Raw genomic sequence first — 144,179 nt, 5'->3', positions numbered from 1 at the left:
TGGAAACCTATCAAGCCACCTACAATTTGGATTTTAGGGAGGTTTCCTCATGTAGGCAAGATCAATTTTTAACTCCTTTTCCAGCCCCTGTCCCCTCTCTGGAGAAGTGGGGGGAGGGGGGAGGCTGAAAATCCTAAGCTTCTGATCATGATTTTGTCTTTCTGGTGACCAGCTGCCCATGCAGGAGTCCTCCCAGAGTCACCTCAATAGAATGATCCTCTTACATTTAGTGAGCCTTGTTTTGTGTCATGATGTGATCTATCTTAGAGAATGCCCCATATATACTTGAGAAGAATGTGTTTTCTGTGCTTCTGGCTGAAATGTTCTGTATATATCTATTAAGTCCATCTGGTCTAATGTATCATTTAGGGTCACAGTTCTTTATTTTATTTTATTTTATTTTATTTTATTTTATTATTTTATTTTTTAAAGCAGGTTCCAACCTAGCATGGAGACTGACATGGGGCTTGAAGTCACCACCCTGAGACCAAAACCTGAGCTGAGATCAAGAGTCAGATGCTTAACCAACTGAGCTACCCAGACACCCCTAAGGTAGCAGTTTCTTTATGGATTTTCTGTTTGGATGGGATATCCATTGATGTAAGTGAGTATTAAAGTTCCCTATTGGTATTGCATTGCTTCCATTTTCTTCTGTTAGATCTTCTAATATTTGTTTTATATATTTAGGTGTTCCTATGTTGAGTACATAAATATTTACAAACATATGCTCTTTTTGGATTGATCCTCTTATCATTATGTAATGTCCTTCTTTGTCTCTTATTACAAACTTTATTTTAAAGTCTATTTTGTCTGACATAAGGATAGCTACCCCAGGTTCTATTGGCTTTCATTTGCAAGGAGTATCTTTTCCCATCCCTTCCCTTTCAGTCTTTATGTGTCCTTATATTTGAAGTGAGACTCTTATGGGCAGCATATAGATGGGTCTTGTTTTTTAATCCAGTAAGTCACTCTATCTTTTGATTGGAGAATTTTGTCCACTTACATTTAAAGTAATTATTGATAGGTGTGCACTAGTAAATATGAATATCAATCAATATTTGTTGTTTCTCTTTCTCAGCCATCTAATGTATCATTCTATCTACACCAACTTACATATTCCTAGCTACATAGTTAAAATAATTTAAAGGTAACTCATGATACATGATGTACAAAACAAAAATATAAATTTGAAGTAGATAAGAAGAAAAAGTAAACCTTTGAGTTTTTAAATATTCCTCTTTTTAATTTTATTCCAAATGTGAATAAGAGGCATTCTGGATCAGTGAAAGATTATTTATTAGTATTTCTAGAATAATAACTGTGTTGCTTCCTTTGTTTCAACTCCTGTCCTGAGACAACACAGAAAGAACCAGGTGGGAAAATTTATTTGGGGGGCCAAAATACCTTTATGCAAGGGCCAGAGAAAAATGGACTTTTTCTGCTTATGTATAGGAGAAAAATACATCTGTCTTTCTCTCCACTCCATAAAGAAGGGAGAAAATACCTTGCTCCTTAGAGACATAATAGAAAGGATCCTGGCTTCTCACTCTAATCTTTTGAAATATAAATACACCACTCCAGTCGGTTAAGCTTCTGACTCTTGGTTTCAGCTCAGGTCATGAACTCACTGTTTGGTGAGTTCAAGCCCCATGCCAGGCTTTGCATTGACTGTGGGGAGCCTGCTTGGGATGCTCTCTCTCTCCCTCTCTCTGCCCCTACCCTGTCCCCATGGTCTCTCAAAAATAAATGTCTTTCTCAAAATGTCTCTCTCAGACTAAACAAATAAACTAAAACAAATCAACGTATGCAGAAAAAGCATCTGACAAAATACAGCATCCTTTCATGATTAAAAACCCTCAAGAAAGTAGGGATAGAAGGAATATACCTCAAGATCATAAAGGCCGTATATGAAAGACCTACAGCTTATATCATCCTCAATGGGGACAAAACTGAGAGCTTTCCCCCTAAGGTCAGGAACAAGACAGGGAAGTCCACGCTCACCACTGTTACTCAACATAATGGAAGTCCTAGTCTCAACAATCAGACTACAAAAAGAAACAAAACGCATCCAAATCAGCAAGGGGGAAGTCAAAATTTCATTCTTCAGAGATGACGTATTCTCTATGTGGAAAGACTTCACCAAAAAACTGCTGGAAATGATACATGGATTCAGCAACGTTGCAAGATATAGAATCAATGTACAGAAATTGGTTGCATTATCTATACACCAATAATGAAGCAACAGAAAGACAAATCAAGGAATTGATCTCATTATCTATACACCAATAATGAAGCAACAGAAAGACAAATCAAGGAATTGATCTCATTACCAATTTACCAAAACCCATAAAATACCTAAGAATAAACTTAACCAAACAGGTGGAAAATCCATACACTGAAAACTATAGAAAGCTTATTAAGGAAATTGAAAAAGACACACAAAAAAAATGGAAAACCATTCCATACTCATGGATTGGAAGAACAAATATTGCTAAAATGTCGATATTGTCCAAAGCAATTTACTTACTCAGTGCAATCCCTACCCAAAAAGTACCCAACATTCCTCACAAAGCTAGAACAAATAATCCCCAAATTTGTGTGGAACAGAAAAGACCCCGAATAGCCAAAACAATCCTGAAAAAGAAAACCAAAGCTCGAGGCACCACAATCCCAGACTTCAGGATGTATTACAAAGCTGTAATCATCAAGATGGTATGTTACTGGTGCAAAAAACAGACACTCAGATCAGTGGAAGAGAATAGAGAACCCAGGAATGGACCAACAAATGTATGACCGACTCATCTTTGACAAAACAGGAAAGAATATCTGATGGAAAAAAAGACAGTCTCTTCAACAAATGGTGTTGGGGAAACTGGACAGCAACATGCAGAAGAATGAACCTGGACCACTTTCTTACACCATGCACAAAAATAAACTCAAACAGGATGAAAAACCTAAAGGTAAGACAGGAAGCCATCAAAATGCCAGAGGAGAAAACAAGCAACAACTTCTTTGACTTCAACTGCAACAACTTCTTACTAGACATGTGTCAGGAGGCAGGGGAGAAAAAGCAAAAATGAACTATTGGGACCTCATCAAGATAAATAGCTGTGTACAGTGAAGGAAACAATCAGCAAAACTAAAATACAACCAACAGAATGGAAGAAGATATTTGCAAATGACGTATCAGATGAAGGGTTAGTATCCAAAAGCTACAAAGAACGTGTCAAACTTGACACCCAAAAAACAAATAATGCAGTGAAGAAATGGGCAAAAGATCTGAATAGACTCTTTTCCAAAGAAGACATCCAGGTGGCTGACAGACACCTGAAAAGGTGCTCAGCATCACTCATTATCAGGGAAATACAAATCAAAACCAATATGAAATACCACCTCACACCTGTCAGAATGGCTAATATTGACAACTCAGGTAACAACAGATGTTGGTGAAGGTGTGGAGAAACTGCTGGTGGGAAAATTAAAAATAGAACTACCCTATGACCAAGCGTTTGCACTACTAGGCATTTATCCAACGGATGTAAAAATGCTAATTTGAAGGGCACTATGGACAATAGCCAAGGCATGTAAAAAGCCCAAATGTCCATCGACGGATGAATAGATAAAGATGTGGTGTGTGTGTGTGTGTGTGTGTGCGCGCGCGTACACACATATATATTGTATGTATACATATATATAAAATGGAACATTTTATTCATTCATAAGGATGACTCTTGCTATTTGCAACAACATGGATGGAACTTGAATGTATTAGGCTAAGAAAATAAGCCAGTCAGGGAAAGACAAATATCATATGATTTCACTCATATGTAGAATTGAAGAAACAAAACAGATGAACATAGGGGCAAGGAAGCAAAAATCAGGTAAAAACAGAGAGGGAGACAAATCATAAGAGACTCTTAAATACAGAGAACAAACTGAAGGTTGCTGGAGGGGTGTTGGTGGATGGGTGGGCTAAATGGGTGATGGGTATTAAGGAGGGCACTTGTTGGGATGAGAACTGCGGGTTATATGTAAGTGATGAATCACTAAATTCTATTCCTGAAATCATTATTACACTATATGTTTACTGACTTGGATTTAAATTTAAAAAAAAGAAGAAGAAGACACACACACACACAATCTAAATAAGTAAATAAATAACTCCAAAAGCCAGATATGCTCCAGACTTTCAGGCTTTAATGACCTACAGGAATATCACCCAAGCCTCATCTTCCCTTCGAATATAAACTCATATCTATGGTATAAATTAACTTGTCGAGACTTGCTTTTAGGTCAGAGTATGAAGTTTCTGCAAAATTGATTCAGAAAGCCACACATCTGCAGAAACACAAAAAATATTCACTCACATTCCTTAGAAACATAATGGTAAGGTCATAAAATGTATATTCCCATGAAACATAGGAGAAAGTAGTTTTAGGTAAAGTCCTTGAAGTTGCTCCCTTCAACTTATTGTTCCAGTCAACCTCAGACATTTCAACTCGTTTCCTAGTTAATTGACTCTTTTTAGAGTAAATACATATATAGATCATCCCGCGCATGTACACATACACAAAACAAATCAGCAGAATAAACCCGTTATTTTTACACCAAAAACAATGACCATGTTTTGTTTTTTTGTTTTTCTGGGTTTTTTTTTTTTTTTTACTTCCACTTGGGAAATTAAAATAGGCTTCAGAGAATTAGAGACCCAAACTACTTTATTGTAAAATGGGGGAAAACTCATTAGGTTGCCTTAAAATGTTCTTTTGGTGATTGTATTCTTTCAGAATAAGTGCTTTTGCCCAGGGCATGTGGTTGAAGTCAGATTTCTTTATTAGGAACGGAGCATTTTAGAGCTAGGAGAGACTTTCAATATCTGACAACGCTAATGGATTTAGAGCTAATTTTAGAATAAGATACGTCTGGGACACATATTGATTTGCAGTACTGATGGCGTTTGCCTTTCTTTAGAAATATCTCCTTCCAGGTATTTTTCCATTTCCCTATAACCCAGATGAGATTTCTAAAAGCTTTGAATCATAATTCTTGACAGAAGATAGATGGTAGAGGTGTTGTTTTTAAGTTACCTTTGTTAGAGACAATGCGGTATCCTGAAAAGGATTGGCTCGGTAGAAGATACACTTGGCTTGGAATCCTTACTCTGCCGGTTACGACTTGTGTGGAATTGGAAGGTGCAATTGGTTGAGTCATCTGTGAAATCATACCCCCCACCCCTGCCCCACCTTTTACAGATGAGGACGCAGGATGCACACCCGCTAAGTAAAGTATGGTTCCGTGCTGCAGTCTTTGGGAAGTTTAACAGAGATGTACAAATAGCCTAGTAGTGTGAGCAGTCAGCATTCAACAGGTGAAAGGTAATATATAACAATAATAAAAGCGTTTTCCTCTTTGTCCTATCTCAGATGGAATATCTAAACATTGCTTATCTTCCATAGCACCACCTTCGTCGTCATCAACAGGAGGGTGACTCAAGATGCCACAATCATTTGTACACTTTCAACAAAGACTGGTACCCCAGAGTCCATGGAAAGAATGCCTGGAAACTTTATTATAAGGTTAGATATTCTGAGACACAAGTTTTCCTTTTTTTCTTACAAAGAGATACAGCATTAGCTGACCCAGTGGACAAAACAAATAGTTCCATCCTGGTTTCATCGTGTTTTTTTCTTCTTTTTTTCTTGTCTGTTCTGTTTGTTGGTTTGTTTGTTTGTTTTCTCTCTATGTGTGTGTGCACATGCCTGTATGCATATGTGCAGTACTCTGTAACTTTGGCTGTTTGAGAGGCCTTTTCTTCAGATTTCCATTTCAGCTCTTCTTAAGAGCTCTGGTTTGGGGCGCCTGGGTGGCCCAGTCACGTAAGTGTCCGACTTCAGCTCAGGTCACCATCTCGTGGTCCGTGGGTTCGAGCCCTGTGTGGGGCTCTGTGCTGACAGCTCAGAGCCTGGAGTCTACCTCGGATTCTGCGTCTCCTTCTCTCTCTGCCCTTCTCCCACTCATACTCTGTCTCTCTCTCTGTCTCTCAAAAGTGAATAAGCATTAAAAAAAATTTTTTTAGGGCTCTGGTCAGTAGAAGGCAATGCAGGGACCATCTAAGTACAGTAAATACTTTGAAACAAAACACATCTTTAGAAAAAATGATTCCTTCTTCTCTCCCCTATGCCTTCCATGTAATAAAACAATGAGTTATGGTTGTACCTGCATAATTAGCAGAAAATCTATTTTAGAAGAAATAACCTGAAGCAAAGAATTTCATAGCTATACATTTATGCTGGATATTTATTTCCTTGGAGTCTCGTTTGCTTGGCATTAGTTTTTCTCCTTTGACTGGACCATTGCTCTCAGAAACAACTAAGAGCAGATATTTTTATAAATCTTAGGTCCACACTTAGTTTAAAATCCTTCATAAGTCTGCCCTTACTGGAGTTAACCTGAAGGATTACACTCTTGCCTGACTGCCAAACACATTTATCTTTCACTTGGCTCTCCAGAGTAAGGTCCCGAGAGCGTAGAGCATCTGCTGTTGGATTAAAATACATACCCTTAATCCCTACTTTTAATTGCAATGCTTCGCCTGGTCATCTCTGATCTTAATTTAATCAACAAATATAGTGTCTACTATAAATTGTCAGACAATCTCCAAGCACTAGAGCTAGAACAGTAATCAAGCTGACAAAATTATCTTTAGGTGATAAAGTCAGGGAAGGAAGCAGGGGTCAGATAAGCAGGGCTTTGTGCATCCGGATAAGACATTTGGCTTTTGTTTTCAGTGTGTTGGAAAGCCTTTAGAAGGTTTTCAGCCATAAAATAAATTGACGAGGCTTAGATTTTAAGGAAATCATTTAGTTGCTGAATGCAAATGACTTCTTGGGAAGGGTTGGAGGGAGAGAAGGACTAAGTGCCTTTGTGGGCCTCCCATAAATGGAAGGACTGCTCATCTCCCAGGATGCAAGATCGCACCATGTTTCCAGGCAAGGGCTCTTGAAGCTGGTTATAGATACAAATACTGGTTTATTGCTCGCTATTGACCTCTCGACTTCATGACCCAAAATGGACATAACAATTTTACCTTCTACCAAGGGTTCATATTAGGATTTAATGCTGATATATATCAAGCTGGAGCAGTTCCTGGCACACGGAAAACTTCAGTGAACAGCAGCCTTAAGAAACTTGATCCATGAAATCTATTGGCTTACTTTCTCTTGTTGTGTGGACTTTGGAATATTTTACCACAGAGATTGCAATTCCTCCCAGCTTGCTTAATCTCTTAATACTCACTCGTTCTTGCCTTGTCTGAAACATCTCTCTTGGCTTGACCGATTGCCCAACTATATGATTAGTACGCTGCCGTCATATTCTTCATCAAAGTCGGGGTTTTAAACTTCCTTTTTTTTTTTTAAGTTTACTTATTTATTTTTGAGAGAGAGAGAGAGAGAGAGCATGAGCAGGGAAGCGGCAGAGAGAAGGAGAGAGAGAGAGAATCCCAAGCAGGCTTAGCTCTGCCAAAGCAGAGCCCCATGTGGGACTTGAAGTCACGAACTGTGAGATCATGGCCTGAGTCGAAATCAAGAGTTGGCTGCCCAACCTACTGAGCCACCCAGGCGTCCCCAGGGTTTTACACTTCTCAATCCAACCAGGGCTTTGCTGCCCCCACTGGAAATCTACACTTACACTCTTTGCATGTTTAATATTAGAGATATGTTATACAACTTTTGCTGCTATAGTATCTTTAGTGTCTGAGAGTCATGTTCTCATTTTAACCATACATTTTCTCATGTCCGTTTTATAATGAATTGTTTATATCATCAGCTTAGTTGCTGATTTTCCCCGTTTGTGTCATTACTTTTCCCCTGCAGACTTGAAGACAAAAGTTCTAATTGCTTCCTTGTGTTTGGGGTGCTTTAGAGGCTCAGTCTAGCAATATGTTAATATGAAAGTCATTGATTTAAATATAAAGGGGGTGTATGTAAGTGATCTCATCCAGAGAGCTCTGACGGAATAGGCTGAATTAAATCACAATGTAAGAATGGGCCTCCCAGATGAGACGCCTGAAGTTCAACTTGTCTCCTAATTTCACTGTCGTGACCCTCCAGTGTAGCCCAGCTCTCTCTGGTGGTTCATGGTCTTGAAAAACTATAATATTTTGTTTTTTTTCTCTTATCCTGAAAGTTTGGAGAAGAGAATGCCTTTTGTGACTATGGTTGTCATGCACATTTGAATTTGAGGTTAGTAAGAGATTTTCTGATTAAATAAGTTCACATTTGTTTTTACATCAACTAATTGGATATGATTTAAAATTCAATGCAAGTCGTAAAAACAATTATTCACCTTTTCTTACACCACAAGCACTGTACTGTGCATTTTATATGCATAGTGACATTTAATTCTATTTTTTTCAACGTCATATAAAAAGTTAGTAGAGATTGAGCAGCAAATATAATTATTTCCATGAGAGCTCCAGTGTCAAATAACACAATTGCACTATGTCTATCTGTCCTTGGCCTAAAATGTATTCCCAAAAGCTGACCCAGGATCTCAACAACGTAACTACTGTCGAATATTTATCTTTTCACTGATTCAAAACTCTTCCAAACTTTAGAAGAAGAGACAAAAAGAAAAATAACACGCACATATAAAAACAATATTGCTTAAGACAGGAATTGGTATACATTTTCTGTAAGGATCTAGACGGCATATTAGCACTTCATGGGCCATGTGGTCTCTGATGCAACAACTACTTGGCCACTGCAGCATGAAAACAGCCATAGAAAATACACAAACAAATGGGTGTGGCTGCGTTTCAATAAAACTTTATTTACAAAACTGGCTGTGGCCCATAGACCATAGTATTTTGACCCACTGGCTTAAAAAATACAGTGAATATGATTTTATTTCTTAATTTTGTAGAAAATCATAGGGCAGTCTTCCAAATCGTGTGTTCCAAATCATTGCACTTAGTAGCTCATACTAAGTACAGCTGGGATATGTTTTCTCTAACAAGGAAAAGTCCCAGGAATGGAATTCCTCAATCTGAGGGATAAGACTAAAACTTCTCAAGGTGAATGAAACCAACATTATTCTTCCTGGATGGAAGGGCTGGCCCAATCAAAACCACTTTCTCCTTTCTGCCCTCCAATGCATTATCCTAAGTAGCCTTCTCATTCAAGAGAAAACTAACAACGTTATTTCTGTGTTTAAAACTTTTGCGAACATTGCCTTCCAGATAAATTAGCACCTTCGTACTCTGGCAAACAGACCTCTTCCCAATCCATCTCCAACCTTCTGGAGAGCTTCATCTCATGGCACGGCCCACCTTCCCAATCCCATTTAACCTGGCCCTTTATTAAACACATCTCCACTGAGCACCCAGCTCCAGAATCAGTCAGAGTTTCAGATGTGAGTTGACTTCATGTACACTGTTTTTTAAGCAATTTCACTTCAATTCATACTCGACTAGAGAATACATCTCAGCATCTTACTAATACCTAACTAATATTTGTTGGCCCTGTGTCAATGACTGTTACAATGGCTACAACTATGTGTTGTTCTTTGGAAATAACTGAGAAAGTTCAGCAGAGGAAATGGGAGGCACAAAGACGAGAGGATCTCGAACCATAACAACAAATAGAAGTGAGGGACGGTGCCACTGTTCCATACCACACCACACAACACAACACAGGCAGGCTTCCTGACTTCATAGGGGGAGAGAGAAAGGAAGTGGTTTTCTTGTGAATCCTCCTTAACAATTAGGGATAAAAGAGTATAATTTTTTTTTTTTTTTTTTTTGAGAGAGACAGAGTTTGAACAGGGGAAAGGGACAGAGGGAGTTAGAAGGAGGAAACCCAAGCAGGCTCCACATTCAGCGTGGAGTCCTACACAGGGCCCAGTCCTACGATCCTGGCATCATGACCTGAGCAGAAATCAGGAGTCAGCAGCTCAACTGAGCGAACCACCCAGGCGCCCCCCTCACCCCTTTTTGGAGTATTATTTTGAAAAGAAGAAACTCTGATGAAAGAAAATTTTGCTTTTTGAATGTTTGTTTATTTTTGAGAGAAAGAGAGAGCACACGTGCACTAGTGCGGGAGGGCCAGAGGGAGAGGGAGACAGAAGATTTGAAGAGGGCTCTGCGCTGACAGAAGAGAGCCTGGGGTGGGGCTTGAACTCGTGACGTGCAAGATGATGACCTGCGCCGAAGTCGTGCTTAGCCAACTGAGCCACCCAGGTGCCTCGAAAAAAAAAAATTGAAAACTCTTGAATTTTTATTTCTATCTCTAACCATGGGCACGAATAGGCAGCGCAAAAGAGTGGAAGACAAAGGTTCCAAATACGTTACACGACTTGTGGCTGATATTTAAAGTTGAAGGGGAACGCGTTCCTTGATTTCAAACCTCCTGCAGATGCTGATTACTCTGAGACTTTAAAACATTTTTCTGTGTGCGACTGTCACTGGCACAGACAGGCTCTGTCTGTGATCCTCAGAAATAAGAACGGAAGAGTGGGAACCTCATAAATTAATAGCCTAAGATAATTGGGTCTATACAAAGTTCCACCAGTCGCTGGTTACCTTCGAGCAGGCAAATTTCCCTCTTGTCAGAACTGAATGTCCAAGTGGCCCACAGAGTAAGTGCTCAAGGGGTTAAGTTTTATTGCATCATGAGGTCGTAGGGCTCATTTCAAGCCTGAATCAAGGCTTGAAAGTGTGTTCTGAGTGAAGGAACATCTGGGTGCCAACATTTCCTGCCTCAACTTTGTAAGGAGACAACCTGGATACGGGGAGTTTCTGGCACGGGTTCGACGGCCGTACCACCGCCACTTCCTCTTGGTTAATGGAGCCCTGCTGGTACAGACTGTACTGGAAGGTTCAATTGTGGGTGAAAGCAGTCTGCCGAGTTTGAACGGACAGACTGTAGAGATGCTATCGTATTCATTCCTACTTTCAGAAGAAAGGCATGATGGATAGTCAAGCTATTAGAAATCCGAATGTAACCTCAACTCCCAGTACTTGATAGTCCTTGAATAGCTCTTGGTCACGGGTGCGTCTGGAGCTGTTATGCAGCCTTGGCTTAGCTATAGAGAGACCCAAAGGGACTTGATTTTCGGGAAAATAAGAGTTGTGGAAATTTGTTCTCGGTCACAGGAAATCTATAATGTTTACCACCTTTCTGCAAACTGAGCGCAGCAGCAAAGTTATGCTAAAGTAATCACCTCCTTAAACTACTGTTTATTGAATCCCGACAACATGCAACGTCTAGAGATGTTGGACCCCGCAGGGACACGTGCGTCTTAGCCCAGACCTCTGATTTCAACAGGTGTGTACATATTTCAGAAGATACAGTAAAAATTTCACGAATAATTCCTGACTTTGCAAATGTTAAGAGGCAGAAGGCAAGCAAGTTCAGATATATCACTTAATTAAGGTCTAGATACTTCGAAGATACCTTTGGCTTGGCACATAAACACCTTAGCCTTAACTATATTTAGCCTACAGAAACAAGCAGACAAAAGCAACAAAACTCCCTCAAAGGTACTCACACCCCTTACATACAGACTGTAGGGCAGAAGTAAGCATTCTTAGGATTCAGCGAAAGGAAGGGGCAGCATGGGCTATGTTGAGTAACAGAAGTATCCTGAAGAATGTAGTACTACATGTGTGGATTCAGGAAGGGTGGACAGGCCCTCACCCCAAAGTGACTTATCATATTTGTCAAATTGGAGGAGGAGAGTGGCCTGGAATAAAGAATATGATTGCACCACAAGGACTGATAGGTATACTGAGTTGTGTTCAACCAACCCTGAAAAAGATGGTTCACTTGAACCTGTAGGAAGATGAAAGGAGAGCTCAGCAGGTGTGCTGATAAAAAAAAAAAAAAAAAAAAAAAAAAAAGCAGGGGAAGGGGCTCCTGGGTGGCTCAGTCGGTTAAACGTCTGACTTCCTCTCAGGTCATGAACTGGCGGTTTGTGAGTTCGAGCCCCGCGTCGGGCTCTGTGCTGACAGCTCGGAGCCTGGAGCCTGCTTCAGATTCTCTGTCTCCTCCTCTTTCTGCCCCTTCCCTGATCATGCTCTGTCTCTCTCTGTCTCTTAAAAATAAATAAATGTTAAAAAAAAAAAAAAAGCAGGGGGAGCAAGACCTGAGCAGGCCAACCAATCAGATGATCTGTTGGCTAAAAGCAGTCTCTAGTCTTTTCTAGTTTGTAGTCTTAAAATATTACACATACAGCGTCTGGTTATGACAACTTAGGTTTCCTTACATTTAGCCATCCGGGCTACTGGGAAACCCTCTTCAAAAAGGCAGAAGAAGACAGAGTCTCAGTCATTCATTGGTAATGTTCAGTTTCTTGGAAAACAAACAAACAAACATAAACTATAAGGACAAGATCTTCAAATGAACTTACCCTAAAAATATTTATTGGGAGTCTCCCTTGTGTGAGATACAACTCCAGGTGTTGGGGATATAGCACTGAACAGACACAAAAGATTGTATTACATCCTAGTGCATGTAGATAAACAAACAAACAAACAAACAAAAAAAAACAAGTGCATAGTTAAAAGTCTTTCTGCTGATCATGTGCTTACTCTTCAATGACCAAGTGGGAAAGCAGACAAAGAGATCTTAGATGTTTTTATGAAGAGTGTGCATCTAAAACTGAGCAGGCAAAGAAGGACTTGCTGAAAAAGCATATTTTTTAAAATTTTATTTTTTTTAATTTACAACCATATTAGTTAGCATATAGTGCAACAATGATTTCAGGAGTAGATTCCTTAGTGCCCCTTCCCCATTTAGCCCATCCCCCCTCCCACACCCCCTCCAGAAACCCTCAGTTTGTTCTCCATATTTATGAGTCTCTTTTGTTTTGCCCCTTCCCTGTTTTTATATTCTTTTTGTTTCCCTTCCCTGTGTTAATCTGTTTTGTCTCTTGAAGTCCTCATATGAGTGAAGTCATATGATTTTTGTCTTTCTCTGACTAATTTCACTTAGCATGATACCCTCCAGCTTCATCCACGTAGTTGCAAATGGCAAGATTTCATTATTTTTGATTGCTGAGTAATACTCCATTGTGTGTGTATGTATATATATATATATATATATATATATATATATGTGTGTATATATATATACATATATACATATATATACATGTATATATACATGTGTGTATATATACATATATATACATATATATACAATATATATATATATTGTGTGTATATATATATATACACATAACATACATGTATGTTTATGTGTGTGTGTGTATATATATATATATATATCTTCTTTATCCATTCATCCATTGATGGACATTTGGGATCTTTGCATAATTTGGCTATTGTTGATAGTACTGCTATAAACATGGGGGTGCATTTGTCCCTTTGAAACAGCACCCCTGTATCCCTTGGATAAATGCCTAGTAGTGCAATTGCTGGGTCATAGGGTAATTCTAGTTTTAGTTTTTTGAGGAACCTCCATACTGTTTTCCAGAGTGGCTGCACCAGCTTGCACTGCCACCAACAATGCAACAGAGATCCTCTTTCTCCGCATCCTCACCAACATCTATTGTTGCCTGAGTTGTTAATGTTACCAATTCTGACAGGTGTAAGGTGGTATCTCATGGTGGTTTTGATTTGTATTTCTCCCTGATGATGAGTGATGTTGAGCATTTTTTCATATGTTTGTTGCCATCTGGATGTCTTCCTTAGAGAAGTGTCTATTCATGTCTTTTGCCCATTTCTTCACTGGATTATTTGTTTTTTGGGTGTTGAGTTTGATAAGTTCTTTGTAGATTTTGGATACTAACCCTTTATGTGATATGTCATTTGCAAATATCTTCTCCCATTCTGTCGGTTGCCTTTTAGTTTTGCTGATTGTTTCCTTCACTCTGCAGTTTTTTATTTTGATGAGGTCCCAGTAGTTCATTTTTGCTTTTGTTTCCCCTGCCTCTGGAGACGTGTTGAGTAAGAAGTTGCTGTGGCCAAGATCAAAGAGGTTCTTGCCTGCTTTTTCCTCGAGGATTTTGATGGCTTCCTGTCTTACATTGAGGTCTTTCATCCATTTTGAGTTTATTTTTGTGTATGGTGTAAGAAAGTGGTCCAGGTTCATTCTTCTGCATGTCACCATCCAGTTTTCCCAGCACCACTTGCCGAAGAGACTGTCTTTATTCCATTGGATATTCTTTCCTGCTTTGTCAAAGATTAGTTGGCCATACGTTTGTGGGTCCATTTCTGGGTTCTCTATTCTGTTCCATTGATCTGAGTGTCTTTTCTTGTGCCAGTACCATACTGTCTTGATGATAACAGCTTTGTAGTATAGCTTGAAGTCTGGGATTGTGATGCCTCCTGCTTTAGTTTTCTTTTTCAAGATCGTTTTGGCTATTTGGGGTCTTTTCTGGTTCCATACAAATTTTAGAATTATTTGTTCTAGCTCTGTGAAGAATGCTAGTGTTATTTTGATAGGGATTTCATTGAATATGTAGATTGCTTTGGGTAGTATTGACATTTCAACAATATTTGTTCTTCCTATCCAGGAGCATGACATCTTTTCCCATCTTTTTGTGTCTTCTTCAATTTCTTTCATAAGCTTTCTATAGTTTTCAGTGTAGAGTTTTCACCTCTTTGGTTAGATTTATTCCTAGGTATTTTATGGTTTTTGGTGCAACTGAAATGGGTTCGATTCCTTGATTTCTCTTTCTGTCGCTTCATTGTTGGTGTATAGGATTGCAAACGATTTCTGTGCATTGAATTCACATCCTGCAATTTTCCTGAATTCATGAATCAGTTCTAGCAGTTTTTTGGTGGAGTCTTTTGAGCTTCCCATATAGAGTATCATGTCATCTGTGAAGAGTGAAAATTTGACCTCCTCTTGGCCTGTTTTGATGCATTTTATTTCTTTGTGTTGTCTGACTGCAGAGGCTAAGACTTCCAATACTATGTTGAATAACAGTGGTGAGCGTGGACATCCCTGTCTCATTCCTGACCTTAGGGGGAAAGCTCTCAGCTTTTCCCCATTGAGGATGATATTAGCGTTGGGTCATTCATATATGGCTTTTGTGATCTCGAGGTATGCTCCTTCTATCCCTACTTTCTTGAGGGTTTTTATCAAGAAACGATGCTGTATTTTGTCAGATGCTTTCTCCGCATCTATTGAGAGGATCATATGGTTCTTGTCCTTTCTTTTATTGATGTGATGAATCATGTTAACTGTTTTGTAGATATTGAACCAGCCCTGCATCTCAGGTATAAATCCCACTTGGTTGTGGTGAATAATTTTTTTAATGTATTGTTGGATCTGGTTGGCTAATATCTTGTTGAGGATTTTTGCATCTGTGTTCATCATGGTTCTAAAATTGGTCTATAGTTCTCCTTTTTAGTGGGGTCTCTGTCTGGTTTTGGGATCAAGGTAACACTGGCTTCATAGAAAGAGTTTGGAAGTTTTCCTTCCATTTCTATTTTTTGGAACAGTTTCAAGAGAATAGGTGTTAACTCTTACTTAAATGTTTGGTAGAATTCCCCTGCAAAGCCATCTGGCCTTCGACTCATTTTTTGGAAGATTTTTGATTACTACTTCAATTTCCTTACTGGTTATGGGTCTGTTCAAATTTTCTATTTCTTCCTGTTTCAGTTTTGGTAGTGTATATGTTTCTAGGAATTTGTCCATTTCTTCCAGATTGTCCATTTTATTGGCATATAATTGCTCATAATATTCTCTTATTATTGTTTCTATTTCTGTTGTGTTGGTTGTGACCTCTCCTCTTTCATTCTTGATTTTATTTATTTGGGTCCTTTCCTTTTTCTTCTTGATCAAACTGGCTAGTGGTTTATCAATTTTGTTAATTCTTTCAAAGAATCAGCTTCTGGTTTCATTGATCTGTTCTACTGTGGTTTTTTTTTTGTTTTTTTTTCTTTTTGGTTTTGGTAGCATTAATTTCTGCTCTAATCTTTATTATTTTCTGTCTTCTGCTGGTTTGGGGTTTTATTTGCTCTTCTTTTTCCAGCTCTTTAAGGCATAATGTTAGGTTGTGTATCTGAGATCTTTCTTCCTTCTTTAGGAAGGGCTGGATTGCTATATACTTTCCTCTTATGATCACCTTTGCTGTGTCCCAGAGGTTTTGGGTTGTGGTGTTATCATTTTCATTGACTTCTATATACTTTTAATTTCCCCTTTAACTGCTTGGTTAGCCCATTCATCTTTAGTAGGACGTCCTTCAGTCTCCAAGTATTTGTTACCTTTCCAAATTTTTTTTTTTTATGGTTGATTTCGAGTTTCATAGCATTGTGGTCTGAAAATATGCATGGTATGATCTCGATCTTTTTGTACTTAGGGCTGATTTGTGTCCCAGTATATGGTCTACTCTGGAGAATGTTCCATGTGCACTGGAGAAGAATGTATATTCTGCTGCTTTAGGATGAAATGTTCTGAATATATCTGTTAAGTCCATCTGTTCCAGTGTGTCATTCAAAGCCATTGTTTTCTTGTTGATTTTTTGATTAGGTGATCTGTCCATTGCTGTGAGTGGGGTGTTGAAGTCTCCCACTATTATTGTATTACTATCGATGAGGTTCTTTATGTTTGTGATTAATTGATTTATATATTTGGGAGCTCCACATTTATATATTTGGGTGCATAAATGTTTACAATTATTAGGTCTTCTTGGTGGATAGAGCCCTTGATTATGATATAACGCCCTTCTGCATCTCTTGATACAGTCTTTATTTTAAAGTCTAGATTGTCTGATGTAAGTATGGTTACTCCAGCTTTCTTTTGGCGACCATTAGCATGATAGATGGTTCTCCATCCCCTTATTTTCATTCTGAAGGTGTCTTTATAGGTCTAAAGTGGGTCTCTTGTAAACAGAATATAGATGGATCTTTTTTTCTTACCCATTCTGTTACCCTATGTCTTCTGATTGAAGCATTGAGTCCATTGATGTTTAGAGTGAGTACTGAAAGATATGAATTCATTGCCTTAATGATTCGTGTAGAGTTGGAGTTTCTGGTGGTGTTCTCTTGTCCTTTCCAATCATTGTTGCTTTTGGTGTTTATATATATATATTTTTTTTTCATCTTTTCTCCCCTCAGAGAGTCCCCCTTAAAATTTCTTGCAGGGCTGGTTTAGTGGTCATAAACTCCTTTAATTTTTGATTGTCTGGGAAAATTATAATCTCTCCTTCTATTTTGAATGACAGCCTTGCTGGATAAAGAGTTCATGGCTGCATATTTTTCTGATTCAGCACACTGAATATATCCCACCACTCTTTTCTGGCCTGCCAAGTTTCTGTGGACAGGTCTGCTGCAAACCTAATGTGTCTTCCCTTGTAGGTTAGGGACTTTTTTTCCCTTGCTGCTTTCATCATTCTCTCCTTGCCTGAGTATTTTGTGAATTTGATTATCATATGCCTTGTTGATGGTTGACTTTTGTTGAATCTAATGGGGGTCCTCTGTATTTCCTGGATTTTGATGTCTGTGTTTTTCCCCAGGTTAGGAAAGTTTCCGCTATGATTTGCTCACATAACCCTTCTACCTCTATTTCTCTCTCTTCCTCTTCTGGGACCCCTATGATTCTGATGTTGTTCCTTTTTAATGAGTCACTGATTTCTCTAATTCTTAAATCGTGCTCTTTTGTTTTAATCTCCCTCTTTTTCTGCTTCCTTATTCTCTAAAAATTTGTCCTTTATATGGCTGATTCTCTGTTCTGCCTCATCCATCCTTGCCACCGCTGCATCCATCCGTGATTGCAGCTCAATTATAGCATTTTAAATTTCATTCTGGCTATTTTTTACTTCTTTTATCTCTGCAAAAAGGGATTCTAATCTATTTTCGACTCCAGATAGTATTCTTATTATCGTGATTCTAAATTCTGGTTCAGACATCTTGCTTGTATCTGTGTTGGTTAAATCCCTGGCTGTCATTTCTTCGTGCTCTTTCTCTTGGGGTGAATTCCTTCCTTTTGTCATTTTGAAGGGAGAAAAGGAATTAACGAGGTAGAAAAATTGAAATTAAAAAAAATTATAATTAAAAAAATTAAAATTAAAAATTAAACACACACACACACACACACACACACACACATCGAATAGATGATGCTAGATCTTAGGTGTGTTTTGGTCTGGGTGTTGAAAGTGGTTTGACAGATTAGAGAAAAAAAAGGAGGAGAGGAGAAAAAAAAAGAAAAAGAAGGAAATCGTTTGAGAATTTGAAAAAATGAACACACTGAAGTAGACTAAACTGAGATAATGAGAGAAAATAGAATTTGAAAAAATATACACAAAAGTAAAGAATATAGTAGAAAAAATAAAGAAAAATATTTTTAATAAAAATTAAAAATAAATATGAATTTTTCGTTTTTTGTATTTAATAAAAAAAGAAATGAAAAAGAAAAAAGATAAAAATGGAAAAAAAGAAAAAATTGTTTGAAAATTTGAAAAAATGAGTACACTGTAGTAGACTAAAATAGAATGATGGAAGTAAACAGGATTTGAAAAAATATATATAAAAGCAAAAACTATAGTAAAAAAATTAAAGAAAAATATTTTTAATAGAAATTGAAATTGAAAATGAAGTTTTTCTCTTTCTGCATTCAGGAAAAAGAAAAGAAATGAAAAACAGAAAAAAAGAAAAAGAAAGGAAAAAGGGAAATCGTTTGAAAATTTGAAAATGTGAATACACTGAAGTAGACTAAAATAAAACGATGGAAGTAGAAGAATTTGAAAAGAAATTGCTCAAAAGTAAAAAGTATAGTAATAAAAATTAAAGAAAAATACTTTTAATAAAAATTGAAAATGAAAATGAGTTTTTTCTCTTTCTGTATTCAAGAAAAAGGAAAGAATTGTAAAAGAGAAAAAAAAGAAAGAAAGAAAGAATAAAGAAAGAAAATTGAATAGATGGACCTGCTAACAGATTGAAGTAGGCCTGAAATTATTTCGTTTTCCCCTAGAAGTCAGTCTATGTAGCACTTTATAGTTCATAAACCAAGCCGGTGTTGAGACCTGTGCTCTTGAGAGCGAAATTGGCCCAGGTGGGCGGGGCTCAGTGTAACAGCTCCATTCTCCACTAGATGGCGCTGCTAGCCCACTGGGGTGGATTGTTGTGGAGCTCGAAGGTGTGTATGCACATGCGCAGGAGTGGTGAAAATGGCGCCACCCAGCTACCCAGTCTGTTCTCCCGGATCAGCAATTGTGCACCGTCCTCTGTCTTCAGCTTTCATCCACTCCCCACTTTTTCACTCTCCATGACCAGGCCCCAGGGCAGTACCTCTCTCCAGAGTTTTGTCTCAGATGTGGCTGTTTTCCCTGGCCCCTTACTTCTGAAGGACTGCGGCCTTGACCCGTTCCACCCCTCTGCAGGAGGGTCTCACCGAGCAATGGCCAAATGAGCAATGGCTGAATGTCGGCTGCACCCAGGAATGCTTGCTGGACCCTGCTGCTGCCAGTGCCCTGAGACTGGCCAGGTGCCAGCCCGTCCCAGAAAAGTTCGCGAGACAGTGTAGCTGCAGCGTTTCAGGGATGATGGAAAATCACAACACACACCTGGCACCAGGCTTCACCCTTAAAGACCTTGTCCCAGCACCAGAGAATATGGCTGTTTTCTGGGGTCTGCTGGGACCAGGTGGGTTCAACAGTCCTTCCAGCAGTGGAACCGCTTTCCCCCGTGTGGCCCGAGAACCTCCCAGACCCCACTCTGCTCCTGGGGATTCACCCTTCCCAAGAGGGCACCGCCAGGTATGGAGCTGCGGAGTTGCAAACTTTGTGCTCCCCTTGTTTACAGTCTTAATGGAATTTAAACTCTCTCCTTTCTCCTTTCTCCCTTTTTAGTTTAGTCCCTGAAGCTGTTTCCAATTTCCACCTTCTCTCCAGCTGCTTTTGGGGAGGGGTGCTTTTCCCGTATTCTCCCCCCACCCCAGTCTCCGTCCTCTCTCCACTAACAAAAGCACCTGCCTTCCTACACCTTTTCACTCCCCAAGTTGACTTCTCCACGCCGTGTACCTGCTGAATTCTGTGGTTCAGGTTGTGCAGATTGTTGTGTTAATCTTCCAGTCGGTTTTTTAGGTGTGTAGGATGGTTTAGTGTTGGTCTGGCTGTATTTCATGGACGCGAGACACACAAAAAAACTTCCATGTTGTTCGGCCATCTTGGCTCCTCCTCTGAAGAAGTGTATTGGAGGAAAGAACTAACAGAGGTAAGGGATGGAGCCCTGAACTGACAACATGTTGGCATATTGGTTCTGGGTAGAGCAAAAAGGACAGAGTAGCTGAAAAGAGCCAAGGAGAAGAGTAAATGATGAGGTTTGAGAGTAACAGGGCACCAGATCATATAGGGACTTGAAGAGTGTTACAAAGAATATAGCTTCTATTTGGTTAGGTGGTAAACCACTGCAGGATTTTAAACAGAGGAATGACATGTTACTTCTTCCATTTTAAAAAGATTTCCAGGGGCGCCTGGGTGGCTCGGTCGGTTAAGCGTCCGACTTTGGCTCAGGTCATGATCTCACGGTCCGTGAGTTGGAGCCCCGCGTCGGGCTCTGTGCTGACAGCTCAGAGCCTGGAGCCTGTTTCAGATTCTGTGTCTCCCTCTCTCTCTGCCCCTCCCCTGTTCATGCTCTGTCTCTCTCTGTCTCAAAAATAAATAAACGTTTAAAAAAAATAAAAAAAAAAAGATTTCCAACTGCTTCTGGGAAATAGACTATTAGGGAGAGGCAAGGATAGACAATGAAAGCACTGATCAGGGGTTTGTGGTAGTCGTCCGGCAGGAGGGAGATGATCGTGGATTTGTTCAGTGTGATATCAGTAGAGGCGATGAGAAGAAGTTAGATTCTGAGTACGTTCTGAAGAAAAAGCCAGCGAGATGTCCTGACAGGTTATGTATGGAGTGTGAGAGAAAGAGAGGGCCCAAGGACAGCCCCACGGTCTTTGGCTTGAGTGGTTATATTGATCTACAGCATTGTTATTTTCTGAGATGAGCAAGACATTTAGAGGAACACTTTTGGGGATGCAGACGAGGAGTTTGGTTTTGGTATAAATTAAATTTGGGGTGCCCAGTACACATCAAAATGGAGATGCCAAATAGACAACTGAAGCTAAGGAAATATCTCTGGGACATATTAATTTGGCAGTCAACAGCATAGCCAAAGATTTTAAGACGTGCTTTTTAAAAAAAAAAAAAATTTAATGTTTATTTATTTTTGACAGAGAGAGAGACAGAGCATAAGCAGGGGAAGGGCAGAGAGAGAGGGAGACACAGAATCTGAAGCAGGCTCCAGGCTCTGAGCGGTCAGCACAGAGCCCGACGCGGGGCTCGAACTCACAGACCGTGAGATCATGACCTGAGCTGAAGTCGGATGCTCAACCGACTGAGCCACCCAGGCGCCCCAGACTTGTGATTTGTTGAGATCTCCAAGGGAATTAGTGTAGACAGAAAAGAGAATATGTTCAGACAGTGAGCCCTCCTAGGACTTTCCAATGATTAAAGGTCTAGGGTGTGAGGGAAAGGAGTGCAGTAAAGCAAGAAGAAATGGCTAATGAGGGAGAAAATGCAGGGCTAGAAGTCCAGTAATAAAAGTGTGTCAAAAAAAAAAAAAAAAGACAAAGACAAAGAAAGGCTCAAATAAGAAACCAAACATGGCAAAGAAGTGAAATTAAGACTGACACTTGACCATTGAATTTAAAATGTGGAAGTCATTGGTGACATCAATGAGTCATTTCAGAAGAGTAGTGGGGACAAAAGAGATTGTCTCTTGTCCCTGATAGGAGTGGCTTAAAGAAAGAATGAAGAATCAGGGGCAGTGACTGAATTGAGAGCATATTGTTGTAAAGGGATTCAAAACAAATTATTGGAACTGCTGGGCGGGCAAGTAAGAACAAGAAACTTACTCTAATTTGTTTAAAGATGAAGAAAATTACAGTTTGTTGAGGGTGAGGAGAAGGTGTGGCATAGTTGTGTAGGAAAATGGGACTGATGAATGGAAACATGAGAGCCATCATCTTGTGCCTGGTTATCCAACAGGAAAAAATCTAATTATACTGCATTTCATTTTCTAACCTACCACCAGTTAGTTTTACGTCTATGTTCTTTAAACCATTTTGGCCTTGCTGAATTTAATGCATTTCTTAAAGCTGGTATGAAACAGTTAGGTTGAGAGTAAGAAATAATGTCAACCCTTCGGTAACACAATTCATTAATTATCTCAATCTACACAACAATCCTATGTAAAAAAAAATACTCTCATCCTTAGTTTATCATGAGGAAACCCAAACTCTAGGAATATCAAGTGATTTGTTCAATGTCACTAGCTAAGTAATGTGATTATCATAATAAAGAGGTGAAATTATTACACCTTCTGTTCACTCTGGGACTGCCATTCCCCAGGAATAACTTTGTCCCTCTGGGTGACAGAGTGAGTCAATTTGTTATGACTCTTGTTGTATTTGTTACATGATGTTTTCTATGCATATTATTGGTAAACCTGTAATTAGAAATAAAAAAATATGATAGTGATAAAAAAGTCCCAAATTTATCATTATTCTCCCAAATCAAAATTCCCACTTACAGTGAAGGTGTTAGAAAAGGGGGGAAAAACCCCAACAAGTGAAAGCATGGAAATAGCATTTTGATATTAAAAAAATAATCTTAGATTTCAAACAGTCTGACAATCCCAATTTATAAATTAGGCAGTGGAGCCAAGAAAATCAGTGATTTGCCAAAGGTAGTAGAATTAGTCACAGGAGAACACAGAGCTCCTGATTTTGAATCTAGTGTTCTTTTCGATGCACTTAAAACACAATTAATAGGCTGAAATCAGCGTCTACAAAGAGAATTACAAGTTTCCTTTGATTACTGTGGTTTTGGAGTACTTTATACTGCTATTTCTTTCAAAGCCAGACAGAAAAATGCTCATTTTTATTCCAGTATTTCTCTGTGGAGCTTTTTCCTTGTTACAATTTAAATGTTTTTCTTTATTCACCTTCTTCTCTTCATTCGCTTGTATTTAGTGCCCCTTTCCTTCACGATTCTCTTCACAAAGGTAGTCACAAGAGTAAGCATTTGGGGTCTGCTGCTCATTTCTGATTTAGAATACATTCTGCACCATCTATCATCCTTCCTGGGGCCTCCATTGTGAACACACTCCTTTAAGTTTTTACGAGGGTCTGGGGGTTGCTCTTTAAGTCACTAGCGAGGAGAGTGGGAACAACATTGAGGAAAAGAACAGCAGAAGGGAGCCCCAGAGGGCAAGCCCGAGGAGTATCTGGATTGTGAGGGAGGTCAAAAGGAGAAAGCGTACAAGGTCTGCACAAAGTTGGGGGCCTCCAAGACTATTTCGCAAAGAGCTGATCCTAGTGGCAATAAGGAATGAACACAAGAATCTATAGCCTCCAAACCTCTCGTGGAAAGCAAGATAAGAGTAGGTTAGAGAACCTCCAAGAGAGGCTGCTTTGCTAATTTGTAACAGAGAAATAGGAAGAGAACAGAACATTCTCATGCATGTCTAATCTTTCTTTCAAATCGGCTGTTGTCTGACATTTGGACTCCCTTTGATATTGAAATCTGTTCCAGGGTTCATTGCTTTTTGGAAAAAAAGAAGTTTCATATACTTTAGTGATCATGCTAATTTAAACAGAAAACTGTGAGCAAGAGTGAGAACAATGAATGAACTAGTTGTATTATGTTGCACTATTCCGTGCTAGCAATTTGGTAGAGTTTGGAATTGAGTGCAACAGTCTCCAAGTTTGAAAGATTGGTTCGAGTGTGATTTTGAGAAAGTGTAAAGCTTGTTTCCCTCTCTAAAAAGGGACACCAGGATATAATAGAAAGAACACCGAGTCAGGCAGACATTTTCTTTTAATCTCTGCCTTCCATTTGTTGAGCACGCTTGAGTAAGTTACAAAAATGTTTCTTCTTTGAAAGTGCTTGTTTGTTTCACCTGGGTTAACCATAGATAATACTGTATCTGTAATACTTTAGATATGGCAGAGAGTTAGTCTAGTTGTAACTCGAACAAAGACACCAGACTAAGGCCTCAAAGCCTTATCATTTACCGTGACACTATAAATAATTGAGATTCCACAATTTGTATTTTTTTTAAATTTTTTTTTAACTTTTTTTTTTTTTTTTTTTTTTTGACAGAGAGAGACAGAGCATGAACGGGGGAGGGGCAGAGAGAGAGGGAGACACAGAATCGGAAATAGGCTCCAGGCTCTGAACCATCAGCCCAGAGCCCAACGCGGGGCTCGAACTCACGGACCGCGAGATGGTGACCTGAGTCGAAGTCGGACACTTAACGGACGGAGCCACCCAGGCGCCCCTCATAATTTGTATTTTAAAAATTGTTTCTTCTATCTCCCACAACTTTGACTGTAACAAAGGCAAGTTCAATATAGTTTCTGTCACCCAATTTAAAATGATCTTTTTGACTGTCATGATGAATAAGCTGGTAAGTTCCATTTGATGTGTGGATGAGTATTTGTTTGGTTTGATAATGGGTCGAATACCCTGAGGACACTCATCAGTCTTCACCTCTCTTTTCCACTGACCTGAAAGAGTGTCATAGACTCTACTGGTAGAGATGATCATTTGCATTAAAGCTGTTTCAATGATGTTCGAAATTTCTGGAAACATATGAGGGTGTAACCAGGCAATAATGATGCTGCAAATTATGTTCTTGCATTCAACAATTTTATATTAAATGTCGTGTCTATCTGCAACACGCTGTTAGGTTTCTGGTACCAGAGTAAGCAAAAACAAACAGAATATTTGCTTTCTGGAGATTATAGTCCGCTGGAGGAGGTAGATAATCAAATACTTAGATGAGTAAGTGTGTGATAAACTAAGTTTTCAGAAAAAAAGAGAATCTTGTTTCAGAATGAAATTTGGTCGATTACGAGAGATATCAATGACGGCTACCAGATTTCAGACTTGCAATGTGGAATGGATATTGACATCATTAAGAAAGACAGAGAACAAGTTTTGTACCTTCTGAGTTTGCAGGGGCTTTGAGGCCTCCCATCGAAGATGTTGAGTAGAGAGTTGGATGTAAAGGTCTACCATTCAGGTGGCTAGCTGTGTAAATGTGAGGCATCACAGAGACATGATAATTAAGCCGTAACTGATGATAAGATGGCTTTGGAACGGGCATGCAGTTAGAGGAAAAGAGGGTATAGGATAATACCTTGAGGAACTCCAAAATTTAAAAGGTTGGGTAAGAAAAGAAATGCACGCACAGGTTGCCAGAGGGCTAGGAAAACATTAAAAAAGTCTGTGTCAAGGGAGTTAAATAGAGTATTTCAATGGAGAAGATATGGTCAAGAGTGCCAAATGTTGTTAAGAGGGCAAGTAATATAAGGAACCAAAATAGCCATTGGATATAGAAATTGTGAAATGGTAGGCAAGATTGATCAGCTATATCAGCAGAATAATGAAGGCAGAGTACAATGTGTTAGGATGAGCTGGAAGGGAGAAAATTGCCGGAAGAAGTAGAGATAAACTTTGTGAAAAGTTTAGTTGAAAAGGGAATGAAAAACAAGGTGATGGTAGGGGTCTGTGGAATATAGGATTGAGGGGAGGATTTTTTTTTTTTTTTAATTTTTAACGTTTATTTACTTTTGAGACAGAGAGAGACAGAGCATGAATGGGGGAGGGTCAGAGAGAGAGGGAGACACAGAATGGGAAGCAGGCTCCAGGCTCTGAGCCATCAGCCCAGAGCCCGACGCGGGGCTGGAACTCACGGACCGCGAGATCGTGACCTGGCTGAAGTCGGACGCTTAACCGACTGCGCCACCCAGGCGCCCCGAGGGGAGGATTTTTTGAAAGGAAGAGACTTAAACTTATTTAAATATTAAAAGAATGCTTCTAGTTATCATAGCTTGGTTCAATTTATGGGAATATTAGAGGGATAATCAATAATATGAGATGGGGGAGGAGATAGAATCCCAAACACCAAAGGATTATATTGGCAAAGGGATATCTCTTCTAACATAAGAAGAGATCGTAGGCATAGAGATAGGCTTATACGGGTTCTTCGCACATGTGTCTATTAATGTCTTATTTTTTGTATTGATTTGAAGGAGTTCCGTATTATAAGGATATTTACCCTTACCCTTACCCTTACCTTGCATACATTCCTGGAGTTTTTGTCTTTTAATTTAAATTCATATGTGATTTAGAGAGTAGATGCTAAGAGCTCTCATCACAAAGAAAAAGCCATTTTTTTTCTTTTGTGTCTGCATCTGTAGGGGGATGACGGATGTCAATTACACTTACTGCGCTATAACTTACAATAAGAGTAAATCAAGTCATTGCACCATGCACCTTAAACTTACACGGTGCTGTCTGTTAGTTATATCTTAATAAAACTGGTTGGGGGGGAGATCAAGTTATCTCCCCTCATGTTCTCTTCTTGCCTCAGGACTCTGGGTTCTTTTATAAGGGTAGGAGTGGAGGCTGGGGGTGGAATATGAATTAACATCTTGTGTTCGGGGCACCATTAGAAAGGCCATTATGCCCCTGCCCCACGTGGCATAGGCTTTTCTTTAATAGCTAGGGGAAAAAAGGTTTCAGTATTTCTAACTGGTTTTAACAAATCTTCCTTTACAATTCCTACACGTGGCATTCTTCCTATGCACCTTCATCAACCCAAGTTTATATAAACGTTCTTTAATGTTTTTTTCTAAGACCCACATGATTTTTTTTTCACTTTAGGATTTTTAGTACCTCTAGAATTGTATTTATATCAGGCACGAAGCAGGGATCTCTGCCCAGTCCACTCCCATGACAGCACCTCAGTAGTCCTTTTAATTAGTACATGATGTCAACCCTCCGGGTTTTAGCCTCAGGCACCTCACAAATGATGCAACACGAGCAAGGAACACTTCCTTGTGCTGCATCAAAACTGCCTGTCCATCTGTTGGGCGCTTTGACCCCGCTGAGGAAGCAAGGGCAGGGAGCTGTGCGCATCTTTTCTCAAGCACCTGTGCCCCCTTCCACCAGAATCCTTCAGAATGTTCCCCGGGACTTTGCTTGTCATGATCATACTCATCTCTCAGATTAAAGGTATGTCTTAATCTTTTTGTTAGGGTTTTCTTACTAGGCTATGAGGTAATGTCTCTTTAGTCACAAAATTGAAACTGTAAGTGATGAAAACAGGAATTCCCATGGATGATTTCACTGAGAACATAGCACAGGACTTGGGCCAGTTTTGACAAATACTGAGATTCTATGAGACACCTTCTCGGTCTTATATATTCTGATTTACACCGAGAAGGAGGAAGGAATGGACATTTCTGAATATCTGCAACATTGCACACGTCGAGCTGGCCATTGGCCACTTTGTACATTAGCACACGTAAAATTCTAAGTTACTGTCTCCACTTTATAGATAAAGGAATTGAGAATAATATATACAGATCAGAGAGAATGGATATAGTATTTATGGTCACACTGCTAATAAAGTGGTAAAACCTATTTGATTCAGATAATAGCAGATTCTAAAATCCTATGGTCTTTCCTCCCTATCGCTCTTCAGGGAGGTTACCAGGGCTCACCTCACAGATGGCCACCGGTTGTGTAGACTATTATGTCCAGCACTGATTCAAGAGTACCTCAAACCTTTTTTAGCAAGAGAAAGACCTGTATGTATCTAAGAGGGTCAAGGTTTCAAATGCAAATGTTCCTGGGAGACAAAAATCGGTAATTTACACTAAAATCGGTAATTTACCATCTACGATCCATCCCAGGGCAGGCTGGGACAGGGGGCGGGATCCAGAGACAGGCGTGAGGAAACAGGCAACCGCAGAACAAGGTGGAGAGATGGAAAAAGCCAAAGGACCTCATGGTTTTTTGGTCTACTTTCCAATTTTGCTCATATTTTCCCAATTTGGAAATGACAGTCTCAATTTCCTCACCTGTGAATGGGGATCTACTTCCTAGTGATGTTGTACATGACTGCTAACTGGGGGCAAGTGAACTCTGTGAGACTATTCCTTCTCCAGTCTCTGTGGGTGAATGTTAATGGCGGATGTATTTTCCCCCTTATGTTTCCTTTTAGAAAAGGTAATCCTTGGAGTGGAGGGCCAAGAACTGGTGTATCCGAAAAGGCTTCCTCTGATGCAGAAGAGAGATGTTTGGCACATCCATGATTATGACATACAGGTACACGTTTGGATTGAATAAATTGGATTTATTGCATTCACAGGATATGTAGAAAGCCAGCTCGTGCTCCAATCCGAACTGAACAAGAGAGGAGTCTCGATGTTTCTGCGGACTCCCCCCCCCCCCCACCGCCCAGGGTACAGCGTGTGCTTGGTGGGGGCGAGGGTTGTGGAGGCAGCAAGCTTTTGATGGATTAGGACATAAGATGGAGTAAAATTTGGATTTTAGGGGGTGCCATTTAAAATCTTCCACTAACAGAGGATTTCCACTAACAGCTTTCCGGACTGATTTAAGGCAACTGCGTTTGTTCTGAGCTGGTGCCCATGGAATGTAATCTCTGAGCATTTTGCTTTCTCAGAGTTGTAATATGCAGGTTTGTTTGCTTTACAGCAGCTTTCTGCAGCAAAGTTGGACAACTTTCACGGGAACACATTTGGCCTGTTGCTTAGAATAGTGTTTATTCAGGTGTTAAAACATAAGCATTTAAGATTTTATTAAAAAAAACCCAAATGTTTATGCAGACAATATGTAATACATATAATAGGAGACAAGCTTCAAAGTTAGGTAATTTTTCAACTCCCGCTACTATGAAAGGCATTCAATGACTGTCCTTAGATATTTATTACCAGGCAGTTGCATTGTGAGCCTTAGGTTTCTTACTTGGTCCATGGAGAATACTGACTGTCACTTTGCTCCAACATTTTTTGAGTGGGTAAACTTTTCCCAGGGCAGCTGCTTTTCTTCCCTCCAAGACTAGAAGAGCCAGCCCTCCATGCTCTCATTTGTTAGGTTTCTCAGTCAGAAGCATGACACATTTCAGCATTCCAAAAGATCCCACCTAAATGTCTTTCCCATGGCTTGAGATCATGAAAATGCAACTCTCCACCTGCGGCCATCGGGAGATAACGTCTAGCCATTTTTTCTCTAGTTATCTCCTTACAAAATTGTGTATTCTCTTGATCTCCAATTCCTTTATCACCTTCTTAAATGTTTTATTAATATAACATTGCAGGTCAACAATAAAAAAAAAGCAAAACTTTTATTGGTTGAAGTTTGGTACTCACCCAAGAGGGCAAAGCCAATCTTTTACCACCATTGTGCAAATCAGGACTTACGTTAAAAGTCCCATACGGGGGCACTTGAGTGGCTCAGTCAGTTAGGTGTCCAACTCTTGATTGCTGTTCAGGTCATTATCTCACTGTTCGTAAGATCGAGCCTTAGATCTGTGTTGTCAGCACAGAGTCTGCTTGGGATTCTCTCTCTTTCTCTCCCTCTCTCTCTGTCCCTCCCCCTCTTGTGTGTGTGTGTCTCTCTCTCTCTCAAAATAAAAGCTTTAAAAGTCCCATTATGAGTATGCAAGATGAGCCTGGCCTGGGGCAGGAATTATACAAGATGAGTTTGAAGCATCTTATGCTACCAGAAAGTGAGGAAATTCTCAAACAACCCAAACTTGCATCGATGGGAGTATGTCAAAAGAACATAGGAGCCAAAGGAAGGAGCTCCCAGTAGCGAAAGAAGGGACAATTTGAGCAACAAAATTAATAACATAGTTTTGGACCATAAAGAAAGATAAATTAATGCCCATGAGCCCATATCCCCCCCATAAATTGAGGGGGGATAGACGAATCTATTCATAAGAGTGAAAAAATTGACATAGGCACTACTCTTTCCAGGAGATGGACATAACTCCCCACACTTTAAGCATGGATTGTGCATAGTGACTTCTCCATAGAGAAGAACATGGAAGGGGAGAAACACTGTTACCTTGAAGTGGAGAAGGGCTGACAAATGTCACCTCAGTGAGCCGATCAAGGTTAACATCATCAGTAATAACTCATGTTGATAGTAGGTACTTTTAGTATGATGCGATGAAAATGGCACCTTTTTCCCTCAAATCTCCACAGTCCCAATCCAGTAATAAGAAAAATTTCAGAAAAACCTAAATTGAGGGACAACCTATAAAATACTTGATTGTTACTCTTCAAAACTGTCAACGTTTTCAGAAAAATAAAGAATGTCTGAGAAACTGTCATAGAGGATCCTAAAGAAGCATGACTGAATGTAATGTGCTGCCCTGGATGGGATCCTAAGACAGGACTTTAAACAAAATTAAGGAAATCTGTATAAATGTATACACTAATTGATAATGGTAGTCTTGGTTCATAAGTTGTGATAGGTACATAATAGCCATGTAAGATATTAGCAATATGGAAATCTGAGTTGTGGGGTCCATGGGGATTCTCTGTATTATCTTTCCAACTTTTCTCTAAGTCTAAAATGAAAACAAATTTGGGGCGCCTGGGTAGCTCAGTCAGCTAAACGTCCGATCTCGGCTCAGGTCATGATCTCGCGGTCTGTGAGTTCGAGCCCCGCGTCGGGCTCTGTGCTTCCAGCTCAGAGCCTGGCGCCTGCTTTGGATTCTGTGTTTCCTCCTCTCTCTGCCCCTCCCATGTTCATGCTCTGTCTCTCTCTGTCTCCCAATAATAAATAAATGTTAAGAAGAAAAAAATAAATAAAAATTTAAATTAAATAAGATTAATAAAATTCTAAATTAAATATAAAATCACAAAATTCTGTTCATGTAGAAACAATAGTAATGACAAGAATAACGATAATGTCACATTTAACAATATTAACAATAGTGTCTGAATATTAGCTAATACACAATGTATACGGTTCCTCGTGTTTGTAAATGCAATTCCACCCTTCTTATTTGAATAAACACCCAGGTTCTTGCTGGCCCACTGTGAATTATGTGTTTATGATAAAGTCCTAATTTTACGTTAAACTTGCAGTCAAAAATGCCCTCATGCGCACCTCACATTCAACAAACACAAAACTCCCCTCTCCTTTCCTCAAAGCTGCCCCTTTTCAGAAGACCCTCATTTCAATAGCATAGTTTAAACAAACTAGAAGCCTGAGGGAATTCTTCACTCCTCACTTGTGCCTCCCCCATCAAAGACTCACTGAGCTGATTCCAGCATGTAAATAAATATCCTTTGAAATTATCGACCCACCCCCCCTTATCATTGCTGCCACTCCCCTGCCCAAGTGACCTATAATCCAGCAACAGTCTTTAAATGCTTTTCCTGCCTACGGTTGTGATTTTTGCTGATCCATTACCCATAATAAGTAAACCACCTAAAATACCATACCTACTTCTGCCTTTTTTTCTTCTCTTGGCTCTTAGGATAAGGTCCAAATCTTAAGTGACTAACTAGTTGGTGCCTGATTTGGCGCCTTCCTACCTTGGCGTTTTTCGTATTTATTCAGTTTACATTTGCTTTTCCCGCCATGCTGAACTCTTCTGGATTTCTCAAACATGTCGAGCTCTTTCTTACCTCAGAGCTTTTGCATGTGCTGTTCTCTGCCCCTGACTCCTCTTTCTACATCCCTCACACAGTCACTTCATTTCTCCTATTATGATGCTAAATAATACTCAGTTACATTTGATTGATTTTCTTCTTTGCCAAGCTGTAGCTTCCATAAGGGCAGTGACCTCTATCTTGTGCACCATTGTATTTTCCATATGATCAGTATGCCTGAAATGACAGCTATTGAATATATGGGTGAACAATAAACTAAAGAAATGTGCTAGACATATGACCAGTAACTGTAAATCCTGAAATTATAAGTAGTTCTTATGAATTATAAAGAAAGAAAATACCACAAAAGAAAATAGTTAAAGGATATAAATTAGGAAATCATATACAAGTATACAAATAACAACATAAACTAAATGAACAGAAGGAAAATATCACTCCCAATGGTCATCGAAGAAAACAATTTGTCACAATAAGTTATCAATTCATTACTGTTAACATCTAAGGCAAAAAAACAAGAACCACTGTAAATTTCTAGTGAAATTCTAATTTTGTGCTTCCTTTCTTCAGGTTATTTTGCAGTATTTCTCTAAAAGCTTTGCATTTTTTCCACCTTGCCGATAAAGAAATTATGTCTGACTACAGTGAACACCTCAAATCAAATTTCTAATATGGATATAGATTAAATAAGTTCACATTGTGCTTTTCAGCCATAAAATACATGCTATGAAAAACACTTATTGGGATAGGAAAATGGTGATGGTCATAATTTATTTTTATGTGAGACAATAGACTATAAAACACTATACCCAAAATTGCTAAAAATACATAAACAAAAGCTCTATGAGCAGAGACTATAAATATTTTCCTTTCCTTTCATTTTATTTTATAACTAGAAAAAATGCCCATCAAAAAATTTAACGAAAACATAACTTACAAGCAAAATCCTCCATATACTGGTTCTCGTTCACTCAGCCTAATCCGTATTGATCATTTTGTCTGGCCCTTACTGCTGGGTTGCCAGATAGATTGATAAAGTCTAATTTATCCCAGGATCCACCCCACTCCCCACCCCAACACACACCTAATGAGCACACGATTAAGCCACGCGATGGATATTGTTTTGCAGGAAACTTATGAAGAAGAATTGTTGTATGAACTAAGGCTAACTAGAAAAACCTTAATACTTCACCTTTTAAAATCAAGGTAAGTTCTATTATAATTCACCACCTTATAGATGTATTAGTCTGTAGTATCTCAGCTTTTGTAAAAACTGCCAGCGAAGTGAATTCGTCAAGTCACTGTTACCTGTATATATTCTGAATTCCTAGTCTTCTAATATAAGCCCCTTGCATTTCGACATCTTAACAACAATTACAGACACTGCCCTTCAGTTCCCGAGTTACTCTTTATTTGGAAACTTGGAGTCCTTTGTGAATCAGTGGAACAAAGGAAATTTGAAAAACATGGCTTTTTAGAGTGGACTGCTAAGTTCTTTAAAACAGATATCAAACCAAGTTCTGTGGGAGAATAAACCAGAACTGGGAAGAATTTACTTCATCGGGTTATCTTGTGTTAGCTAAATAATTCTAATGGCCTTCATTTCTTCCTTAGCTTTCTTTACAACTTCTGTGTTGTTATTGTTAAATTTCCATCGTTTTTCTTTGGGCCATTCCTATACACAATAGCTCTGCCTCCCAGACCCAAACATTAAAATCATGAAGAATTATTAAATGCTAAGTGGAAGGGTAACTCTACTGAAGGTTTGGAGGGCACCTGGGTGGCTCAGGTGATTGAGCATCAGACTCTAGATTTTGGCTCAGGTCATGATCCCAGGATTGTGGGATCAAGTCTCATGTCTGGCTCTCTGCTGAGTGTGGAGCCTGCTAGAGATTCTGTCTTTCTCATTTGTGGATCTTGAGAAACTTAACAGAAGACCATGGGGGAGAGGAGGGGAAAAAAAAGTTACAGAGAGGGAGGGAGGCAAACCGTAAGAGACTCTCAAGGACTGAGAACAAACTAAAGGTTGATGGGGGCTGGGGGAGACGGGCAAGTGGGTGATGGGCTTGGAGGAGGGCACTTGTTGGGATGAGCACTGGGTGTTTTATGGAAACCAATCTGACAATAAATTATATTCAAATTTTTAAAAAATAAAAACAACAACAACAAAGAGATTCTGCTTTTCTCTCCCTCTGCCACTCTCCCAATTGCATGTGCGCACGCGCGCGCTCTCTCTCTCTCTTAAAAAAAAAAAAAAAAAAAGAATTGGAGACTCTAGCCTATTAGCTAAAAAGAACAGCAACAAAAAATATAAAACAAAGAAACAAACAAAAAAACCTTTCTTTTACTCCAGAGTTGCCCACTGGACAGATGCACAGAAATAGAATTAATCTAAGAACATAATTCTATTGATAATTTATTCAGACTCTGCATACATTCTCAGGATGGAAGAAGGCTAGCATTTATTGAGCAATTTCTATATGCCTTCTCTCAAAGTGCTCTCTTAATTCCCACAATATCCATACAAGCAAATATATGATTTTACTTTTACTGAGGAAGAATCATAGGTTCACTGAAGCAAAAACCTGTCAGGGTCACAGTGCAGATGATGGTGCTGATTCTCTAACTCAGATCTACCTGTTTTCGAAATTACTCCATGCTGTCTATGCCTCAAGTAGCCAAATCTTATTATATATTAGCTCTTGTGTAATTCTGTTAATCCGCCTGGAGTGGCATATTATAGACTTGTGGAGGTATAAAGTAGTTTAATCTAATATTGATACTTCTGATCGACCACATTACTTTAGTCCCCTCCAAGAAGGAAGTGAATTTAGTACATACCATGGAGCCTTTCAAATCTGTGAATACTACTTATTCAGATGTTTTCGTATCTTATGGTAACAAACAGAAACTTGATCTTATTAATTTAGATTTTTGTCTTGGGTTTTGTTTTTTGTAGCCACTTTTTCCCATATTTCCCCTGTGAGTTTCATCTGACTTGGTTTTAACCACACCAAATACTTATTTTATAAGCTGATATTGAGAAATAGAGGTAAATCTTCATAGACCAACCATGTCGGATCAGATTTTTATTCATCCAGTGGAAACACTGATTGGGTCAACTTAGTTTTCACTACAGTAAATCCAATAATAGGTGAAAAGTTACATGTGTATGTATATATGAGGCAAAAGAAACATTAATTTAGAATATGTTATACAATCAAGCACTTTACCAAAAGTTATACCTATGTGTTTTGAAAATAACCACAAATATGATTGTATTTTATTTACCTGTTGTACGTCTTTCATTTTGAACCAACAGTTTGTTATAAAAAAAATTCACATAGAGAGCAAAGTTGAAGTTATTTTATTTTATTTTATTTTGTTTTATTTTATTTTTAGTTGAAATAATTTTAGAGTGAACATTTATATACCCACGAATACACATATACCCATAATCCCAAGAAGATATATGTATAACATATACCCATTAACATTTTAATATGCTTGTTTTATATCCTATTTTCCTGTCTATCCATTCCTCAATCCATCCATCCATCTATTCATCCACCTATCCATCCATCCATCCATCCATCCATCATCTTATTTTTATACATTTTAGACATTAACATAACTTCCCACTACATACTTCAACAAGCAGCAGATCATTAGAATTTAATATTTGTTTACAGTTTTCTTCTTCTCATTTAAAATTTTTATACAAAGAAATGCACATATCTTAAGTGTATATTCATTGAATTTTGGCAAATGCGCATACCTGTGTTACCCAAATTTTTACAAAAATGAACTATAGAAGAAGTGGCACTCAGAAAATTTACTTCTGTTTTTTCCTAATCGATTCCCCTCAAAACCTGCTCATAGAGGTTCATCAACTGCAAATTATTTTTGTCCATTCTGGAAGTTCTTATAAATAGGTTTACTCTATGTACTCTTTTGCATACGGCTTCTTTAATTCAGCATTGCATTAATGAGACTCGTTCATGTAGTTCCACGTATCAGAAGTTTGAGTCTTTTACTTTCTGAGTACTATTCCATTGTATAAATATACTACAGTTTATTTATTTAGTCTCCCATGGTTGGACAGCCTAAGCTCTTTCCAGAATTTGGCCATCACAAGTAAAGCTTAAATGGGCATTCTTGTATAGCCTTTATATGATACATGCTTTCATTTCTCCTTGGTCAAAGCCAAGGAGTGAAATTTCTGGGTCATAGAGTGTTACTTAAAAAAAAAAAAATTGGGGCTGCCTGGGTGGCTCAGTCAGTTAAGCGTCCGACTTCAGTTCAGGTTACGATCTTGAGGTTTGTGAGTTCAAGCCCCACATCAGTCTCTCTGCTGTCGGCACAGAGTCTGGAGCCTGCCTCGGATTCCGTGTCTCCCTCTCTTTCTGCCCCTCCCCTGCTTGCACTCTGTCTCTCTCTGTCTTCTCTCTCTCTCTTTCTCAAAAATAAACATAACAATTTTTAAAAAAGAATAAAAATAAATAAATGAATAAATAAGTAAATAAAAGGCTTCCAATCAGTTTCCAAAGTGGTTGTACAATTTTGTATATTACAACGTATGAGAATTCTAGTTGCTCCCTGTCGTCTTCATCATTATCATTTTTTTTTTTAATTTATTTGTCTTGAGAGAGAGAGAGGAAGGCGAGGGACAGAGAGAGTAAGAGTGGCAGAAAATCCCAAGCAGGCTCTGCACTGAGAGCACAGAGCCGGATGCAGGGCTCAATCTCACAAAATGTGAGATCATGACCTGAGCAGAAATCAAAAGTTGGAGGCTTATCTGACTGAGCCACCCAGGGGCTCCCTTTTATAATTTTAGTTACACTAGTGAGTTTGTGGTAATATTTCATTTTCAATAAACTTGCAGCCCCTGTTGAAAACTTTTTTTAGTATCTTTTTATATCTTGAAGATCAGCTCTTTGTCAAATATATCTGTTAATGGCGTTTTCCATTCTGTGATTTTTTTATTCATTTTCTTATTTGTGTCTCCTAAAAAGTAAAAATTTATCGTTTGAAAACAATTTTAATTTATCACATGTTTCATTTATGGTAATTGCTTTATGTGAACTGTCTTCTAACGTCTTCATTGTTTTGGTTTTTAGATTTGATCTGCTGTTGTCGTGAATGTGTACGTGTGTGGGCAATTTGTGGGAAGGTCAAGGTTCTTATCTTTCCGTATGCTTAGCTAGTTATTCCAGCCCATTTTGTTACATTGCCTTTCTTTGCATTGGATTGCTTTCATACTTTAAACAAAATCCAATGATTATTTCTGGGATCTCTCTAGTCTGTCCTGTTCATTTACTTTTCAATCCTGAATCCGCGACCACATTGTCTTGTTTACTGCAGCTTTAAGTAAATCAAAAGCCAGTTTGGGTAACCTCTCCAACTTTGTTCTACTCTTTCAGAAATTAAAAACTCTAGATCCTTTCCATTTTTCTAAAATGTAGAATCCATTTGGTAATTTAATTTTATTTATTTTTAATTTTTTTAATGTTTCTTTATTTTTGAGACCGAGAGAGACAGAGCATGAGCAGGGGAGGAGCAGAGAGAGAGGGAGACACAGAATCCGAAGCAAACCATAAGTTCATGACCAGAGCCAAAGTCGGACGCTTAACCGACTGAGCCACCCAGGCGCCCCATTTGTTAATTTTATATTTTAAAAGCCCTGGAATTTTGTTTGGAGTTTTATTGAATGTGCATATCAATTTGGAGAGACTTGATATCAATAACATTAAAACTCTTTCTGTCGTATCTCTATATTTACTTAGGTCTTTAATTGCTATCAACAGTGTTTTGTAGTTTATAGTGTAGAGCTCTCACGTGTCTTTTGTTAAATTTATTTCTGCATGTGTAATGTTTGTGGCGTTCTTGTAAGCAGAACTGCTTCTATTATTTTATTTTTCTATTAGGGTTTCATCTATGAATCTATTGATTGTTCTGTAGGTTGCTTAAGGATTTTCAACAGCAAATATTGACCATTTTACTACTTTCTTCCTAGTCATTATTCCTTCTATTTCTATATCTTATTCCAATGATTAAGAACTCCAGTACAATTTGAGTAGAAGTAATGAGAGTTGGCAACCATTCATTATTTTTTATTTTAAGGGGAAAGTATTCAATATTAAAGGATTGATATGATATTGCTAGGAGAATTGTCATTGGTTTACCTTACTAGATTAAGATAGTTGCCTGAGAAATTTGCTGCAAGTGTTCTGTCTTCAACTATTGAAATGTCCATATGTCAATTTCAGTAATTGATTTGTGAATACTAAACCATCTTTGCACTCTTGGGAAAAAACTTTTGCTGTATTCAGTTTACTATTATTTTGTTAAGGGTTTTAAAACCATGTTAGTGATTAATATTATTCTGTATTTTTCATTTTTTGTAATGTCATAGTCAGATATTTATATTAGGATTATGGTGATCTCATAACATGAATTAGAAAGTATTCTCTTTTCCTATATTTATAAAGGACATTTTTGGAATGTTTGTTAGAATTCCTAAATGAAACTTTCTGTGCCTTGAGGATTTTTTTGTGTATGTGTGGGAATGAGATTTTATGATTACAAATTCAATCTTATTAATAAAGGTTTATTCAGATTTTCCTTCATATTGAGTCAGTTTTAAGTTGTAATTTACAAGGAAAATATATATTTCATCTAAGTTGTCAAATTTTTGGCATAAGGTGTTTCATAATATTCTTTTTTTCCCTCATTCTATTCTTTCGTTCTACTCGTTCTATTCTATTCTTTTAATGTCTGTAATATCTTTAGAGATAATCTCTTTATAATATCTAATATTGGTTATTTGAGTTCTCTTTTTTCCTTGACTAATATAAAGAAGTTTATCAATTTGATGTTTTCCAATAACTAAAATTTTATTTTACTAATGTTACTGTTTATTTCACTGATTTATTTTATTATCTTTATTATTTTATTTGTCCCACTTATTTAATGGTTACTTTTCTCTTTTTACAGAAACATTTCATGTGTTCTGTCATAAGTATTTAAAGTATTTAAAGCTATGACATTTCTTCTAAACATAAATTTAGATGCATCTCAAAAATCTTGATATGTTGGATTTTTATTATCATTTATTCCAAAATATATTGTAATTTCTTTTGAGATTTCTTCTTTGGCTCATGTATTACTTTAGAGTGGCTATTTAACTCCAGCATTTGGAGTTAAAAAAATTTTTTTAATGTTTATTTTTGAGAGAAAGAGAGACAGAGCATGAGCTGGGGAGGGGCAGAGAGAGAAGGAGACACAGAATCTGAAGCAGGCTCCAGGCTCTGAGCTATCAGCACGGAGCCTGATATGGGGCTCGAACTCACAGACCATGAGATCATGACCTGAGCCAAAGTCAGACACTTAACTACTGAGCCATCCAGACGCCCCCCTATATTTGGTGTTTTTTAAAAAATATATCGTTGTGTCAAATTTTTCTATTTTAATTGTATTTTTGATGAAGAATATAGTTTGTATAACATCATATTTTTAAAAAATGTATTACAATTTTTTATAGCCAAGCATGTTTCTAACTCATTAAACATACATGTGCACTTGAAAAGAATATGTATTTTACAGTGTTGGGTGAAGCATTCTATAAACAGCAATTAGAAAAAGTGGTGGGTTATTTAGAATTATTTTTATTTAATTTATGTGTCTATTTTCTCTGTCCATTGCTGAGAGAGTTGTGTCAAAATATTTAACTATGGTTTTTGAAATTGTTTTTCTTCTTTCCATTTTTCTCTCTTTTCCATTCCTTTAATATTTGTTTCATGTATTATAAAGCTTAGCTATTAGGTTCAGACATATTTATAATTTTTTTACTGTGAATTGATTCTATTTTTCCTCCAGTTCCCAGTAACTGTTTTTTTTTTTTAATTTGAATTCCAGTGTAGTTAATATACAGTGTTATATTACTTTCAGGTGTAGGCATAGTCACTCATCAATCTATATATTACTCAGTGCTTATCAAAATAAGTGTATCTTAATCCCCTTCACTTATTTCATCCATTTCCCCCCTCCCACTTCCCTCTGATAATAATCTGTTCTCTATGGTTAAGAGTCTGTTTCTTTGTTTGTCCCTTTTAATTTATTTATTTGTTTTATTTCTTAAGTTCCGCATATGAGTGAGATCATATGATATTTGTCTTTCTCTGACTGTTTATTTCAGTTAGCCTTGTACTCTCTAGATCCAGCCCCGTTCTTCAGAAATGGCAAGATTTCATTTGTTTTCATGACTGAATAGTATTCCATTGCATGTATAGATATCACTTCTTTATCTGTTCATCTATCAATGGACACTTGGGCTGCTTCCATAATTTGACTATTGTAAATAATGCTGCAGTAAACATAGAGATGCATATATCCTTTAAAATTAGTGTTTTTGTATTCTTTAAGTAAATACCTAGTAGCACCATTACTGGATCATAGGGTCATTCTGTTTTTAATTTTTTGAACACCTTCCATACTGTTTTCCACAGTGGCTGCACCAGTTTGCATTCCCACCACCAGTGCAAAAGCATTCCTATTTCTCCACATCCTTGTGCTTTTAGCCATTTTGATAGGCGTGATGTGATATCTCATTATGTTTTGATTTGTATTTCCCTGATGATGAGTGATGTTGAGCATTTTTTCATGTGCCTGTTGGACATCTGGATGTCTTCTTTGGAGAAATGTCTATTTGTGTCTTCTGCCCATTTTTTAAATTGGATTATTCATTTTGTTGATGTTGAGTTATTTAAGTTCTTTATACATTTTGGATACTAATCCTATATTAATATGTCATTTGCAAATATCTTCTTCCATTCAGTAAGTTGTCTTTTAGGTTTGTTGATTGTTTCCTTTGCTGTACAGAAGCTTTTTATTTTGATGTAGTCCCAATAGTTTATTTTTTGCTTTTGTTTCTCTTGCCCCTGGAGACTTACCTAGAAAAATGTTGCTATGGCCAATTTCAGAGAAATTACTGCCTGTGTTCTCTTCTAAGATTTATATGGTTTCAGGACTCACATTTATATCTTTAATCCATTTTGAGCTTATTTTTTTGGGATGGTGTAAGAAAGTGGTCCAGTTTCATTCTTTTGTTTGTAGCTGTCCAGTTTTGCAGCACCATTAAAATTGTTTTTTAACATTTTATTCATTTTTGAGAGACAGAGAGTGACAGAGTGCAAATACGAGTGGGGCAGAGACAGGGAGACACAGAATCCAAAGCAGGCTCCAAACTCTGAGCTGTCAGCACAGAGCCCGAAGGGGGGCTTGAACTCACAAACTGTGAGATCATAACCTGAGCCGAAGTTAGATGCTGAACTCTCTGGGTCACCCAGGCACCCTTATAGCACCATTTATTGAAGAGACTTTTCCCCATTGCACATTGTTGCCTCCTTTGTTGATTCATTCACCATATAATTGTGGGTTTATTTCTGGGCTTTAGTCTGTTCCATTGATCTATGTGTATTTTTTTATGCCAGTACCATACTGTTTTGATTACTACAGCTTTATAGTATAACTTAAAGTCTGGATTTATGACACCTCCAGCTATGTTGGCGAATTGATTCTTTTATCATTATGTCATTATACAAGATCTGTCTTGTCAGGAAGTGTATTTTACCTGTTATCAACATAATATCCTAGCCTTCATATATTTACTCTTTGTGTAATGTATTATTTTTCATCCATTTCCTTCAACATATCTGTCTTTCTATTTAAAATGTGTCTCTTGTAATTTGGCAAGTAGTTGGGTCCTGTTTTTTAGCAAATTCTGACAATCTGATCTCTAATTATAATGTTTGATCCATTAACATTTAATGTTTTGAATGATATGTTGTATTTAATATTTGATTTCTGTCTGAGTTTTTTATTGTTGTTGTTTGTTTGTTTCTCTGGTCTTCTTTTTTGGATCTTTGGATTATTTGATTTTTTTATTACCTTCCTTACTGGCTTTTTATTTATCTATTGGGTTTTTAGAAATATCTCTCTGCTTTAGGTTTAAGCTTTTATTTCAGATATTACAATATTTATTTAAAATTAATATTGTATCATTTAATATAAAATGTAAAAGCTTCACAATCATATAAGTCTATTTATACCACAATTTTTTATGTTAATTTGGGTATGTATACATCTGTAAACATTATGAACTCCATGATGCATGGCTATCATTTTGGCTTAAAGTGGTCATGTGTACCTGAAAAATTCAATGAAAAAATAATTTTATTTCCTGAATTATTTATCATTTCCTATCTTTCTATTCTTAGAAATTCAATTTTCCGTCTTCTGCCAATCCCTTGAGCCTGAAGGACTTCTTTTACTGATTTTTGTAGTACAGGGTCTGCTGGCAGAATTTTACCTTTGAATGATGGATGCTTTGAATTATCAGACAAAATTTCAAAGCATCCATCATAAAAATACTTCAGTGAACAGGGACACCTGGGTGGCTCAGTCAGTTAGTTAAGCATCCAACTCTTGATTTTAGCTCAGGTCATGATCTCACAGTTTGTAAGACTGAGCTCCACGTCTGCCACTGTTCTGACACCGTGGAGGTTGCTTGGAATTCTCTCTCTCTCCCTCTCGCTCTGCCCCTCCCCTGCTTTCTCTTTCTCTCTCTCTTAAAAATAAATAAACTACGGGAGTGCTGATGCATAGGGGCACTCGTACCCTGCTGTTTACAGCAGCACTTTCAACAATAGCCAGACTATGGAAAGAGCCTAAATGTCCATAAACTGATGAATGGATAAAGAAGCTGTGGTTTATATACACAATGGAATCCTCCTTGGCAATGAGAAAGAATGAAATCTGGCCATTTGTAACAACATGGATGGAACTTGAAGGTATTATGTTAAGTGAAATAAATCAGGCAGAGAAAGACAGATGCCATATGTTTTCACTTGAATGTGGATCCTGAGAAACTTAACAGAAGACCATGGGGGAGGGGAAGGAGGAAAAAAAAATTACAGTGAGGGAGGGATGCAAACCATAAGAGACTCTTAAGGACTGAGACAAACTAAGGGTTGATGGGGGGTGGGAGAGAGGGGAAAGTGGGTGCTGGGCATGGAGGAGGGTACCTGTTGGGATGAGCACTGGGTGTTGTATGGAAACCAATTTGACAATAAACTATATTTAATATAAACAAGGAAATAGACATTAAAAATAATGCTTCAGTGAACAATTATAAACATGCTTGAAACAAATGAAACAAATAGAATGTCTCAGGGGATGAATAGAAAACCTCAGAAAAAAATAGAAGATATAAATAAGAATCTAAAGGAAATTTTAGAACTGAAAAGTAAAATACATGGAAAAAATAAAACTTTCAATGCATGGGCTCAATATCAGAATGGAGAGGGCAGGGATGCTTAGGTGGCTCAGTTGTTAAGCATCTGACTCTTGATTTCAGCCCAGGCCACGAACACGATTGTGAGATTGAGCCCTGCATTGGGCTCTGTGCTCAGCCTGGAGGCTGTTTGGGATTCTCTCTCTCCCTCTCTGTCTGCCCTTCCCCTACTCGTGCACATGCTCTCTCACTCTCTTTTTCAAAATAAACATTAAAAACAAAAAAGAATGGAGACGTCAGGAGAACATAATCAGTGAATATGGAATAATAGAAATTACACAATCTAAATAACAAAGAAAATTTTCTGAAAAAAAAAAAGCCATTCTCAGGAATATGTGGTAATAAAATAAAAGATGAAAAACTGAGGTCATCAGAGACCCCAAGGAGAGGAGAGAAAGAGTATGGAGCTGAAAAAATATCAAATGAATATCTTGATACTGAAAATATCCACATTTGGCAAAGGAGACACTAAAAACCTACAGGTTCAAGAAGCTGAACAAATTCAAAACAGGATAAACTCAGACAATCTCCAATATATAAATCTCAAACAATTCCAAGACATACCGTGGTTCGTTTTATATATACATACATACACATGTATGAAATGTATTATCTAGAGTAACCACTAAAAAACCTATACAGGGAGGTACACTGAAAAACGCTATAGATAAATCAAAATGGAATTTGAAAGTATATTTAAGCAATCCATAAGAAGGCAGGAAAAGGAAACTAAAACATGAGAAAAGAAGGAACAGGAACAAAAGATAAAATAGCAGACTTAAGTCTTAATATATTAATAATTACTTCAAATTGTATAAATACTGAAAATGGCAGAGTGGATGAAAAATATCACTAAACTTTACGGTGTTTATACAATGTCTTCCAGAAAACAGAGAATACTTCCCTTCTCATTTTATGAAGCCAACATTACTTTGATACCTAAACCAGAAAAGACAGTATAAACAAAATTAAATAGAATTCAACAATGCACAACAAGAGTCATACACCATAACCAAATGGGATCTTTTCCAGGAATACAATACTGGCCCAATATTCTAAAATTAATCAACATAATTTACCATATTAACAATGGAAAGAAGAAAAAATCACATGATATTATTAATTGGCACAGAAAAAAGCTTTTGCTAAAATACAACAATCATTTATGATTAAACATTTCAGAAAATTAGCAATATAACAGGATGTCCTTGACTTGATAGCGAGTATTTACAAAACCCTACAGCAATAGGATTATTACTGGTGAAAGACTGAATGTTTTCCTCCTAAAATCTGGAACCAGGCAAATACGTACACTCTCGCTACTGCTAGTCAACATATTCCCAGGACATCTAGTCAGTTCAACTCAGAAACAAAAGGAAATAAAAGGCATATAGATTGGAAAGGTAGGAGGAAAAAAAAAAGTCCTTACTTGCAGGTGACATACAGTGGTTGGCTTAGAAAATTCTACAAAATCTAACAAACAGGCTAACCAAACATCAAACAAAAAATATCTTCTGGGCGTAATAAGTGCATTCAGCAAAGTCACAGAATATTGCATCATAAAAATATCAATTGTATTTAAACACTCGCCATGAACATGAGGAAACTGAAGTTTAAACTGTCACACCACTTGCAACTGTTCAAAAAGAAATAAAACTGTTACAAATCAGAGAACTAAATACAAGCTTGTTCACTGAAAGCTACAAGATTCTGATGAAAATCATCAAAAAGATGTAAATAGGTGGGGTCTTACTTTGTATTACTATACTGGAAGACCACATGGGAAAGATGTTCATTTCTCCAGTGGATATATAGGGTTATTACAATTCCCATTGAAATTACTGTAAGACTTTTTATAAATATAGACAAGATTATTCCAAAACTTATAGGGGAAGACAAAGGAACTAGAGTAGCTAAAAGAAATCTGAAAAAAGAAAAAAAAAAAAAAAACAGGAGTAATCACTTTGAGAGCTATTATATAGAGAGTCAGACTGTCAGGACAATAGACACAGAGATCAATGGCATCAAATAGAAATCTCAGAAATAGTTCCACCCTAGTAAAGCCAACTGTTTTTTGACAAAGTTTGTAAAGCAAATCAATGGAGGAAGTAGAATCTCTTCAGCAAAAGGTGCTGAAACTATCCAGCAAAAAAATACAAAAACAAAAGAAACTCAACCTAAATCTCAATGCTTTTACCAAATTCATGTCAAAATTAACTCAAAATAGATCATGGGTGTCAGTGTAGAATGCAAAACTATAATACACTTAGATAAAACAGCAAATATCTTAGGATCTTGGGCTAAGGCAAAGAATCCTTCCACTTGACATCAGTTCATTTGACATGACTAATAAAATAAAAGACAAAGTTGATAAATTGGACTTCATTGAAATTGAAAATGCTTAACTCTACCAAAGTCTCATTATGAGGATGAAAAGACAAGCTGCAAATTGGGAAGAGACACTGGCAAACCGACAGAGGACTAGCGTCTGGAAAAATAAAGAGTTCTCAGAACTCAACAATAATAAAGCAAGCAATTCAATCAGAAAATACGCGAAAGGTAGGAAGAGACATCTCACCAAAGACAATATACGGGTGACAAACAAGCACTTGAGAGATGTGTGGCATCATTAATCATTCAAGAAATGCAAATGAAACTATAATGAAATATCATTTCATTCAATTAGAATGGCTAAACCTAAAACAATAATTATGTCGCCAGAAAGCTGGCAAAGGATATAAGGAATACTGGATCATTAATACATTGCTGACGGGAATATTAAACAATATAACACTCTGGAAAACAATTTGGCAATTTAAAAAAAGAACAAACATGCAACCTCCCTCAGGGGAAGCAATTGTACTCCTGGGATCAGTGAGAGAGATGAGAGGTCATTTTCTGGTGGAATAGTTCTGTATCTTAATTGCAGTGGTGCAAATTACACCTATGATAAAATGCCACATGAACACAAACATGCATTGGACTAGTGTGTATTTCTGGGTTTGTTATTGTACTATAATTATGTGAGATGTAACTACTGGCGAGATTGAGGGAGGCGTGCATAGACATCAGATTCTGCTACGCTATCTCTGTAATTACCTATGAGTCTATAATTATTTCAAAATAAAATTTAAAAAAATGAGATACTAGTACTTTGTATTCATACATCGGAAAAATGTGGGATCCTCTGCTTTCTAAGAAAATACAATTTTTGAATATAATTTTGGGGAAAGAAACGCGATGCCCACGATGATTCAGCCCATTAAAATGTACGTTCTGGTTGCACGCTGAACGTATAATCCTACCTTTTGGGAGTTACTGAGAATGAGGCAGGTTGTGTTCACGAAGCATGGACATAAAGGGAAATCTACTGACTCTGCTCGAGTAGGGCAAATTGTGATGGTCCGCCGGCTCTTTGAGGAAGGGTAACAACACACAGGTGGATATGTTTAATTTAAGTTCAGTATTTTCTTTATTGTGTTTTGTAACTATCTGTTTTCAAATTCATGAGATAACAAAGTAAGATTGTTGGGTAAACAACTATGTCGAGAGGATGATGTCAACTTTGATAACGAACGTGTTTATGTCTCTACAAACTACACAAATGTTTGTTTTTCACGTTGATATAAGATAGTGTACGTATTACCTCTCCAAAGTGATTTTGAGCTCGTTCTATTCAGTCAAACCCAAGTGATGGTTCTGATACTAGGGCTTTCTCTACTCCGTCACCATTTCCTCTCTAAGAGAGCCAATATTCCACTTTTCTTCTTGGGGCCTCGCAAATCTTAAAATAGAATGGCTATTATCCACATAGGGTAATTCAGATAGAACTAAGTAAATTACAGAACGGTGTAAGAAGAATCCAATGATTCCCTATGTACTTCTGTCGCATCCATGTACTGAGAGAGTTGAGATATACGACCTTAGTTCTTGGTCTGAGGATACCCATGGGATTTGTTACAGGGCATGTGGGAAAGTAGAATCATTCTACTGATTACTCAGAATGCCATCCCTTAACGTGTGCAGAGAAAAAAAAAAAAAACTATAAAGAATTACATGAAGGGGAACCTGAGTGGCTTAGTTGGTTGAACATCTAACTCTTAAATTGGCTCAGGTCATGATCTCAGGGTTCGTGGGTTCGGGCCCCACATCGGGCTCTGTCCTGACAGCAGGGAGCCTGCTTGGGATTCTCTTTCTCCCTCTCTCTCTGCCCCTCCCCCCCGTTTGTCTCAAAATAAACAAATTAACCTAAAACAAGAAGAGTTACATGAAGATATTAGCAGAGGTTGTCTCTCTGTAGAGAGTTTCATTGATACTTTTCTGTGTTTTCTAAATTTATATTGTGATTAATACATACTGCTTTTATCTGAATATATAGTTGTTGGGTTAATATATGTTAAGATATATGCATTTTATGTATATTTGATATACACATCAAATATATTTTGTATCAAATATATATATATATGACTTTACTTAGATAGTATTTTCTCTAGTTTTTTTCTCAACTTGCTCCCAGAATCTCTTTCAGTCTCTTCTAGTGTTTACCAAATCATGAAATCTGGGCAGAAAGCCTTTTCATGTGAGTGGGGTTGATTCTGCTTATGTGTTTTTAGCATGAGAGGAATGTGCTGAGATTTGGAAACAGCCTCAAGGCTTCTCTTCCCCATAATTGGTTTTATCTGCTATCTTTGTAAACTGACTAAATCTCACTACCTCTCTGCCCTCTTTTCCAGGGAGTTCCTAGCCTCAAATTACAGTGAAACCTACTACTCTATAAAAGGAGAGGCCGTCACCAGCTACCCTTCCACCACGGTATCTTATGGAACCTTCCCTTGTCTTCTGAAATTTTCTCATGGGATTTTGAAATGCAATCCAGCTGTACAGGCTGCTTCTGAAAATGTTATGTCAGAGGCGAATCTTACATTGAATACTGTCACGAATCATTCTAGAATAGAACACATGACCTTTCAAACTCTAAAGGAGGCCGACTACTGTCTCACAAGCAGATTGATGACTGTTAATGTATTTTTTCTTAACTAAACTGACTTCTGTGTACCCCAAATGGTGTTAAGTCTGGAGAAAGGGTAAAGCAGGAACCAAAGAGGTAGAAGGCACCCTGATGAGATTGTCATCGGGCTAAAGGGATAAAAACTAACGACATGAAACGATTTTAAAACCTCCATCTAATTGCCCCTCATGTGAGTCCTTATTCCCCGGCCTAGGCCTTCTGCTGCACCAACATGGTGGTCTCTCCTTCATTCTCCAAATGAATTTTTGTTCATTTATCATCAATAATATTCCAGTGGACACAGGTTCTATTTTTACGGCCTTCCTTCCCTTTCCATGCCCTCTGTAGCCTTCTAACCGAAGATGACATTGTTCCTTTTCACCAAAAGTATACTTTCTAAAAACTTATTTCCTGGTTAAGGCATGTGTCAATCATGGAATGTAAACCTTCAGCCAATCTTTGTAAAATAGAAATGGAAGAAAACTGGGCAACATGCTTTTATGCAGGGGGTGGCTGTTGGCCTAAGAGGGGCTGCGATCACACGGGGAGTGTCACTCATGGACAAAATGGACAAAATGGAAAAGGTGATTACCTGATGGAACCGTTACAGGCAGAGCACCACGTAGGGAGTGACAGGGATACCAACTTGACTGAAGCAAGGCCGCAGGAGGAAAGGGCTTGAGGGGACCTGGCTGGAGAGCGAAACCTAATTTTAGCAATCATCAACAACATTGGCATGGGGCGCTTGGGTGACTCGGTCCGTTAGGTGTCCAAATCTTGATTTTGACTCGGGTCATAATCTCACAATTTCGTGAGTTTGAGCCCTGCGTGGGTTCTGTGCTGATGGTGCAGAGCCTGCTTGAGATTCTCCCTCTTTCTCTACCCCTCCCCCACTCGCACCGTCTCTGTCTCTCTCAAAATAAATAAATGAACTTAAAAAAAATTTTTTTTTAAAAAAATTGGATTGATTTCATAGGCAACTGGGGAAAAATTATAATAACAACACGAGAAGGGTAGTTTGGTAGACATTTTAGGGTGGATGAAAGGAGAAATACTTAAATGGAAAAGGGTCACATTTCTGAGACTGGATTCATCAACTAATACACTCCTAAATCTGTGAGGAAAGAATCCACATCCTGCTTCATACAAAGTAACGATGCAATTAGAATAAAAGAATTCTGAAGGAGTTCAAAATTTTCCAAATGACAGAGTGCAATGAGCGAATACATGAAGGAGCATGGGTGTAATTTGTGAGAATGCAATGCTGATATATTGTGAACGTAAAATATGTGTATAGTGATATTTATGCAATATGAGCATATGTATTTATACCAATAGTCTCTTCATCTATTTTAGGATCACTGTTTTTACCAAGGATCCATCATACATGAATTTGATTCTTCTGCCAGTATCAGCACATGTAATGGTCTGAGGTATTGCACAGTTCTCTATTCGGTTTATAAGTTTGCTTAAGGCATTTTCAGAGACATTTGCTTTTCATCTTTCAAACAGCCTTATAAATAGAAAAAATCATGGGCAAAAGCTACTGCATATTTTCAGCATGAGTAGCCCTTCTAGCCCATCACTGATGTCCATTTCTGACAAAAAGATGTCTAATGCACAGCCCTAAGCAAGACAAATTTTTTGTCAAGGGATTCAGAGACTGCTGGGAATAACCTAGCCTGTCCTCTCATGTCAGAGACACTGAAATCAGAGACTAGCCTCTGAACATTCAATTTGCTGGTGATAGAACTCTATGGAAAAACCAGGTCTCCTGACTTCTAGTCCTGTGAATTCCCACCACAACACAACACTTCACAGCTTTTTGCTCTTCAGGAGTTTAGAGTCTTTAGAAATCAAAAAAGCCAGAAGTATAGTCTGTATCAGTTCCTTATAGATCTTGGGCTCAAGGATTAAAGAGGAAATGTGGGGTAGCAGGGTAGGAGAACAAGACATTTCCGCCTTCATTTATGAGTACTTTACTTAAGTAGATCCCAATATACTCAAGAATAAAGACTCTTTTAATGGCAAAATTGCCATGTAATAATATTTGTGCTTCCATATAGTTACTCTACAAATAAAGCATGATGGACATAAAAATTCACAAAATATTTGTGAGAACTCTGAGATTTCAAAGTAGAGATTGGGCTGGTAAGCTTCTGAAAACCTAGAGGAGTTGATTCTTATGCATGTTATTGATTCAAAGGCCACATATCACCTCACCTTTTTATCACTCAGAATATGTGTGCAGCCACGTGTTCATGAGGCCTTGGTCTTATAGTTTCCTTTCTTAGCTAGGCAAAGTCAATAAAATGGAACAGAGAAATATGGTGAGAAATAAAGTAGTAAAATGGTATAGATTGAATATACATCATATTTCCATTTTCTGTAGGGGATTCTTCAGGGTATATAACCAAAGGTTCCTCATCGAACCAGTGAAATATTCAGATGAGGGACAACATTTTGTGTTCAGATATAATCCAAACGCACAGTTCGCAGCCAATTATTCTTGTACGGAACTCAATTTTACCAGGACAACTGATCCGAAGGATGCTATTAAAATCGTGGAAGACCTCAAAACAGAAGTAAGTGCCTTTTTGAAAAAATCATCTTAATGTCAGGATAAGCACCTCTTATTTCCTTTCTGATCTCAAAAGAGAGAAATGAGCACAACTAGTGAAATATACATGCCACCTGAGTCTGACTCTTCGTTGTTTGAAATCTAAAATGTCAAACTTTTTATCAACATAGAAAATGTTCGTTACCTACAGCAAATCTCAGTTTGTCCCATCAGTTTTAAGGAACGGGAATTTTTGCAACCCTACATGTGATTTATACCATCAGGGCTACAAGTGGTTGGAAAGAATGAAATTTGCAATGTCTTAAAACCTCTACGAGCTATTGTTTCCCCTTGTCGTCACTGCCATCAATTTGTTGGGAGAGGGGGGATTTGCTGATGATAAGTCAAGGTCTGCCCCTTTCATCAGGCCAAATATTCTAATTATTAATTATTAAGGACAATTAAGAGTAATCGCAAGTTCAATTTCTGGCAGATGATTGCACTGTGAGAGTCCTATGTGTTTTAGGCTTTCTTGTATGACTAGTTCATATCACCTCAAATCCTCACGAGGCGTTAGCCTTTAAAGATCCATGAGTGCCCATCTGCTTCACATACCCATGGTCCAGATTGTGTCTGAAACTTACTAGGTGCCTAACTAATGTTTTTGATGGACTCAATTAATTAATAAATGATCACTAAAAAAAAGTTCCCCCCAAAATGACTTAGTTAGATCTTTGAACAATACGCCTCTGGTTTATTACTCAGAGAATATGCATGTACCTCAATAGATGACATTGAAAGCTGAAGACAGAATGTTCTGGTATTGTTGATTTATAAAAAATAAGGATCTGTTATTAGCAACCTTTATACATTTCTTTGGAATTGAGACTGCCACAAAGTAGGGGATTGAGAGACAGGAGAGGAGTAGAAGGAATACAGTCAGTCCTATTAGCCAGTCCCACGATTTGCTCTCCACTCTTGATGAGTTGAGTCCTTTTTATACGAGCTATTTAGTAAGCATTTACTTTATAAATGAAAAAAAAATTAAAAACTGTATTCATGATTCTTTATTTATAACTCTTCTATTTATTTATTTAGAGTATAGCTGACAATGTTACATCAGGCTCAGGTGTACAACCTAGTGATTGAACATCTCCATACATCATGCTACACTCACCACAGGTGTTGCCACCCTCTGTCACCATGCAACGATACCGCAATGCCATTGACTATATTTCCTATGCTGTGCCTTTTCTTCCATGACTTATTCATTCCATAACTGGAAGCCTGTGTCTCCCACGCCCCTTCACCTATTTTGCCTCCTACACCCTCCTTCCCTATGACAACCATCAGTTTGTTCTCTGTATTTATAGGTCTGATTCTGGTTCAACTTGTTTGTTTATTCGTTTATTTTGAATTTTAGATTCCACACCTAAGTGAAATGTTATTTGTCTTCCTCAGTCTGACTTATTTCACTTAGTATAATACCTTCTGGACTGATTCATACCGTTGTAAATGGCAAGATCGTATCCTTTCTTATGGCTGCATAGTATCAGTGTGTGCGTGTGTGTGTTCGTGTGTGTGTGTCACATCTTCTTTACCCTTTCATCTACCAATAGCCACTTAGGATGCTTCCATATCTTGGCCATTGTAAATAATGCTGCAATAAATACAACTTATGTTACCTGAAAGACGATCTGATGTAAAGGGCCACATGTTTTAATAATATATGGGGCTTTCTTTAGATAAATTCCTGGAGTTATTAGTTATACTCCTCTTCCTCACCTTCCTGTATCAATAATACTAACATTTCTTACCATGAAAATTTTAACGTCAAATGAGAAACATTGACCATACTCTATTAAATTTTTCATAAATTTCCAGAACACCCCCAAAGAAAAGTATGTGGAACTGTTCATTGTTGCCGATGATAACGTGGTAAGTTTTCAGATGAATATTTGCTCCTCGTTCATACTTATAAAACTATAGTGATCCTAAAAAAGAGAAAAAAATATTTTAATCCGAATTCCATTTTGGGCTCAATGTTGTTTTTAGCTTCCCCAAACAGATTTATATAAGAGATGATAAGTTCCTTTGGCAGTATAGAAGACTAAGCCAAAATAGAATTCTCCTCCTTTTACTGAGCATATGGAAATGATGAACAACGTACACAAAATTGAAAAAATGTGCACAATCTATAGTTGAGCTCAGAAGAAAACACAGAAAAGCTCCAAGTCCTAAAAATGAAAAGAGAATCTCTTGTCAGAGCAGTAAGTAAAATTCACAGGCTTGGTGACATATAGTATATAGAATGTATTGAATAATGCCCAGAGCCATGATGAGCTGCCCCATCTCTGAAAAGGGAACCGGAGAATGTCTCCCTACTGAAACTGCAAAGACAAAAGGAGTGTTCTGTTTGTTTGTAGCAAGAGGAAGGGAATATATTATGCACGGGAAAGCAAAAATGTTAAACACGTGTCATATAATGATATGGAGCGTGATATATTTTTCTTTAGATACAGAAATGCCAAGCAAAGCTTTTAATGTAAAACTTGATTAGAAACTTGATAAACTGTTACAGCTCAAGTCAAAAATGTTCTATGAAGACATTTTCATAATCTAAGATGAAACTAATCACATGAGGAAGAGTCAACTAACACAATGGGAAGGAGAATAAGCTCTCCAAGAACTGTAAACCAGCCACTGATATTTCAGATTATATACCTAACAATAGAGTCAAAAAAGATGTGCAACAAAAAATAACAGAGTTACAGGCAGAGTTAAGTTTTTTTCAGTTCCCCTCTATCAGGAAATTTTAGGTAAAGTAGGAAAAAATTCAACACAAGTAGAAAAGATCTGAGTCACATAAATATCGTTTTGTTATAATAAATTGGTAGAATCTCCAAAACACACAAAATAGACAATCTATAATCTTTTCAAATGCAAACAAAATACTTCCAAAAATTAAACTGATATTTGACCACAAAGAAAGTAAAAAGAAATAGAAAAAAATAGATGTAGGGGCGCCTGGGTGGCTCAGTCGGTTAAGCGTCCGACTTCGGCTCAGGTCATGATCTCACAGTTCGTGAGTTCGAGCCCCGCGTCAGGCTCTGTGCTGACAGCTCAGAGCCTGGAGCCTGTTTCAGATTCTGTGTCTCCCTCTCTCTCTCTGACCCTCCCCCGTTCATGCTCTGTCTCTCTCTGTCTCAAAAGTAAATAAACGTTAAAAAAATTTAAAAAAAAAAGAAAAAGAAAAAAATAGATATATAATAAAGAGCACCCTTTTGTTTTTAAACCACAACCAAATTGGAAGTTGTAACAAAAATTGATACATTAAGCCACTAAATGATCATTGGTTTGGAAACTAAAGCAAAATACATTTCCAAATATTAACTGACTGAAGAAGTCAAATCTGAAATTATGAAACATGTATAACAGCAAAAAGAAAAGACTGGTATAGAGAAAACTTTAGATGCAAGAGGTGTAGCAGTATTTGGAAGGATATTTGTAGTCTTAGACATTTCTATGAAAGAGAAAGAAAAATTTAATGAACTAAGAGTCTAACTGGAAAAGTTATAAAACGAAACAGAATAAATCAAAAAAGGATAGAAAGGAGAAAAAAATCTTAATAATGCATGAAATTAATAAAAGACATGAGTCAAAAAGAAGCAATTGGTAGGTCACCAAAGCCAAATGCTCATTCCTCGAATAGATTGGTAAGATAGAGAAATCTCTGACAATAATTATTAAGAAAAAAAATAAAAGTACAAATAAAATTAGAAGTAAAAGGAAGCATAACTATAAATATAGTACAGGTTACACGTCAATAAAAAATATACGTACAACCTGTGCCAATACAGTAATGAGCAGAAGCATGCAGTAAAATGTTACCAAGCTGACTTGAGAAGAAATAGTAAACCCAAAAAAGATTGTAATGAATTTTAAAAATTAAATAAGCAGTTCATGGTCTCTCAACAAATGAAGACACTAGGCTCACATGCATTTAAACACAAACTTTGCCGAAATTTGCTTTAACAGATAATATCTCTTACAAACAAATTTGAAGAATAAGCAAAAGGAAAAATTCTTCGCACATGTTATACAGTTATTATACCTTTCACATTAGATATCCACTGCTGTGTAACAAACAACCCCAAGCTTAGTGTGGTTCGCTTGTATAGCAGTTCCACTGGGCTAGCTGGCTGGTGTAAAAATGGCTTCAGACACTTGACTGATATGTAGTACAAGTATCAGTCGGCCACGTAAGCAGTAGGCTCGCCTGTGCTTCTCATATGATAGCTGGGCATCAAAATATCAAGAAAGAGGCCAGGCTTCAGTATGTAAGACTTTTTAAGCTCCTGCTTGTACTACAATTATTAATTAATGTCTCCTTAGCCAAACTAAGCCATAGAGTCAAGCCTAGAATCGATGTTGGAGGGAAATACACAAGGGCATGGATATCTGGAAGAGGGATTTCTTAAGGATCATTACTGGAACGATCTATGATGACTTTGATAACAAATCCAGACAGGAAAGTAAAATTGTAAGACGATTTCACTTACCAAAACAACTGCAAAATCCTAAAACAATAGTTGCAAACCCAGTCCTTGCACAGATTCAAAGAAAGTTTACATGGCAATGGTTTATCCCAGGAATGAAATCATCTCAAATATTTCTGATAAAACTCTTAGCAAGCGAAAGATGGAAGGAAATAAAGAACATTTACCGAAATCGTTCTATCCTGTATAAATATTAAACTTAAACTGTAATGTTGGAGGTTTTTTCCTCCAAAAGTGAGAATAAGATATATTTATTTTCGCTGTCAATACATTTTATTTTAACATATTCACTGAAATTTTTAGTCACCATAATAAAACAAAATAAATGGGATCTATGTTAGTTTAAAAGAAAGGCATAACATTATTGCATATTTTTAAAAATGAGGAGAAACTACAATTGTCAATTTTATAAAAAAAAAAGAAGTTGGTAAGATTTGGGCACTAGATAGGCTTACTTTAACATGTTTATGAGAACGTGTTAACTCACTTTTAAAAGAGTGCTAAAATAATTTCTTTGCTCTTAACAATAAGTTATTAGTAAAAAGTAAGAACAATTTGTTAAATTTAATATTTTACCCCAGGTACCAGGCAAATATTTGCTTGATATGATTTAGGGGCATTAAACTGGGCATAACTCTCACATAGGCTGCTTTAATATTGTCTTTAAATATTTAAGTTTTTTTAAAGAGAAGTTCCTATAGTAAATCATTCATTTTCATTTAACAAATAGTTAATGAGCATTTAATATGCTAGATGCTGAGTGTTAAATGTATATATTTATAATTATATGAGTAATATATTCATACATACATACATGTATATGTTAGCTGAGTATAAAGGGCAACAGCAAGAACAATGTAGAGTTATTGTATTCTGGTAAGACAGAATAGAAAAACAAAGGCAGCTTTTGGAAAACATGTTGAGGAGTTTACATATCTTGAAGACAATGTGATGAATTTTAAGCAGGTGAGTAAGGATATGGATGTGTACAACCAGACCCAGCAAGTTGGAAGGATAAGTAGAACACAGGTGTCTAGATACTGGGGAAGACTAACCATTAATAAAGCCTTGGCAATAAGGATGCAAAGACTCTGTACGCATTTGTCTTCCTTACCCCCATTGGTGGAAGTCACTGATTGATAAAGTACCCTATCCCTATGATCTCTAAAATACTTTCAGAATCCTTCTTTCTTGGGGGTTCTGGGTGACTCGGTCAGTTAAGTGTCTGACTCTTGGTTTGGGCTAAGGTCGTGATCTCATGGTTCATGAGTTTGAGCCCCACGTCAGGCTTTGTGCTGACAACACGGAGCCTCCTTGGGAGTCTCTCTCTCTCTCTCTCTCTCTCTCTCTCTCTCTCTCTCCCTCTCTCTCTCTCTCTCTCCCCCACCTCCCCTGTTTACTCTCTTTGTCACTCTCTCAAAATAAATGAATAAACATTTTAAAAAATAGAAACATTTAAAAAAATTTTTAAGTGTATTTATTTATTTTGTGAGAGAACGTGAAAGCATGAGCTGGGGATGGGCAGAGGGAGAGGGAGAGAGAGAATCCCAAGCAGACTCCATGCTGTCTGCCCACAGCCCGACTCAGTGTTTGATCTCATGAACCTTGAGATCACGACCCGAGCCAAAATCAAGAGTCCAACACTTAGCCAACTGAGCCACCCAGGTACCCCAGTCTCAGGATCTTTCTCAACTGTATTTTAGGTAAGCTCTACCAACTGGTCACCAAGAATTCTGGTGTGAAACCATATTTGCCATCCAGAATTTAAGGGAATGGTGGGAAAAAGGAACCTCTGTACAATGAAACACTAGGAGTGATAGGGTATTGGACACAAAGGTGATAAGAAATTTCTTGAAAGATAAAATGGTCAATATTAAAGGTAGATGAGATGACTAGGAAGATGAGGAAAAGGTGTTCAATGGACTGGATAAGCAGGAGGACATTTACGTGCCTGTCAAGAATAGTTTCCGTGGAATAGAGGCAGTTAAACTAATGAGTAGTGGGTTGAGGGATGAATGAGAGATAAGTGAAGAGAGTCTAACGTTATATCTTTGAGGTATTTAGGTATGTGAGACAACAGGAGAGCAATGGAATAGTAAATAGAGGATATTTGTAGGATTCAGAAATGCCGTATTTCTTTTTATTCTTATTATGAAACAAGCTTGATCATTTGCATTTATCCCTACAGGATACTTTTGTTATAAAGTATATTTTATCAGGTCTCAGTCGATAATGCCAACAACAAGGTCCACAAATGGGGAGTCCATTTCTTAGAAAGGAACAAAAGACAGAATAGGCTCGAGCAGGAAGGTCCGCTTTGCTTTCTCAGCCTTTCCCTGGAGAGAAGGGGTGTCACAGTTTCCTGCCCCTCTCCATCACATCTCCGGCTGCAGGGTGGTCTTTGATTACATTCCGTAGTTTGTTACTACCATGGATACAGAAGGGCTGATAAAGTTTCTGGGTTTTTTTGCAATATAAGGATTTCTGTGACACTTTAATAAGTTTTGCTTCATCAGCATGATAAATATGGGCTCTAAAGAACACTTATCAGTTGGTTTAATAAATCAACGTAATGCAATATGTTGTGATGTGAAAAGGGAACGAGGTTATGAAGAAAATCTTAAAAGTAGTGCTAAGCTGAAGCATGTCTTTTGAAACTGCTGTATGTAGTGATTTCATATCAAAAATGTAATTCTGCATAAATTGCCACGATTTTTAGCTGACCAGAAAGAATACCAATAAGTTTCCCCCCCACCCTGGAAATATCTCACAGTGGGTGAAGTATTTTGTTGAGTTTATATCATCTGTTATTAATGAATGTTGATCTGATGTTTGATTTCCAGTGTCGCAGGAATAATCATCCTCACAGTAAAATAAGGAATCGAATTTGGGGAATGGTCAATTTTGTCAACATGGTAAGATCTCATAACGTCTGAATCAATCTAAGAATACAAATGGAAAATACCTTTTAGGGTAGATATCTCCTGGGTTTTGTGGTAAGCTCAGTATTGAGACGGTCCAAAACACAGAAATTCACTGCATAGACTAATGAACCAAAATCCATTGAAAACTGTAAGGCAATAAAGGAAACACAGCTCTGAGATTTTGGGTTTTGAAGTGAATGACATTTAACATCTAAATAAATTTCAAATATTGGTTAGCAACCACAAAATTTATAAAGCAACATATAAAGACTTGAAAACTCATCATGCATAAATCAAATCTATTAATACATTTAAAATCACTGTTCCAGAACATAGCACTGTTGGAGACCTTGTCCCTGCTTCACCCACCTTGTCCCCGCTTCACCCTCAGCTTCAGGCCTTGGTTAAGAGTCAGAGCTGAAAGGTCTGCACTCACAATTCTTATCTCTCCTTCAGTAGTAATCTGTTTTTGTTGTTAATTCAGTGATCTCTAGCCTGGTTAGGGGACCCAGAGAGTTTTGTTACCCTGATCTATCCTGTTTTAGGAAAGCTCTGCCCATGGGGTCTTTGGGTAGATTATTCTCATCGTTTATGTTCTTCCTTCACTGGTAGGAGACCTAGAAGGCTCTGGCCTTAGGACAGCTTCCTGTCTGTCCTCCAGGCGCAGAAGGTTTTTGTTTGTTTGTTTTTCTGGTTTTTCTTTTCCCTTCTTTCAGTAACAATAGGTTTTCACTTGAGTTCTGGGAGAATAAAAAAAAAAAAAAAATGCCCCACCCTCAGCAATCGATATGCCATCCAGACAGATCATCAATAAAGACTGGATTTGAACAACACTATAGACCAAATGAAACCAACAGGTATATGCAGAATTTTTCACCCAAGAGCAACAGAATGCACCATTTCTTTTCCAGAGCAGAAGAGACATTTCATGATATATATTATAGAGTAGGCCACAAAGCAAATCTCAACAAATTCAAGAAGATGGAAATGATATCAAGTATCTTTTCCTGCCACAGTGGTATGAAACTAAAAAAGCAACGCCAGCCAGATTAATGGAAAATTTATAAATATGCAGAAATTTAAGAGCACATTCCTGAACAACAAATGGACCAAAGAATAAATGAAAGGCATAAGAAAAAAATCTTGGTACAGAAAATGAAAACATAACCTATCAAAACGTATGAGATGCAACAAAAGGAGCTCTGGGAGGAAAGTTTATAGCTATAAATGCAAACATATATCAATTAAAAAGAAAATATCAATAAACAACTAACATTCTACCTTAAGGAACTGCAAAAAGAGCAAACTAAGCCCGTAGTGAGCACGAGGAAAGAAGGAACAATGAGATAAGAACAGGAAAAAAATTTTTTTCTGAAGGTCACACAGCAGCTTAGTGCTTTTGTTTTTCTGGAGAGCAAGAGTCTGGTAGGTTTAAAGATGTTCCCAAGTCAGCAGTTTCTCTCATCCTTCAAGCCTATCCCACCAGAGGAGGGGACCTCCAAGTCTCCCATTCTGCCCTCCATGGTTTCATGGGCATGCAGAGGAGGCCCGTGGAGAAGATTCTGAGCATAGGTGTGAGATTCCTTATGCCTGTGTCTCTCAGAGGATCCCATACTCATTCTATCACATACTTGCCCTTTAGCAATTCCTTAAAAATGTCTGGTAAATTCTTCTTATGTCTTGTATGGCGCTCAGCGTGCTCTGCTGCTGGGAGATACTCCAGTACCATTTCTGCCTTAAAGAAGCAATCTTTCCCGAGATGTCAGGCATCATCTTACTTGCCCTGTTACCTCAGCTAACTTACGGTCCGATCTGATATGACTTTGTAGATTCTCTGGCTTTTTCTTTCTGTCAGGGTAGAAGCGATATTATTTCCAGTTTTGTACATCGGAGCCGGAAGTAGATATTCTCTGAGCTTTAAGCCTATTTCTATGGCTATTAAAAACCCTCCCCACATTTTTCTAAAAGGGAGGAACAATGTGGTGTGAAACAGTTATATCTCATAGTCACCTATGTTTTTTGTTTTCCTGTTTCTTTTTATTGATTGATTTTCTCCCTTTTCTCCATATCCATACCAGCATCTGTTGATGGCCGTTCTAACAAGCATGAGATCATACCTCATCGTGATTTTAATTTGCATTATCCTAATGCCTAGTGATGTTGAACATCTTTTCATGTTCTTATTGGCCTTTCATGCATCTTTTTTGAAAAACGTGTCTGTTTAGGTACTTTGCCCATTTTTGAATTAGGTTATTTGTATTTTTTTTGCTATTGAGTTGATGGGTTGTTTAGGTGTGTTGGATATTAACCCCTTATCAGATATATGGCTTGTAAATATGTTTTCCCATTCCATCTTTTCACTTTTTTAACGGACTCTTTTGCTGTGTAGAAGCTTTGAGATGCAGTCGCATTTCTTATTTCTTATTTTATTGCTTGTGCTTTTAGGCGTCATATCCAAAAAAGCATTACCAAGACCCATGCTAAGGAGCTTTAGTTTTGTTTTCTTCTAGGATCTTCATAGTAAGACTCAACATTTAAGTCTTTAATCCACTTTGAATTCATTTTTGTGAGTGGCATAAGTTATTGGTTTATCTTCATTCATTTATTTACATGTGAATACCCAATCATCTCAGCATCATACATTGAAGAGATAATGTTTTGTCCACTGAGTGTTCTTGGCTTCCTTGTCAAATATTAGTTGACTGTATATGCCTCGGTTCATTTCTGGGCTCTTGATTCTGTTCCATTGGACTATTTGTCTCTTTATATGCTAGTCCCATACTGTTTTGATGACTTTAGATTTACATAAAACTTAACATCAGGAAGTGTGATGCTCCTGCTTTGTCTCTCTCAGGATTTTTTTTTTCTTGGCTATTTGGGTGTGTTTTGGTTCTATATAAACTTTAGGAGTTTGTTTTCTACTTTCATAAAAACTGTCATTGGAATCTTGATAGGGATTGCATTGACTATATAGATGGCTTTCAGTAGTATTTGCATTTTAACATTATTAATTCTTCCACTCAATGGACAGAGGATACCTTTGCATTTATCTGTGTCTTCTTTGATTTATTTTATCAACTTATACTTCTAAGCATACATATCTTTCAGCTCCTTAGTTAACTTTATTCCTAAGTATTTTATTATTTTTGACGTTCGTGTATGTGGGGGATAAATATTTTTATTTCTCTTCAGAAATTTCCCTGTTATTGTCTAGAAATGCTACCAAATGTCTGCCTGCTAATTTTGTATCCTGCAACTGTACTAAATTCATTGAGTAGATCTTAACAATTTTGGGTTGTCTTTGGGATTTTTCTATAGATAAAATCATGGCTGCAAATAGAGACAATGTTACTTTCCTTACCAATTCTGATACCCTTGTTTCTTTTTATTGTCTGATTGCTGTAGCTAGAACTTCCAGTACTATGTTGAATAGGGTTGCTAAGAGTGGGTACTGGTTTTGTTCTTGATCTTAGAAGAAAAGCTTTTTCACCATTGAGCATGATGTTAGCTGTGCGCTTGTCATATATGGCTTTGATTATGTTGGGATATGTTCCACCTATGCCTAATTTGTTAAGAGGTTTTTTTTAATAATGAATAAAATGTTGAATTTTGTCAAGTTGAGATATGATTCTTATGATTCTTTTCTTTCGTGTTATTAATGTAATATGTCACATTCATTGATTTGTTTATTTGAATGACCCTTGCATCCCAGGGTAAATTCCACTTGATCATGTGAATGATCCTCTTAATGTGCTGCTGAATTCAATTTGGTGACATTTTATTGAGATTTTTTTGCATTTATACTCATTAGGGATATTAGCCTGAAGTATTCTTTTCTAGTAGTATCCATTTCTGGTTTGGGTATCAAGGTGATGTTGGCCTTGTGAAATGAGTTTGGAGTATTTCCTTCCCTTTGAGTTTTTTCTTTTTCTTTTTCTTTTTGGAAGAGTTTGAGAATTATTGGTATTCATTCTTTAAATGTTTGGTATATTTACACTATCTGGTCCTGGGGTTCGTTAGGATAGTTTCGATTATTATTTCAATATCCTTACTAGTAATTGGTCTATTCGGAGTTTCTATTTCTGTTGATTTGGTCTTGGTAAGTTGTATGTTTCCAATTTTTTGCTTTTCTCCTAGGTGTCATGTTTCTTGTCATATAGTTGTTCATAGCAGCCTCTTGTCCTTTAAATTTCTGTGATATCAGTTGTAACGCCCCCTTTTTCATTTATAATTTTGCTGGTTTAAGTCCTTTATGTTTTGTTTAGTCTAGCTAGGGTTTGTCCATTTTCTTCATCTTTTTAAAAAACTGACTTTTAGTTTGGTTAATCTTTTCCAATGTTTTCTGTTCTCTACTTCATTTATTTCTCCTATAATGTTTATCATTTCCTTTCTTCAGCTAAGTTTGGGCTCAGTTTTTATTGTTATTGTTTTGGTTTGGTGTTTTTTATTTTTTTTTATTTTTTTTTAAATTTTTTTTTCAACGTTTTATTTATTTTTGGGACAGAGAGAGACAGAGCATGAACGGGGGAGGGGCAGAGAGAGAGGGAGATACAGAATCGGAAACAGGCTCCAGGCTCTGAGCCATCAGCCCAGAGCCCGACGCGGGGCTCGAACTCACGGACCGCGAGATCGTGACCTGGCTGAAGTCGGACGCTTAACCAACTGCGCCACCCAGGCGCCCCTGTTTGGTGTTTTTTAAATATGTATAGTTCCTCAGTGTGTAGAGTTAGGTTGTTTATCTGAGATCTTTCTTACCTCTTAATGTAGGCATTTATGGCTATGAACTTTCTTTTCTCTTAGAGCTGCTTTTGATGCATCCTATAAGTTTTTCATGTTGTGTTTCCATTTTCATTTCTCTCAAGAAACTCTTGTTTCCCCTTTAGTTTCTCCTTTGATCCATTGATTGTGCAGGAGAGTATGCTTAATTTTCATGTATTCATGAATTTCCAGTTTTCCTCTTGTTATTGGTTTCTAGTTCCATACCTTTATATTCAAAAAAGATACTTGGTATGATTTCTGTCCTCTTGAACTTGCTAAGACTTGTTTTAAAACCTAATATATAGTCTATCACAAAAATATTCTATGTGCATATAAGAAGAATATGTATTCTGTTGTTGGATAGAATGTTCTATATATGTCTGTTAGGTCCATTAGGGCTAAAGCATTGTTCAAATTCACTGTTGACTTATTGATTCTCTGTCTGATCTATCCATTGTTCAGTGTGGGGTATTAAAGGCCCAACTATAATTGCTTTACTGTTTATTTCTCCTTTTATTTCTGCTGGCTTTTCTTTGTATATTTGTTTTCTTTTTTTCAAGTTTTTTTTTAATGTTTATTTATTTTGAGAGAGAGAGAGAGAGAGAGAGAATGTGCACACAGCTGAAGAGGAGCAGAGAGACAGAGGGAGAGAGAGAATTCTAAGCAGGCTTTATGCCATCACCAAAAAGCCCAATATAGGGCTCGATCTCAAGAACCATGAGATCATGACCTGAGCCAAAATTAGGATTCGGACACTTGACCAAATGAGCCACCCAGGCACTCCATATATTTAGGTTTACCAGTATTAGGTATATATATATATATACATGTATATATATATATAGTTATATATATATAGTTATATATATATATATACCTAATACTGGTATATATATAACCATATATATATGTTATATATATATATATATAGTTATATATATATAGTTATATAGTTATATATATATAGTTATATATATAGTTATATATATAGTTATATATAGTTATATAATCATAGTTCTATATTAGTTATTTATTATATACTATATATATATTATATATTATATATTGTTTATATATATTACGTTAGTTAATAATATCCGTTCTATATTAGTTATTATATATCGTTATCTATTTGGTTTTCACATAGTATATATATATAATTATTCTTCTTGATATATTGACCCCTTTCTCATGTGACTAATGCCCTTAGTTTAACCATCTACTTTGTTGGATTAAATTAGCTACCACTACTTGTCTTTCCTTTCTTCTTTTTCTTTCTTTCTTCTTCTCTTCTATTCTTCTTTCTTTCTTTCTTTAGTTATATATATATATATAGTTATATATATACAGTTATATAGTTATATATATATAGTTATATATATAGTTATATATATATAGTTATATATATAGTTATATATAGTTATATATATAGTTATATATATAGTTATATATATATATAGTTATATATATAGTTATATATATATAGTTATATATATATAGTTATATATATAGTTATAAATATATGGTTATATATACATAGTTATATATATATAATTATATCTTCTTGATATATTGACCCCTTTATCATTGACTAATGCCCTTAGTTTAAAATCTACTTTGTTGGATATAAATATAGCTACCACTACTTGTCTTTCCTTTCTTTCTTTCTTTCTTTCTTTCTTTCTTTCTTTCTTTCTTTCTATATATTCTTTCTTTCTTTCTATATATATATAGTTATATATATATATAGTTATATATATATATATAGTTATATAGTTATATATATATAGTTATATATATAGTTATATATATATAGTTATATATATAGTTATATATAGTTATATATATAGTTATATATATAGTTATATATATATAGTTATATATATATAGTTATATATATATGGTTATATATACATAGTTATATATATATAATTATATCTTCTTGATATATTGACCCCTTTATCATTGACTAATGCCCTTAGTTTAAAATCTACTTTGTTGGATATAAATATAGCTACCATTACTTGTCTTTTCTTTCTCTTTCTTTCTTTCTTTCTTTCTTTCTTTCTTTCTCCTTCTAGTTACCATTTGCTTGAAATCTCTTTTTCCATTCCTTCCCTCTTAGTGTATGTGTGTCTGTAGGGCCAATGTGTCTTGTATGTTGTATATTGTTGTATTTTGCTTTTCTATCCATTCATCCACCCTATGTCTTTCAGATTGAAGAATTTAATTTGTTTCCATTTAGAGTAATTATTGATAGGTAAGAACCTAGTATTGCCACTTTGTTTATTGTTTTCTGGATGTTTTGTAGATCCATTTTTCCCTATTTCTTATCCTACTGCCTTTTTTTGTGTGTGTTTTGATATCTTTAGTATCAGTACACTTTGACTTCTTTATTGTATTCCTTTGTATAATTGCCAGAAAAATTTCCCTTGAGGTTATCATGAGGTTTACATAAGATATCAAACTTATCACATCCTGATTTAACCTGATAACAACTTAGAATTCATATACTTTGCACTTCTCCTTTTTCTCCTGACATGTTAGATTACTGCTGTTATAATTTAGATGGTTTTTAAATATTTTGTAACAAATAGCATTGTGCACATTGTACTTATGGTTTTTTTTTTTTGCTATGTTCATTTTTTTTAGCTTTTAAACTAGAGTCGTGACTTATATACCACTATTACCAAATTGCAGAATCTAACAATGACTATATACTTACCATTATAAATGAGATTTATCAACAGAAACTTTTTAGGCCAAGAGAGAATGTAATATCAAAATAACTGTCAACTAAAAATACTATGACTGGTAAAGCTGTCCTTCAGTAATGGAGAGACAAAAACTTTCTTGAACAAACAAAAGCTGAGGAAGAGAGTTCATTACCACCAGACCTGCCTTACAAAAAATGCTAAAGGGATTTCTTTGAGGGGAAGAAAAGGAATGCTAATTAAAATCATAAAAAAACATAAAACGGTAACATTAATCTCTTACATAACTAAGAGTCTCTTATGGTTTGCCTCTTTCTCTTTTTTCCTTTCCCCAGTGTTCACCTGTTTTGTTTCTTAACTTCTATATATGAGTTAAATCATTGTATTTGTCTTTCTCTGACCGACTTACTTCACTTAGCATAATACACTCTAACTCCATCTACATCATTGCAAATGGCAAGACTTCATTCTTTTTGATGGCTGAGTAACACTCCGTTATATACCATATCTTCTTTATCCATGAATATCACGCTTCGTAGTAACGATTGCATCCTCTACTAATTCTGTGAGCTCTCCATTCAGTTTCTTATTCATCCTTTCTTTCAATCTACTTTGTATTGGCTGCTATATACAGTTTTTGTCTCAAAATCCTCATAATGTGTACTTAAACTTTATCTTCTTTTGTGATGACATCAAACTATCTGCCAGCTTAGAGTTTACAAAAGCAAATGGGAATAGGGGTGAGAAGGCTTATGGGCTACAGCTATTGGTGCCTGTTTTGAGCAATCTCCGGGTAAGATTTCTCAGACTACTAAGTAGTTCCAAAAATCAAACAAAATATGGCAGCTAAGCTATTAGTCTTTGAAAGTCAATATCAACCTTCTAATCTGCCGTAGAACCAGCTAATGACTTAAATGGAGAGATAAATAAGGTACATTTAGTCCTCAGTGTGTCACTGTTAGTGAATTCACGTAGGTCAGTTATAATCTTAGAGCCTTAATAAATTATTTATTCTAGGCACATCTTGAGCCCAGTGTCCGTAAAGTTTATGACAGCTCAAAGGGAATCTGATTTATTTATTGTTTTTAATGTTTATCTTTTGAGAAAGAGCGAGAGAGAGAGAGAGTGTGCAAGTGGGAGAGGGGCAGAGAGAGAGAGCGAGACACAGAATCCGAAGCAGGCTCCAGGCTCTGAGCTGTTAGCACAGAGCCCGATGTGGGGCTAGAACCTGCTAGCTGTGAGATCATGACCTGAGCTGAAGTCAGACGTTCAACCGACTGAGCCACCCAGAGGTGCCAAGGGAATATGATTTTTTAGTCAAGTGTCTTTGTCGGTCATGATAATCCACCCAGGACTCTGGCCAATTTACTCTACATTCTGTTTCAATGTAACCATTTGTAAAATAAGGCCTGTGCTTTTTTGTTGATGTACCTCACATATTTTGTTTTGTTTTGTTTTATAAAATGTTTATTTATTTTTGAGAAAGACAGAAACAGAGCATGAGTGGGGGAGGGGCAGAAAGAGAGAGGGAGACCAAGATTCCGAAGCAGGCTCCAGGCTCTGAGCTGTCAGCACAGAGCCCGACTCGGGGTTCAAACCCACAAACCGCGAGATCATGACCTGAGCCGAAGTCGGACACTCAACTGACTGAGCCACCCAGGCACCCCTGTACCTCACATGTTAAAAGTACTTATTTTAATATAAAGGAATATAGTAACAATGAAGGATCCTTCTGTAACTTGACTCTGTGAAAACTTACTTCCCCTTTGAACAGATTTATAAAACCGTGGACATTCATGTGACATTGGTTGGCCTTGAAATGTGGACAAATGGAGATAAAATAGACATAGATTCAAATATGGAAAACACCTTATTGCGTTTTTCAAGTTGGCAAGAAATATTCCTTAAAAAAAGGAATAATTTTGATCACGTTCTGTTACTCAGGTATGTAAGTTCTCTATTTTCCTGCGTAACTTAGGTGGATTATAAAAAAAAGAAAATAAAACAAATGAACAGCAACCAAATACTTTTTAAAACAATTGACTTTTGCATAGTACACAGTGACAAAATGTTATGTCTAGCCATACGTAAAATTTATAAGTGAACTTTTTCATATTCTTTCTTTCTAGTATTGGCTAATACTAGAAAGTAAACATATGATATATTTCCAATTCTGGGCAGGGTTGAAAATGTCATTAGGTAAGCAATGTACTTTTAGAATTGATTCACTTATCAACATCCAACACTAACTCCTTCCATGTTATGCCATTCCAATGCACCACCAAAACCAGCCTTTCTGGTGGAAAGGAATATCCTCATTCCCTGGATATTTTCCCTCAACAGAGTGTCCCTATCCAGTGACTAGCCTCTCAAGAGCATCTCTTCTGCTGTTAAAGATGACAACTAACTAATCTATCACAGCGTTAATATTCCTAAGTAAAGGTTGGGATTTACGTACAGTATTACATCATTCTTTAAAGCGGGATGGGGGGCATTTTTATCATATTTTTGTAATTCAAAATACCTATCACACTACTCAGCCTCTAAGAAAATGATAAATAATTGTGGAGCCGAACTGATCTTCACCTTGTGTTAACCACAGTCCTGTTATCCTAATTAAATTATGAAAACACACCTTTGGAGCAATGGAATCTTTCGGCAATTCTTCTGGTGCCCTTAAGGCTACTATGTATATAACCATGGTACCCACTTATCCCACTTCATTTTCCTATAATAGCAGTGCTTCTCGTAAGGTCTGTGGATGGCCAACAAATGTGCTTCCCGCCATCACAGCGGTAAGTGTTAACTTTCAGTTCGAACTCAGAACAGTGAACCTTCCAAAGCCTATAGTTGGAGTCCAGCTCTTTGGCAGATTGATGAGAGTGTAATGCACCTCCAAAATAATATCATTTCTTATTTTTATATCTGGAATGGCCCCAGCACACATCTGCAGGGGGTCATAGTTGTACCTGACTTGGACTCAGATATTCATGCACCAGTTTGCCCTAAAATTACAGAGGTTAAAGTAAAATATCACCATGACCTTTGTTGTGGGCAAGATTAATCTCTTTGCCTATTTTTTGGGCCTGTGTTTTAAAATAATAAATAGTTAAGAAATATTTATATGGCTGTAAACGGAAAACTTTGCTTTCCTCAATGTCTCTTATCCTGAGCAGTAGCTTCTTACACCAATAGTACGTCTGCAAATACGGAGATGAGAAAAGTGCTACTAAATGTTTAACCGGACATCATATTTGAGACTTCTTATGTGTTGAGCTTCTTGGACGTCTTTTTGCCTATATTCACAGAGAACCAGAAGGGATGAGACAATATATATGGCATTATCATGGTGTGACTTTTGTTCTTAAGTGACCTTGAGCAAAATCAGACCGTGCTCGCTCTGATGCTTTATTTCCATAGGTGGTGTTCTTCCAAGATCTCCAGAGTCTAGCAAGACCAGAATTCTAAGTTCTTCCAAGATGTGTAGCCAAACACTGAGACTAAAATGTGCAACATTTCTAAAGCAAAGAAAGAAATAGAGCATATTTCTGTTTTGATCTTCTTGGTCAAAAAAGTTAAAGATTAAAGGTGGTCATCTAGCCTGACCACCTTCCTTGTATTTGAACCTTCTTAATTAAATTCCAAGTGTGGTCCTCCAGCTCATGATCACTGTCTTTAAAGTGGTTCAACTCTAAATGTTCTTGAAAGCATATCAGGTCTGGATTCCCTTAACATACACAACTACATCTGTCTTTTTAGGTAATCCAAGAATAGTTCACGTGACAACTGTTTAAAATATTTGATTATAGGGGCGCCTGGGTGGCGCAGTCGGTTAAGCGTCCGACTTCAGTCAGGTCACGATCTCGCGGTCCGTGAGTTCGAGCCCCGCGTCAGGCTCTGGGCTGATGGCTCGGAGCCTGGAGCCTGTTTCCGATTCTGTGTCTCCCTCTCTCTCTGCCCCTCCCCCGTTCATGCTCTGTCTCTCTCTGTCCCAAAAATAAAATAAAAAAAAAAGTCGAAAAAAAAAATTAAAAAAAAAATATTTGATTATAGCTATCAAGTCCTCTATGAATTTCTATGGTTGATTGAAATTTTCTAAAAATTTTCAACTATAGCTAATTAATTAGTCATGGTGTTGAGTCTACTCACTGTGTTGTATTTTTCCCTCCAAACATTTTTTAGCTTAATTGTTTGGTCTTTTAAGTGGTTTTATCCAAAGCTGAGTATAGAGTAAGCCATGGAAAATTGGACTCTCACCTTATTATGTTTTTAGAAAGTACTTTTTTTAAGACTTCAACTTCAGACTGTACTGTTTCAATGCCTCTAATATACCACAGGTTTTAAATGAGCTTAATAACAACTAAGATCATCCTCAATTCTAGAACTCTAGAACAAAAGGCACTTTTATGTGCAAAGATACTAGCATCGTGAGGGTTCGTAGCAATTCAATCTTTGTGTTAAACTATGACCTCAGACTGAAGAGTGTATTTGCACCTTGTTTCCAGTGGGAAGTGGCTCTACACAAATGCACAAGGAATTTCTTATCCAGGGGGTATATGCCTGCCTTATTATTCCTCCAGTGTCGTTAAGGTAGGCTGTGTTTTATTGAAGTTATGTTACTTAATCAAAAAGTTTGAATTAAACTTTTGTAAATTTTCTGCGTCCCGCTGAAGAGAACACGCATGCATTCTGTCATATATTCCCACCAAGATATGTCATGATGAAGCTGTTATGTTTCTTTGATCAAATCAGAAAATAATCTTTTATAAAAACTATAGATGAACAATGAAAGTAAACGAGTGTTGTTCAGAGCTTAAAAGAACACCACACACAAATGAACATACAAAAACTAAGAAAGCTTTTTGGCATATTAAATATAATGTGTCTTTATTTACAAGGACACATAAAGTGCACAAAACTTGATGGCTGAGTTAGCAAGTGATAATTGTTCTCATGCTGAAAAGGGAGTGCATAAACCATTTAAAATAGCATATAGCAAGACAACCTTGCAATTCATTTTCAGGAAGAATAAGGCCTTCAAACTGCTGACTTAGCTATTTTATCTGGTATTTTTCCCAAGTCACTAAGCTTCTAGTAAATGGTGTCCAAGTAATCTTATTTCAGTCTTATTAAGACCTTGAAATTAAAACCTAGTACATGATCTCTTTCTTAAATGGATATTTTTATGATTATGCCTTGACTCCGGTATTTTAATAACACAAATTCTGCATAGTGGAGTCCGTCTAATCTAACACAGGCTGTCGCCACTCCAATTATGACATTGCAACTCGTCCAGAACACATTTTAAATTTCAAACGAGTGCAATGAGAGAGCCAAATTAGAGGAATTTTACCTTTACAGTAGCCTAATATCCCACTCCTTTCTGGAAATTAATTTTTTAGTCATTAACATAGAGATAAAAACATGAAATAGAGCTAAAACACAGGTAACAATCAACCCTGCCTGGGATTTCAAATCACTGAATTTCTGGGTTTTTTTGTAGCAGAAACTTCCTCCGCAAGGATCACACAACATTGTTGTGCAGTGTAAGACTGTACTTTGAAAACATGAGCCTCGCATATTTATTTTTACCCTCTTTGAATATCTAGTATATAAAAGGCAAATCAATAATGCTTATTGTATTGTGTAGGACATTAGCTTATCGTTTTTAGCTATTTGTAAGAATGAGTTTATAGAAATCCAACAGTGACTATTACTGTGCCGCAAAAAAAGGATTTCAAAATGTTAGTGTTAGAGACCCTCAGAAGGTCATTTGTCCAACATCATTATATAATTAAAGGACCCGAGGGCAAGACAGGGAGATAACTAAGTCCGTGGCCTCTCAGATAAGTACTACTTAACCAGAAGCTAGAAACTGGGTCTCGACCAATAGTTCAAAACACTATGTCCTAGAGTGCATTATCTTATAGAAATTTCTGATGCACATCTTTTCTTGGCCTTAGGATCTTTTACCTGACCTAAATGTAGTCGCAAGCAGAATTGCACATCAGCTGGGGCATAGCCTTGGGATGAAGCATAATGGTTACCCGTGTACTTGTACTTTTGAGAGATGCGTGATGGATCACGGTGGAAGGTGAGGCTCAAACCATGCAGAGAAGACATTTAGATATTTTGCGACTGGCTCTTGATTAGATCTCCATATCGTCGGGATATACTGTTATTATGTGAAAATTTTCCTAATATATTCCGTAAATTCTCTTACAAAACCAGCCGTGATAGGCTTCCCTTTGGGGTCTAAATCTTATCAGTTGGTAGTGTCTGTCCTAGTGACACAGTGAGAGAAAATTTAAAACTCCATCTGAGCATACTACAAAAGTATGCAATGATTAATTAGTAAATTGCACTAAGGTGCATAGGGGAGGGATACACCCAGTGTGCCTCGTTTTATCATCTTTGTTATAAACTCTAATTTCCTCCTTCAAATCTTTACTCACATGTTATTCTCAGCCAGGCCTCCCCCAGCCACTTGATCCAATTGTTCAATCCTGTCTCCTCCTAACACCCTGTCGGGAATTATCTATCCCCTCTTCTTTGCATTTCACCCCCATTCTTAGTATTAATCACTATTTAATATAGTCTATGCTTTAGCTATTTAGCTTGCTTATTATTTTATTTTTCCAATAAATTATAAACTTCATGAAGGCAGAGGGTTTTGTCTGCTTCGTTCACTATTTCATCACACTATCTAGAAAAGTCCCAGATACACTCTATAAATAGTTACAGAATATAGGACTGTATATCCTGTGTGTGTGTGTATATATATATATATATGTGTGTGTGTGTGTGTGTGTGTATATATATATCCCTTCATCATGCTGTGAATTATGTGCATCCAGGTCCTAAACCTTACATGTCTTGGAATTCCTTCACAGAGGGGACGCAGTGCATTGCATATAAGAAAAGTGTTTGCTGATGATGGTCAGTGCTTCTATATATTGATTAAATGAAGTAAAATAGCGAAAGCCCCAAATTATGGTGACTGGCACGGAATAAGAACTAAGTAACTGACAGCTGATCTTATATCATTATCTACATAATTAGTAGTGTTTTTCAGAACCCCACCATCCCAAAGTAACCCACTTAAGGCTCAAAAAGTACATCTGTACCCAATCGTGTCAATAATGGGAAGGGAGTCAAAACAAGAGGAAGACAGAAGGGAGGTGAATATCAGTTTTGTGAATCTTTAAACTTTTCAGAAGTATGGTGCATTCCTAGGATGTGTGAGATGTTACCAAATGAATCCTTTGTTTCAACAAATGTTTACAGAGACCTACTCTGTACCAGACACGGAGTTAAACTAGCGCTTATTGGAAAAGAAGAAGAAGATCTATTTCTTGCTTTGAGAAGCTTGTAATCTTGCATGAATGATAAACAATTTTTACGGTGTTAAACTAGCGCTTATTGGAAAAGAAGAAGAAGAACCTTTTCTTGCTTTGAGAAGCTTGTAATCTTGCATAAATGATAAACAATTATGTAGATGATGGCAAGAGGCACAAGCAAAAAGTGATATGGGGCAGCAAGCCATTCAGTCTAAACTGTGGGCTTCAGGGAGGACTTTCTGGAGGAGATATAGTCAGAGTATTTTCACCAGAATGGCATGCGTTGCCTGTTTCAGTAGACATTGCGTATTATAAAAGCCCAGTCGCTACTCTCGTATTCCACTAAGGCAAGAGTAGGAGAAGTAAATGGACTTTTAGAGTTGATCGTTTATATTTATTCTTTCTAAATCCCTCATAAAACTTTCATAGCTGTTCCACCAGTATGCATGGATAAAATTAATCTTTATTTTTCGCTCATCTAAACTCTAGCATTCCGGCACTAAGATTCAGTAAATGCAACAGAATTTGGTACCTGCAACACGTGAAGGATTACAATCCGACGTGCCTGTTCAATGTCCCATTTTCTGATAAGCTAAGTGATTACCCGTATTGTGGAGACAAGAAGTTGGACGAAGGAGAAGAGTGCGACTGTGGCCCTGTTCAGGTATTTGCAAATGATGTTGTATTTAAATTACAAAGTTTGTGCTCAGCTAGAACCTAGGCAGATAAGTAGCCTTTAATCAACCATATTTCTTGTAAAGTGTTAAGTAATGTGTTTTTTTGTCTCATTTTGAAACAAGTTATTGGCGTAGCCTCATTGCAAGGCATCTTACCAAGTCATGAATTACGCATAATGATCTTGCTGGAGACCCACAGTATCACATTTGCCTCGTTTATATATTAATTGGCTCTTCTTGTGAGAAAACCCCCTAGATGTCATTAAGTCTGATCTCATGCACAGTAACAATGTGTTCTCCACAGTCAGTCAATTGAGTCAGGACCTTAGGAAGCTTGTCTATATCGCAGTTGGACAGTTCATGTGATTAGAAAACTCTGTCTTAATTGAGCAGAAACCTTCTAACCTTCCACATATTGATTACAGCCTTGGTCTCTGGAACACTTAGAAGAAGATTTAAGACAAATGTTTGAGTCATTCTTTTTTTTTTTTTAATTTAAAAAAATATCTATTTTGAGAGAGAGCGAGAGAGAGCACGAGTAGGGAAAGGGCAGAGAGAGACGGAGACAGAGAATCCCAAGCAGGCTCCATGCCGTCAGCTCACAGCCGGATGTGGGGCTCAAACTTAACGAACCTTGAGATCGTGACCTGAGCCGAAAGCGAGAGTTGAAGTCTTAACCAACTGAGCCACCCAGGTGCCCCTAGAGTAATTCTTAATCTGCTCTTCTCCAACATAGAGGCTATTTTGGTTGAGAGCTTATCATGTAGGTATGAGTCCTAAATAGCTACTTCTCAAGTTATGTGTATGTATATCACCTGGGGATGTTGTTAATTGTGGATTTTCTAATTCAGGAGGCCTGAAGTGAGGCGGAGATCCTTTATTCCTAACAACCACCAAGGTCACGTTGATACTACTGGACTGAAGACCGTATTTGTGGTATACACAAATACTACAGTTCAAAATAAATCCAATTGTGTGGCGAACCAGAGACTGCACGATCGGAGTGAGGACAGTGACATGTCCAGAGTTTTCAAATGTCTCACCTTAAATGTGAAGAGGCTCTTAACTTTGGAAATTGATGCGTCTGCCCATGCCTGTTCTTTAAAATAGTTCTACAGTTTCATTCTAACATATGAAGTGCTGTCCATGACAGGATGCAGACAATTTCTTTTGCAATTTTTTAAAACTTTTTTTTAACGTTTATTTATTTTTGAGACAGAGAGAGACAGAGCATGAACGGGGGAGGGTCAGAGAGAGGGAGACACAGAATCTGAAGCAGGCTCCAGGCTCTGAGCTGTCAGCACAGAGCCCGACTCGGGGCTCAAACTCACGGACCGCGAGATCGTGACCTGAGCCGAAGTCGGCCGCTTAACTGACTGAGCCACCCAGGCGCCCCTTCTTTTGCAATTTTAATTTCGTTTGAGGAGACAGGGCCTAAGTGTCCATGAGTTTTTAATGAAGCGTTAACAACAGCAACAAAATCCAGCCTGAAATACTTAGCATCTTGAGAAAAATGTTAAATTATGTCTTCAGAAGTTCTATTATTTCATATTAAACCTTTAGTATAAAGCAGTAGCAGGACCCTTCCTTGCAAAGAGTGGAAAGGAAAATGGAAGGTCAGAAGCTTTGGGCTTTGTACCCTGCCAGGGAAAATTCACTGAGTGTGGAGTACTGAATGGCCAAACAGGAAGGAAACAAAGTAAAAGTCCCAAAGACCAGTTACAAGGAATCGTCTTCACATACATACATGTCCTAACCAAGGATAATGCATTTGCATTTCAAACCGAAAGACAAGTAACGATAAGTTATATACACGCACAGCTTATTAAACAGGAGCCTAACTACCAACCCATTTCCGATCTTTAACTTTTGCTTGTTGCCAGGAGTGCAGCAATCCTTGCTGTGATGCAAACAAATGTGTGTTGAAGCCAGGATTTACTTGTGCCGAAGGAGAATGTTGTGAATCTTGTCAGGTAAGGACCTTTGCTAAGACTGGGTTCTCTGTTTTCAGTTTATTAAGGATACAGAGGACCACAGAATTGTCTGTCCATTACTAGTTACATTACTAATCCCAGATTAGGGTTATGCTTGCTTGGCCCCAATAAAGCTTCTTCTGAGATGTTCTGGCGTTAAGCCCTGGCAGTGATCTATGGTCTGGGGAGTGAAGAAGCAGGTATCATATGGTCTGTTAGGAATAGAATTGTATGCTCAACATTACTCTTGTTCTTGGCCAACCTTTACAAAATCATTACCAACCTATTTAACCTCAGCTTGGGTGTCATTCTAACAACAGTGAAATAGAAGGGGAAAGGATTATACTGGGATTTAAAAGTGGGGAATAACTAGTACATGGAGATCTATTCCCAGAAAGGGCAATCAGATGTCCAAATGACTCTGTCCAAAGGTTTAATGACATTTCTTTCACCCACTATGTTCGGAACTCACAAGGAAAGGAAACATGTCTTCTTCATCTTCAAATCTTTCTAGAACTCATCGCAATTCAGTGCCTATTGAATGGCTGAATAAGAGAATATTTTCATGTACTTTCCTTCAGCAATGAGTCAGGGCACTTTTCTGGTTCATACGGAGAGATCTGATTTCTTGGGAGTGGAGATGCCTCATTATAGATACAGGCAGGAGGGGGTCCTGGTTGTGTGTGTGCTGGGGACGGAATGTACTAGAGCAGGATGAGCAGAACACTTGCTCACCTCTCCATTTTATGTCCTTTCTGTTTCTGCCCAATGCTGTTCTAACCATCCTGTCACTCCTGAAATTACATAAGCACCAAGGCATTTATAAATGATAACAATTCTCAGTGGAATGGAGAAGAAAGTCACGATCCAACCTTCAAACTTTTTTTTTTTTACGATAAATTAAATGGGTCAACCCTCCCCTACTGACTTAACCTTAAGCTACCTGAATGTGCCCAAGATTTAGTCTTTTTTGTTTTTCTTCAACAGATGAAAAAATCAGGGTCCATGTGCAGGCCAGCAAAAGATGAATGTGATTTTCCTGAAGTGTGCACGGGCCACTCTTCTGCATGCCCTATGGACAAATTCCAAGTAAATGGCGTTCCTTGCAAGAATGCAAAAGGTTACTGCTTCATGGGGAAATGCCCCACCCGGGATGATCAGTGCTCTGAACTCTTTGATAATGGTGAGAGACGATTACCGCAAATGGCTGATAACGATAATAGCCATTATTTCTATTATTATCCTGTAAAAATTTATGGGCACGATTGAAGATAACGCCGTTTGTGGCATTCTTCCCAGATATCACTTAGAATCTCTCTGGATATTACCTTTAATATTAGTTGAGGGGCGCCTGGGTGGCTTGGTCGGTTAGGCGTCCGACTTCGGCTCAGGTCACGATCTCACGGTCCGTGAGTTCAAGCCCCGCGTCGGGCTCTGTGCTGACAGCTCAGAGCCTGCCTGTTTCAGATTCTGTGTCTCCCTCTCCCTGCCCCTCCCCTGTTCATGCTCTGTCTCTTTCTGTCTCAAAAATAAAGGTTAAAAAAAATTTTTAAAAAATATTAGTTGACATTACCATTAATGTTAATTAACTGCCTCGGTATGTGGGTTAAGGTATGTTTGCTACTTTTTTTATATCCACACTCTGCCATAAAATATCTTCCTGATGCAATAGGATAGTTTTAAAGTGATTTGTTTACCCCATTCTGCCTCCCCGCCCCCTGATACTGACATTTCAATTAGATTAGAAAAATAAGGTATTGTGTGATGTATAACATTCACGTTTTTATTGCGTTACTTTAATCATACTACTTTGGATCCTAGAGGTGAAAGACAGTTCTGATCTCTGCTATGAGATGAATAAAAAGGGAAATAGATTTGGATACTGCAAAAATAAGGAAAATGGATTAATTCCCTGCGAAGAGAAGTAAGTACCACGTGAAGAAAAGCAAGTGCTTTCTAAGAGCGTTTTTGTGAAATCAGAACCAGAACGGCTCTTGTTCTGACAGCTGCTAACCTCTTTTGATTGAGATTAGGAAGAGAGGGAGTGAGGCAGCAAGGACACAACCCTGGGAGTGGAACTGGCATTTATGTACTGTAGTTATGAGCTGAAGGTCGTGGAATATAAGGAAGAAAGATGGGCAAGAGTTAAAATTCCTAGGAAAGAAAGGGAAGAAGAGAAGCTGCAAAAAATAGGAAAGAGCAAACAGGAGGAGGAGGAGGAAAGTAAAGTGGGAAGGGGTGGAAAGAAGCAGAAAGAAGGAAGCAAGTGAAGCCATATCCAGAAACGTAGAACTTGAAACGGGAAGGAAGGGGAGAAGTGAACGATCTGATTTTAAAAACCATGAGCTGTGTCATTCTTCCAGACTTGTTACGCTCAGAAAGGCTTTTTTTTGTTTATGTGCCACAGAGGGATATGGACTGAAAACAAACGATAAAAGACTTAGGTCGAGTTTGACTTTGCTCCTAAATATACTAGGTGAAACTGGGCGATCCCTTAACCTCCTCTTCCTTCCAATTGTTGCCCAATCTGTCAAATGGGTATTATAATAATAGCAAAGACATAGGTTTGTTGTGAGAATTAACTGGGTGCTCTGTGCCAGAAAGAGATTCGAATGTCTTGATTAACATTATGCTAACTCAAATGACTAATAGGAAATATTCTTCTGGAAACGTGAGCTAATGTTGATTTGTGACAATCACAGAGATCTAAAGAAATACGATCGTTCTACATCACAGTTCCCAGAGTCAGGACTGTGACTGTCCAACCTTTCATCCTGCCTCTCTCGGTGCTTCGGCAGCCCACTGATAAGCCTGGGTCTAGAGAAAAGTTACCAAACTGCTTCACTGCTGGTCTCGTCTCTATGAAATCCTTATTTCCTGGTCCCAAGTCTGAGAATATTCTCCCTTTCCCTCAGAGATGTCAAATGTGGGAAGATACACTGCAGCAGAGGGAAGCACTCGTCTCTACCTGGAGAAGAAAAGATCAATCACCTTAAGAAGGTTTCAAAGAAGAATGTCACTACTGAGTGCAAAACTTTTAGTTCATACCGCAATTCTAAAGATTTGGGCCTGGTTGCTTCTGGAACAAAATGTGGAGATAAAATGGTAAGACGAAAGCCTTTTGTCCTATTAAAACTTCTTGGTTCAGTCACTTGAAAACATTACTTTTTGTAATTGGTTCCTGAGGGCCTATATATGAGAAAGCAGAAACAAATGGGCAACGTTTTTATTTTTTATGGAGCAAAGTAGTAATAACACGATAATAAATATTCATTTCGCCTAATCTCTGTTAGACAAAATGATGTGTAAATGTTATAAGTGTGCTTAATTAGTATCTTACAGTAGACATCTAGTGAAGTTATAGGCATAATTTTTAAAATTAGTTTGACTATGAAGTAGCTATAGGTTCTTCAATTATGTTATTCATTCAGCCACATTTATTGCCCATTATTACCACCATACTGTGGTGCCAGTGACCATGCTGTACACAAATGATGTAAAGATGAGTGTACTTGAGAACTTCATAGACTGCATTAAATATTAAAATCAAACACAAGTGCTTTCATAGTGTTGTGACCAATATACATTCAAGCCCAAAGGAAGAAGTGATGGACTTTACTCGTAAAACACAAAAGGCATCTTATGATGCCATTAAATGAGTGACGTTTCAGCTTTGAGGTAATGAATATTTTTCAATGCAGACAAAATGAGAAAAGACTTTAAAAAATTGTTTTAATGTTTATTTATTTTTGAGACAGAGAGAGAGAGAGAGAAAGCGGGGGAAGAGCAGAAAGAGAGGGAGACACAGAATCCGAAGCAGGCTTCAGGCTCAGAACTCCAGAATCTGACGCAGGGTTGGAACTCATGAACGTTGAGATCGTGACCTGAGCCCAAATCAGATGCTTAACCAACTGAGCCACCCAGGTGCCCCGAGAAGAGACTTTTTAGAAAGAAATAGTAACATAATACGCAAAGATACAGTGTGTATGGCATAGTCAGATAACTGGGAAATTTTGGTGTGACAGGAGCTTTGGGTGAAATATCAGAATATGAAATTGAGCAGCTAGAATAAGGCCAGATTAGAAAGGGTGTATTATTCCAAGATGAAAAGTTGAGAATGGACACTAAAAATAATAGCCAACTCATCAAGGTTTATAAACACAGGAATATATGGAAAACATAATACTTCCAAAAAAATCAGTTATTTTGAAATAGTATGGCTTCTTTCTGTAATACACCTCCTTTCCTCCCATACCACCACCCCCAAACATTACAGTGTCATTCATATCATGTGATAGAGAAATGAATTGAAAAACAAAATTCATAATGTAAAAAAGGGAACTAGAATTTTAATAATTTAATGGAGCCCTATATTGCAAATCCATATTCTTAACTACTACAGTTTCCCATTATAATAACTAAATATCAAAATGGTGAGGAATGTGTATTTGTGAAATTTTAGGTATGTGTACCAACCACATGCTAGAAAGTTCAAGGACTTTCAATGGTAGAGTATATGAGGCACCACGTTAAAGAAAATATCAAATAATTTCTTATTCACTCCAGATAAGAAAAGTCATCCAAAAATACCAACAAAATTGTTTTTTTTTAATGTTTATTTATTTCTGAGACAGAGAGAGACAGCATGAGTGGGGGAGGGGCAGAGAGAGAGGGAGACACAGAATCAGAAGCAGGCTCCAGGCTCTGAGCTGTCAGCACAGAGCCCGACGCGGGGCTTGAACTCACAAACCGTGAGATCATGACCCGAGCCAAAGTCGGTCGCTCAACCGACTGAGCCACTCAGGCGTCCCCAAAATTGTTTTGTTTTTTAAGAGATAAACAAAATTGACAAACCTTTAAATAGGCTGACCAAGAAACAAAGGGAAGAGGATTCAAATAATGAAATTATACATGACAGAGGAGACCTCACAGCTCTCCTGTGAATTCTGATATCACAGAAATAGAAAGTATCATAAAAAAATATTATGGATAATTCTACAAGTTGAATATTTAAAAGAAATGGATGAATTCTGAAAAACATACAATGTACCAAAATTAAATGATGAAGAAAGAGAACATCTGAATAAACCAAGAGAGATCAAATCAATAATTAATAATCTCCTAACAAAGAAAAGTCCTGGATCAGATGGTTTCACATGTGAATTCTATCAAATATTTAAAGAATTAATGCCATTCCTTCTCATCATCTCAAAAAATCAAACAGGAGGAGACACTTCCAAACTCACTTTATGTGGCCAGCATTATGCTCTATCAAAGGCAGAAGAGGAAACTATAAGAAAAGAAAATTATGGGCTAATATGGTTGATGAACATAGATGCAAAAATCCTAGCAAAAATATTAGTAAACTGAATTCAGTAGCACATTAAAAGGATTATACACCATAATCAAGTGAGATTTATTCATGAGATGCAAGGATGAGTATACTTACACAAAGTAATCAATGATACACCTCATTAAGAGAATGAAATACAAAAATCATATGACCATCTGAATAGATTCAGAAAAAGTATTTGGCAAAATTTAGAATCTTTTCATGATAAAAACTCTCAACAAATTCTGTATGGAAGGAATGCACCTCAATATTATAAAGGCCATATGTGGTAAACCCACAACTAATATCATGCTCAATGGTGAAAAGTTGAAAGATTTTCCTTTAAGATCAGGAACAAGAAAAGTGTACCCACTCTCCCCACTTCTAGTGAGCATAGTACTGGAATTACCAGCCAAAGCAATTAGGCAAGAAAAAAATAACAGGCATTCAATTCAGAAAGGAAGAAGTTAAATTTTCTGTTTGCAGGTGATATGATCTTATATATAGAAAACCCCAGGGATACCTGGGTGGCTTGGTCGGTGAAGTGTCCAACTCTTGGTTTCGGCTCAGGTCACAATCTCAGCTTCATGAGTTCAAGCCCCGCATTGGGCTCTGTGCTGGCAGTCCAGAGCCTGCTTGGGATCCTCTCTCTCTAAACTCTCTGCCCTTCCCCCACTTGCACTGTCTCTGTCTCTCTCAAAATAAATAAATAAACTTAAAAAAGAGAGAAAACCCTGAAGGCTCCATCAAGCAACTATTAGAACTTATAAGTGAATTCAGTAAAGTTGCGTGATAAAGAACAACATAGAAAAATTAGTCGCATTTCTATACACCAAAGAAAAAAAAACCTGTCTGTAAAAGAAATTAAAAAACAACAACAACCCCATTTATCATAGCATCAAAAACAATAAAAATGCTTAGGAGTAAATTTAACCAAGAGGTGAAAAGTCCATAGACTGAAAATTATTAAAGACGATCCAAAAATATGTAGGAACGACAAAAGATCTTGAATCACCAAAGCAATCTTGAGCAAAAAAGAACAAAGCTGGAGGCATCACACTTCCTTATATCAAACAATATTACAAAGCTATACAGCATGGAACAGCATGGAACAGACATTTAAAACATGCACATATAGACCAATGGAATTGAATAGAGATACCAGAAATAAATTTATGCGTATATGGTCAACTAATCATTGACAAAGCACCAACAATACACAATGGGGAAAGGATAGTCTTTTGAATAAATGGTTCTGGGAATACTACACATGCAAAAGAATGAAACCGGATTCCTAACTTACACCATGAACCAAAATGAACTCAAGATCATTTAAGGTATGAAACAGTAAAGCACCTAGAAGAAAACATAGGAGAAAATCTCCTTGTCGTTGGTCTTTGTGATGATTTTTGTTTTGTTTTGTTTTGTATGTGACACAGACAAAAAAGCAAAAATAAATAAGGGGGGCTATATCAAAGTAAAACATTTCTTCAGCAAAGGACACAATCAAGAAAATGAAAAGGCAACCAATGGAATGGAAGAAAAGATCTCCAAACCATATATCTGATAGAGTTAATATACAAAAGTTTTAACTAATTCATACAGCTGAAGAGCAAAAAACCCCAACAGTCCAATTTAAAAAAAAAAAGGCAAAGGACCTAAATGGACATTTTTTTCCAAAGAAGATATGCAAATGACCAACAAGGAAATGAAAAAGAGTTCAACATCATTAATCTTCAAGGAAAAGTGAATCAAAGCCACTAAGAGATGTCACCCCACACCTGTTTGGATGGCTATTATCAAAAAGACAACAAATAAAAAATGTTGGTAAGGCTGTGGAAAAAAGGAAACCCTTGTGCACTATTGGTGGGAATGTAGACTGGTACAGACATTATAGAAACAACAGTGGTTCTTCCAAAAATTAAAAATAGAACTACGCTATGATCCAGCACCCTCACTTTGGGCACATAACCAAAGAAACTGAAATCAGGATCTTTTTTTTAAATTTTTTTTTCAACATTTATTTATTTTTCGGACAGAGAGAGACAGAGCATGAACGGGGGAGGGGCAGAGAGAGAGGGAGACACAGAATCGGAAACAGGCTCCAGGCTCCGAGTCATCAGCCCAGAGCCTGACGCGGGGCTCGAGCTCCCGGACCGCGAGATCGTGACCTGGCTGAAGTCGGACGCTTAACCGACTGCGCCACCCAGGCGCCCCGAAATCAGGATCTTGAAGAGATATCTGCACTCCTAGTTTCATTGCACCATTATTTACAGTAGCCAAGATATGGAAACAATTTAAATGCCCTTTAACAGGAAAATGGATAGTGAAAATGTGATATGCATATAAAATATCACAATAGGGGCGCCTGGGTGGCGCAGTCGGTTAAGCGTCCGACTTTAGCCAGGTCACGATCTCGCGGTCCGTGAGTTCGAGCCCCGCGTCAGGCTCTGGGCTGATGGCTTGGAGCCTGGAGCCTGTTTCCGATTCTGTGTCTCCCTCTCTCTCTGCCCCTCCCCCGTTCATGCTCTGTCTCTCTCTGTCCCAAAAATAAATAAAAAACGTTGAAAAAAAAAATTAAAAAAAAAATATATCACAATAATATATACTACATAATTATGGAATATATATAATGGAATCTTATTTAGCTTTGAAAAAGAGGGAAATTCTGTCAGTTTCAGCCACCTGGATAAACTTGGAAGACTTTTCATGTATGCTAAGCAAGATAAAGCCTGACACAGAGACACAAATTCTGTATGATTTCACTTATATGTGGAAGCTAAAGAAGTCAAAGTCACAAAAGCAGAGAGTAGAATGATGGTTGCCAGGTGGAGAAAATGGGGAGATGTTGGTCAAAGCATACGAATTTTCTGTTATCAGTAAATTCTGAAGGTTTAATGTAGAAGGTGGCGATAGTTAATTATACTGTAATGTATACTTAAAATTTTCTAAGAGGGTAAAATTTTAAGTGTCCTCAACACACACAAAAAAGTAACTATTTGAGGGGATGGATGTGTTCATTGTTTTTGGTAATCATTTCACAATGTATACATTGTATACATTGTATATAATGTATATAATACATTGTATAATATGTATAATACATATAATATGTATTGTATAATACATTGTATACATTGTATATAATGTATATAATATATAATATATAATATAATGTATATATTGTATATAATGTATATACATTGTATACAATGTATACATTGTATATAAAATCATTAAAATATGCACTTGAAATATATACAATTTTTATTTGCCAGTTATACCTCAATAGAGTTGGAAAAACATTTCCTGATACACGTTTTTTAAAAGAAATAGGCAAAAATCGGAGCGACCGGGTGGCTCAGTCAGTTAAGCATCAGACTCTTGATTTTGGCTCAGGTCATGATCTCATGGTTTGTGGGATTGAGCCCCGAATCCGCTCTGCACTGACGGTGTGGAGCCTACTTGGGATTCTCTCTCTCTCTCTCTCTCTCTCTCTCTCTCTGCCCGCCCACCCCCCCCCGCTTACATACTCTCTCTGTCTCTCAAAATAAATAAATAAGCATTAAAAACATAAAGATAAAACAAATAGGTAAATATAAGAATAACAGTTAAAAACTTAAAAATTGGGCAGGGCGCCTGGGTGGCTCAGTCAGCTGAGCGTCCGACTTCAGCTCAGGTCATGATCTCACAGTTCGTGAGTTCGAGCTCCGCCTCGGGCTCTGTGCTGACGGCTCAGAGCCTGGAGCCTGCTTCGGATTCTGGGTCTCCCTCTCTCTCTGCCCCTCCCCCACTTGTGCTCTGTCTCTCTCTGTCTCTCAAAAATAAACAAATGTAACAAAATTTTTCAAAAAGAAAAAATTTAAAAAATGGGCTAAGATAAGCCAGGCAATAATTATAAGCAACAAAAACAACAATAATTTCGTTATAACATGTACAAAAAAATAACAAGCAAAATGGAAAACAAAGTTAATAAGCATAAATAAGAAGATTAATTGATATTAAAAATAACCAAATGCACAGTTGACAACGGTGGTATAGCAAGCATGGATCTTATTGAATCAAAAGAAAACTTGCAGGATGCCTGGGTGGCTCAGTCGGTTCATCATCTGACTCTTGATTTTGGCTCAGGTCATGATCTTGCCGACGTGGAATCAAGCCCCAGGTCCAGGTGCGCACTGAGCATGCGGCCTGCTTGGGATTCTTTCTCTCTCCCTCTCTCTCTGCCTCTCTCTCTCTCAAAATAAATAAAAAGAACAAATACACTTTAAAAAAACAGAAAAAGAAAACTTGATAGAAATAATAACATAAATTGTTGCACTTACAACTGTAGAATCTTTGATAGGTTAACATTTGAAGAATTAGTAAGAATACAGGTATTTTAATGATGAGTTTGTATATAACAGTGTTTGATTGTACGCTACATTAATTTCAAATATCTCATCAAACATTTATGGAGGATTTCTTCTACAGAAGATTCTACATGTGTTGTTTTTTTTTTATAATAGAAAAAAATCATGTAAATTCTAAGAGCAAGTCATTAATTCGTATTGGTAACTTTATTTCCAGGTGTGCAGCAATGGTGAATGTGTGAAACTCGAAAAGGTCTACAATTCAACCAACTGCTTGTCTCTGTGCAGTGAAAATGCTGTAAGATTTGGCTCCTTTTTAAATTAATGTCTTGCCAGTCATTTGCTTACATAGAACTTCATTCCTGAGCGTGTGTGTGTGTGTGTGTGTGTGTGTGTGTGTGTATGAGTGTTGATTTTTAAATAAAATACACATTTGGGATCCATGTTTTCATGTATCATCCGTAAAATTGATCTAAAGATCCAAACCAGGTATTACTTATAGATATTGTCAATATTATAAGTATATAGTTTATCATTGGACTGGTAATCTAGAAACCTAGTAACTTGTGTACGTATGAAGTTGAAACCTAAAGGATCTATCATAATGTCACTTATAGTAAAATTATAACAATGTCAACATTAATCGAAAGCTTTTGACCAAATAACAAAAATTGTATATATGTATACGTATATATATGTATATGTATATATATGTATATGTATACATATATGTATATGTATATATATACATATACGTATATGTAAATGTATATATACACACATATATATATAAATATATATAATTACTCAACACTACCTGATACCACCAGTACCTAGCTGTTTGCATTTGTGGGTAACATTTTTCCTTAGTGCAATTAATCAGTAACACTTATATATAAGTTGTATGTGTATCAGGTACCCTTCCAAGTACTTTACATATATTACATTTTAAACACTTCATAACAGCCTCAAAAGCGAGTACTATTCTTATGCCCAATATTACAGGTGGAGAATAAGTCACATGATGTTATGTTGAAGGAAAAGCTGAAATATAAGTGCAGAAAGAGTGCATATCCTTAATCATTACACGATGGTCTTTGATGAAGAAAACATTGCACCACTCTTTTTTCTCATATTAACGTTGTCTCGTTATTACTAAGGCTAGTTAGAGCCAGCTGTGTGGCTATGATATGTCTAACTCTAACAGGGCTGTTCTTTTAATAACATTCATGTCTTCTAGAAAGATAAGTAAAGCCATCTAATTCATCTGGTTTTAAATTTGTTAGAATCATTCTCTTGTCCAAAGGCCACCTTCAAAAGTTGCTGCTTCTTGTAATTTCGTTTATTTATTTGTTTCCAATGTTGATTTTGATATGCAGTTTAGTTAATTAATCAGTAAAAGTGTGTGTGCGTGTGTGTGTGTGTGTGAGTGTGTGTGTACGTGTGTGTGTGATGTAGAAACAGCACCAAGCTAAGCGAGGTACAAAACACACATATAACCTGATAAAATTATATGATTAACTATTCTTCCAGGTGGATGGCCCTGAACTTCAGTGCCAGTGTGAGGAAGAACAGGAACATGTGGACTGGGGAGAAAACTTAAATGCTACCAGTGAGCATTCTAGAATATAATATCAAAAGCCTAGACAATGAGAAAGCTTGTTTTCCTTATTTCCCAAGTCTAATACATATATGCTGTGTTTCCGTGTGGATTTGTATCGTCTTTTTACTATTTTGCATATTTAAACACCTAAATTTGAGTATACTACAATTGCTGTTTCAATTAATGTATCTTCTTCTAGTTATATTTGGATAGGATCTTCTAAGAAACTGTAACACAACAAGACCTTTTTAAAATCAATTAACAACTAACAGTCAACACATTTCCTGCCGATTGTTGTTCTTAAACATAACGGACTCTCAGGTTGAGTGTCAGTTGTTAATACACATGATAATTTGTATAATGTTTTGGTCTTTTACTTTATATTTTAAGAAAATGGAGGAAGGGGACATTAAAGTCCTTTAAGTAAGGGAGAAGCTGGATTGTAATAGCTCAGTTAATACTCCATTGTCCTAAGGTTGATGTCCTGGCTAAAGCTTATGTTTTTTAATGTTGCAGATATATCCATCCTGGTTGTTGTGCTTGTCCTGGTGATTATTGGTGTAGGGGTTGTCGCATTATTAATTCGTTACCAAAAATGTATTAAGCTGAAGCAAATCCAGAGGTATGTATTTTCTGTCTAGTGAAATGGGACCACTCCTAACGATATATAAGCTCTGTCACTGTAGACGATATTCCCTGGGGGAGAAGTCTAAGCCTCTTACTGAAGACGAAGTAAGAGTAACAGTAAATCAAGCTTTTACATATTTGTGTTCTCATCTCCAAACACTTATCCCGATGGTTCCCAAAGTTTGCTACACATTGGAATCATAGAGATTTTTTACAAGAATACTAATTTCAGTTTCTCCCTCCGATTAAATTGTTATGGGGTGCAACCTGAGTATCGATCATTTAGAAATCTCCTAGATGATTAAATATTAACTACAGGCATACCCCATAGCTTATGTCAATATTCAACTTCCTCTTGACAGCCCACCGAGAGAGACACTGGGAGTGGAGAATAAAGGATACTTTGGTGATGAGCAGCAGACAAGGACTGAGCCCATCTTTCCCGACATTCATCCCCTCCACGTAAGCCAATGTCACTTGCAACAGCTGACTGATTTAAAAAGTAGTTGCATGTGTATTTGAGGTAGAACTAGCCCTAAGCTAAGTGATATGGGAGGTGCTAAAGAACAGTTTAACGTGATTCCACACCAATGAAGCCTTTGGTCTACATGTGGGGAAGGAAAAAATGGCAGGACATAAGCAAAGCAAGACACTATTTCACAGCAGAATCTATGAGTTAAATAAAGTATTGATTTGTGCACTATCAGAAAAATTTACAAACGTAAGCTATATTTTGGGACATAAAACGAGTCAGTAAATTTAAAAGAATGGGAGTCATACACAATGTTACCAAAACAAAACTTTATTTAAAATCAATAACAGGGGCGCCTGGGTGGCTCAGTCGGTTCGATGGCCGACTTCGGCTCAGGTCGTGATCTCAGGGTCCGTGAGTTCGATCCCCGCGTCGGGCTCTGTGTTGACAGCTCAGAGCCTGGAGCCTGTTTCAGATTCCGTGTCTCCCTCTCTCTGACCCTCCCCTGTTCATGCTCGGTCTCTCCCTGTCTCAAAAATAAATAAAACGTTAAAAAAATTTTTTTTAAAAATCAGTAACAGAAAACTATTGGAAAAAATCTCCAAATGAAAATTAGATAATAAATTCTAAAGAACACCTGGGTCAAATGAAAAATCAATAGGGAAAATGGAAAATACTTTAAAGGAAAATGAAACAATACCTACCCAAATTTGTGGGAAGTAGTGAAACCAGTAAAGGAGAGTTTATAGCACTAAATACTTACGCTAGAAAAGAAGAAAGGTATCAGATCAATGACATCAGCTTTCATTTTAAGAAACTAAAAAGAGAAAAGCAAATAAAACTCCATGCAAATAGAGGACAGGAAAACAATAAATATTGGTCACCAATGAAACTAAAAACAAAACAAAACAAAATCCTGTAGGCAGACAATAAAAGCAAAAGCTGTTTTCCAGAAATTAATATATCTTATAAACTTCCAGTCACACGAAGAGAAAAAAGTACGAGAGTCAAAATGACTATCCGGAATCATAAAGGTGACATCCCAGGAGAGTAATGTCCCTTATTAAATTGACAATATTTTGAACATGGAGATTAATTTGAAAAATTGTTATTTTAACATATATATATTTGACAGTGTAATTCAATAGTAAACTTTTTGAAAGTTTCAAATCACCAAAGCTTACTCATGAAGAAATAGATTACCGAAATATCTCCGTATTTAACGAGAAAAATTGAATTTGTAGTAAAAAACTTTCTACAAATAATAATAATAATAATAATAATAATAATGGGTGAATTCTACCAAACATATAATGATGAAATATTACCAATTCTACATAAACTCTTCCAAAAAATGGGAGAGAATGGATACTTCCCAACTCTTTTAACAAGGACAGTATTTTTCTGTTATCCTTCTAGAGAAAAGCATTATAACACAGAAAACTGTTTGCCAATATTTCTTTTCAACGTTTTTATTTTTATTTTTGGGACAGAGAGAGACAGAGCATGAACGGGGGAGGGGCAGAGAGAGAGGGAGACACAGAATCGGAAACAGGCTCCAGCCTCTGAGCCATCAGCCCAGAGCCTGACGCGGGGCTCGAACTCACGGACCGCGAGACCGTGACCTGGCTGAAGTCGGACGCTTAACCGACTGCGCCACCCAGGCGCCCCCAATATTTCTAATAAATATACGTGTGTAAGTACTAAATTTTAGCAAATTGAATATTACAATGCATAAAAAGGATATGGTATTGTGACCAAATGAGGGTTATCCTAGGAACGTAAGGACAATTTAACATTAACAAACCAATCAAGCTAATCCACGGTATCATTTGGCAAAAAGTAAAATTATATGACCATCTCAATAGATGTGGGAAAACCATTTGGAAAAGATGTAATCTATGTTCCTGATAAAACTCAGTAAATTAGGAACATAAGGGAACTTTCTGAACCTGGTGAAAGTGTCTACCAAAAAACCTATAGCTGATATATTTATGGTTAAAAACCTGAATACCTTTTCTATAACAACAGGAACAAAGCAATGAGGTCCACTCCCACCACTTCTATTGAACATTTTACTTGAGACTATAGCCTTTACAATAAGGCAAAAAAAAAAAAAAAATAGAGAGAAAAAGAGTAAACCCTTTTGATTTGCTGAAGACACAATCATCTATAAAAAATCCTATACTAGGGGCTCCTGGGTGGCTCAGTTGGTTAAGCACCTGACTCTTGATTTCAGCTTAGGTCATGATCTCACAGTTTGTGAGATAGAGCCCCATATTGTGCTCTGTGCTGGAAGCATGGAGCCTGCTTGGGATTCTCTCTCTCCATCTGTCTTTGCCCCTCCCCCACTAGTGTGCTTGCTCTCTCTCTCTCTCTCTCTCAAAACAAATAAATAAATAAATCCTATAGTAAAAAAGGTGAATTTAGTAAGATTTTTTTTTCAATATATGAAATTTATTGTCAAATTGGTTTCCATACAACACCTAGTGCTCATCCCAAAAGGTGCCCTCCTCAATACCCATCACCCCCCCTCTCCTCCCTCCCACCCCCCATCAACCCTCAGTTTGTTCTCAGTTTTTAAGAGTCTCTTATGCTTTGGCTCTCTCCCACTCTAACCTCTTTAAGATTTTAAGATATGAATCTGTGCACAAGAACCTATTGTGTTTTCATATACAAACAAGAATATAGCTGGTTATGGAATTTCAAGCATTCAGAAATTGACTTTACATTCGGATGCTAAAAGATCTGCCTTGGTCAATTCTTACTATAATACATAAAGAAACTCCCACTCTTCTCCAATGTAAGTTTGTTTTGTGAGTTCTTAGACTTCTTCAGTATAAGAGAATAACTTAGGGAAGAATATTTCCCCATGTGTTTTGATATTTGTACATTTACCAGGTGTTTTCTAGAGACAGCTAGAAAATTTATTGTGCAGGCTTAGAAAAGGGTCATACTTGCCAGAACACTTAATTGCAAGGATAATAGTATCTCTTTTTCCTAGCAAAGAACTGCAGAGTCCTTGGAGAGACTTCCAACCAGTTTTTCAAGTCCGCACTATATCACACTGGTATGGTCGCTTACCCCCTTTCTGTTGGGTTGTGCTAGTCTGTGGCCATTTCAGTAATAATTTCGGTGTCACTTAACTATTTGCTGGTTCCTTGAAATAGTCAAATAATATAACAAAGCTCTGAAAGCACCAAGATTTTCAACTGTCTATTTTTCAAATGAACAATTCTCATTATGCTGTCTATATTAGTAGCTAAAAGGGTGTGATTAAGATAGCTTTCAGTCTATGGTTCCCCAGAATCCTCCTCTCCCACAAAAGGATCTCGGAGCGTGCCACCCAGTTGGGATGGGGCTGAATGATCATTTCTCCCCAGACCGCACTCAACCAGTACCGTCCGTTTTGACAAATTGTTTTTACTGGGGTTTCAACAGGGATGTTTTCACAATGGAAACTCCAGCGCTTGAAAAATGTTTGGAAATCTCTTGACAAATACACGGTTGGAGAGGTCCACCACAAAGTTTACAAGGAAAAAAAATGGCTTCGGATAAGACTTCACTAATCAGGACTATCTCCCCGTCGTCTCCCATAGCAACGTACAAACTTTCTTAGATTGTTCACGGATCAAGAAGAGACCGTCTGCATGTGATGTGCTTGTGTGTATGTGTGTCTACGTGTGACATCTGGTACAGTTCCTGACACAGCACAATTTGTGTATTCCAGAAATCTGCAAATAAAGACCCAAGAGGAATCGCAGATCCCAGTCAAAGTGCCAAAGAGGTAGGTTCCTGTGACAGATGGTACCCCCACCCACTATTGATGGAGAGGGGACACCCTCTGTCCTTATCAGAAGAATAAGATGGTTGGAATTGTTTTCTCCCATGTGCTAAAATTTCTAAGAGACAATTTAACAGAGTATGTTTCAGTCTGAGAGTTTCAAACCTGACTATGGGAGCAAGCTAGGATTTAACAGTCTCAGAGTCTTGGGCTTTTTAGACATAACAGAAACAAAACTTCTCTCTTAGACTTTTCTTGCCCAGAGTATACACACTTATGGTTTCTCATGAAGAAGTTTTTTCAAATGTTTATTTATTTTTGAGAGAGACGGAGTGTGAACATGGGAGGGGCAGAGAGAGAAAGAGAGAGGGGAGACACAGAATCCGAAGCAGGCTCCAGGCTCTGAGCCGTCAGCACAGAACCCGACGTGGGGCTCGAACTCACAAACCGTGAGATCGTGACCCGAGCCAAAGTGGGGATGCTCAACCGACTGAGTCACCCAAACACCCCTCTCATGAAGAATTTTAAGGACCAAATAGCACTGGTAATTACGGAGAAAGTACCATTCCTAATGGAACAGTTATTTCATGTTTGCTCTATCAAAGTTTCACCTACTAAATCAATAACTGACTCTATCTGAGGGATGATTTCACTTTTTAAGTGCAATGGCTATATTAGAAAATTTATCAAAAAGGTGTGATTTTTGTCCAAAGGAGACAAAATGAGCACTGTGGCTACATTTCAGAGTTTCTGTTTTCATTCCTTCATTCATCCATTCATCGATTTCTATTGAGTTTCTACAATGTACTGGGTTAATCAGAAGTTTCCCCCACAAAACATTCTTTTCTCCTCTTATTTTTTTTTTTTTTTCATTTCAGAGAGATGTAGAGAGGGGAGCGGGGAGGGAGGGAGAACCTTAAACTGGCTCCACACTCAGTGCAGAGCCCTACATGGGGCTCAATCCCAATCGTGGGATCAAGACCTGAGCCAAATCCAGAATCAGCACTCAACTGACTGAGCCACCCAGGTGCCTCCCCCGTAAAAACATTCTTCACAAGAAATCTTGCCCAACACACTTTCTATGTTGGAAAGGGGAAGGAAGGACATTTCTTTTTTTTTTTTTTTTTTTTTTTAAAAGAGTTTTTCAACGTTTATTTATTTTTGGACAGAGAGAGACAGAGCATGAACGGGGGAGGGGCAGAGAGAGAGGGAGACACAGAACCGGAAACAGGCTCCAGGCTCTGAGCCATCAGCCCAGAGCCCGACGCGGGGCTCGAACTCACGGACTGCAAGATCGTGACCTGGCTGAAGTCGGACGCTTAACCGACTGCGCCACCCAGGCGCCCCAGGAAGGACATTTCTAATGGTCCTTCCACTCCTTAATGATGGACATGTCTCATACTGATGAATGGAGAGAGATGCTCCTTAATGCAAGCAAACTGTTTGGCGTCCTGTAATGAAAAACAAAATGATTTTCTCTCTTTTGTGATAGGCTTGTTCATTTCATAATGACTGCTTAATTAGCCATGGCTAAGGAGATCTGGAAAAAATGTGAACAAGCATAGTACAACAGAATCCCGGAAAGTTACTGTAATTAGCAGATAACAATGAGTAACTGAAATATAATGTGCCGTAGACTTGAGAGCAAATAACTTCTTTTTACCCGTCTGTTTCTATTTAGAGCTTGAAACTGGATATCCAAAATGGCTGTGCAAGGCTAGGCTGAGGATTCTGGATGAAAGATCTTCATAACCCTCCCTCGATACTTGCTACACAAATTTCTGGTAGTTTTTCAAAAGTTCTTATCAAGACAGAAAATGTTGATGAGAAGCAACTTCTTTCTGTAACCTTTACCTGTAGAATTTACAGCCTGTAGTGTAGACATATGCTACAAAAAGATTCTTGGTGTTTTTCCAATGACTAATACAATATAATACAATAACAAAACTAATACAATAGACTAATACAAAATAGTCTCCTTGCTCTAGTATTTTCCTAAAGAATGTCAATCTGGTTACTTTAAAAAAGACTCTTAACCTTGAGGATATTAAATTACAGCCCCGAGTCTAAGAAGCGAAACACTTCTTATAAAAGTTTATTTCTTTGGAATCATAAAACTACTGAACCTTAATTGGAATATGACACGATTGCCACTAATTCTGGTTTAAATGAAGTTCTCTCCTGCAGAAATGCCAAGGAATTCAGTGCAGGAAGTCATCTGATTCCACTAAATAATTAAAAGGTAGAGGGCTGTCTGGCTCGTGTCTTATCAGTGAAGGAGGCAGGAGAATAGTCTTCTTCGCTACAGAATAAATCTTAAAATTGTGGCAGCAAAGGAGGACATGAGATGCTTCTGGTTAAATTCCTAGAATCTCATCTTAAATTCCTAGATTTTTAGAATTCCTTCTAAACCTGACAGAGAAATCAGAGGGGTTATAAGAATTTCAGAAAATTAACTCCAGCAGAGAAGAAATACTCACAGCTCCCCTTAAGTGCTTGTGAGATCTTTGTAGTACAAAGATTTGCACAATTACTGTGCAATTTCTCTTCCGTCTCTAGCCTTCCCTGATTCTGGTGTGTGGGGCTGTCCAAGGAATGATGTCAGATATTTCTTATGCCCATGTTTCTCAGCACTTTCTCTTGTATTATTTTCTTTTTGTTAACGGTTAAAGCTATATCAATTGTTTCTTTGTATACTAAAGTGAAGTTTTCAAGTGCTAAATGAGAATTTTATGATTCAATAAATAAATAAATAAATAAATAAATAAATAAATAATAAATAAAGCAAGGAAGAGAGCTGGTTGTTCTTGGTGAGATTCCTCTTGCTTTACTTGACTGGCTGACGTGAGGACACAGTGAGATCAGCAAAGGACAGCAGGGACTCAGCATTTCACACCTAAGCAAGAATTCCATAAGCGTTTGTTTTTCTGATTAAAACCACTCATTTGAGAAAGAGTGTTGACGATTGCCCGCTGAAAGCAAAAGATGCTAATTTAACTGTTTTATGACTCTTGAGGATATAGAACAAACTGAGGGTTGCTGGATGGGAGGTGGGTGGGCTAGATGGATGACGGGCATTTAGGAGGGCACTTGTGAGGAACGCTGGGTGTTGTACATTAGTGATAATTCACTGAATGCTATTCCTGAAACCAATATTACACTACATATTAACAGACTAGAATTTAAATAGGAACCTGAAAAAATTTTTAAAAGACAAATGTTTTAGGCAAACTTGTGAAAAAAAGAAATTGTGTGTCATATATACTCCTTAAAGCAAACAATAGTCTTCTGATGTCCAAAACGAAGGGACAGTCACATACTTGTACTTGCTTGAACAATACATATGTTGCCGAACAATATATATATCTCGCCTTCTTGATTCACGATGTTTCTTCTTGCTCTCATATTTCTTCCAAAAGACTCACCATCATCTTTGCCTTGGGTTCCACATTCAGCCAACTACTAGTTTCCAGTGATTTTTCTTTTGTTCTTTCTTTCTTTCTTTCTTTTTCTTTTTCTTTTTTTTTCTTTTTTTTGCAAATTTTTCTTCTCTTTCTCAAATTATAAATATGCCTGGCATCACCTGAGTCCTCCTGCTTTGCTGCTTCATGCCTAGATAATCACTCCGGACTTCTAGTCTGCTCCCCCATTCTTCAAATAACCCCAGTGGCCCTCTGCCAGGTAAGCTTCCTTTTTACTTTAGGGAGTATTTTCCGTGCTTGTCCTTATTACTTATCCGAGGCCCTAGAGACTTGACCTACACTTCTTTCAGATGCTGCCACCCTGTGCCGTGTTTCTTAGGGATCTTCTTCCAATACTGTCTGCAGATTAGGAAGCAATTTCATGGTTCCCTTGGAGGGAACCAGCAAGAGTGCTGTCCCTGTCCCCGGTTATGGAGCCAGGTATGATTTCATAGCCCTAATATGTATGGCTCTTATCACCTTGGACTGTTTGAGTCTTTTCCTTTGAACCAACAGTTGCAGACAGAACTCCTGTTGTGAATGAACAGACCTGCAGGACTTATGGGCTAAGGAACTCTGTCTTCCTCCTCAGCCTGTGAACTGCTTACTTTCCCACCCCATACACAGATAGAGAACCTTCCTGATGCTGGAACTTGCCTATATTAAGACAGAGCTCGGGGCGCCTGGGTGGCGCAGTCGGTTAAGCGTCCGACTTCAGCCAGGTCACGATCTCGCGGTCCGGGAGTTCGAGCCCCGCGTCGGGCTCTGGGCTGATGGCTCAGAGCCTGGAGACTGTTTCCGATTCTGTGTCTCCCTCTCTCTCTGCCCCTCCCCCGTTCATGCTCTGTCTCTCTCTGTCCCAAAAATAAATAAAAAACCTTGAAAAAAAAATTAAAAAAAAAAAAAAAAAAGACAGAGCTCGTTACAGCTCTGGGATGTTGTGTTTTAGGGTACTGAATTACTCTCGGTAGCTGGGTCCCTGTACCCTCTGCCCTGGTGGATTTATCCAGAAGCTAATAAAGCTTGAGCTTCAGGGTCTATCGCGTGCATTGCTCCTTCCCAGACCTTTTATCTAATTTGACATTTACATTTTTTAATGACAGTGGGCTGGTTTGGGTTGGGAAGTGAGAACTCAAATGAGTTCAAATGATGTGTCGGCAATAGGGCCTATGCCTAAGAAGCAGACAGGACAAAGATGCCCTGTGTTAGGCAGAAATTGGTGGTTCCAGGAAGGGCAAGGAGATGACCAGCCAGAAATGGGATGGGGGGACCTGGGAATGAGAGCAGCATGGCAGGTGTGAGGAACCCTCAGCAAACCCATGGCCGACTGGGGAAAGGCTTGGGTGGAGGTGAGTTCCCAGACAGCACCACAGAGAGGAAACTCCAAGAGGGGAGCGAACTTTGTGCTCCCCAATCCACCCACACAGATAATGGCCGAGGGCCAGGGCTTTACCAGCGTGCTGAGTTTGAGGCAAACCTGTGCGCAAATCACCTAACCCTGAGCGATGCAGACCCAGCGCAACCCATAGAAAAACAATACAGAATACAAAACTAAGGGACGCCTGGGTGGCTCAGTCGGTTAAACGTCCGACTTCAGCTCGGGACACGATCTTGCGGTTCACGAGTTCAATCCCCACATCGGGCTCTGTGCTGACAGCTCGGAGCCTGGAGCCTACTTCCGATTCTGTGTCTCCCTTTCTCTCTCTGCCCCTCCCCCACTCGCCCCACTCGTGCTCTGTCTGTCTCTTTCAAAAGTAAATAAATAAATAAATAAACATTAAAAAATTTAAAAAAAAATACAAAAATAAGAAGCGAAACCCGAGCAGACATATCAGCAGCTGTACATCCCAGGGGGCAGAGGGTGGGCGATAGATTCTGCAGTTTAAGTTCGGACAAGTGCCTTTAAAAAACACTCAAAAAAGTAAATCAGAATTCATACTTGTTGCAATAGTATTTAAATACTACTGTGCGAAGGAATCTCCCGTATACGTTCACGTCAGTTCTGCCAGGAATGCTGTGATGGAGAGCCCACACAAACTAAACCAAAAATCAGCATTCCCAAGACAGCATCCACTATTCTAAATACCGGCCAGCTCCACACGACCACGTTGCCATTCTCAGAAAGCATCGGTGCTTCCAAATGGTTGTGGAATTTAAAGGCACTCTTGGGGCGTGCTAGAATTGGGAAGTCACATCCTAAAAGACCAGTGATCGCTTCCTGATCTGGGGCACAAATACACGCATGGGCCCTGGTGCAACGCATCGATGAAGTTTCTACAACGACCACTAGGTGGCCACCTAACAATCTAAATCTATGAGCTGGAAACTCGCCCAGGGAATTCACACAACACCAGGCCTGCAAAATCCTGACTTGAAATAAACTTCCCAAGAAGTTTGCTCAAGTCCGTTGCTGGTTACGAAAGACGTAGCTCTGGGAGAATTTTGCCAGACCCCTTTCTTCTCTGCCAGGGTTGTGGGTTGGGTTAGGAAAACAGAAACGGAGCCCCTGAGCAAAGGGGAGTTGGGTGGACAGCCTGAAAACTTTGAATGGAAAGAAAAAAAATTTAATGTGTATTACTTATTTTTGCGAGAGAGAGAGAGAGAGAGAGAGTGCCAGGGGGTGGGGGTGGCAGAGACAGAGGGAGACACAGGATCCAAAGCAGGCTCCAGGCTCTGAGCTGTCAGCACAGCTCAGGGCTGGGGCTCAGGGAACCAGGAGATCAGGACCTGAGCCGGAGTCAGACGTTTACCTGACCGGGCCACCCAGGCAACCCGAGCCTGCAAACTCTGAATGAGGGTTTTAGATTCTGAAGATAAATCCTGTTTGCTTTCAGTCTGGAAGTCCAGTGGTGTTGAAGCTGACATGTCAGTAGCTCCAAATGACCCCATCTCCTGAAAACTACTGGGGGAGGGCCGGAGGGATCATTTTGTTTTTGCTTTTTGCTTTTATATGATCTGTTTATTTATTTGAGTTTTTTGAAGGCCAGCAAATTAGCCACTGCTGCTGTGGACGCCCGAAGAGCTCCCCCTTTCCCCAGGGATATGTAACGGCTAGTAAATACCAGGAGGAGGCATAGCCTGTGTGGCTTCTATGACTTTGTGGTGGGACATTCATGACAATCGACGTCCCCCTACTAATCACCACCAAGGAGTGAGAAGTATCGATTCGACTCCTGAGCTTAGTGGACGCTTCCTGATCACTTTCTGACGGAAGCTCAGGCTTTTAGGAAAGTCGAGAGCCATTATGCAAGGGAAATGGCTGTCTCCCGGCCTTGGCAGAATCCATTAGTATATTTCTCCAGGAAAAGCTGTAATTGGGAACTATATGTAATGGATATTGATCGCTAAGAAAAGAAGATACACATAACTTTAGACCTCAGGGGTCTCCGGGAGCAAAAGGTACGTAAAAAGGGGTCTTCATAGGATCATAGAAGTGCTAGCTGGAAAGAAACTGAACCGGAGTTGCTTTAGAGCTTAGGTAAGTCAATTCAAGAGCCAACAGCTGCTTGCTCAAGGATATCAGTGATTTGCTGCAAGGAGAGCAAATATAGCATTTTACTGAGTACATACTATTTGTCAGGCATTTTTCTAAGCACTTTATATGTAGTCTTTTATTTGACTTAAAATAACTCTAGGAGTTAACTACTGTTATTATCGTCATTTTACGCTTTGAGAAAATCAAGCTCAAGGTAAAATAATTTGCCAAAAGAGAGACAGTGGACGGAAGAGCTTAGCCAGAATGTCAACCCAGGGATTCAACCTCCAGAGAGTATGTTTCCCATCACTACCATGCTGTTTGGTGTAAATATAATTTTGAGAGGGAGGAAGCACAGGTCCTTCCAACATTCACAGTGGTGCAAGGGAAACTAAGATATCTTGCTCCCATTCCCGTTTCCCGCCCACCAACCTCCCAATCTTTGCAGCCACAGCCACAACGATGCACGGATTTACACAGCAAGGCAAGCCGGGCAGGGGCCACCTCCCAATTTAGCCCGACCCTGGCTGCCATGCTGTTGTCGTGGTAGAACCGTATTTGGGGCTGCACCTGAGACTTTAGCACCTTTAACCCTTCTCCTGGCCCGTCCCAAGGGGGGGTGCTTGTGATCCCGGAACCTTTTCTGTGTTGTACTACTTCGGGTTCTGGGAGGTCTTACTCAGTAGAACAGGGTTCTGCCTGGGCAATGTTTTAGTTCGCTTTAGCATGCCTGGGAAGATGTCTGTTGCTTCCTTCATTGTCAGCGTGCAGGGAAGGAAAACCAAAAGAATTATTGACATTTGGCAGCAACTTGTGGATCGGGGGATGGCAAGAGTCAATGAAGGGGCCGACCCGCTCTGAGGAAGGCTTCCTGGTTCTAATCAAATGAAGAATGCACCAGACAAGTGGTCACATTTAACATGTGGGGAAGGAGAGAGTATCCGTGCCGCACCTTTCAGACTCCACACACCTGCCAGACCTCTCCGTATTTCTCATTCGATGCCCACTGCAAAGCCCTGTGAAAGTATTCTCTTACAGACAAGGAAGGTAGGGATAAGAGGTGCCCAGCCACACAGCGGTCAAGGGTGAAACAGAAATCCGCACATAAGCCTCAGACCAAAGCCACGATCCGAACCCACTCCAGTTTCTAAACTGACCTATTATACCCCCAGGGTGACAGTGACATCACAGGCGGCCGCTGGAGCTGATTTCTGGAGAGGCAACTTTGATCTAGAAAGGGGCGGGCCAACCCAAGGCAGTGGGTGGGCCTAGGTTTTTTGTCGTAAAGAAGAAGGCGTCCGTTTCATTTCCCAGTCTTCTCCAGGTTTTCAGAGCGATGATTAGAGGGAAGAAAATGTTCACAGGTCTACTGTCGTTCCAACAGGGTTCAAAAGTGGATTCACTGGATCGAAAAACGCAAAGGCTTTTAGGTAAACCCTCTGAAACTGAAAGTCCTTCTCGTCCTGTATTTAAACGAGTCCTTTTCTCTCCCGTTGTCCACATCAGCCTCTGGACGTAAAAGTTGACGTTCATTACCCAGAGACGGTAACATTTTAAAAACAAAAACAAAAACGCCCAGAAAACTAGAGATCGGGCTCTGGGGCGTGCCTCTTCAGGTCTACCAGGGAAAGTCGCTGGATACTAATTTGACCTTCTTAGAAATGTGTCTGATGCTCTCTCTGCAGAAGGACATAGTTTGAAATATCATTACCTACTGCCGTCTTTAGGCTGGCGGAGGAAAGGAAGAAATAGCCTCCCAGGTAGCACATTGCGCAAACCGGATACCTCAATATTGAGGCACCGCCAACCAATTCAGAAGAGAAACAAATCGATTTGCTCCACCTTGTTCATGCTGCTTGGTTGCGTAACAGGTTTCCAGGCTGAAAATAGCACCAGCTGGACACTGTGCTACTCAATATCCCACCTTTAGAAATGAAGAATCAGACCGAAGCCCAACCCAGCGTCATACTGCTCCCTGAGTCCCCCTGAGTTTTCTAGCGAGGGGACACTCAGAAAGCAGCAGGATAAAATGGCGGATCTCACAACCCCATTTCCAGCCAAAGCTATAATCTTCCTCCTGAGGACTCTTCAGTGACCCTTCGAAAAGCCAACAAACCCAAACGACAAGCAGAGACCAATAGTACTCTTAGATTTCAAAGGGGGAAACACGGCATAAAAGTGATAAAATAAATAACGAATATGGATTGATACAATTTAGGCTCTGTTCCTTTAATTATTCATTTACTCCACCGTTCAACAGGTGCTCACTGCACATTTGCTGTATTCGAGGTATCGTTCTAGGTGCATGAAGATAGATGATGTAGAAGACTCTGCCCAAGGGGCCTCAAGCCTCACAGGAAAGCACCCAGGCTTCTAAATGGATGGCCTCGAGGTCACGTGATGAACTGCACAGACGAAGAAGGCGGCAGATGTGACTGACAGGAGAAGAGAGAGGAGGTGTATACTATTCGGTACAGTGGAGAATCTTTCAGAAAAACAAGCTTTTTATCAAGAGCTTAACAAATGGACAAAGTTTTGCCAAACAGAGAGCTAGCATTCCAGGGATAATCAGCCAGTCTACGCACACCAGAGTCTGTCAGGTCCATTCGTGGTGAGGAGTTAGGATAGCTCAACTATAATGCATGCAGAAACGTGTGATATGAGGGCAGGTTAAAGGTAGCCTGTATAGGGTATACTCTGCTGTGTTTATCTTAAAGGTAGCGGGAATTATTTAGGGGACTTAAGTGACAGTGACATGATCAAATTTGTACTTGAAGGGGAAAAAGACAGTCATAATTATGAAAGGTGGATTGGCGAGAAGCTAGCTGTCCGGATTAGAAGACACCAAACTCTGCAGAGACCAGAGTTGGTAGAAAACAGAGAAAACGGAGGACTTCACATTGCTTCATTCTTACTGATGAGGGACTTATAGGGATGGGGTAGATGGAAGCGTTGATACTGGCTTGTCCATTTCTGTTTCACGTAGATGAAGCTCCACCTGTTCCTTCACCAGAAAAGAATACAAGGAATAGAACCAGGTTACCCTGGAGATGAAAATGGGTTAAATGTGAGCCATTTTAACTTCCTCTTAATGTAAATACGTATAGTGAATTCATATGATATGAAGAGCAAAGTGGGAAAAACTACTCAGAGAAGTTTTCCTTTAAAAAAAAGTGATTAAAAAAAAAGTAAAATAAAGATGGTGATTTACTCAACCGTTGTGCTAGAAGCTACTGCCTAGAACAGCACCCAGGACCAGTAGCACAGGGTAGAATGTAAAATGGGCTCATCAAATACTGGCTTAGATTTAAATGAAATGTGTTACGTTTTTTAGGCAATGGAAAGAAAGCACAGTGACGATAGATCAACTAGTAGGAAATAACACGGATCAAGGTAATTCTGAGAGTCGGACTCTTGATTCCCTTAGCTGCTCATGCAGCACCTGGCCCCTGCCCATCCTCAGATGCTTTGCTGGATCAGAGGAGCTCTCCTCCAAACTCCACAGATTCTGGGATTCTCCCTGCTAAGCTGAGGACACAACTCACTTCCCCTGAGCCCCAATAAGGGTCCTTCAAGGGAGAAAGGCAAGGGAGAAGAAGCATTAGTCGTTGAAGGACACTTTTCATTTTTAATGTTTATTTATTTATTTTGAGAGAGGGCACAAGTGGGGAAGGCGCAGAGAGAGAGGGAGAGAGAATCCCAAGCAGGTTCTGCACTGCCAGTTCAGAGCCCAGCACGGGTCTTGAACTCACGAACCATGAGATCATGACCTGAGCCGAAGCCAAGAGTCAGACACTTAACTGACTGAGTCACCCAGGAGCCCCAACTTTGAAGGACACTTGAAGCCAATTCTATCCAACAAAATTGTCCTCCTCTCTCTGACTTGAAACAATGCAAACATCTAATACCTTTTGTATATTCTATGTCTCCAATTAAATCTTTAGACATATGAAATACGATAATAATAACTGTTGCAATATCCTTGTCCAGTCATTCAAAACTCTGTGTCATTTCTAGTTTGGTTTTGATTGAGCTTCCTACTCATAAGGGTCATATCTTTCTGCCTCTTTAATGCACGGTCATTGTTGATTAGATGCCCATCCACTGTGAACGCCACCCTTACTGGCCCTGGATTTTTTTTTTTTTTTTTTTTTTGGTATTCCCATAAATATTCTTGAACTTTGTTCTGAAAAGCAGTTGGTTATTTGGAAACAATTTGATCCTTTTAGGTCTTGCATTTAAGGCCGTTACACAGGCCCAGAGCAGTGTTTAGTCTAGGGCAACTGATTCCTCACTGCAGAGAAACACCAAGTACTCAGATGCCCATGAATTATGAGGTATCTGATGGAGCTAGCAGGTAATTTTTCCTTGGACTTGTGTTATGGGCTGAATCACGTCCCCACAAAGATCTTGCACTCCAGAATTGCAAAGGAATAAATTTCTGTTGTTTAAATGATATGTGTTATCAGGGTTCAAGGTAAGTGATAAAATCTGGTGCTGGGACGGGGGTGGGGGGGTGCTTCTGTTACAAAAACCTAAAAATGTGGAAGTCGCTTTGGAACTGGACCATGGGAAGAGGCTGGAAGTTTTGAGATGCATGTTAGAAGAGGCATAGATTGCCTTCAAGAGGCATTCGGCACAAACATGACTGTTGAAGATAACTCTGGTGGAGGCTGAAAAAGATGAAGAGAGCTGTTGAGAAAGTTTCTCTGAGAGATACATATGTCATCACAAATAGAATGTTGTTAGAAGTATGGATGTTAAAGGTGCTTCTGGTGAGGTCTCAGAGGGAAATGCTGAACATGTTATTGGACCAGATGAAAGGCCTTTCTTGTTATACAGTTGTAGAACTTGGTTAAATTGTGTCCTACTGTTTTATGGAAGGTAACATTTGCAAGTGATGAACTTGGCTATTTAGCTGATGATATTCCTATTCAAAGTGTTGAAGGGGGCACCTGGTTTCTCCTTGCTGCTTGTAACAAAATGCAAGGAGTCAGAGAGAGAGAGAGAGAGAGAGAGAGGAATTGAAGAAACCATTGTTAAGCATAGGGGAACCAGAACTTGAAGATTTGGAAAATTCTGAGCCTATCTATATTGTGAAACTAAGAAAGCATATTTTGGAGAGAACATCACGAGTATGACTACATAATAATTTGTTAAAAGATGACTGATGTGTGATTTATGGATCCAGTCAGCCATCTCAGCAGAAGCCGGGGATAGGCATTGGGTTATACCTTTAGAAACACTGCAGAGATGGGATGAAATGAAGGAAGGCTGTTGGACTTCTGAGATTCTATAAGATAGACTACCAGAGCTTTTCTGGTGTAACATGCTATCCTTCAAGAAAAGGAAATAATGACCCTCAGGGTGGTTCAAACGTGGGCAGGAATGGTGATTCTACCAAGAGCCAGAAGGCCAAGGCCTGAGGGGTCAGGGTCACTGTTCCCAGTCAAAAGAACAGAGTCACTCCATTTGGACTGGTTGGTCTAAAAAGGCAGGGCCACTAACCAGGTGCATAGAGCCAAAAAGGATTATTCCTGAACCTTAAAATCTTAGGGAATTTTCTCTGCTAAGTTTCAGACGTGCTTGGAACCCATCACCCTTTTCTTCTTTCTAATTTCTCCCTTTTAGAATTGGAATGTTTATCCTCTACCTGTCCCACCATTGTATTTGGGAAGCAGTTAACTTTTCTAGTTGCACAGATTCATAGCTGGAGAGGGATTTCGTCTAAGGATGAATCATACCTTGAGTCTCACCCACACCAGATTTAGATGATATTTAGATGAAACTTTAGAGTATATGATGGAATGAGTTAAGATATTTGGGGCTGTTGGGATGGAGTTAATGTATTCTGTATGAAAGAAGAACATGAGGGGAGCTTGGGTGGTTCAGTCAGTTAAGCAACCGACTCTTAATCTCAGCTCAGGTCTTGATCTCAGGTCATGAGTTCAAGCCCTGCGTTGGGCTCCACGCTGGGCATGAAGCCTATTTTTAATAGGCTTTAATAATGCAGCTTCCTTTTCTGGCAATATGGTGAACTAGAACGCTAAAGAAATATACCTGGTACAGAATACGAAAAGGTTTGGAATACCTTTGTTTTTCCTGATTTCACTGTTGTATTGATAAGAAAGCCAAGGAAAATTTCAGAGTCCAGAAACACTGACAAATGTGAATCGAGAGCTAGATAAAAGCCACTTTCATGACAAACTCAATTTTTATCTCACGGTCAGGGTCCGATGGACAGGATATGACATGTTATAAAATTGCAAAGCAGAAGCGGAAATAAGTCGTCAGGAAGAAGAATCAGTAGAAAAAAAATAACCGGCAGATGAAAGTTTCCAAAGATAATTGGTGTTGGAATTAACAGATTCAGAATAGAAAAAAGGCACATATATTTAAAGAGCTAAAAGACCAGAGAACAACAGAAATAAGAAACCAAACTAGCCTGTAGATTTAAATATATCCATAAAATAATTAAGATTAAAAAAATATGGTTGTGTTCAGCAGCATATCCAGAAGGCAGACTAATGAGATAGGGTTGGAGGAAAAGAATGAAAGAATAGTTTAAAGATGTAGCAGAAGGTGAAAAGATTAACCTGTATCTAGCTGTAGTCCCAAAGTAGACATTATTCATAAAACTACGGCTAAATATTTTCCAGTAGGGAGAGAAAGAAGGAAATGGCAAGGGAAAAAGAAAAAAAAAAAAAATCAGCACTCGAGCCTGTGACTTCCCAGATGTGAAGTACCTGTCTTAAAAGTTATACAGAAATTTCAAATCATCAGGTTTAAAGGGAAGAACTCAAAACCTTCAGAGGGAAAATACAGGTTATAAAGAAAGACTGGAGAATCAGGGAGGGCATTATATTTTTCAATGCAGGGCAGAAGGTTATAGAAGTAAGATGATCCTTATGTTCAAATGTTGAGGGGAAATGTTTTTCAAACCTAGAAGTCTAAACTCAGCCGGGCTTAATAATCCAGATGAACAGAAAATAGACATTTTCACCATACAATTCATCCAAATTTTACCTGTTGTTCACTTACAGGAAGGTAGCAGAGGTTGTGCTTCAACATTTTAGAGGATTAAAAACATAAAGGAGACAAAAGATTTGGTAAACAGATGATTCAGCAGAGGGGAAAGCAAAGGCGTTTCCCAGAGATGGGTGAACGGAAGTTTCGGGATGACTGCCGTGCTAGGGAACCCTAGGGAGCACCTCTCAGATGGCAGCAAGACCACGGACAGCTAGGGAGCCCTAGGGAGCACCTCTCATCGCAGCAAGACCACAGACAGCTCCAGAAGAGCCGTCCCCAAGAGGAAATCAACAACAGTAGACCTGATTGAGGACAAGGTGTCTTTATGACTCTGAGATGTGGTTTCTAGTTCTTCTGGAGCGGTAGTTCTCAATGAGGGTGATTCTTTTCTTCCTCAGGAGACATTTGACAACGTCTGGAGACATTTGTGGTTGTTGCAACAAGATGGGGGTGCCGCTGGTATTGGGTAGGACAAGACCAGGGATGCGCCTGAACATCCTACAGTGCACAGGACAGCCTCCTGCCCATTAGCATCCCATCAAAGAATTCTAGGACCAAAATGTCAGTAGTTCCAAGGTCAAAAAACCCTGTTTCAGACAAAAATTTTAAATGAAAAAAAAAATGGACAAAGAAAGACACATAATCCCATGTACTATGTTGTTCAACTATGAGCAATATTTAAAGCAGTTGTGCTATAACTGTTTTGGAAAGATTAGGAAACAGAAATGGTGAGAAAAAGAAGGTAAAAGAGGATGGATGTTTATCTCTCTTATTTAGAAGACAGTAGATAATTCTTAAAAGTGACATGTGTACGAACAGAAGCCAAAGTAAGTTATTTAGAAAATATGGAGGTGCTGGTTGTGGAAATAACTTAGAGTATGGAATGTTTAGGATACAGTGAATGGAGACCAAGAATGAGAAAGTAGGACACAGAGGCTCCTGTCTTTCATTGTAAATCTTTACGTATCATTTGATTTTTGAAACTATATTTAATACTATCATTTGATATTTGAAACTAATGAAAAAACAATGTTAAAGCAGATACGGCAATCATGAGATTCAGGAATCTAATTAAGAGATTAGAGTTCTGGGGGCGCCTGAGCGACTCAGTAAGTTAGGCGTCCGACTTCGGCTCAGGCCATGACCTTGCAGTTTGTGAGTTTGAGCCCCATATCAGGCTCTGTGCTGACAGCTCAGAGCCTGGAGCCTGCTTTGGAGTCTGTCTTTCCCTCTCTCTCTCTCTCTGCCTGTCCTGTGCTCGTGCTCTGTCTCTCTCTAAAAAATAAATAAACATAAAACAATTTTTTAAAGAAATTAGAGTTCTGGTTCACATAAATAAATAAGTGACTTGATCAAACTTTAACATCCTGATTTTCTGATTGATATGCCAAGAAATGCAATTTTTTTTCTGACCTTCACTGTAATCTTTCCTCATTATTTCAAGTTGGTTTCCCTTAGTGGAGAGCCCAGGCAGGCAGGCTGAAGGCAGTGTGTTCAGGGGCTGATTCAGCAAGCAGCAAGATGGTCCCATCGTCATCCCTACATGGTGCTACAAGGACAATGTAAAAATGCAACTGAGGGACGAAACTGAGGCTGATCCAAAGAGACGTGTGCAAAGCAGGTCCTTCACTCAGTGACAAAGGATGCCTATCTATTGAAATCAACTGGAATGGAAGAGTGCAGTACTTCGTGGAGAAGTGGCTGAAATGAGCGAAACAGGAGGTGGTCTAGAATAATTCCAAAGAGGGGCGCCCACTCCTAGATGCATTCTCCGTACGTGGGCACTTGAGAGTTCACCCATTAAAGGGGCTGGGATGTAAAAGAACACCACGAAGGGAGGATTCAAAAATTAAACAAATGCACATGCACACACACACACACACACACACACACACACGAGGGTAAATTGTCCTCTTATTGTGAAATGCAATGCACAGCCTCTGGGAGCCACCGAAATGAATGAGGTAGATGAGATCATCCGTCTGCAGGTCGAGTGATCAAGACGAGAACCCTGCTTTGCTGCAGGGCTGAAACAGCATCGTTCACGGGGCTGGGCTTCTTCGTCAAAAACAGTGAGGCTGTCATGTGTTTGTGGGTCATGTGCTTGTTTCACAACTCTTTGCTTTAAGGAGCACAGCTAATATAGAACTGTTACGCTCAAACCTTCGATAATAACGTGAGGGTTTTTAAAAGTGATTTACTATTTTAATTGGATGCGTTCATGGTTGAACTCTTTTGCATTACTCCACAATATTTCGAAGATGACAGTGCAATTTTCCTTCTATCACTAGGAATAATTTGCGTTCGTGGATTCAGAGAACGCACACACATGCAAGACCAGTCGTGATGGTTTTCTGAAAAGGAATAGCCGTATCACATGGAAGAATTTCAAATTCAATCAGCTAATGATGTTAATATTTGCAATCGTGTGGTTAAAACCCTTCCCTTTTTTACACACATTTTTCTATTATGTGCACGTTCAGTATATGATATCTTCCCTTAGTTACAAGAGGTACAAAGTTGTCCTTCAGGACAGGTACATTTTAACAAGATATTAGAAATATAAGAAATTACAAGTTTGGTTTATTTTAGCTAGTTAGGTTTTATTTTTTTTTTTTACTTATTTTTAAAAATTTTTTAATGTTTATATATTTTTGAGGGAGAGAGAGAGAGAGACAGAGTGTGAGTGGGGGAGCAGCAGAGAGAGAGGGAGACACAGAGTCTGAAGCAGGCTCCAGGCTCTGGGCTGTCAGCACAGAGCCCGATGCGGGGCTCGAACTCATGAGCTGCGAGATCATGACCTGAGCTGAAGTCGGACGCTCAACCGACTGAGCCACCCAGGCGCCCCTTCAGTGTTTCTTTTTTTTTTTTTTAATTTTTTTTTCAACGTTTATTTATTTTTGGGACAGAGAGAGACAGAGCACCAATGAGGGAGGGGCAGAGAGAGAGGGAGACACAGAATCAGAAACAGGCTCCAGGCTCTGAGCCATCAGCCTAGAGCCTGACGCGGGGCTCCAACTCACGGACCGCGAGATCGTGACCTGGCTGAAGTCGGACGCTTAACCGACTGCGCCACCCAGGCGCCCTTCAGTGTTTCTAATGGTAACCAGAATGTGGTTGGAAAGGCCAAGATGGGGTCGGCAACTCATTTTGGTGCCGTGTGGGCTAGGGTAGGTTTGGGATGTGGCAATGTATTTGACAGGAAGCACAGAAAACCTTTAAAATCATCCTTGTTCTCAAAGCCCTTATACCAGCTTGGGATTTAAGATTAATGTGTAAAGGGGGCGCCTGGGTGGCGCAGTCGGTTAAGCGTCCGACTTCAGCCAGGTCACGATCTCGCGGTCCGTGAGTTCGAGCCCCGCGTCAGGCTCTGGGCTGATGGCTCAGAGCCTGGAGCCTGTTTCCGAGTCTGTGTCTCCCTCTCTCTCTGCCCCTCCCCCGTTCATGCTCTGTCTCTCTCTGTCCCAAAAATAAATAAACGTTGAAAAAAAAAATTAAAAAAAAAAAAAAGATTAATGTGTAAAGAATAAAACCCCGTGTAAAGTGGCAAGCACTAGCCTTAAAAAGATTAGGAGCACAGAGCGGACTACATCATGCGTGAGCATATGGGGGTCTGAACCTGAAGGACCTTGAGAAAGACTATCTCTCAGGCTCTAAAGTTTATAATTATTATGGGCCAGAGAAAATAAAAGAGACAAGGCGATCATTAAATTCCTCTGTATTCTTTTGCATCATTTACTAGTTAAGGCCGAATGGAGATTGCTTTTTGTAATTTAAAAAGAAATAATGTGTTTTTTAGATGGGAAATGAGTGATGTCTGAATTTCACCTCCATTGTCACCATAGCAAACGGCTGTCTGAGGCCCTAGAACAGTGAGAACCAGAACAAATGACCTTCTTCCGTAACAAAGGCATCACGTCCTCGTTCTCTGCCAGTGCCGAAGGGAGATCGTTAAGCGCATTTTCAGCCCCACTGCCCACCTGTCTCCTGGGCAGAAAGCTACTCAGGGTCCTGCCCTCCACGTTCTTGGAGAACAAACACTAAGGATGAGGATACTGGGCCCCTGTTTCCTTCCATGCGGCTTCCGCAATGAATAACATGAGAAAGAAATCCTAGTTGAAAAACAAACATACGATGGAATACTAAGTGGCAATGAGAAAGAATGAAATCTGGCCCTTTGTAGCAACGGGGATGGAACTGGAGAGTGTTATGCTAAGTGAAATAAGTCATACAGACAAAGACAGATACCATATGTTTTCACTCTTAGGTGGATCCTGAGAAACTTAGCAGAAGACCATGGGGGAGGGGAAGGGAAAGAAAAGTTAGAGAGGGAGGGAGGCAAACCATAGGAGACTCTTGAAAACTGAGAATAAACTGAGGGTTGATGGGGGGTGGGGAAGGAGGGGAAAGTGGGGGATGGGCATTGAGGAGGCACCTGTTGGGATGAGCACTGGGTGTTATATTGAAACCAGTTTGACAACAAATTTCATATTAAGAAAAATAATAAATAAAATAAAATAAAATAAAATAGAAATGAAAAAAAAAAACATATAGGGGACGCCTGGGTGAATCAGTCGGGTAAGCCTCCGACTCTCGGTTTCGGCTCCGGTCCTGGTCTCATGGTTGCGTGGGTTCAAGCCCCGCATAGGTTTCGGCGCTGACAGTTCAGAGTCTGCTTGGGATTCTTTGTCTCCCTCTCTCTCTGCCCCTCCCCAATGTGCACTGTCTCTGTCTCTCTCAAAATAAATAAACTTTAAAAAAAAATAAAAGTTAAAAAACAAACAAGCAAACAAGGGCGCCTGGGTGGCTCAGTTGGTTAAGCGTCAGACTCTTGACTTTGGTTCAGGTCATGATCTCAGGGTTTGTGAGTTCGAGCCCTGCATCAGGCTCTGCGCTGAAGCGAGTAGCTTGCTTGGGATTCTGTCTCCCTCTCTCTGTGCCCCTCCCCTCTTGCTCTCTATCTCTCTCTCAAAACAAATTAAAATAAACTGTAAAACAAATACACTCACATACAAGACCTTGGAAGGACACTAAGTATACTAAATAGGAAGGTTTTTGCATCCGGTTGGTGTGAAATGTTTGGCCTGTCTTATTCTCTCGGTTTTTCATTGTTTAATTTTAAGTGAGAATAGCCACTTCCCCTGCTATAACAATGAACTGCATACTGACAGTCATTTGTAGAACACAGCAGTTGATCTGATGTATTCATACAGCAAAGCATTGACTCTAGCTTTGGATGATATTTCTCTTTAATTTTCCATAGAAAGTACCAAAATAATTCTCACTAATTCCTGTTCCTGATAGCCTAACATCCTTTGTTCTCCCCAGCGACAATGCACACCAGATATAGAAAATGTTGGGGCGCCTGGGTGGCTCAGTCGGTTAAGCGGCCGACTTCGGCTCAGGTCACGATCTCGCGGTCCGTGATTTCGAGCCCCGCATCGGGCTCTGTGCTGATGGCTCAGAGCCTGGAGCCTGTTTCAGATTCTGTGTCTCCCTCTCTCTCTGCCCCTCCCCTGTTCATGCTCTGTCTCAAAAATAAATAAATGTTAAAAAAAAAAAAAAGGAAATGTAATAGCTTTCTTCCCCTGTTAAGTGCATGAACAACTGGGAATGGAGACACCCAGAAAGCAGCTTCTAGCAACTCATTTATAGATACTCATTTGCATCTTTATGTATCATTCACTAGAAAGTTTATGTGGATAAGATAGCCAGAAGCAGCCAGTTGCTTTTATCTATCTGTCTCTATCTATCTATCATCTATCTATCTATCTATCTATCTATCTATCTTTCCATCTATCATCAACTGATTTTATCAAAATCTTACTTTCAAAGGCTGTTAAGCCATCAGCAAATATATAATAGCCATGTGCTCAGTCCTTAAACATATTACATATATATGACAAATGTGGGAAAAATAGTTCTCACCCTTCGATTTAGATAGTGAAAGTAATATCTACCAATAAATAATACAAAAGTGTAGGCCATTCAAACCTGGTCTGTAGGGCACAGAATAGGAAGTGTTCTACAACCCACATGTCTCAAGTCTCTCTGTACTGTACAAAATAGAGACAGAAAAATAAAGTCCCCACACTGCAGGCTCTGCGGGGCAGGCCCCGCCCCCTGCCCCGTTGGACCTCTGGGCTCTGACACAAGGTAGTGGTATATTTTTGGGTCTTACTGGACCTCTCTGTGCTCTTCCCTTGAAGACATTATCCGACCTCGAGATGCCCTCCAGTTATTTCTGGGAAGTCCCCCCAGGGTTTCTCACCAACAAATCCCAGGGTGCCTTCAGTCACACCCACTCACCTCCTCGATTGTGTCTCACCTCTGTCACCTGTGCTGTCGATTCCTCTCCTGCAGGTCTCGCAAGACTTCCAATCATCAGGCCGCTGGCCCCTGGTACTCTCCGCGGGCCCCTGAGATTCACTTTCTACCCTCGCCTTGCCTTTGGGTTTGTCTAAGTGGAGACAGCAGACAGGAATTTAGGGAGAGGGCAGCACAGCAATCCATTTATGTCTCCGATCCTTCCACACTGGACTGCAGGGCAGCGGGTGCTATGCAATGCAGCCCTCTCCCACAGCAGTCTCTCTCCCGGCTCCCCTCCCCTCCCCTCCCTCCCTCGCAAGAACAGTGGCCTCCTTTGCCCCTTCAGACTAAAGATGGTAAGGCCTAGCTCCTCTTGACATTCTCGGGATGCTTTACCATCCTTTTTGAGTCTCCTGAAACCCTAATCACACCTCTTTATGAAACAGCAATTTCTCCCCCCGTGTCCCCTTTCAGTAACACTCACCAATGACCCCATGTATGGCTTCTGTGATCGGCCCAGACCCTGATGGCTACAGTGTCCTAATTCTGCTTAGTTTCATGCAGAAGCAGGGGGAATATTCATCCTCCACCCCCCCGACCCCTTTTTTCCAGTGCAATTACATGAGCCCTAGAGCAGATCAGCTTATACCCAGTTAAGTCAGTTACAACACATCCCATGAAACTCAGTTCCCTACAGTCTTGGAAAACAGGCAAAAATAAATAAAGAAATAAAAGCATCCCCTCTGTCCTTCTCTTTAGGCCCTGCTCCTATTCACAACTCCCCTTCCAGGCATAAAACCTGGATGCAAAGTTGTATGCATGGCTGGACCGTGCATAAGAAGGGAAGGGGCTTGGCTTACAGAGCGCTAACTTATCCGAGCAAAACATTCTCAGTTCCAATCATAAAAGTAGGTGTGTTTGGGGTGCCTGGACGGGTCAGTCCATTGAGTATCTGACTCTTGGTTTTGGCTCAGGCCGTGATCTCATGGGGGTAGGAATGAGCCCTGTGTCAGGCTCTCGCTGACAACACGAGCCTATTTGGGATTCTTTCTTGCTCCCTCTCTCTCTGCTCCTCCCCCACTCGCACTTGTGCGCTCTCTCTCTGTCTCTCTCTCAAAATAAATAAATAAACTAAAATAAATGTTTTTAAAAATGGGTGTTTGCAGGAGGTGGGGGGATAGGGGTTGGGTAAGAAACTCAGAATTACAAAGGTTGGACTGATCAGAAAAGTTTTTATGGGGGCACCTGGGTGGCTCAGCCGGTTAATGGAACTTTGGCTCAGGTCATGATCTCACGGTTTGTGAGTTCGAGCCCCACGTCAGGCTCTGTGCTGACAGCTCAGAGCCTGGAGCTGCTTCAGATTCTGTGTCTCCCTCTATCTCTGCTCCTCCCCTATTCACGCTCTGTCTCTGTCTCTGTCTCTCTCTCTCAAAAATAAACATTAAAAAATTTTTTTAAAAAGTTTTTATGAACAAGATGAGACCAATTTGATCTGTTAAAAAAATAATTTCTTAAAGTTTATTTATATATTTTGAGAGAGAGAGAGAGAGACAACGCACGCACTCTAGTGGAGGAGAGGGGGAGAGAGAGGGAGATAGAGAGAATCCTAAGCAGGCTCCACACTCAACATGAAGCCCACCTAGAACTTGATCTCAGGACCCTGAGATTATGACCCGAACCGAAATCAAGAGCTGGACACTTAACCGACTGAGCCATCCAGGCACCCTGAGACCAATTTTATCTTGACAAGAGAAAGAAAATGAGGCTACCTTAAGGAGCTTGGAATACACGTCAGAGAAATGTAACATTTACAGAAGGGTAACAAAGTAGAAGGTGGGCACCACGTACTGAGGAGCAACGAAAGTTGGGGTTGAATGGGTGGACGAAGCCACTAGACAGAAGAGCTTAACATCTAGGTGGAAATATTTAAATTAGATGTAGATGGCAATAGGAAAACATTGAAGTTATACGCTAAATGTAGCCAGACCACAGGAGAAATTCTATGTCAGCAATTTCAATTACTTTAACTGGATTTTGGATCTGTGTTGGTGCTCACCTCAGAATGACTACAACAGACCTCCAGGAAAGTGTGGAAACCAGTAGAAGCCAGGCTAATTCTCCCAGTACGGCTCATGTGGAAATACTTAAATCTTTAGTTAAGGGATCTTACAGATAGTTATGGTGCTTCTCTAAATCTTTGTTCAGCAGAAGAGAGATGACAGATAAATAGGTCTTTAACATAATTCTGCACTTGGAAACTGAGAAGCTGTCCAAGTGTTCAGAAACTGATGCCGAAGCAGTTGTCACACAAGAACAATTTTTTAATTTCCGTTTCTCGAAAAATGGGTCAATGATAATTCTTTAGGCCCATGCTTCATCTCTAAGGACACACTGCTTGATTTGCAGTCTAGAAGAACCACTAATGGAGAAAAGGGCAGAGAGATGAAAAGGACCAGAATTGGCTACAAACATGTCCATTTGGCATGGACTCTGATGAGATTACAGGTCATATGGAATGGAACAGATATTTTCAAATGATATATGGGATAAAGGGCTAGTATCCGAATCTATAAAGAACTCACCAAACTCCACCCCCCCCAAAAAAACAAATAATCCAGTGGAGAAATAGGCAGGAGACATAAATAAACACTTTTCCAAAGAAGACATCCAGAAGGCTAACAGACACATGAAAAGATGCTCAACATCACTTATCATCAGGGAAATAAAAATCAAAGCCACACTGAGATACCACCTCACGCTGGTCGGAGTGACTAAAATTAGCAACTCAGCAAACAACAGATGCTGGGAGGATGTGGAGAAACTGGAACCCTCTTGCACCGTTGGTGGGAATGCAAACTGGTGCAGCTGCTCTGGAAAACAGTGTGGAGGTTCCTCAAAAAATTAAAAATAGACCTACCCTATGACCCAGCAATAGCACTGCTAGGAATTGACCCAAGGGATACAGGAGTGCTGATGCACAGGGTCACTTGTACCCCAATGTTTATAGGAGCACTTTCAACAATAGCCAAATATGGAAAGAGCCTAAATGTCCATCAACTGACGAATGAATAAAGAAAATGTGGGTTATATATACAAAGGAATACTACTTGGCAACGAGAAAGAATGAAATCTGGCCATTTGCAGCAATGTGGTTGGAACTGGAGGGTATTATGCTAAGTGAAAGAAGTCAGTCAGAGGAAATAAGTCAGTCTGTCTGAAGACAGATACCCTGTGTTTTCACTCATATGTGCATCATGAGAAACTTAATAGAAGACCATGGAGGAGGGGAAGGGGGAAAAAAAAGTTACAGAGAGGGAGGGAGGCAAACCGTAAGAGACCCTTAAATAGTGAGAACAAACTGAGGGTTGATGGGGGGTGGGAGAGAGGGGAAAGTGGGTGATGGGCATTGAGGAGGGCACCTGCTGGGATGAGCACTGGGCGTTGTATGGAAACCAATTTGAAAATAAATTATATATTAAAAAAAAGATTACAGGTCACAAAGTGGCCCAAGCTTTGGGGTCATCTAAATGATCTGCATACGACTTTTTCTTTTTATCTCGTAGAAATACACAACTAGTGGAAGGGAAAAAAATAATATACTTTTGAACATTTAAGCAGAACCAAGCGCTGTGCTACATTCTTTACATTTGCTCGTTTAATAACAGTCTTATTACGCACAGGGGTATGAGGTGGTTGCATCAGGATCACACAGCAAAAGGCGTTAAAGCAGGACGCCCCATCATCAACAATCAATGCCTTTCATAGGCTACTCACTGGTATAAGTGTGCAGAAACAGTCTCTCTGGATGTGTCTAGGCGCAACCCCATAGATCGGCGTTTTCTTCCAAGAATTTTCAACGGGCGTGCTACAGAGCTAAGTTCCTGCCTGCCTGCAACCAGTCCTCTATCTCTCTGATCTAAATCAAACCTCTGGTTGAAGGAGATCCATTCTGTTTTCCTTTCCTGACACCTTCATGGGGTTTGTTTATTTCTTTGTTTGCCTTCGTTCCTTCATTTGTGTGTGTTCAAAAGAAAATAAAATTTGATGACATTTATTCACTTCTATTTTTACATATTTTTGCTCTTATGTGCAAGGTGTTAGTGAGGACTCAAAGAAAATTGAAACAGAAATCCTTCCCTCAAGGAGTTTTTAAAAAGATAGGGAATGGACCATTGTGACCTCTAATATTGTATGTTTGTTGAATATTGTATGTTGAAAGTAACCTAGAAAATATATCATGTTGATGCGATAAATAGTATGTTGTGAAGGATTTGAAGGCCAGGTGTAAGGTACTTGAAATTTATCGAGATGCTGGGAAGTCATTTTATAGTTTTTAGTACCCCTTAAATCTGTGTACTTTCCAAATACAATTGTGGGATTATCAAAAATTCCAATATATATGTAGAATGAAAGCATAGAATTTAGAACTAGAACATAGGAAACTAAGATACGACATCCTGCTAGACACCTCTGTCATTTGTCAAGGAGGATGTTCAAGTTCAGAGAGGTGAAAATTACTTACCTGCATCTGATAGTGTCCGAGTTAGACTTCTTTCTAAATTGAAATCTCTTGGTAGACTGTCATTGCACTGAATGCCCACTTATTTCACTCACAGATCAGTGTTTCACAAGATCTTTGTGACCACTGATTCATTAGCATATCGACTGAACAAACAACCGAGTACCCGTGCTACCTTCCATGCATAATGAGGAAAGCAACCCAAGGTCCCTGCCCTAGAAAAGGTGCATTAATGTGGAGGAGGCTGAAATGCCAATGGAGGCGTCTAACGCATTTGGAGTCACAGGGTGTTGGGAAAGAACAAAAACGCATTGCGGGATTTTAATACACAATAGGCTTTTAAAATGCGTGGGTTGTTTCTTAAAAATATTCCACATGAAATGCCTGTTAACTACAGATGATTTTGTTGTAAAATCCTCAAGGTCTAGAACAACTCTATTAATGAAACGGCCAAACATGCTGCTGCGTCTACAGTCAACAATTTCATCTGGAGGAAGGTCATGTATGCTTTACTCTTCAGTGACGGAGCCCCTGCTTGGCCAACAGCCAGTGCTCCAGAGACTGCTTAAGCTGAATTCACATTCGGGAAATGACAGAAATCAGTGTCTTGCCTGCTCTGAAAGCTCATAGCAATTCTTTAGCAACTGGCCTTTTTTCTGAGCTGCAGAAAATCTCTCTTTCATGAAGGAATTTCATTGCACAAATTTGAAGAATGGTTCAGGGCTATCAAGGTCATTGGGCCATTTTTTCTCATTTTTTTTTTTTGTTCAGGAGAGGAAAGCGACACCCCCAAAGGCTGGAGGATGTGCTAGCAAACAGATGCAACCAGATCCCCGGGCACCTGGCGCTTTTCCAGTATCACTTCCACGGCACCATGTGTCTTTGATGTCTCATCCAATGTAATTTTCTCGTTATGAATGAACTTCCAAGGACCCGTTACGGAGCAGAATCCAAAAGAGTCAAGACGAGTTCCCCGTATTCATTCACCACTATTCTGGGGCCACATAGATTCTTATTCCAAGGAGAACAGCTAGGGAGAGAAAGGACTCCAACAGGGTTTCCTCTTCTTTTTTTTTTTTTTTTTTTTAATTTTTTTTTCAACGTTTATTTATTTTGGGGACAGAAAGAGACAGAGCATGAACGGGGGAGGGGCAGAGAGAGAGGGAGACACAGAATCGGAAGCAGGCTCCAGGCTCTGAGCTGTCAGCCCAGAGCCCGACGCGGGGCTCGAACTCCCGGACCGCGAGATCGTGACCTGGCTGAAGTCGGACGCTTAACGACTGCGCCACCCAGGCGCCCCGGTTTCCTCTTCTTTTGTAACAACTTTGCTGGGATGAACCACTTGTTGGCCTGTGTCTTAAACTGAGCACCGCCCACTCTAATAATTCAGAATTTCAAACATTAGGAAAACTAATGTTAAACATGTTGCCTGCGTTATCTCATTCAGCTGTCGCAAGTCTCTGGGGGTATGAGTGTGTGTGTGTGCGTGTGTGTGTGTGTGTGTGTGTGATTACCTTTATTATGTAGATTAGAAAACGGGCTCTGAAAGGTAATCTGTCTGGGTCTTATATCCAGTAAGTGGCAGCGCTGAAAATAAATTCTGGTCTTCACCAGTTTACTCCTCGAATGCGTCAACTCTTCCCCTAAATTAGGCAAAAACAAGTACTTGCTTTCATGCAAGGTAATCATATGTGTATAGTTCTGGCTTTAGAATGAACAGAAGTGTGCTTAAATTTATGTAGCATTTTGCATTTCCCAAATGCCTCCTTTTTCATTGCTTGGTTGAAGAGGAAAATCTTTACAAGCAATTTTTGGAAGTCATAGTGATTTAAAAAGAAAAGAAAAGAAAGAGAAGAGAGAAGAGAAGAGAGAAGGGAAGGGAAGGGAAGGGAAGGAGAAGAGAAGAGAAGAGAAGAGAAGAGAAGAGAAGAGAAGAGAAGAGAAAAGAAAAGAAAAGAAAAGAAAAGAAAAGAAAAGAAAAGAAAAGAAAAAAAAAGAAGGCAAGACACAGGGAGGGGCCCTAAGCAGTGATGGTTCTGGCATTCAATGGCTTCAGAGGCAAGGAAAGGATTACAGTGCTTAAAGTTCCCCGGGGTTTTGTCACTATCCTAGGTTGATAAGCCCATCAGTTTTAAGTATAAAATTGGTATAGCATTGCCAAGGCCATTGAGAACTAATCCCTAAAATACCAGGTCTCCCTGTTAAAGCGGAGAATGAAAAATGCTACAGATAGAGATCCGGGAGTCACGGGATCTAATGTTTGTGATTTGTGGAAGTCTCATTACCACCACGGAAATCTGAATGATTCTATGCACCTAACAGCCATCAGCCCCAAGCCACCTAACAATGCATAATGTAATAAACCCCTACTGGGTGGAAGAACAGGAGACGATGTCCCAGTGTCACAACATTTCTATGCAGTAGCCGACACGCTGACTGCACTCACACCCTTTTCCTTTGGCCGTACTGATTACGCTGTGTGAATGTACTCACACACAGCATAGACGTCAGTCTGGTTTATACTGCAGGTGCCTCTGGTTAGCAACACCAGTTCTCCAGAGACTCTGGTCTCATCGTTCGCAGAACTGAATACTTGCAAATGGTCTCTTTAAAGGGTACTGAGCGGCTGCAAGGTTGAACTAAGATGTGGGAGTCTGTCTCCTCAGCTACCTCCAGCTATAGAAATAGGTAGACTGTAAAAGTCTAGTTCGATCATGGGCAAAATGCAAAACAAGTCATGGAACAGTGCCAAAAGACTGCCGCCAGCAGGTATGAGAAATTTGCGGAAACCAATTCTTCTGTAAAACGTTGTGGCTAAAATCGACTGGGTTACAACTACAGTCTAAGCCAGGGGCTAGAAAAACCCGAACTTGCTCCTAGTTGAGCGCTAACTTTTTTTTTGAGTAATCTTAGAATCAAAAGCTGGACTTGGGTACCTTTCCATGTCTGTAATTTGGGGTATATATCTCTATACCTTACTAACAACTTGTCTGACATATATTTATCACACCTAGAGCACAGCTCAGTGTCATAGGAGATAGTGAAGTCAGGTCTTTTGAATAAATTTGAATTCGGTCTACTTATTGCCTATAGCACTAGGGCATCATTAAGAGGCAGGGTGTGTATAGTGGTTAAGTGTATAGATTGGACCCAGAAAACCTGTGTTTGAACTTTAACTATACTATTTACACATGTTAACCTGGTCCAGTGCTCATGTCTCTCTGTGCCTTATTTTCCTCAAATGTAAATGTAATAATGTGCCCACCCAACAAGGTTATTATAATAATTAAGTGAGTTAATATATGTAAGGCCATTAGGACAGAGTCTGTATATGGGAAACATTAGTACATATCAGCAAATACTACCATGTTAAAAATAGCTTCATGAACTGTATGATTCCCCATTTTTATTCTCTTCCACAATGTTCTATCAAATATATTTATGAACACTGAAAGGCCCAGTGGAAAACAGGGAAACCTGAAAGCAAAAGTTAATCATTAAAGAGCAGGAATAGGGGTGCCTGGGGGGCTCAGTCAGTCGAGCGTCCGACTTTGGCTCAGGTCATGATCTCACGGTACGCAAGTTCGAGCCCCACCTCTGGCTCACTGCTGTTAGCACAGAGCCCACTTCGGATCCTCTGTCTCCCTCTTTCTCTCTGCCCCTCCCCTGCTGGTTCTCTCTCTCTCTTCCTCTCTCTCTCTCTACCAGAATTAAAAAAAAATGTAGGAATAAATATTTGACACATCCCCAGATCCCCCAGGTCACTCTCCCATCCTAGAGTAAAAACGAATGCCCTGATCATACGACAGTTATTATAAGCTTTGCTTTTGAGGCCATTAATTTTCTGGCACTTCCTGCCTGTGTATACCCACTGCAATTAATTTACTGGCACGTCCTCCTCCTGTACGCTCGTTAGAGTCCCACTGGGGAAGCACTATTTCTGATTCCATGTCTTATGTATAACTCAGAGATTGTACCTGTCTCGATTTCACATGCCACTGAGAAGAGAAAATGGTTTCCAAAGCAGTAAGGCAATAAAACTCCTAATTTTGTCTTTGAAACAGGTACTCTACTTAGAATTGGACCTCCTTTGAACACATAGGGTTCGAAAACTTTGCAATATGGGGACGATGAGCCCGTTGCTGCCTTAGCCCGTCAGGCTTTGCTGTAGCCCTTGGCCTAGCAGGCAAAGACTCAGCTTTGAATAAAATTAGACAAAACCAAAAAAGCCTCTAAGGAAACTGGCTGCTTCCCTTAGGGAGGGTCAAGGATCAGTCTTACGTCACCAAGCCCAGGGGCCGTTCTGTCTGTCGTTTTTCGCATTCAGTTGTCCACTGAGCAGCTGCACTAACCTCCACCATCAGTCCCCAGACCTTGGCCTGGGCTTCCCTCTCTATTTCCTGACTGGTACTGCTGTCCCCAGTGGCATTGGAAATCGGAGCTGAATCCCAACTGAACTGGATAGGATTCTGCCCTACGACTTACGCTTCATTGGTATTTACGCTGGCGGCTGGAACTGTGTTCTCTGCTTCGTTTGTTGGTTTCTGTTTTGTTTACACTGAATAGACCACCTGCAAACACGATGCTCATTTTGTTTGACGAGGTGTCTGTCCACGATCTAGAAGTTCTCTTTATCTGCAGCATTCGGGATCCGACTCCCTGTATAGATGCCACTCTCTCTCTCTCTCTCAAAATAAATAAACTTTAAAAATTAGAATTACAGGGGCACCTGGGTGGCTCAGTCAGTTGAGAGTCTGACTTGGGCTCAGGTCATGATTTCATGGTTCGTGGGTTTGAGCCCTGCATCAGGCTGTGTGCTGACAGCCTGCCTCAGATTCTGTGTCTCCCTCTCTCTCTGCCCCTTCCCTGCTCATACTCTGTCTCCCTCTCTCTCTCTTTCAAAAATAAATAAACATTAAAAAAATTAGAATTACACATGCACACATTTATATGTATGTATAAGGGTAGATGCATGTACACAAATATACAATCTGGGTTACTAAGAGGTATTTTCTCATGTATTCATATGATCAATCCACTTCTTTTTTTTTTTAATTTTTTTTAACGTTTATTTATTTTTGAGACAGAGAGAGACAGAGCATGAACGGGGGAGGGTCAGAGAGAGAGGGAGACACAGAATCCGAAACAGGCTCCAGGCTCTGAGCAGTCAGCACAGAGCCCGACGCGGGGCTCGAACTCACATACCGCGAGATCGTGACCTGAGCCGAAGTCGGACGCTTAACCGACTGAGCCACCCAGGCGCCCCGATCAATCCACTTCTAAATCATTTGTTCATTTACTCATTAAATACAAATTAAATAGTATTAGAGCAATTACAACATGCCAGGCATTGGAAAACAGGGGAAGAATAAAAGATTAAGGAGACGTGGCCCAATACAAGAAGAAATGGAAATTCCGAATATTAAAATAGTTTTAATATTTTAAAATATTGATATCTAAATTTTAAAATATTAAAGCTAGAGTTTACAAAAATGTAAAACTTCCCACAAAGTAAGCCCTAAGTCCAGATGCTAAACCAGTGAATTCTACCAAGTGTTTAAGCGATTAACTGTTTCAATTCTACACTAACTCTTCCCATAAGTGGCAAGATGCAAACTCTCCCCCATATTATTTTATGAGATGAGAATAAACATGATGCCAAACACAGAAAAGGATATTTCCAAATGGAAAATTGCAGGCCAATCAAGAATATGGTTGCAGGGGCGCCTGAGTGGCTCGGTCGGTTGAGCGTCCGACTTCGGCTCAGGTCATGATCTCATGGTCCGTGAGTTCGAGCCCCGCGTCGGGCTCTGTGCTGATGGCTCAGAGCCTGGAGCCTGTTTCCGATTCTGTGTCTCCCTCTCTCTCTGCCCCTCCCCTGTTCATGCTCTCTCTCTCTCTGTCTCGGAAATAAATAAACGTTAAAAAAAAAAAAAAAAAGAATATGGTTGCAAATGTCAAAAGCAAAATAGGTTCAAATACAATTAATTCAGGTATAAAGAGGATAATATATCACAATCAGGCTGGCTTTATTCTAGAAAGAAAGGTTCATTTAACATTAACATTTAATCAATATAAAGCACCACACTAAGAGACTAAGGAAGAAAAATTATGCAGGCATCTTGATATAGACGGAACATCGTTGGATACTATGGAACAGCCATTTATGACAAAAATTCTTAGTCGAATAGTAATAAAAGGATGTTTATTTAATCTGATTTAAAGCAGCTACAACCATCTAAAGCAAAATTCATATTTAATAGTTAAAAATATGTAGCTTTGGCTCTTACGTGAGAAATGGGGCAAGGACCAATCCTACTGCTACTCTTATTCAACATTGTATCGGCGGTCCTAGCTGGTATATTAAGGCACGTAAAAGCAAAAGAGATACAAAGACCCAGAGGAGGCAGTAATTTGCTTTGATAATGTGACTTTGCATTGTTGAATAAACAACAGAAGCTACAGATCGTTACAATTTTTTAAAAAATTTTTTTAACGTTTATTTATTATTGAGAGACAGAGAGACACAAAGCGTGAGCAGGGGAGGGGCAGAGAGAGGGGGAGACACAGAATCCGAAGCAGGCTCCAGGCTCCGAGCCGTCAGCACAGAGCCCGACGCGGGGCTCGAACCCACGAACCGTGAGATCGTGACCTGAGCGGACGTCGGTTGCCCAACCAACTAAGCCACCCAGGCGCCCCCAGATTGTTACAACTTTAAGTGAATTTAATAAAGCAACAAGATGCTGTATAAACATGCAGATAGAAATTGCGTCTCGTGACACTAACAAAAACTATCGAGACGACTCAAAACTGTGTGATTAAGACTGAATCTAACAAAAATGTATACAAACCTCTACACCGGAAACTATAAAACATTTTGGAGGGAAATAATAGAAAGTCTGATAAATGAAGAAATACATCATGTTTATGGCTTTGAAGACTCAATATTTTAAAGATGTGTGTTCTTCCTAAACTGATTTGATACAATGTAAAAGGCGTGTGTGTGTGTGTGTGTGTGTGTGTGTGTGTAAAATAGGAAGATAAAATTTTTTTAAGTTTATTTATTTTTGAGAGAGAGAGAGAGCAAGAGCAGAAAAAGGGCAGAGGCAGAAAGAGAAGGAGAGAGAGAGAGAGAATCTCTGTGCCATCAGCTCAGAGCCTGCTCTCCAACTGGGAGATCACCACCTGAGCCAAAACCAAGAGTCAGATGCTTAACTGACTAGGCCACCCAGGGGCCCCGGGAATGTGATTTTAAAAACTATTTTGCACCTGGAAATGTGAAGAGCTGAAAATGGCCTAGATAAACTTTAAGAAGACTGGAACGCTTCCCAATATTACGAACGTTGCTAATCTGTAGGAATTAAGACAGTGTTAGCTGACATCAGGATTCTTTTATGAAGCTAAAGTAATTAAGCCAGTCTGTAAAGGGGCGCCTGGGTGGCTCAGTCAGTTAAGCATCCAACTTCAGCTCAGGTCATGATCTCGTAGTTCGTGAGTTCGAGCCCCGCGTCAGGCTCTGTGCTGACAGCTCAGAGCCTGGAGCTGCTTCACATTCTGTGTCTCCCTCTCTCTCTTTCTGCCCCTCCCCGACTCATGCTCTGCCTCTGTCTCTCAAAAATAAATAATGAAACATTAAAAAAAAAGAAAGTCTGTAAATATGGAAGGATGGAAAAAGAGAGTGATACAGACGAACAGAGGGTTCACAAGCAGAGCCACAGGTGTTAGGGAGGAGGGAAAACGGTAGTCTTTCATTAAACACTGCTGGGCCCTTTGATATCTATTTGAGAAAAGGTGAATATTGACCCCTATCCCACTCTATGTACAAAAGTCAACTACAGGTGATTTGTAGATCTAACTTTGAAATAATAAAAAATATGTACAGAAATCTCTTTACAGTATTGAGGTAGAGAAAGATGTCTTCAACACACGCACACGCCCAAACACACAAAACCATTAATGGTAAAGGAAAAGACAGATGAGAGGAATAAAATTATCAATTTCTGGTCGTCAAAACACGCCATCAAGTACGTCAAAGCACAAGCCATAGTGTAGGAGATATGGGCAAAATGTAAAGCTTATGAGTGTTTGCAACATAAATATACAAAGGACTCCCATTTACCAATAAGTATAAAATAGACAACTCAATCGAATATTAGGCAAGAATGCTAAACAGGCATTCACAAGTGAGAATAACCAAATTACCGAAGGACAACAAATGTACACAAATGTGTTCAACTTAATTTCTTCTTCATCAGGGAAATACAAACTGAAAGCACAAGGAAATACCACTGAACTCTCCAGAATGGCTAACATTAAAAGGCTGATACAGTGTTGGCAAAGAGGTAGAGCAGAGTTCTCATATATATTCCTGGTGAGATTGTTAAGTGGTACAATCACTTTGCAAAGCTCTTTGGCGGTATGCTAAAGATGTATCAGTGCGTGCACGCGCAAGCGTGTGTATGTGTGTGTGCATTTTAAGACCCAGAAATAACACTCCCAGGTTTTTGCCCATGCGTACACACAGCTGATGCACAAGAATGTCAAAAATGTGCAAGAATAACACGCGTGAGAGTGTCTTTTTCATTTCAAGTCACTGAATAGCAGATAGTGTAAGCAAATCGTGGTGTATTTATACAATAGGATGCTACACAGGAATGAAAAAAAGATGGTTTGCTGCTACGTGCAATATCAGAGATGAGATGAGTTTTCAGGCATAATTTTCAGTAAAAGAAGCCACACACAAGAGAACTTATATTAGATGGTTGTCTTTCTATAAAGGACAGAACCAGGGAAAACTAAGAAGGAATTAGTGTTTATCTCTGGGGAGAAGAGGAAAACCAAGGGGACATGCGGGTGCCTTTTGGGATACAGATAATGTTTTCTTACCATTGCTCTGTGAAAAGACATTTTCACATTTTATATCTGTGCACTTTGCTGAATGTATGTCACATCGTAATTAGGTATCATTAAAACATAAAAATATAGTCCCTGCACTCAAAGTCCCTTCTACTTAGTGTGGTGACTACAGACGTATCAATACTACATGATCTTTCCCTTACCCATTTATCCACCTTCATCCTGGCAATATTTTCCTATGGGCAGATGATGCTAGAATCTATAGTTGTAGCACCAACATGGCTGCCCTCTTGTCAACCAGACTCGATACAATGTGGTCACTTGAGCACTCCCCCACCTCAGCCCACAATATCATTCTCTGAGCCTCTACAATCACGTGGGTCCATTCTGTCGTCCCTGCCCTGACCATTGTCATTCTGCTTGACACTCTCATGCTTTTTCCTGGACAACTGCAGCAGACACCTGATTGGTCTTTACAAAGGCACTTTATACCTACCGTAATATAATTCCTTCAAGATCATATGTACAACGATGCCATTCCTTTGCTTAAAAAGGTTATCATCTCTCAATTGCCTGCTGAATGAAATCGAGGCCCCTGAACTGCGTGGTCCTTCTATGCGCATTTTGCTTCCTTTGCTCATAATATCCCCTCTGCCAAGAATATCTTTCCTAATATTTCCAGAGACGTAAGTCCGCGTGGCCTACGATCTCCAAGTCAAATGCCATTTCTTCCATGATTTTTTTTCCCCACTTCCTTCCTGATGCAATTCTTCCCTCCTTTCAAAGACCATCATTTACTTTTATAGCTGTTGTGTGCGTCTATCAATTTGCACCTTACATCAGGGGCCTACCTTACGTGAGAATGTGAAATGTGTAATCAGAAACTATGAGTTTGAATCCGACCTTCGCCACCTATCAGCTGAGTGATTTGAGGCAAGTCACTTCCCTTGAGCCTCAGTTTTCCCTTGTGTCAAAATGTGGGAGAGGCATCAGACTTCGTAGGACACCTGGCAATATAAACCTCATCATAAAATAAATGGCGTCCAGGTCTCTAGGGAACCTTGGGAGCCAAATAGAAGTCGGTTAGGTGGACTCTAACGTCACAGCAAATTGCATGACTGTCTCCAAGTTTTCAAAAGATTTGTGCATGCTTTCCCTCTGCAGAACCACAAGCTTCTGAAAGATGGAGCTTGTGTTTTACTCACGTTTACTCCCTTAGTACAAGGTCAGTGCCTTGCACACTGCGCTTGCTTGGAAATAATTTGTTCTTTAAGCAAATCATGCGAAAGATCCATATGTTGACAGCGTGTATTTGTCTTACATAGAGACAAGTGACTAAGGAATTTGAGAATAACCAAAGATGCTGTAATCAATGACAAAATGAGGATCTAAACCCAAGTGTCGTGCCTCAGAGGCTAAGACTATAACTTGATGGTTCATCCAATAAATTAGCGAATGCAATTCTGCTGATGATTAGTTCAAGCATGTCATTTTATTGGCGAGTTAGCCTCAGTGCTGAAATGCTTTTCCCACGTACTATGGTGAGAAAGCTACAGCTAGAAGCAAGGTTTCCTCTCTTCTCCAGAGACCTCCTCAGTATGTCACATTGCTTACCTCGGGAAGCTCTGTTGCTAGGCAACCATGAGCTCTTTCAACCACTTAAGTTTTAAAAGCGTTTTATAAAATTTCTCTGCTTGACATACTTGAATGATGGCGGGGTTTACCAGCGAGAAAGAACAAGCCTGAAAATGGCCAGTCGTGAGCTTGGGGCAGCTAACCCAATCCATTTCTCCAACTGGAAAATGGTACTGTCCTGCCTGCTGGGAATAATGATCAGGATAATGGCCTTAATGGCATCAAACATGCCCTGGGAATCATGATTGAGATGCTCACATGTTTTCCAAGGGCAGTGGATATTAATCTCAGGATGTCCTTTTAAAATACAAATTTTACACAAAATTACTTTTGATTGCTTGCTTTAATAGGTTTTTCGCTTGGGAACTTCTGCATCGAATCTGATTTTTAGAGTAACTTAAAGCAGTGTGGAGGCTTTTCTCCTTCACCTGATTTATCACCTTTCTCTGAAAAATTTGCCCCAGGGGGTTCTCTCTGGCCAGTTGCTGAACTCTCCTCCTCTTGGTTTCTTTGGCTGCTTGACCAAGGTTGCAAATGGGAACTGAAGCTGACCTCTATAACTGGATTCATCATTGCTACTCATATTTCTCTGCAATGCACCACGAATCTCTTCCAATCAGAGCTAGCCCTAATCCCGGTAATGTTCTCATTCTCGTATTTTTTAAGGTATGATCTATTTCAATTTTTGCATATGGAGTACATTAAGAGGGTGGCGTCTGTTCTTCAAACGCCTGGATGTGATGAGCAGATTGTATCCGACTGCTTCCCTGACAACTCTTTTGTCCCGTAAGCAAATTCTGGACAAGAGTTTATGTCACCAAAAACTGATGGTAATTGGGTTCTTTTAAAGATCTTAATTCAATCCTGCAAATAATTCACCTTCCGGTTACAGGTGATACAAGAGCTGCGAGGAGTACGTTTCTACCTAAAAATATTTGAACGGTGCCAAGTGCCATACACATTTTCTTAGGAGAAATTATTAAATTCTTTGTAATAAAACATGCTAGGATGACAAGTTATAATCATTTACTTTTAGGTAGTATTTTTTGGAATAGAGAATACTTTACTCTGATGTTTACAGTGACCCTGTGAGGTAGACATTACTGTGTGAAGGTCAGCATTGTTCTGATTTATGCAGAGGAGGAACTGAGACTCAGAGAGGTGATGCAACTTGCCCATGGGAAAGCTAGGACCTTCACCCAAGGCTTGTAACCTCGAATCCAACTCTGCTACCAGTGACTCTCTTTGTCAAGTGTCCAGAAATCATGCTTATTGAGCTGTTTATTGCATCTTGTACTTGGTAGAAAGAAATAAAATTCTAATTATCTGATACTAACGCCAAAAGTAGATAAAAATATTTTTGGAAAGAATTTTCTATATCTCAGAGACACCATCATCATCCTTCCTTTTTTACGTTTGTCAATTCTTGAGAGAAAGAAAGATAGAGCATGAGTGGGGGAGGGACAGAGAGAGGGAGAGAGACACGTGGAATCTGAAGCAGGCTCCAGGCTCTGAGCTGTCAACCCAGAGCCCGACATCGGGCTCGAGCTCACGAACGGCAAGATCGTGACCTGAGCGGAAGTCGGAAGCTTAACCAACTGAGCCACCCAGGTGCCCCATCCCTTTTAACTAATGAGAAAAGTCAGGCGAAGACAAGTTAAGTAACTTGCCAAATATCGCGCACTTAAGAAGAGAAGGGAGCTTCAAGCCTAGGCCTGTTGGTGACTCCGAAACACCACCCCTCTGTTCGACGTACCAAGTATTAGGCAGCTATCTAGAAACAAGTTATGGTGGTGACTATTCAAGCTCACAGGTTCCTTGGGGGACCCATCCTGTGATCCCAAGTTCATGATCACAGTATTAACTAACTGCAAGTTTCATGCAAAGGACTGTTGGGTCTACACAAGAAGAATCATCGGGGGCTATCAAGACTATGCGGCTAAAGAATATTAGATTTGGGCACTGGAGGTCTGAGAACAGAGCTGCAGGTGGTGGGAGAGCAGAGAGATGGCCCTTCCACCAAGCTGGTGATAGGGACACTTGCCTGCCATCCTTCTCCACCTTATTCCCACACCCTTTTCTTTTTTTGTCACATTTTAAATAAAACATGGTTAAGTAGCATGCCCGCACATCCTGGTTTTCCCAGGTCATTTCTCTTTGCTGTCTTGTTCCATGGTAGTTATCAACAGTGCCGCTTTGTGGTCTCACATCTTCTCCGTCTGGGTAGCGGATGACGCGGTAAGAAGCTTGTAGTCTGGGCACGCCTCAAATGTCTGGCTTTGTGCCAAAACCTACATTCTGTTATAAAATTAACTTGCGTGTGGTTTGTTGCCAGCTGTTTTCGTTTGGTTCGGTTACGGGAATTATTTCAGCGCTGTATCGTTCATTTGCAAAACAGGGATACCAAAATACATCCTGCATTTATCATGAGGATTAAAGAATATAAGGGGCATCGCCTCTCGGTAAAAGTTTGTTCCCACGCTTGACTTCCAGATACTTTTGGTATCGCCTATTTAATATATTTTTTTCTAATGTGAGTTATGTAGACTTGAGACAAGGTTACCTTGGCCTCAGCTGCACAGCTTGGTGATTTGGCAAGTTTATACTTCATGGTATGCTTACCCCAAGTGTAGTTACCATCTGTCCCATTGCCCGGCTATTACGATATCATTGACTGTATTTCAAGTATCTGCTCTTTATTCCCGTGACTCACTTGTCCCCTAACTGGGGGACTGTATCTTTGTCTCTAGTGTCACTTATTGAATATTGAACTCCATGCTGACACTTCTACGTTTCCATAGGTGCTGCTTCTCTTCCAAAGTAGAAAAGTCCCTCAGCGGTCATGATCACGTGTGAAATCACTGTCTGTCCCAAGCGCTCAATATGATTCCTTGTACTTGCTCTTTGTGTAATAAACACTTATGGATAGATCTGTCTATTATTTGATCTTGCTGAAATACTCAAGCATCCGCAAAACACAACAGTGTCGCAGAAGCCATGTTAATGCTGGAAAGGATTCAACGCAATCCCTTCATTTCAGAGGAGGGAAAATCGACAATCAAGGAAGAACAAATTTTACTCTCTTGGACACGAGCAAGCCAATCTCGATGGTCATAATATTTCTTTCATCCCACTAGGGTATCCCGTAGCAAGCAGCTGTAAAAATATTGGCCATGTGGGTGTAGGATGGATGCATTGCAGCTAGTTAGTTGGAAGTATTTTCTCATGTGTTATCTCTTAGCAACACTTACCTCTAACCAGTATTTACTATTTGCATTTTGCACGTGAGAAAACAGTGCATGCCTGATTCAGAAAGGGTAGAGTACAGCAGGGAACCTCAAGTGAATCAAGTTCCTTAAGGAAACACAGCACTGTATCTTAAGAAGGCATCCACATGGTCTAGCCACAGAGAAAGGCAATTTCAAGTCAAAGTTTGCATGAAAATCCATTTGCAGAGAGATCTGCGTAGCCTAACAGGCTGATATGTGCAGGATTCGGGGACTTTGGCAACATGAACTGAGGGGAAGAATGAGGCACAGTGGTATCCTGAGGCACAAATGCCAGAGCCCTGCTGGAAGTAACTGGATTGGCTACGCAATGGCCACGCAGCTCTGAGCACAGTGCAACAGGGAGCCAGGCCTCAATTACGAATTTCAACGTGGTCAGTGTGGAGAAATAGCATCCGGAAGGGAGGACAAGGTGTCGGGAAATCAAAGAGGGAGGAAGTCCTGGTTGCACAATTCTTGGCAAGCGGGTCAACTGTTGTTAGGGTTCTAGGAAATTTCCTCACTGAGCACAAGTCGAGATCAAGCCCCTAGAGGAGACAGCAGCTATCATTCTAGTAACACTCATTACATTGATAGTAATGTCTTGTTAAAGATCTATCACCTTGGGGCGCCTGGGTGGCTCAGTCGGTTAAGCGTCCGACTTCAGCTCAGGTCACGATCTTGCGATCCGTGAGTTCGAGCCCCGCATCGGGCTCTGGGCTGATGGCTCAGAGCCTGGAGTCTGATTCTGTGTCTCCCTCTCTCTCTGCCCCTCCCCCATTCATGCTCTGTCTCTCTCTGTCTCAAGAAATAAATAAACGTTAAAAAAAAAAAAAAGATCTATCACCTCAAACTCCGTGGTGGAAGGGGAGTCTCTCCTTGTTCCTGCTCCGACCCAGGACCTAGCTGGCACAGTGTAGTGGTTCACATAAATATTTGTTGCAAAAATAGATGAGTGAACAACCGACAAGAACAACAGGATCCTAATCCTGGAGACCATATAGAAGAGAAAAAAAGAAAACATTTCCGAATCAGGCAGAGAAATCTCTAAAATGGAAATCACGTTGGTGTCCTATGGGCCAGGCTGAAATTCTGGCTGTGGTATGGGTTCACTTCCACTTACAAGATCCATGGTCAACTTGGCGGAAAAGGGGATTCCATGGGACCACTGAAATGCAGGCTGGAGAGTGTGACTTAATCTCAAGTCTAACCAGAGAGGAGTAACTGTCATTTATGGGTCCCTGTACTTATTAGAGCTGGCTCAGGGCCCACCAGGCTTACTGCAAGTGGGTCGAGCACTGGAGAGTCACAAAGACTTCAGGGTATTTGTCCCTGCATTAGGTCATTTTAAACCGGCACCCTTGGCAGTCTCTGTAAAGTCTACATATTGGCTTGATGCCTTATCATAATTTGATGGAAAGCAGGGTATTGATTTTTACAATAAAAGCAAGAAATACTTGGAAAGATTTTGATTACTTCCATTTACTTAATTAGAACTAGAAGAAATCAGCCATCTATTAAAACTAGAATTGTGTAGAGAGGACAGAGTCCTGCATTAAATTTGCTTTGGCTCATGCTCTGCCTGTCACTAGGCAAGTGCAAGATGTTACTTAACTAGACTTCTAAAGATTTCTCTGTGCTAGCTTATTTTGTTGGTCCCTTGTTTATACTGTAAATAGTTCTACTTAGGAAAGATCATTTGCCATTGCTTTGAGGTGAATTAGGTTTCAGGAAATTTCCAAAGTATTCAATATGCATTTGGATCTGTTAACAACATTTTCTTCATTTCCCATTTGAATATCTTTTCCTGTAAACAGTATAAGGTAACATTTAAGGATAATTCAAGCTCAGCTATGAGTCATGTTGGGATAAGTGCAGTAGGCAGTAAAGCTGAGACATGGTCAGATCAAAACCAGTGGAACTGACTAGTATATTTAACTCTGCATCCTAGCACTTAGGCAAGGGTGAAATAGAGTTAATGTTCTAAGGAAATGGATGAAAGAATGGGTGAAAAAATGAAACGTGAATGAATTAACTAAGCTTGAAGGATGCATTTGCTAATCGTCTGCCTAGAAATCCAATGTAATGCCCGAAGACATGAAGACAAATAGTTAGGAGCAGTGATAATGTAGAATCTATGTCAAGCCCGTGGTTAATGACATTAAGTCCCCATACTTTGAGAGGAGAGTGCAGCCCAGTCTAGAGGAAGGCCAGCTGCCAGCAACGATGTTTAAGTCCTAATAAAGTAACTGCACCCGAGGTTAAGACTCTCACCTCAACATGGAGCTGAAGTGTTGAGCAGGAAACAAGACACAGCCATTTGGAACAAAGAGGCCTATAAGTCAGAGGTGAAACTGAAGGCTGTAGCCCGGTGACATTCATATGCTCAAGGTTCATCATAGATGAAGCAGGTCAATGACGACAAATGTAATTCGGAATCTATTAGTTCACAAGTTGGATGCCACCAATGCACTTCTTCCTGTCTTCGGGGCTTTGGCTAGAGACTTAGAAGAAGGTTAAGCCACAAGTTAAATGCTTCAGCATCTCATAGCCGAGCAGGAATGAGTAAAGTAGGAAGTGATCCCAGAAAGTTCTTGCTAAGTACCAAATTTTCTTTCTCACCATCCAGAATGAAGAAGTCTCACCCAAAGTAAAGGAAAGATGGTACAGAAGATGGCGAGGTGGGTGGATCTACGCACCTTCCTTTAATCCTTACAACTATCTTGTGAACCAGGCTCCATTTTTTCCCGGTTTTCTCCCATATCTTCCTAGATAAGGAAGCTGAAGTTCATGATATTTAAATAGCTTACCCAACGTGACAGTACAGAAAGTGACAGAGCTAGGTGTCAAATCTGGATCTTTTCTAAGCTCATTACACCTTCAGCAACCTGACGACTGAGCCAACAGACCTGTGAACTGAAAAAGAAAAGAAAATCCAGGTCTCCTTTTCTGGAGTGGACTGTCCCCATTCTGTTAGCCAAGACGTACGGTTATTTTTGAATTCTTTTGCTCAAGTTCTGACTTGAACCCTCACCACATTGACTGGGCTTCAGGTACATATTGTGCTAGGTTCTCTGAGGGAGGTGCAAAATGTGTAACTCCTAAATCTTGATCTCATAGGATTTGCAATCTAATTGACAACATAAAAAATTATTAGGGGCGCCTGGGTGGCTCAGTCGGTTAAGCGTCCGACTTCGGCTCAGGTCACGATCTCGCGGTCCGTGAGTTCAAGCCCCGCGTCAGGCTCTGGGCTGATGGCTCAGAGCCTGGAGCCTGCTTCCGATTCTGTGTCTCCCTCTCTCTCTCTGCCCCTCCCCATTCATGCTCTGTCTCTCTCTGTCTCAAAAATAAATAAACGTTAAAAAAAATTATTAGATGACAATATACTAGGTCCCAATATTAGAGCAGAACTGCCATGAAACAGAAGAACAAAGGTGAGGGGTCAAAATGTGGGGTCAGACTAGTGACAGCTGCTTTAAATAGAATAAGTGAGATTTTACTTTTGCCTAAAGGATCCATGGGATTAGAAAGACAGGTAAAGGTGTTCCTATAACCAGAAGAGAAAATATCTGCTCAGGAGAGACAACAGGAATTCTCCACCCCTGGATCCCTCTAACGCTCTTCCCATCGCTCAGCTGCGATGGTCGTTTTCTTCCACCTTTCTTCTATTTCTACTCCCCTCTCCGGCACTTACACCCAATGCTAACTCTTAATTTGACAAAGACGAATGTGTGAGGAGGCATCACCCATGGAAAATATTGGCTATTTCAGAGGCCCCAGCACACAGAGCAGAGCATCAGTTTCTGGTTCTCTTTGCTCTTTTTTTTCTCAAGGACCGATATTTTTCTAGCATGCAAATAGAGATATTATGATTCAGCAAAAAGAAAATTAAAAATTTTTTTTAACTCAAGTTGACCATTATACAGCTATAGGTTTTGGATGGAAAGAAGTTGCATTTGCTTCTCTAATTTAATCATATGTTACATCGCATAGAATGTCTTTAGAATCTAGTTAGGTCCAACACGGCACTATGCAGTGTTTATAAACACAAGGGTTAAAGTATTAGAAACTATTCTAAAGCTACTTGGAAAGTGAACAGCCAATGAAACGCTCTTGCAATGAGGTAATGCTATGTGCTTGAGCTTCATTGGTTGAGTCTAAAATTCCTGTTTCCAGGAGTTGGAGGACAAGTTTCTCTGCAACCAGAAAGAACTGGATAGCCTCCAGTTGCTTATATAAGATATTTTATGATCGCTCAATAAAAGCAGGTCCCTCCTCAACTTGCCAATCGCCTCCTCTGACTTATTTCCTAACAGCACTCATATATAAAGTAGACTGCAGAAGTTGCTGCTGGTTCCAAAAGAAAACCTACATAAGAGATTAATAAATACAGAGGGCAATGCTCACTGGCTATATTTGTGTGCTGTGGTGGGAAGGATACTGAGCTACAAGTTTAGATGGTTCTTTGTTCTGGCTCTGGAGCAGTCACCTTTGCAACCTTGTGCTGCTACTTACTACTTCTGGAATTTAGTGCCTTCGCTTTTTGGGTGTTTTGTTTTGTTTTTGTTTTTGTTTCTGTTTTGCTTCAACTTTCGGATTTCTTCACTGACAGTGACGATTGTGGTAGTCCAACCCATTTCATAGAATTTTTGCGTGCGAGGGCATCTAATTAAATACTGTATGGGCAAGCGTTCTGAAACATGTAAATGTTTATCGCAACATCCCGAGTTGCCTATTATTTTAAGAAAGGCAGCATTGATGGGTTCTTTTTGAGGTGATGTTAGCACCCTTTACAAGCGAGCACAGAAAGCCTCTTTGCTAGAAGTGGCACTTCCATATGTTAAAGAATCTCAGGGGCTAGGAAAGCAATCTGTGCTTTAATACTAGGGAGAAAGTTGCAGGCTTACTTTGGGCACTGTTCTATCCAAGCCAAACTGCCTTGAGGCTTAATTAATTAGAACATTGTTCTTATCCTTGTGAAATTTTGGTAGGTTGCCATGGCATTGGGAGACTTCATTCCCATCTCTAAACCCACTAGGCTCTGATGAAAACAGCATACTTCATTCACATTGCAATGGCAAACCATCAGCTCTACAGCCCCCCGCACGGGCACGTCTTACTGCTGGAAAGAAAGGAAATGCAAAATGCGAAAAAGAAATCCTTCCTTTTCTGGGAGATAGGGCTGGTTATAGATAATGAACATATTTAAAAAGCAGAACTCTGGATATCCTTATGACCCAATTCCTACCTTCCAAAGCCATCACTCCTGCCATGCTTGTTAGTGGTAATCTCCTTATTTATGCTGTTCCGACAAAACACCAAGGAGTCACCCTGCTTTCTTTTTTCTCTTTCCACTCAATCATGAGTCTATAAGAAAATCCTGTAGGCCAATCTTCAAAAGATAGCAACAACAAGGCCCTCTTTTACTACTTGCTTTGCTACAGCTCTGGTCGAAATTTCTGTCACCTTCCCCAGCGTTATAACGAGGAACTCTCAACTATTCTCCCTGCTCATGCCTCTGCCCTCATACAGTCTACTGTTCACACAACAACCTGAAGGATTCTTTTAAAAGAGTAAGTCAGGGGCGCCTGGGTGGCTCAGTCGGTTGGGGGTCCGACTTCAGCTCAGGTCAGATCTCATGGTCGGCGAGTTCGAGCCCCGCGTCAGGCTCTGGGCTGACGGCTCGGCGCCTGGAGCCTGCTTCCGATTCTGTGTCTCCCTCTCTCTCTGCCCCTCCCCCGTTCATGCTCTGTCTCTCTGTCTCAAAAATAAATAAACGTTAAAAAAATTTAAAAAAAAGAGTAAGTCAGCTATGTCACTCTGCTCCCAACCCTCCGGTGGTCCCACCTCACTGAAAATAAGAGCCAGAGGCTTTACAGCGAGCTGGCCCCACCACCACCTGTTTTCCAACTACCTACATCTTCTCTTACCATTGCCTCTTTCGGCTGTTTGAATACTTTCAACTTTCCCACCTCACCTTCGCACTGGGAATTTATTCTGTGTGGGACTTCCCTCCAACCAATCCTCTCTCTCTCTCCCTCTGTGTGTGTGTGTGTGTGTGTGTGTGTGTGTGTGTGTGTTTCTATCTTTCTCCAGGTTTCTCCTCTATGATTACTTTTTTTAATGTTTATTTGAGAGACCGAGAACAAGCAAGGGAGGAACAGAGAGAGAGGGAGACACAGAATCCGAAGCAGGCTTCAGGCTCTGAGCCGTCAGCACAGAGCCCGACTCGGGGCTTGAACTCACAAGCCGTGAGACCGTGACCTGCGCCAAAGTCGGACGCTTCACCACCTGAGCCGCCCAGGCGCCCCTGCCTAGGATTACCTTTTTAGAAGTCTTCTCAGACTACTCCATATAAAATGGCATCCTCTATACAAACCGTACCTCTTTTATTTTTAATTTTTTTTAACGTTTATTTATTTTTGAGACAGAGAGAGACAGATCATGGATGGGGGAGGGGCAGAGAGAGAGGGAGACACAGAATCGGAAGCAGGCTCCAGGCTCTGAGCCGTCAGCCCAGAGCCCGACGCGGGGCTCGAACTCACGGACGGTGAGATCGTGGCCTGAGCTGAAGTCGGACGCTTAACCGACTGAGCCACCCAGGCGCCCCCAAACCGTACCTCTTTTAATTGCTGTGTTTTTCCTCCACATTTCTCACCGTCATCTGGTAGACTTCATATTTTCTTGTTTATTGTCTATCGTTCTCTTGCACTATAAAATAAACTCCATGAGGACAAGAACCTGGTCTGAATTTTCCCCTTATATTCTCAGCATCTAGCAGTAAGATTTAAAAAATATTTAACAAAGTACCAACGAAAGGTGTTGTTTTACTATCTAATTTGAGGTATGCATGGCATATTTTAATATTTAAAGAAAACCAAAGTATAATTATGAAGTGTTAGGATTGGTTCTAAAAATATTACAATTTCTACGTTCCCAGAAGAGACTTCTGGCATTCAATCAGTGTCAAAATTATCAGAATAAGTGTACAACTGACTGAGGACATTAAGGACATTATTTTGATTAGGGAAAAGAGAGAAAGCAGCATATGATGAATGCTCACGATTACTCAGACATGGGTGATTTTCTTTCTTCAGCCTTTTTCAGGGAATCCCAGTGGTCAATAATCATTTAAATGTACATATTCTTCTGCATTCTTTTTTTTTTTTTTTAATTTTTTTTTTCAACGTTTATTTATTTTTGGGACAGAGAGAGACAGAGCATGAACGGGGGAGGGGCAGAGAGAGGGAGACACAGAATCGGAAACAGGCTCCAGGCTCTGAGCCATCAGCCCAGAGCCTGACGTGGGACTCGAACTCACGGACCGTGAGATCGTGACCTGGCTGAAGTCGGACGCTTAACCGACTGCGCCACCCAGGCGCCCCTCTTCTGCATTCTTTATAAAACCAGTCTTCCACATGTTTAAGTGTGAACACATATATGTGCTAATGAGATCATTTAAAAGTTTATCTAATGTCTTAAATATGGACACATCCTGACGTATGAGTAAGTTACGCTCTGAACGTAAGTTAAACATCATGGAGGCTGAGAAGAACATTTAGCTAAGCTCAGTTATGTAGACAAAAAGAGGTCTGGAACGATCAGCATACCTCTCAGAGGTCCTCATGTATGTGCAGAGGGTAGCATCTTCATAAGGATCAACATGGCATATACTAGAGAAAAAGAAGACTTGATTCAGGACTTTTGCAATAGGTGTCAAGATTATGGCAATAGGGGAGAGAGATGAGCCTTAATACTGCATGAAAAAAAAAAAAAGACACCTAGGGATTTATAGCCAAAGAGCAGAGGGAGGGGGTCAGGGGATGGAAAAGTACTAAGAGAAGACGTAAAGGGTAGTGAGACTCTTGCTAAACCGTCTCAATAGGATTCTTATTGAAGGCAGGCCAGAGGTTTATACATCAAACATGGGGGATCAGGAATTTGATCAGATACTGTGGGTAATAAAATATCAAGGGTAGGGAGATTATTGCTGAACTGACTTAGCAAAATTCTTGCTAAAACTGAACTAGGCAGGCCAAGGACAGGACCCAAGGTCAAGTTCTAGCAAAAAAAATAAATAAATAAAAATAAATAAAAATAAATAAGTGGGGGGGGAGGGATGCTCAGAGGAACCTGGCTAAACTTGGGTCAAGGGGAGACTTTTTGTCACATAAAAGGTCACCTTAAGAGCTCATCTGAAGTCCCTTTGTCTACATCTATCAGTAGTTCAGTAAGAATCACCCATTATTTAATTCAACCATTTGCATCCGCTGACCTTGCTGTAGGCACCATGCTAAATATGGAGGAAATCAATTTGAGTACGATCCCATCCTGACTTGGGAGTCCCCACTCTAATGGGGAGACGAAGGTGTTAAGTTAATGATTACAGTGTAAGACAACAGATGCCTTAGTAACGTGTTGAGGAAAGTGTAAGGGAACACAGGGTCAGGGATGGAATTAATGCTAAGCAGGAGAGAAAAGAACGGGAGTTAAGCAGAACTTCTCAGACGAAGATTTTTTTTCAGTCTGGTCTTGGAGGAAGAGTCAGCATTTACCAGTGTAAAGAAAAAAAAAAAAGATCAGGGAAGGTCTTTCAAGGTCAAAGCAACAGCACTTAAACAGGTACAGAAACCAAACATCAAATATGACATGGCTCACTGAGGAACACAGCAAGACGCTGGGCCCAGCGCTGGCAGTCTGGAGGGGATGGGAACACATGAGGGCAGTAGTCACCTAGAGCCAGATTGTGAAGGACGTTGTACTTTAATATTTAATACTTCCTGTACTTGGGCTTGACCTTTGAGTGAGGGAGGGGAACGAGAGTCAGATTTCTAGTTTAGAAAGCTCTCCCTGGCAGAAACAGAAGCGTACGGACGGAGTTGGAACAGACCAAACCCAAGTCAATGGATTTGGGTAGTTCCCAGAGCCTAGGAGAACAAACGCTGATGTTCTCAAAGTGGGCTAATGAGCCTGGAAAGAAGACTACAGATTTTAGGGGAGACAGTCTTCCATTAGCGAGGTAATGTTAATTACAAGGAAAAGGTGGGATTAGTAGTGGCTCCTAGATTTCAGTGCTCTGGTGCTTGTGAAAACAGCGGCGGCATGAACAGATCTAAGGAGCACAAAAAGAAACTGCAGGATGTTTGCGGGATATAGTAAGGTTGCTTTGAACGTGTTGAATTTAAGGCGGTGGAGGGGCTTTCATATCTAGAAGTCCAGTATGCCGATCTGGGTGTGGGTTTGCACCGCAGGAGGAAGAAGCTGAGACAGGAATTCGCAGGTCACTGTAATAGAAATGAGAGTTCGAAACACTGGAGAAGGAAAAGGGTATATAGGAAGAACGCCATGAGGGGGCAGTCAAAAATGTAACCCTGGATGCACTAATGTTTGGAAAAAGCATTGTGTGTCCAGTTAAAAAAAAAAAAAAACAAGTTTTATATAATCCCAACTATTCTTATGTGCATTATGTTAATGAGAAAAGCCTTATGTCGAGCACACATTGATAGGCTTGGACAAGCAAATTTGGGATATGCAAATTCGCTGTATTACTCTGCAAATTGAAAGAAGAACTGAAATGCTTTAGAGAAAAACAGGGGGAAAGAGAACAAGAAAGAAAGGCCAGATGCTTAGTGAGACCACAGAAACCCCGGCAGGAACATGGCGAAAGAGATTTGAAATTCTATGCTCAGCTTTAAATTCCTGTCCTCGCATGAAAGCTTCAATAAGTCCAGAGTTCACTGATGTCTTTGTGTTTGTGGATTCAGTGGCATGGCAGGAAGGGCGTGGTCAATTCTCAAAGATCTATTGATTTCCACTTTGCCTACTTAGTGCAATTAAAAGACAATGTACAAGATAGAGGAGGTCATGAGAGACTGGGCCGTAAGAACTGACAAAAAAATTGTATAGAGGGCTCCCTGCTTCCCACAGGGACAGGAAATTTCCAGGTGACCTTTGTGTTACACAGTATAGACGTACATAAATGATGCATGTGGATGAAATGTATTTTAATGGATTTAGCCAGCTGGCTATGTGATCTTAGGCAAGTCGCAAATATTTATCTCTATGTCAACTCATTTATCTATGCGCCTATATTCACATATCAAATTCAAATTCAAAATGATAGCCTTATCGAGATGTTTAGTATGAACCATATTTGTCTATATATTTAACCGCCTTTCTACTTTCATTACTATGTATATATGCAAAATGCTGCTTCATTGTACATCCCAAAATAATACAATAGTATATGCACTCTTTTTAAAGCTACATATCAATCTCTGATTTTAGAAAATGACAATTTTAATTTTATGAGGGCTTTGCGATTAGGCAAACCATGCAAAACAGACAAACGAAGCTTAAAAACATTTCCATGACACAAAAAGGTAAAGCAGAAAGGCTTTTCTATAAACGATAAAAGTCAGCACAGCAAAGCAGCCCTTATGTGCATTCTGCAGGCAGCCCAGTGTCAAGTTTTCATGTTGCCCTACAGAGCCCTTATTCATGCTGCAGATACGGCAGAGATGTGGGTGTGGTTTTTAATACAGAAGCTGACTATCTATGAATATTCATAGACACACTCTAGCTAAAACCTTCTAATGGTTTTCTCGGAACAGTTAAAATAGTAACAGTAAATTTTGAGCTTACCAGATACAATTAGTTAAGGAAAGATGCTGACTTCCTTGACAATGAAAGCATACAGCACCTCCCTCCAAAGCCTTGCTGACCACAGAGCAAGTCTACTGATCAGCCTCCTCTGAGTTATGGGGGCATGTGACTTGAAATGAACTGGTAAGAAACAAGACGTGCAATTCAGACAGCTACCAAATAATAGAATCACATTCTTTCTTAAAATAGTGTCTGTAGGGGCCCCTGGGTGGCGCAGTCGGTTAAGCGTCTGACTTCAGCCAGGTCACGATCTCGCGGTCCGTGAGTTCGAGCCCCGCGTCGGGCTCTGGGCTGATGGCTCGGAGCCTGGAGCCTGTTTCCGATTCTGTGTCTCCCTCTCTCTCTGCCCCTCCCCTGTTCATGCTCTGTCTCTCTCTGTCCCGAAAATAAATAAACGTTGAAAAAAAAAAATAGTGTCTGTAATTGGATATTTCTAGATCCCCAGGAAGAGTTCCAAAACTCAGGCAGCCTCAAGCTTACTTTACATGGTATTTATTTTGACCTAGCCCCCACTAATCCTGACATGATCTTTGTACAAATTGGGAAAAAAGACAAAGCTGTATGAAGGGAGACAAAATGTTTTAAGTCCTTAAACCAAAATTATAAATACTGTTAATACAATAGACATTTACTCATCATAGATGAATTCCATTATGCAAATTTACCTATCTGCTTATCTACCTCATGTGTACGGCAGATGAACATATACGCAATATTTTTAAAACTTGTTATAGAGCGGTTTCAGGTTCATAGCAAAATTGAGAGAACGGTAGAGAGATTTCCCGTATACACCCCACTTTCACACACGTATAGCCTCCCCCATTATCCACATTCCCCAAAAGAATGCCACACTTGTTAAAACTGATGAGCCTACATTGACACAGCAGAACCACCCAAAGTTCTCAGTTTACATCGGGATTCATTCTATACGTTTGGATAACTGTTTCATGAATGGCATGCATCCATTATTATGGTATCACACAGTTTTTTCACTGGCCTAAAAAGTCTGTGCTTTCTCTGCTCATTCCTCTTCCCTCCCAACTCATGACCACACTGATTTTTCTGCCGCCTATATGGTTTCACTTTGTCCTGAATGTCACATAGCTGGAATCAAACCGTAGGTAGCCTTCACAGATTGGTTTTTTCACTTAGTAATACGCATCTTTGGTTACTCCGCATCTTTTCATCCTTGATAGCTCATTTCCCATTAGTACCGAATAGTATTCCATTGTCTGGGTTGTTCATTTATCCATTTACCTACTGAAGAACATCTTGGTTGCCACCAAGTTTTGGCAATTATGAATAAAACTGCTATAAACATCTGTGCGTAGGTTTTTGTGTGGACATAAGTTTCAACTTCCTGGGTAAATACCAAGAGTGTGATTGTGGGATCATATGGTGAAATTATGTTTAGTTTTGCAAGAAACCACCAAACTGTTTTATAAAATGGCGGTACCATTTTGCATTCACACCAGCAGTGAATCAGAGTCCCCATCGCCCCACATCTTTACTGGCATTTTGTGTGGTCAGCATTCCACATTTTGTCTATTCTAATAGAGGTGTAGTGGTATATCATTATTGTTTAAATTTGCATTTCCCTAATAAGATATGATGTGGAACATCTTCTCATATGCTCACTCTTCCATCTGTACCTTCTCATCTTTTGCGAGGTGTCTCTTGAGATAGATCTCTGGCCAACTTTGAAACTGATTTCTTTTCCTATTGTTTAAAGAGTTCTTTGTAAATTTGGGATGATACTTCTTTATCAGGTCTCCTTCCTCATCTGTGACTTCTCTTATTGTTTCGACATTGTCTTTGCCACAGCGCAAGCTTAATTTTAATGTAGGCTAGCTATTCATTGTTTATTTCATGGATTGTGTCCTTGGTGTTGTAGCTAAAAAAACACACCACATATCGAAGGTCATCTAGGTTTTCTCTTACGTTATAGTCTGGGAGTTTTGTAGTTTTACATTTTACAGTTAGATTTGTGCTCCATTTTCAGTTAAATATTTTGTGCTTTTATAACCATCTTTATTACATGTGTCTTTAAGGGCTTCTCTGTGTGCCTTACACAATGACTATCACATCCATTCCCTGACACTTTTTTGAGTAAATTTCTGGGAAGATTGTAAGTCCTGTGTCTAGATTCTTTCATTTATAGGTGGATGTACTATGTTCCACTACCATTTGTAGAACATCATGTCTTTATCATGTTATATTATCTATGTTCCTTTGTCAAAGGTAGGTTGAATATATTTAACCCAGGGTCAATTCCTGGGCTCTTTATTTTCCTCCATTGATCTATTTGTTTATTCTTTTGCTAATATCACTCTGTCTTCATTACTGTAGGCTTATAAGTCTTGAAATCAGGTAGTGTCAGTCTTCCAGCTCTGTTCTTCTCTTTCAATATTGTGTTGGCTATCCTGGCACAATATTTTTAAATGTATCTATTTTAAATGTGTCTCTTACTATATACTGTTATTTCTTTTCATGTTATATCAAGATCATTTTGCCAACTCCTTAGGAAGGATCTCAAAATTCCACATTATGGATAGGCTATCATATATTTAAATGAACTTAAGTCATTGGACATTAAAGTTTCCAATTTTTGTCATCATAAATAAAAATATATTGAATATTCTTGCACATAAGTCTTTGTGGACATCTTTGATGATTTCCTATGAATGAAGCTCTTGATTAGAATTAGCCAGGAGAATTTTCACAAACTTTTGGAAAAGTTATCAGAATTTTTGGTCATAAATGGATATTTATTTCCTCACATACTCAACACCACTAACAACGATGATGATTATGACATTGGCCATGATAGCAAAAAAAACTTTAATCAGCATTGCTTGAGTAGTAAGGAAGGCAAACATGTTTTTATGGTGATTTCCTCCCCTTTCCTTTCTTCTTTTTCTTTTTCTATATTTTGGTAATGGTCATATGATATCCTTGGCCTTTTATGTCATGGCCTTTTAATAGTTCTAAAGCCACTTTTTATCATATTTACTTTAGAATTTGGGGGTTATATTCTTAAATAAGTTTCTCCCTCTCTCTCCCTCTCTTTCTCCCTCTCTCTTCCTCCCTCCTTCCCTATCATTATAAGGTATATGCTTTAGGAATATGCAAATTTGGTCCAATGAATTGGAAAACTTTTTATCTTGTTTTTCTTATAACCTGACATAAGTTTCTTACGGACATTCGATCTTCTTGGAAATGCATAGTAAAAGTGGACTTAGAATTATTAGTTGGGACTACAATATTTTTCAGATGTATATATATATTTTTAATGTTTATTTATTTTTGAGAGAGATAAAGACAAAGCGTGAGTGGGACTTATGGCAGAGAGAGAAGGAGACACAGAATCTGAAGCAGGCTCCAGGCTCTGAGCTGTCAACACAAAGCCTGACACAGGACTCAAAGTCACAAACTGAACCATGAGATCATGAC

At 39.1% G+C, this 144,179-nt stretch overlaps 1 protein-coding gene across 1 annotated transcript; it reads left to right on the top strand.

Annotated features, from left to right (window-relative positions):
• Positions 1-26,943: 26,943 nt before the first annotated feature.
• Positions 26,944-94,226, top strand: ADAM7 (ADAM metallopeptidase domain 7). Its single transcript, XM_030312362.1, has 23 exons — positions 26,944-27,051; positions 28,046-28,149; positions 32,602-32,678; positions 47,562-47,640; positions 49,193-49,269; positions 50,229-50,421; positions 52,281-52,334; positions 57,799-57,870; positions 67,126-67,295; positions 69,857-69,941; positions 71,315-71,445; positions 73,181-73,355; positions 75,252-75,341; positions 76,329-76,524; positions 77,163-77,265; positions 78,257-78,446; positions 85,243-85,323; positions 86,559-86,637; positions 87,145-87,250; positions 87,618-87,717; positions 90,732-90,797; positions 91,458-91,514; positions 93,193-94,226. Exons 1-23 carry the CDS (start codon positions 27,000-27,002, stop codon positions 93,235-93,237), a joined length of 2,382 nt encoding a protein of 793 aa, XP_030168222.1. The 5' UTR covers positions 26,944-26,999; the 3' UTR covers positions 93,238-94,226.
• Positions 94,227-144,179: the final 49,953 nt, after the last annotated feature.

Source organism: Lynx canadensis, chromosome B1 (assembly GCF_007474595.2).
Source record: "Lynx canadensis isolate LIC74 chromosome B1, mLynCan4.pri.v2, whole genome shotgun sequence".
Classification (NCBI taxonomy): domain Eukaryota; kingdom Metazoa; phylum Chordata; class Mammalia; order Carnivora; family Felidae; genus Lynx; species Lynx canadensis.
This window is presented reverse-complemented; position numbering and strand designations above follow the sequence as displayed.

Bases quoted from the DNA above. Each gene is read 5' to 3' on its own strand.
- ADAM7 (XM_030312362.1), top strand. From the start codon at position 27,000: ATGTTCCCCGGGACTTTGCTTGTCATGATCATACTCATCTCTCAGATT. The intron at 28,150-32,601 runs GTACACGTTTGG...ATTGTTTTGCAG, and splicing joins TCCATGATTATGACATACAG to GAAACTTATGAAGAAGAATT. The intron at 57,871-67,125 runs GTAAGATCTCAT...CCCTTTGAACAG, and splicing joins TGGTCAATTTTGTCAACATG to ATTTATAAAACCGTGGACAT.